The sequence below is a fragment of the Myodes glareolus genome, chromosome 8 (genome assembly GCF_982192425.1).
Source record: "Myodes glareolus chromosome 8, mMyoGla1.1, whole genome shotgun sequence".
NCBI classification, from domain to species: domain Eukaryota; kingdom Metazoa; phylum Chordata; class Mammalia; order Rodentia; family Cricetidae; genus Myodes; species Myodes glareolus.
Window position 1 is genome coordinate 100319313 of NC_142033.1, and position 141109 is coordinate 100460421.

General features: G+C 51.3%; 5 protein-coding genes across 6 annotated transcripts; 3 read left to right on the forward strand and 2 right to left on the reverse strand.

The window, feature by feature from the left end:
- Positions 1-13549: 13549 nt before the first annotated feature.
- On the reverse strand, positions 13550-59717 carry Vav1 (vav guanine nucleotide exchange factor 1). The gene is made up of 27 exons (XM_087909229.1): positions 59417-59717; positions 41612-41728; positions 41127-41185; positions 40968-41036; positions 40511-40619; positions 40327-40422; positions 38742-38810; positions 38496-38599; positions 37802-37901; positions 35913-36008; positions 35246-35314; positions 35013-35099; positions 34825-34910; positions 33926-34058; positions 31945-32054; positions 31157-31258; positions 30725-30822; positions 30618-30640; positions 30404-30449; positions 29785-29921; positions 29205-29270; positions 26499-26530; positions 23511-23627; positions 21297-21384; positions 19187-19301; positions 15132-15283; positions 13550-13848 (listed from the first exon to the last, which is right to left on the reverse strand). Exons 1-27 carry the CDS (start codon positions 59618-59620, stop codon positions 13795-13797), a joined length of 2538 nt encoding a protein of 845 aa, XP_087765355.1. The 5' UTR covers positions 59621-59717; the 3' UTR covers positions 13550-13794.
- Positions 59718-63267: 3550 nt separating this feature from the next.
- Sh2d3a (SH2 domain containing 3A) lies at positions 63268-73797 on the forward strand. The gene is made up of 10 exons (XM_048427480.3): positions 63268-63411; positions 68174-68307; positions 69227-69576; positions 69816-69889; positions 70374-70825; positions 71292-71407; positions 71559-71733; positions 71820-71931; positions 72364-72549; positions 73182-73797. Exons 2-10 carry the CDS (start codon positions 68239-68241, stop codon positions 73340-73342), a joined length of 1695 nt encoding a protein of 564 aa, XP_048283437.3. The 5' UTR covers positions 63268-63411; positions 68174-68238; the 3' UTR covers positions 73343-73797.
- A 432-nt stretch (positions 73798-74229) lies between these two features.
- Positions 74230-87727, reverse strand: Trip10 (thyroid hormone receptor interactor 10). Of its 2 annotated transcripts, XM_048427530.2 has the most exons (15): positions 87596-87727; positions 86294-86409; positions 86140-86196; positions 83872-84019; positions 83735-83797; positions 83108-83212; positions 82890-83018; positions 82143-82289; positions 81831-82025; positions 80346-80513; positions 80029-80138; positions 76273-76405; positions 75922-76067; positions 75362-75480; positions 74230-74658 (listed from the first exon to the last, which is right to left on the reverse strand). In XM_048427530.2, the coding sequence occupies exons 1-15, from the start codon at positions 87617-87619 to the stop codon at positions 74510-74512; spliced, it is 1809 nt and encodes a 602-aa protein (XP_048283487.1). In that variant the 5' UTR covers positions 87620-87727; the 3' UTR covers positions 74230-74509. The 2 variants fall into 2 exon arrangements, with proteins under 2 accessions (XP_048283487.1, XP_048283488.1); XM_048427531.2 differs by lacking the exon at positions 80346-80513.
- A 1858-nt stretch (positions 87728-89585) lies between these two features.
- On the forward strand, positions 89586-98750 carry Gpr108 (G protein-coupled receptor 108). Its single transcript, XM_048427532.3, is given in 19 exon segments — positions 89586-89764; positions 90379-90498; positions 91865-91915; positions 92074-92156; positions 93488-93612; positions 93708-93901; positions 93992-94096; positions 95587-95608; positions 95611-95690; positions 95692-95720; positions 95826-95901; positions 96227-96300; positions 96395-96512; positions 96871-97001; positions 97111-97154; positions 97404-97453; positions 97542-97625; positions 97718-97842; positions 98289-98750. Coding segments are annotated over 19 exon segments (1710 nt in total). The 5' UTR covers positions 89586-89638; the 3' UTR covers positions 98362-98750.
- A 5826-nt stretch (positions 98751-104576) lies between these two features.
- C3 (complement C3) lies at positions 104577-130920 on the forward strand. The gene is made up of 41 exons (XM_087909230.1): positions 104577-104732; positions 105754-105943; positions 106341-106503; positions 106599-106669; positions 107324-107418; positions 107517-107599; positions 107710-107800; positions 107887-107989; positions 108190-108316; positions 108403-108518; positions 108604-108750; positions 109214-109423; positions 109845-110051; positions 110473-110631; positions 110872-111001; positions 111498-111569; positions 111711-111911; positions 112527-112635; positions 113054-113139; positions 113806-113948; positions 114377-114589; positions 115472-115538; positions 115634-115720; positions 116821-117024; positions 117555-117630; positions 117914-118073; positions 118864-118962; positions 120392-120548; positions 121612-121775; positions 123192-123350; positions 123799-123858; positions 123950-124043; positions 124159-124210; positions 125604-125691; positions 125789-125878; positions 127086-127191; positions 127658-127747; positions 128336-128419; positions 130341-130424; positions 130504-130639; positions 130739-130920. Exons 1-41 carry the CDS (start codon positions 104656-104658, stop codon positions 130878-130880), a joined length of 4992 nt encoding a protein of 1663 aa, XP_087765356.1. The 5' UTR covers positions 104577-104655; the 3' UTR covers positions 130881-130920.
- Positions 130921-141109: the final 10189 nt, after the last annotated feature.

The window sequence follows — 141109 nt, forward strand, 5'->3', positions numbered from 1 at the left end:
GGAAGCAGAGAGTAAGCACAGAGTGACGGGGCACTAAACCAGACCAACCCCTAGGGAACTAATTCCTGAACAGGGGCCCACCACCTAAAGGTTCCTCAACCTTCCTGATGCTACAACCCTTTAATACAGTTCCTCATGTTGTGGGGACCCCCGAGCACACAATTATTTTGTTGCTGCTTAATAACTGCAATTTTGCTACTATTATGATTTATAATGTAAATATCTGATATGCAGGATTTCAAATATTTGTCTATGGTGAAAGGGTCATTTGACCCTCAAAGGGGTCATGACCCACAGGTTGAGAACTACCGCACTGGGGTGCTCAGAGTGTAGCTTAGCGCTGAGACTCGGCTTTTCAGTGTGTGTGTGTGTGTGTGTGTGTGTGTGTGTGTGTGCGTGTGTGTGTGTGTTCACACCTACATATGCAGGCGTTCACACCCTCACAGGTGTGCAGGTCACAGGAGGCTATTACTCCCCATTCATTCCCCTGACACATGATCTCTTGCTGAACCCAGAGCTCAGCTGACAGTCAGCAAGCCCCAGCAATCCCCCTGCCTTCACCCTTCAGAGGGCTGGTGTTACGGGAGCATATGGCCAAGCCCAGCTTTCTATTTGTGTGCCAGGGATTCAAACTCAGGTCCTCCTGTTTGTGCCGCAAGAGCTCCCAACCCCTGAGCCATCTCCCTGGCCACATCATGTTACTGTGCCTTCAGAGAAGTATGTCCCTGTCTCTCTGGTACAGAAGGGCACTGTCATCCCCCAAATGTGCAATTAATTTTCCAAGGGGTGAGATGGCCTCTGAGACTTCATTATGTCCCAGCTCCATTCTCCACTGCCCACAAAGCTGGACCTAACATTGGGTCATGGAGATGCTCAGTATAGTGGCAGGGCATCTGCCTGCCTAATATCCACTCTGAGGTCCTCTCCTGCCCATGGTCACCCACACCCGCCTTTCTTCTCTTTGTGCTTGGTAAGAGTGACCCCAGCCAAAGGAAAGAAAGTCACTCAAAAGAGGCAACTTCTTGCTCTTGACTTAGCCTTAAAGTACTGCGTATAAAGTCTAACCAAACAGGGACGGCCAAGATCTGGGGGCCAGTGATGAGCAGGTTCTGGAAAGTGGGTACTGGTGCTGGAGGCATGGATACACATAGCAATGGTTAAAATGCTCAGAATGGCAGGGTGGTAGAGTGCATGCTGTCTTTAACCACAATCTTAAAAATAAAGTCTATTCAATAGGAAAGAGTCGCCAAGGCATGAATAATATATGTTGACGAGACTCTGTCTGATGCCCAGGCCTTTTCTGAAACCAAACCAACAGGAGGTCTCATGAGGCCCTGCCCCTTCCAGGGGTTGATAGACAGTTGAAGGTCTCCAGAAGGACAGACAGGTCTTCAGAGGTGTAGCCACAGTCAGTGGTCCACACTCCTGACAACGGCTTCTTATCTCAACCCTGATGGAAATCAGTGCTCCACCAGAAAACAGTCGGGAAAGGAGTGGGTGGAAAGAGGAGGGGTCAGCAGGAGAGGGTGGGAACTGTTAGGGACATTTCCCAACCGAGCTTCTTCTCCAGGGCACAGAACTTCAATCAAAACAGATCAGACCGAATCAAAAATGCCCATGTTTAATGAATGCCGTGCTCTTGGGTGGCCAGGAGCATGGTGTTGGGGGGGGGGGTAGACAGAGGGAGAACACACGTGTTCCTTTTTCCAGCGTGAGCCTAAATACCCTGTGAGGGGTCTGTGCTTGACAGCTAGGAGCTAGAGTTAGAGTTAGCTTGGCAATTTCCAGGCCAGGGACTGGGTGACACCTCCAACTCGATATTACATCCCAGACTCTTTGGATATAGGGGTGATAGAGGGCTGGGGTCTCGCTTTTGACCAAACAGGGACAAGGAGGAGAATGGAGGATACAAATACATCATACATGTAGGGAAACGTCATAATAAACCCCATTATTAGGTATAAGTAATATCCACTATAAAAACATATAAAAATAAGCAGGAGCCTGAAGCCGAGGGGACAGACAGACAGACAGACAGGAGAAAATGAACTGCAGCCTGAGGTGATAAAGAGATTGAACCCGGTCCCCACAAGCCCACCCACAACCCAAACAGGGCACAGTGAGAAAAGAAATCCCTCTGGGCTGGGCGAGGCTGCATCTCAGTGGGCAGCGCTCTCCCCTAGCACGCAGGGAGTCCAGTCTCTGTCGCCAGCACACAGCAAACCAGGTATGGTGACACACGCCTGTCAGCCCAACACTTGGGAGATAGAGACAGGAGGATCGGGAGTTTAAGGCCACTCCCAGCTACATAGTGAGTCTGTAGCCAGTACGAGACTCGTGAAACCCTGTCCCCAAAACAAACATTAGCAAAATAAATAAAAGAAAATGAAGGTCCCATCCACAGGGGGGATTTCCTGCTTAGGACTGTGACCCTGGATCAAAGCCCTCAGCTGGGAAGTCAGGACCGAGGGATAGGAGGTCATGGCCCAGAGATGGGAGATCATAGCCCAGGGTTAGGAGGTCATGGCCCAGAGATGGGAGGTCAAGACCAGGGCTCAGAGATCATGACCCAGGGATGGGAGGTCAAGACCAGGGCTCAGAGATCATGACCCAGGGATGGGAGGTCAAGACCAGGGCTCAGAGGTCATGACCCAGGGATGGAAGGTCAAGACCAGGGCTCAGAGATCATGACCTAGGGATGGGAGGTCATAGCCCAGGACTAGAAGGTCATGGCCCAGGGATGGGAGGTCATAGCCCAGGGCTAGGAGGTCATGGCCCAGGGATGGGAGGTCAAGACCAGGGCTCAGAGATCATGACCCAGGAATGGGAGGTCATAGCCCAGGACTAGGAGGTCATGGCCCAGGGATGGGAGGTCATAGCCCAGGGCTAGGAGGTCATGGCCCAGGGATGGGAGATCAAGACCAGGGCTCAGAGGTCATGACCCAGGGATGGGAGGTCAAGACCAGGGCTCAGAGATCATGACCCAGGGATGGGAGGTCAAGACCAGGGCTCAGAGGTCATGACCCAGGGATGGGTGATCATGGCCCTGGGGGTGAGGGGGTAGCACTGCTGCTGTTGTTTTCCAAAATGGTCAGGTCATCAAAGTACCTTCTAAATACTTATATGTACACCCGCAGGCCTGGGGCGGCCCTCAGCCTGTGTCACAGAACCTTCTCTCTGCAATGGACAGTAGTAGTCAGTACAGAGATACATTATCGGTCAAAGTGCTGAGAATACAAGACAGGGCACTCATCCCTAAATGGGTCGAGCCCCACTACCACTGCGGCTGAGCAAGTGGGAAGAACATGCGAGAAGCAGCTGAGGAAGACTACCTTGATGTGCTGTCTTCCGGGCCTGCTATGGCGATGACTCTCAGGAATTCACAGCAGCTGTGGGCACCTGCGTGAGACCAAGCCAGCCTCAGTCCATCCCAGCCCAGACTCCAGACCTCACCCACCCCTCACTGAGGGGCTCTTGGCAATGAGGCCGCTGGAGCGGAGCGTTCTTTGCTGAGGGTGTGGTCACACTCCAGGGGATGACCACGAGGTCCTGCACATATGGCCAGCAGTAACTGGACTTGACAGTGGATTGTTTGTTTGCTTGTTTATTTGTTTGCTTGTTTTAGGTGGGGAAATGTTGAGTGACGTACAGATGAAGCTGGAGGGGAGACAAGGAAGGGTCTACATAGTCATATCTCACTGTATACATAAGTGAAATCCTCAAGAATAAAGAAATATTTTTAAGGCTAGGCAGTGGTGGTCCAGGCTTTTAATCCCAACACTCAGGAGGCAGAGGCAAGTGGTTCTCTGAGTTCGAGGCCAGACTGGTCTACAGAGTGAGTTCCAGCAGCCAAGGGTACACAGAGAAATCTTGTATCTGAGGGGAGGACAGAAAAAAAAAGTTCTTAAAGATTGTTTTATGGGTTTGGGTGTTTTGCCAGTATGTCTGTCTGTGTATGGTACCAGCAGAGGGCAGGAAAGGGCATCACATCCCCTGAAATGAAGTTACAGATGGCTGTGACTTGTCCTGTAGGTGTGGGGAATTGAACCTAGGTCCTTTGTAAAAGCAGCCAGTGCTCTTAACAGCTGACCCTACTCTCCAGTCCTAGAATTACGAACGTTTTTGGGGATGGGGGAATCCAAGGCAGGGTTTCTCTGTATTGCTCTGGCTGTTCTGGGCCTTGTTTTGTAGACCAGGCTGGCATTGAACTCACAGAGGTCAGCTTGCCTCTGCCTCCCAAGTGCTGTGATTAAAGGTGTGTGCCACCACTGTCCAGCTAAGAACTTTTTAAGTTTTTGAAGGAGCTTTGACATCCCTCACTCTCCCCGCACCAAGAGAAGGCACTAGGGCTGCAGCTTTCCCACCCGAGGTGTCTTCCTGCTGGGCAGCTTGCTGTTAGGATTCCAGACAAGTGAGAGACCCTGCCTCAAAAGACACAACGTATGACAATGTGAGAAACAGCACCTGAGGCTGTGACCTGGCCACCACACATCTACACAAGCACACCTGCACCAGCACACATATGAACACACATGTATATGTGTATATTCACAGACAGAAGGCAAAGGAGGCAGAGTGATGTAGGTGGGCCTTCTGTCTATGTGTTATTTTCATAGGTTAATAAAGAGACTGTCTTGGCCCTTTGATAGGACAGAAAATTAGGTAGGCAGAGTAAACAGAACAGAATGCTGGGAGAAAGAAAGCCGAGGCAGGCAGATGCCATGCAGCCAGCCGCCAGGTCAGACATGCTGAATCTCTCCCGGTAAGCCACAACCTCGTGGTGATATACAGATTATTAGAAATGGGTTAATCAAGATGTGAGAGTTAGCCAATAAAAGACTGAAACTAATGGGCCAAGCAGTGTTTAAAAGAATACAGTTTCCGTGTAATTATTTCGGGGTAAGCTAGCTAGGATCCAGGTGGGAAGGCAGCCCGCTGTTCCTTTTACAGCAGAGCTCATATGGCACCCCCAACTCTATTCTGAAGACACTGTGACACCTCCCAGGGAAATCTTATAGCCCCAAATCCTTCACCTGGGGTCTGACGGCTGATGGGACAGCCTAGGACAGCAAAACTGTGTTGGTGACACTGTTGGTTTGATAGGCTCTAGCATCACATAGGAAGCCATCCTCTGGCCATGGCTGTGAGGGGCTGTCTATGCTAGGTTAAGAGATGTGGGTGACCCCTTCCTGTTATGGTAAAAATAAAATGCTGTGGTTCCCCGAGTGGTGGCAGTGGGCAGCGGGCCATAAGACCATGGCGGGCCACAAAAGCAAGCCGGGTCCCAGGCAGAGAGCCACGTGGCAGGTGAGAGACAGAGACCTATTAGGCACACCATGCAGAGAAAGTGGGTATTTATTTAGTGGGTTATGGAAGAGAAAGGTGGTAAGTGGAGAAGGGGGAAGAGCAGAAAGAGGCAAAGAGAGAGAGAGAGAGAGAGAGAGAGAGAGAGAGAGAGAGAGAGAGAGGAGGGGGAGGGGAGAAGTGGGGAGAAGGAAGAGAGGCAGAAGCTTCCTCCTTGGGAGAGACAGAAAGAAAGGAACTCAGGCTGGAAGCAGAAGGAATATCTGCTTGCCTCAGCAGATGGGAGTGAGAGTGGGTGAGGCTTGTCTCTTAAAGGAACAGGACAGACCATTACATTCCCATTTCTTTTTTATAATAAAAAGGTGGAAGGTTAGGCACAACAGTTTAAAGGGATTGGGATGGCAGATTCTCAAGACTGCTTCCTTCTTATTTGTGGGTGTCATTTTGGTGGGGGAACCTGAGAAAGCTGGGTGCTGGTTATATCCTGGCTTATCTGGTCTCTTTGTTCCTGTCCAGCGTTTGTGGTATGGAAATGTCTGGTGTCTCTTACACCTGTTTAAGGTACTGGCAGAGCAGAGGACAAAGTTAAGTTTAGGAAAGAAAAACTTTAGGACCAGGGAATTGAGAGGGGTGTATCTGACCTGTTCAAGATGGATCCTTCAGTTTGGCTCCCTGGAACTCATAAGAATTCTTCAAGTTTATGAAAACATAGGTTTTGGACATATGCATTGTATCAAAATAACTGTGACAGATGATTTTGAACAATGAAAAGTATTTTTAAGACTATGGAAGGCAGCATGAGAGAGAAATTTGATAGCATGCACTTGTCCTCACACTTTTACAACTTGCAGGTACACACCTTAATGACTTGTATTTGTATTTTGGTGAAATTTGTTTGGTAAGATTGTCCTTTTAAATGACAAAACCTCTCAGCTGTCAAACTGCATCAGAGATCTTTGAGAAGGATAAATTTTTACTTGAGTTATTGATTTTAAAATGGCAGAGAACTTACTTGGTTGTGCCTAGAGCTACTCCTCAGAACCATCCATGGTTGCTGAAGGTCACATTTGCCTTTTGCTGTATAGCGCAGGGCCTGCCAGGCTCTAGAAGATCCTGTGGGCTAGAAATCTGTAGGAAGACAAACCTACCTTGACCCAAGCAGCTAAGCTGTCAATTCTAGCGATTCTGTTCACTGTCTGGAGATCTTGAGTTTAGATGAAAGGCAATTTTGCCCAGTGGTCAGCACTTGGCAGTTGAAGAAAATTACGGATGGATGTTCTGTGCCCATTTGCCTTCTGTCTTCTTTGGAGGAAATAGAGTACTGCTAGGAACCAACCTGTCTCTTTTGTTATGAAAAGTATTTTAACATTTAAGCATTTAAATGCCATATTCCCCAGATCTCTGACCAGCTGAGGGCTGTTTATCAGGTATAGATGAGTTATAACTACAGTATAGAATCTGTCTGGAGAGTTGGGTCTGAGTTTGACTGTATTGGCTCTCAACTTAACAGGTAAAGCAAGGTTGGGTTAAGAGACTTAAAAGTATATACCAATTTAAAACATGAGACTTATTGCTTTATAGTCTAAAATGAGATACAATGAACAGACAATTATAACATTTGACAGTAAACATAGGTGCATTTAGGTTACATGTATGCTCACACACACATACACACAGAGAGTGAACAGGAATTTGGTGAAGTGGATGCTTTGGAGGGCCCTACTAAAGGCATACCACTGCACAAAACACACATGCAACAGAGTCAGCACCAGGGGACCAGGCAGGGAATACCTCAGTGAAGATGGCGGGACTTGATCACCTGACCTGGCTCTCAGTTAAGATGGCAGTGAAGTCACCTGACCACAGTCAAAATGGCGGCAGTCACATGTTGCATGGAGAAGTCACGTTTTTGAGCCATGGGAGTTTTAAACATAACAAGAGAGACCTAGAGGTGTGATCTGCCCTGTTGCTGAGCTGCTGCACCAAAAGTCATGGTGGGGAGCAAAGTCTAGAACTGAAAACAGCTGCCTCCTGGATCTGACTAATCTTGTCAGTTTCCACACTAGGGCTAGCAGTGGCAGGGATAGTTTGAGGAAAAGTGGAGCCAGTGGGACACCAGCAGAGCTGATAGTCTGAGGGTTTATATTCCAGAGCTGAAAATGTGAAAAACCGCAAAAACAGTGGATGAACACCACAGGGCCTATAGAAGGACATCTCCTCTCTACAGGCAGGGTGTCGAAGCCTGACTGGGCCTGGTCTGGGTGACTTGAAAGCCAGAGAGGCGAGGCTGCTCTGAGTAGTCTCTCATGGCTATGAACACTTACAAGTGGTCGAAAAGAAAAGAAAAAGAGAACTCTCTCTCTTTCTCTCCCTCTGCTCTTCTCCCTTCTCCCCTTCCCCACTTTTCCTTTCCCCTCTATAACCCACTAAATAAATACCCTCTTTCTCTGCATGACATCCCTAATACATCTCTGTCTCTCATCCACCATGGCTGAGGCTCCTCATGGGACCCACCGTGAGTCTCATGCCCACTGCCATCACTCGGGGACCTGTGGCATTTTATTTTTACCATAACACATCCTAAGGGCTGGGGTGCTGGACTGAGAACTCATCTCTCTGCTTCCTGCCTGTGAATGCCCTGTGACCAGGCACCTCACACACTTGCCACCATGTCTTCCCTTCCACGAAGGACAGTACCCTGCAACCATGAGCCACAATAAACCTTCCTGCCTTAAGCGGCTTTAGTTAGTCTATTTTACCCCACCGATAAGAAGAGTAAGTGCCACACTAATGTGACACTTTGGAGACTGGAACAGAGTGTCCTAGTTAGCTTTAGCTGCCAACTTACTACAGCTGCTTTGAGAGAATCTACCTTGAAGGACTGACCAGACCAGACTGACCTGCGGCCCTGTCTGAGAGAGATTGTCTTGACTGACAGAGCTTGCTATAAGTAGCTCCATCCCTAGACAGGAGATCCTGGGCTGTAAGAAAGCCAGCTCAGCCCTAAGCGCATTCTTCATGGCCTTTGCTTCAGTTCCCAACTCAGCTCCTGCCCTGACTTCCATCAGTGATGGACTGTGACCAGGAAGTGCAGCCAAACACAAATCCTTCCCTTCCCTTCTAGTCAGGTTGTTTGCGACAGCAGCAAAACCAAGCTAGGACATGGGTCATGACACCAGGGCAATGGGAAGATGACCCTGGGTAAACCGGAGTGCAGCTGTTCTATGCGGCAGGCAAAGAAAACTCAGCCTGTGTCTGACACGTGTCAAGGGCTCCAGTGCAAGCAATGTCCCTGCAGGAAGTGAGGTGACAGAAGAAAGCCAGTTGTCTCCCCAGCACACCAGGGACAAGGGTTGTAGGATTTTAGCTAGATTTTTGGAGAGTATATATGAAAATTGTTTCCTTTGCTCAGCATAATGTGGAAGGAGGGAACTCAAAATATTAACTTCTATTATAAGAAAAGCAAATCAAGAATGATGGTCCACAACCCTAGAGAAGCTAGGTGACAAGGAGAATCCTAAGAGAGAGACACATGGATACCCCTGGGAATGGGAAATAAAGAAGATCTCCTGAGTAAATTTAAGAGCATGAGGGAGGGAGAAGGGTGGAAGGGGAGAGAAGAAAGAAGAAGGGAAGGGGGAGGAGAACATGAGGGAACAAGATGGTCAAGTTGGGGGAAAGGACAGAGGGGGAGAACAAGGAAAGAGATATCTTGATAGAGGGAGTCATTACGGGGTTAGCGAGAAACCTGGTGCGAGGAAAGTTCCCAGGAATACACAAGGATGACCCAAGTTAAGACTCTAAACAATAGTGGAGAGGATGCCTGAAGTGGTCTTCCCCTGTAATCAGATTGATGACCACCTTAATTGCCATCATAGAACCTTCATCCAGTAACTGATGGAAGCAGATGTAGAGATCCACAGCTAAGCACTGGGCTGAGCTCCCAGAGTTCAGTTGTAGAGAGGGAGGAGTGATAAAATGAGCAAAGGGGTCAAGACCATGATGGGGAAAAACACAAAGACAGCTAATCCCAAACTACTGGGAGCTCACGGACTCTGGCCTGAAAGCTGGAGAATCTGCATAGGGCCAAACTAGGCCCTCTGATGTGGGAGACAATTGTGCAGCTTGGGGTGTGGGGTCAGGATTTATCCCTAGTGCGTGAACTGGCTTTTTGGAGCCCATTTGCTATGGAGGGATACTGTGCTCAGCCTAGATGTGGTGGGGAATGGTGTGGGAGGTCCTTCTGTATGTGTGTTGCTTTTATTAATTAATGAATAAAGAATCTGCCTTGGCCTGTGATAGGGTAGAATAGAGCTAGGTGGGAAAAACTAAACTGAATCTGGGAGAAAGAAGGTGGAGTCAGAGAGACGCCATGTAGCTGCTGCTGGGAACAGACATGCCAGAACCTTCTTGTAAGCCACAGTCACGTGGTGATACACAGATTAATAGAAATGGGTTAAATTAAGATGTAAGAGGTAGCTAATGAGAAGCTAGAACTAATGGGCCAAGCAGTGATTCAATTAATACAGTTTCTGTGTGGTTACTTCTGACGTCTGGGCAGCCAGGAATAAACAAGCAGTCTCTACAACAAATTGGCACTCCAATGTGGCTAAATCCACACAAAACCTGAGAAAGTTTGGAAAGGAATCCTAGTCGCAAAACAACAAAAGTTTAATGCAACTTCTTGCTCTGTTTGCTGGTGGCTTCTTTAAAAGAGGTCTTCCTGATTCCGCAGTAGCAAAAACAAAAAACAAAAAACCATGCGGTTTTGAAATGGCAGCTTCCTGGTTCGTGGTGCCAGCACAAACTTTGGCTCTTTTTTTAGGGTTGATGCCTGCCACCCACTTCAAGTCTGGATGCTTATGTGCCCACTCGGAGTCGAGAGGAAAGAAGCTGAGACCGTGCCCAGGGCTCAGCACACCCTGCCTGGGCAGGTGGTGAGATGGAGCCTGCTAGGCATGCACAGGCAGGAGAGCATGGTGGATTTCCACTGCCATACACAGAGATATTCCCAGGCCATGCAGTGAGTGGCATGGCAGATTTAGCTTTTACTCAGATAAAAAGGGTTTATATGCTGCACAGTGCTACCCAGAGTTGAGGTGGTGAGGATAGCTCCTACCTGGTGGTCCTAGAACCTATGGTGAACTGCCTCCACCATATTTAAAGCCTGAGAGAGGGGGAACCAGCACTCAGGGCCACTGAGACCAAGATGCTTAGCATTTTCAAAGCTCTCCATAACAGAGAAGGTTTGTAGATATATAATAATGACAGATTCAGACATAAAAGACCTCTAAATGAGACACAGTATATTTAAAAAATGTACATAGGCTTAGGAGAGAGAAGAAAAAGAGTATAGAAAGTTATAAAAAGAAATAAATCACTTTTAAAAAAAATAAAACCAAGTCTTTAAAGAGACAGAGTAAACTTGTAGAAAAAATAATAGGAATATAGGAAAATAAGCCATGTAAAAGATGGAATATATATACAGAGTCTGGATTATGTATATTATTGTGTTTTCTTTGAATTTTTTAATTGTGAAGGAGCTAAGTACAGAGAAGCATTTCCTTGTATGGACTGCTATGTTAAACCAAACATAAAGGTATCTTGACTTCAGAATTTGAGTCTAAGGATATGTTGTTTTAGAAAAGAGGTTCTGCTTTTGTTTCCACAGAAGATGAGTGTTATTCTCCTGGGGAACTACATTTCCCAGGAGGCCCCTGTGCACAGGCACAGAGTACAGTATCGCCCGCCTGACTTGGAATACTTCATTTCCCAGAAGCACATGTACCCAGCATCCAACGCAAAGGGCCCCCATGTGGAGATGCAGATGCAGAAAGCAGCGTCTGATGCGCGTATGCTGGGGTGGCCTTTAAAAGGCAAAGCGCGGTACTTTTGCTCTCTTTTCTCCTTCCTGTTCCCCACCTTCACCATCCTGCATGCCCCTCCCTGTAATAAAATTATACACATGGGTTTGTTTGTACCTCATGGCTTTTTTTCGTTTCCGCAGAAAAGAACATCAATGAGAACCTGTGAATTAATTCCAGACTGATATGGTTTGATGCACCCTCTGAAAAGTTGCCATGAACACCCTCAAATATTACTTCATCCAACAAAAAGTAGGAAGCAGTTTGGAGAGAACTACACCCAAATTCCCAAATATTGTTTATAAATGTTTGTTTAGATTTAAAGGGGGATATATATGCTAAAGAGATTTGCAGTGGTATGGATCTTGGTTTGTTGATACAAATTAAAGGTATATATATATTTCTGCTCTTGATTAAAGTATTGCATTTGTACAGCTCATTTAAAAATATAATGTATAATTAAGAAATACAGGTTAATAGATAATCATCTATAATGGTCAAGTTTATAGTCATGTTAGTTTTTCTAAATATATATACATATATATATTTCAGTTAGATAATCTTCAAATCTTTCAAAGACTACAGAATATGGCATTTAAAATGTTTTTAAAACTTAGAACTTTTCATGACAATGAGACACATCTGCTCCCTACAGCACCAATTACTTCAAGAGGAAGATGGGCATCAAAGAGGCTCCTTATGGAGTTTGCTAGCCATTTGGGCAAGAAACTGCTCTTGCCTGGACTACCTAATGAGCTAGACATGCAGGACTCACAGAAAAAAAAAAGACTGCTGAACTTGCCTAATGGTGAGATCACCTTCAGGGTTTCTGCTTCAGGAAAGAGTCTGCCAGACAGTCTACAGGACACAGAAGAAAGCAACTGATGGACTTTGCCATTACAAGGCAGAACAGTTCTTCAAATTTCCTGCTTCATGGAAAAGTCTGCCAGATACTATGGGCCTGCTGGCTGAAGATTGGATGCCCCAACAAAACAGAAGAACTTTAGGTGACTGTCCAGGCAATGAGATGTCTCTGTCAATTCTAGAGTTTTGGAAGTTGCTTACAATGAACTTCCTGTCAACTTAGGTAATATTATATCCTTCTGGGGTCTTTGGTGGAGTTGAAGAATAGATAGTTATAGTTTTCCTTAGTTATGATAAAAGATAAGGTAGATATAAATATTGTAACTGCAATTCGTGCTTGATACCTGTTTTGTTATATGTAATTTTACTGTGCTAAATTTAAAACCTACTTTTTTATTTAAACAGAAAAAGGGAAATGGTATGGGAGGTCCTTCTGTATATGTGTTGCTTTTATTGGTTAATGAATAAAGAATCTGCCTTGGCCTGTGATAGGGTAGAATAGAGCTAGGTGGGGAAAATGAAACTGAATCTGGGAGAAAGAAGGTGGAGTCAGAGAGATGCCATGTAGCCATTACCAGGAACAGACATGCCAGAACCTTGCCAGTTAAGCCACACAGCCACATGGCGATGCACAGATAATAGAAATGGGTTAGATTAAGATGTAAGAGCTAGATAATAAGCTAGAGCTAATGGGCCAAGCAGTGATTTAATTAATACAGTTTCTGTTTACTTATTTTGGGAGTCTGGGCAGCCAGGAACAAACAAACGGTCTTAGAGAACAGGGAGGGCCTTGGTCCTGCCTCAACATGATGTGACAGACTGTTGACTCCCCATGGGAGGAGTGGGTGGTGGTGCAATGGGGAGGTGTTGGGGGAGTGGAAGGAGGGGAGCGAGGGGGAACTGGGATTGGAAGGTAAATTAAAAAAGATTGTTTTTTAAAAAAGGAATGCTGATAAAAAGTTTGTTGTTTAGGAAGTTCAAAAGGCTGAGGCAGGAGGATGACAAGTTGAAGGTCAGCCTGGCCTAGAATGAGTTCAAGACCAGTCTGTGCTATAGAGCAACACCCTGTCTCAAAGATTTTAAAGTGACTAAAAGTGACTAGCGTTATGGTACAGCAGTGGAGCTCCCTCCTAGAATCCCTTAGTGGGGGCCAGGGATGTGGTCAGGGGTGCAGCCCCACCTAGAATCCCCCAGTGAGGGGCTGGGGGCGTGGTCAGGGTGAAGCCCCGCCTAGAATCCCCAGTGAGGAGCTCAGAAGTGGTGTGTCTGCCTACAACACTAGGGCCAAGATGTCCATCTTCAGCACAGAGGACAGAAAAGAAGGGAGGGAGAGGTGTAGACTTGATCTCTGTAATCCCAGCCCCATAAGCACAGCACTCTCTCCTGCTAGGGAGGAATCCCAGGTCCCTCTCAACCTATACTGTAAAGGCTGAGAAAGGTGACAGTGCTGCTGAGTGAACTGTTGTCAATGAGCACCCACCCGTGGCTCCCCTTATAGATGGTCTGGAGCACACCAATGCCTGTTCTTCTCATTTTATTAGAAGCAGTTGCCTCAAGCCCCATCTTCCTTGGGGCATTCGAGACAATCAGTGTGTTATAAATTAACCATCCTTCATCCTGGGAAGCCTGCCAGCTGGCCACTGGCTGTCTGCTCTGCATCCGGAAGCTCTACCACTGAGGACTGTTCATGGCCCCTCGACCTTGCCGGCGTCCTGGACTCAGCATACATCTGCCTCTCTCTCTGTCCTGTAGGGCACCAGGCTCAGCAGTATTCAGAATAGTCTTCCTCCACATAGTTGGCAGGGAACCAGCCAATCTGGAGGGAGAAGAGAACCCCATGAGGAAAACTAGCCGTCTTCAGTCCTCATCACAGTAGGCTAGACCCCTCCTGCCTTGGGACCTTCACACCTGTTGACATTCCACCATGCATGACCGAGGATAGCCCTCTGTCTTTCAAGTCTCTGCTCATGTGTCAGTGAAGCTTTCCAGTTACCCTGATAAGCCCCACCCACTCCACACACAACTACCACCTTTTCCTTGACTGTTCTCCAGAGAACCCATCAGCATTATGTAATCAAGATGTAATCATAAATGATTACATATTCTGCTTATTGACAGGATTAATTGCTAAGCCAACTCCCCTCCCCCATCACAGTATAAGGTTGACAAGGGTGGAGGGTTTTGTCTCCTACTCACCAGACTCCCAAGAGCCTAGAGTAGGCCCCAGTGTTTAGTAAACACTTTATTAAATATTTCTTGTAATGTTGAGAAGACAGGTGGATAGATGGGTGAGTGGGTGAATGATGGATGGATGGATGGATGGATGGATGGATCGGTGGATGGTTGGGTGGATGGGTGGGTTGATGGATGGGTGGGTGGGTGGATGGGTGGATGGGTGGGTGGGTGGATGGATGAATACATGGATGGATGAATGAGTGAGTGAGTGAGTTGATGAGTGGATGGATGGATGGATGGATGGATGGATGGATGGATAGATGGGTGGATGGGTGGATGATAAGTATGCCAATAGATGGATGCATGGGTGAATGAGTGAGTGGGTTGATGAGTGGGTGGATGGATGGGTGGGTTCTGGGCAATGAATGAACTAATGGATGAATGGTTCTGGGGGATTGAACTCGGTCTTTAAACTTGTAATGCAAGCACTTTACCAGCTGAGAACCTCTCCGGCCTGCTGGCTGTCATTTTATCCATTTAACCTTTTCATTCCTTATCCACCTAGTCTCTCATCACCCTAATGTCTAGAAGGGTGGATGAGGAGCTCTCTTAGGTCCTATTTCCTGTCACCATCCTGCCCACTCCCTGGTGTGACTGTCTGGTTAGAGGTCCACATGATCTCACTAAACATTGTCTCATAAAGATAGCAACTGGACAATGCTCCCTTTGCACTCAGAAAAATCTCTAGCTCATAGAAGTTTCTCAATAAATAAATGTGGGCAGGGAAAATATGTTAAATCTTAAATCTCAGCGTCCTTCTGATCCTCTGACTAGGGGTGAGCATGGGAGACATACTCTATCCCCTCACAGCCAAGCTGCATACCACATACCCCACCTAGTCAACCATCCCCCCTCCTGCCTCACCCGGCCATAGATCTCCCCACGCCACCAGCCTTGCTGTCCCTTCTTGTTGAGGATCTTGATAATGTCACCCTCCTTAAGTGACAGTTCTGATCGGTCCCGGGCACAGAAGTCATAGCGGGCTTTGGCAGTACCAAAATATTTGGTGCTTCCAGCTGTGAAGAGAAAATGAAATGTCTAAGCATCTGAGACAAACACCAGGCATCATCTCGGGACAGTGCAGAGAGCAGGCATGCTCTCCGGATGGTGCCGCCTAGATGAAGGGCTTCTGTGATAGTTAACCTAGGATAACCTGAGGAGAGAGTCTCTGAGAGGGATGTCTGCATTGTGTTGGCCTGTGGGCGTGTCTATGAGGGTTGTCTTAATAAAGTGAATTGATGAGGAAGATCCAGTCCACCGTGAGTGGCACCATTCCCTAGGAGAGTGCGTGTGGGGAGGGGTCTCAGGCAGAATAAGAGTGGAGAAAAGTGAGCAGAGTACACGTGAACAAACACATAAAACACTGGAGAGATGGCTCAGTGGTTAAGAGCGCTGCCTACTCTTCTGCCTCTCCTGAGTTCAGTTCCCAGCAACCACATGGTGACTCACAACCATCTGTAATGAGATCTGGTGCCCTCTTGAGGAAGAGACCTGGTCAGTCATCCTCATCAACTTAAACCGTGAAACCCATTATGTACAAGTTCAGCAGAACTGCCATATACGGGCTGCCCATGCATGCTTCAGTATTGCCAGGGCATAAAAGAAAGAAGAAGATCATACCTGGTGAGACCAGGCTTTAAATCATTTTAATAGTGTTTTATGTACAGTCAATTTCTGCACATCTGAGTCCTTAACCTTCATATTTAAACCCAGATACACAGAGAGAGCTAATTATATTTTAAAAAGTGATTAAGAGTGGCTAGAGAGGTGGATCAGGGGTTCAACTCCCAGTACCCAATACCACCTGTAACTCCAGTTCCTGGAAATCCAACACTCTCTTCCAGATTCTGTGGACACTGCACTCAAGTTCACAGAGCCATACACAGACACACATGTATACACACGATTAAAAATTAAAAATAGGGGTTGGAGAGATGGCTCAGTGATTAAGAACACTTGCTGCTCTTCCAGAGGGCCTGAGTTCAGTTCCCAGCACCCAAGCTGGACAGCGCACAACCACCTGTAACTCCAGCTCCAGGGGCTACAATGCCATCTACACTACAGAACTGTTCTTGTGTTAGTCTGCGTGCAACTGGCCCCCACAGGCTCATAGTGGAGGGCACTATTAGGAGGTGTGGCTTTGCTGGAGTGGGTGTGGCTTTGCTGGAGTGGGTGTGGCTTTGCTGGAGTGGGTGTGGCTTTGTTGGAAGAAGTGTGACCCTGTGGGGGCAGGCTTTGAAGTCTCATACATGCCCAAGCCATGCCCAGTGTCTCAGTTCACTTCCTGTTGCCTTCTGATGAAGATGTAGTCTGTTCCATGTCTGCCTGCATGCTGCTGTGCTCCCTGATGTGATGATAATGTCCTGAACCTCTGAAACTGTAAGCAATCACCCCAACGTATAAGAGTTGTTGTAGTCATGGTGTCTCTTCACAGCAATAGAAACCCAAACTAAGACAGAAGTTGGTACCAGGAACTGGGGTATTGCTGTGATAAGCTGGACCATATTTTTGTTTGGAAGGATTTGGACTTTGGTAATTTGGGTTAGGAAAGCAGTAGAATGCCTTAAGCATGGCTTAATTGGCCATACTAGTAGGGGCGTGGAAGGCAGTAGTGCTTAGTTATCTGAACTATGGACAGAATGTTGCCTAGAGATTGTACTTGTGATATTTTGATGAAGAATGTGGCTACTTTTTGCCCTTGTCCAAAAAGTCTGCCTGAGGCTAAAATGAAGAGTTTTGAATTAATTGTGTTCACAGAAAAAAAAAATCTCCAAACAACCTAATAAAGACTCTGTCGTACGGCTAATAGTGGTAACTCTAATGAAGATTTATAATGAAAAGAAGCAAGCTGAGAGAACAGAAATATAAAATGTACAGACTGAGAGAAGGGGCACCAGGAAATAAAATGGAGCTAACTCCTGTGTTCAAGTAGATAAAAGATTAAGAAACTGGATAAAGGGAATGGTGACCTCAGGGAAGATCCCACCCAGATAAGTTTCTGACTTGTGAAAAGGACCTAAAGAAAAGCTTTGGGCTGGGTATGGTAGTGCACACCTTTAATTCCAGCACTCAGAAGGCAGAGGCAAGTGTGTCTCTTGAGTTTAAGGCCAGCTTGGTCTGCAGACCAAGTTCCAAAACAGCCAAGCTTAGGCAGTAAAGGCAACAATCAAAAACAGAAAGCCGGTGAAGAGGTTACTGAACAAGGAGCCATGATCCAGCTCCAGCAAGAAGCAGAGGTTGACAGCTTCAGCCACATGGTTCTGGCTTTAGAATTAAGGAGAGAAGAAATGGGTTATGGAATTTGCCTCTGTGCCTAAAGAAAGTCACTGAGGCCAGGAATATACCAGGGACGTTCCTGAATGGAGGCCCAAGAGACCATTGTGTGAAGCTGTGAAGTTGAACCTAGGTTGCCTTAGAGAACCCAAGATATCGGAGATGCCAGAGTCGTGGGACACCTGCTGAGGAGAGCTGCTAACAAAGAGTGGAACCAGCCCAAGAGAATGAGCGTGTTGCAGTCAACAAAGCAGAATGGAGTTGGAGATCTGAAGAGCACCTTGACATCAGACACAGAGATGCAGTGTTTGGCGTTCATCCAGCTGGTTTTTGGTCTTACTTTGGTCCAGTATTTCCTCACTGTGCCCCCTTTCCTGCGTTTTAGAATGGTAACATATATCATGTGCCATTATATATGATCTTGTTTTAAATTTTGATTCTATAGGGATTATAATTAAGAGATTGCATGAATCTCCGAAGAGACTTTGAACTATTAAATATTGTTGAGACTGTGATAGACTTTGGGAACTTTTGAAGTTGAACTAAATGCATTTTGCATTATATATGATTATAAGATTCTGGGGGCCAGGCCGTGGAATATGGTAGTTTAAATATAATTGACCCCTTAAGTTCATAGAGAATGGCACTATTAGGAGGTGTGGCCTTTCTGGAGTGGGTGTGGCTTTGTTGGAGGAAGTATGTCACTGTGCAGGTGGGCTTTGAGGTCTCATACATCCCCAAGCCATGCTCAGTGCCTCTGTCCACATTATGTTGCTTTATGATCAAGATATAGCCAGCACCATGTTTGCCTACATGTCACCACGCTCCCCACCATGATAATGGGCTGAACCTCTGAAACTGTGAGCCAGTCACCCCAATGAAATGCTTTCCTTTCTAAGGGTTGAGGTGGTCATAGTGTCTATTCATAGCAATAGAAACCTAACTAAGGCAGTACTCATGTGGCACGCGCGCACACACACACACACACACACACACACACACACACACGGCAGCATACCAACTGAACTACACCTTGCCTGGTACCAGAGTGTTAGTACCCAGCAGCAATCCCCACTGGACTACTCCTCATCCGGCTCTGGAGTGCTAGTACCCAGCCCTAATCCATCTTTTGTTTAGCAGATGTCTTTTGCCACCCTATGTGAATCTTGTCTGATAGTTTGCCAAGAATACAAAGCCTATGCAAAGCTTGGTTTGTGGAAACCAGAAAACTGGGATACCCCATGAACCAAGAATTTGCACTTGTCTTTGTATTTTTGAAAACGTCATTCAGATTGCTCTGAACCTATGGAAATCAACTGGGTAGACTACAAATATAGAGCAACATAGAAATGCCTGGGCCAAGGGAAAGTGCTTCCGTCCTGAGAGGCTGAATTCCCTGCAGTCACAAAAGGCTAAACTCACTCTTCTTCCCACAGACACGTGTGAACCCAATACCTGCTCTGCAACATACATGACACGTATATAAACGAATCTTTAACAAATAAAAGGAGAAACCTCCAACATCACACGAAGTCACATAAATAAGCATTTGAAAAATAGTTACTAAAACCAAAAGTGGGGGCAGGCAGGCCCTGGAACCCCGAGAAGGTGCTGTGCAATCCTCCAGCCTGGGGGCGTCCTCCTACCTGGCGGTTTGCTGATGGCTCTCCTCTCAGGCTCCTTGTAAGGGAACTGCAAGGTGGTATCCAGCGACTTGAAGCAATCTTTGAGAGAATTCTGCTGATAAAACTCCACCAGTTCCTGGGAAAATCACACAGAGCAGTTGTTAACCCAGCTGGCCAGCCCACAGCAGAGCACAGCTTAGCTCTCATCCGCAGTCCAATCAGCTCCCTATGATGGGGAACTCCTTCCTCTACTAGAACAGCCAGGATGGTCTGCAGAAGGGGCCCTGCGATGGGTCATAGCGACAGTCAGGCAAACCTCTGGGCCTGGCTGCACTGAGTTAGATGAGGTGGGAAGAGCCACCTAAATGTGGGTGGCACTACCCATGGCTGCCATCCCAGGGAGAATGAAAAGGAGAAAGCAAGCTGGGCGCCAAAATCCATCTCCCTGTGCTCTCTAAGGCCGCAGTGTGACGATGCCCCCTTCCAGGACAGTCCCCAGCCTTCCTGAGCCGGAAGAACCTGTCCATCCCTCTTCGCCAGGTGTTTGGTCACAGCGGTGAACAGAGTAAACAGTAGACTACCTCAAGCCAAGGCCGCTTCTCCAAGCAGCCACTTCATTTTGCTTCCTGTCAAGTTTAACAAATAAGTTCACCAAAGTCAAGGCCTCCCGTCAGTGCCCATGCCTGTAAAACTAATAATCACATAGGCACCAGCCAGTGTGCGCAGCACACATTACCAAGGCTTCCAGGGAACCCTGAGCGTTGAGCACGCTGGGGTGGGGGGTGTTACAGAGAGCATGTGAAGATCGTAGGTCAACTTGCTCAGTGCTCCCATTCCACCACGTGTGTTCCTAGTTGGTGATCACTTTTACCCACGGAGTCATCTTGCCCGCACGCTCTCATTTTAGACACAGAGACACTAAGTCTAATCATGAGTGGCAGCTGAGATTCGTAGCTCAGATCTGACCTCCGCAAAAGACTTTAGATTTGATTTCAGCTCCTCAGTTTGTTGGATTTATGGGTTTTTCTCCCACAAATGGCTCATACTGATGACAAAGAATCAGTTGGACCCAAATTCAAGGGTGTTCCACAAACACCCACTGTCCCATTCAAGAACTTCAGACTAAAAAATGCCAATATCATTAAAAATAAAATTGGTGCACAGGGTCGGTGAGATGGCTCAGTGGGACACATTCCATCCCCAGGCCCCAGAACCCATGTGATGGTGGAAAGATAGACCTGATTCAACAGAGTCCTCTGACACACACACACACACACACACACACACACACATACACACACAAATAAATAAATAAATAAAATGTAATTTTTTAAGTTATGAATTTTCTGTCCATGTCCTCAGTTTCTTCAAAGGTCTACTGATCATGGGTAATGCCCATGTGACTTACACACACCAATCAGTTTTAAATGCCTTGAGGGAGATAAAAAGAATTAACAGTACACCAACCACCAGGTGAACACTCGCTCATAAATTCTCAACAAGACAGGCAGTCGCTTGGGTCAAATGGGTCCAGTTTGGAGACCTGTAACCATACGGGCTCTGGTAGCCTGTGGGACAGGAAGGCAGAGGGTGGGCTGAATGGAGGTGGGGTGAGTTTGCACACATCTGTATGTAGGTATGGACATGCATGTGGAGACCAGAGGTGGGCTTCAGGGGTCCTCCCTTATCACACTCTGAGACCGTATATGTTCAGACAGGGCCTCTCATGGAGCCTGGAGCTTCCTGGTTGCCTACCAATCTCAGAAGCAAGCCCTGGGTATCCACTTGTCTGTCTTCAACTCCCCAGAGCTGGGGTCACAGGCAAGCACCGCCATACTCGGCTTTTACATGGGTTCTGGGGATCCAACCCAGGCTCTCAGGAACTTTATCCATGAACCTTCTCCCCAGCTCAGTCTGTTGGACATCAACAAATACCACTGTGACCACCTGACACTATCCTGTCCTAACTGTCTTTCCCACATTGTGGGTCCTTACAGGGATGAGTTTATGGTCGGTGGTTCCCTGGGAAGGGCTTCTCTAACTACATAGTGAGGACCCTGAGACACAGGGGCAGACACGTGCCTCACGCTCTCTGAATGGCTTCTGTGGGGGTGGGGGCAGTGGCCCTTACCAGAAGGCCCCTGAAAGCCTTCTTCTCCGTGATCCGGTACAGCCCCTCTGACGTCATGATTTTAATATGTTTGACCTCGACGTTATACCTGGAACAAGGGAGAGGGAAAATCAGATGGCTGAGTCCTGAGTCTGAGGCTCTCTCCCATGCCTCTACCCAGACTAGAAGCCCCAAGAATGGAAGAAGGACCAAGCCGGACTCCTTAGAGGAAGGGGGCCCTGACATCTAGAGACAGCAACAGTGCAATCCACCCCTTCCGGGTCTCTGCTATTCTAAGCCTTCTGTTCTTCATCTTGTTTGCTGTTTGTTTTTTTTCTCCCTGAGTGTCAAGCTGACAGGACCTAGAACCACCATAGACAGCCTCTGGGCCTATCTGTGAGGCAGTTAACTGACAGGGCAAGCCCCACCCTGAACGTGGGTGGCAACATCCCAGGGACTGAAGCTCTGAACCAAGCAAAAAAAGAGAAAGTGAACCCAGCACTCATCTCTGCGCTGGCTAGTTTTACATCAACTTGGCACACACTAGAGTCATTTTGAAAGAGGGATCACCAGTTGAGAAAATGCCCTCGCCAGGTTGGCCTGTGTGGGTGGCCTTCCCCACGGCCCCGTGCCCCTACCACCATGTTTTCCCCACAAAAGATGGCAGAATAGGCAGGATGGGAAGAAAAGGGGTTTTGTTATCGTGAATTACAGAACAACAAAAATGGAAAGAGAAGCTGGGCACGGTGGTGACGCATGACTTTAATCCCAGTACTCAGGAGGCAGGTGGATCCCTGAGTTCGAGGCCAGCCTGGTCTACAGAGTGAGTTCCAGGACAGTCAGTGCTGTACAGAGAAACCCTGTCTCAGAGGCAGGGCAGGGGGGAGGGGGACGCCTCAAGCAAGGGCTGTTGATGGCTCCATGCTTAAAGGGTTTCCATAAGACTAGCAATGGGAGTTCAACCCCTGAGACCTGCATGGTGGAAGGAGAGACCTGACCCCCCAAACTGCCAAAGACCACCACGTGCCGGCTGTGGCAGACACACCCTCACACAACACAAATAGATAAATGCAACTTTTAATTTCTTAAAAACATCTGACATCCGCCTACAGCCTCCACATGTGGACACACGGACAAACGCCCACATACATGTCCACAAACTAAAGAGTGCAAGTCAGAGTCACAGCTCAATGGCGGGACGTAAGTCGGTGAAGCCTGGGGCCCACGAGATCTGCCCTAAGCAGCTGGATTTCACGTCCCAAGGGCAAACGGTCAGCAGAGCCATGTGATACCAACAGGCCTGTGTTTGTTGCAGAACTATCAACAACACCCAGGACATAGAATCAACTAATAGATGAAGCAACTATGACAGACACACACAGGAATTGATCGAGCCATGGAAGCGATGATACCCTGTCATTTACAACACGGAGGAAGTGGTGGATGTTATGAAGTGTAATAAGCCAGACACAGGAAGACAAAGACCACAGCTAACACACACATCAAAGCTAAAAGCGTTGACCTCAAATAAGAGGAGAGGCAAAAAAAAAAAGCAAGGGCAAGGGGAGGGGAAAGAAGAGGGGACAAGGTAAGGGGGAGAAGAGCAGGGACGTAAAAATGGTAGAATGCAGTAGTTCAATAAAAGGTGCAGGTAGACAATGCACACTTTCATAAGGTAAAGCCTAGACATCCTTGGCAAGCCCAGGTCAAAGGGGGCGTGGTCAGAGAGAAAGAGTACAGGTCAGAAGAGGTGTGGTCAGAGAGGGAGGAGCCCAGGTCAGAGGGGGCGTGGTCATGCAGGAAAGAGCCCATGTCAAAGGAGGCGTGGTCAGAGAGGGAGGAGCCCAAGTCAGAGGAACATGGCCAGGAAGGGAGGAGCCCAGGTCAGAGGAGGCATGGCCAGGGAGGGAGGAGCCCAGGTCAGAGGAACATGGGCAGGGAGGGAGGAGCCCAGGTCAGAGGGGCATGGGCAGGGAGGGAGGAGCCCAGGTCAGAGGGGCATGGGCAGGGAGGGAGGAGCCCAGGTCAGAGGGGCATGGGCAGGGAGGGAGGAGCCCAGGTCAGTGGGGCATGGGCAGGGAGGGAGGATCTCAGGTCAGAGGGGCATGGGCAGGGAGGGAGGAACCCAGGTCAGAGGGGCATGGGCAGGGAGGGAGGAACCCAGGTCAAAGGAGGCATGGGCAGGGAGGGAGAAGCCCAGGTCAGAGGAGGCGTGGGCAGAGAGGGAGAAGTTACTTAATGCTGATGGCGAATTCCGCTGTATCTTTCACCCTCTGCCGCACCAGGTAGGTCCCGTCAGAGCGGTTGATGAGGGTGCCCTCGGCTCCTGCTCGTTCCATGGGACCCGCATACCTACAGGGACAAACCTGAGTCAGTCATGCCAAGGGGCAAAGGACTAGCATGCAGTTCAGGCTTTTGGGGGGGTCCCTGGAACTTAGCTGTTTGCTTTGATGAGTATTTTCCTGAGCTCACACTAGACATTCATCTCTGTGAGCACCAGGGTAGAAACCGAGTGGGGTGTCAGCCTCATATGCAAAGGTTAAGAGAAAGGCTGTCAGGAGGACTCAGAGATAAAGGAGCTTGCTGCCAAGCCTTGGGACTTGAGTTCAATCCAGGGGATTCACTGGATGAAACGAGAACCAACTCCCGCAAGTTGTCTTCTGACCTGCACACAAATACATACACACAAACAAACACACACATACATACAAGCATCTTCTGACCTGCACACACACACCTGCACATACACACAAATGCACACATACATTCACATGCATACACATACATACACATATGCACAATAAGTGTAAAAAGAATATTTAAGTAAAGGGAAGCCCAAGAATAAATTAATAGTATTTAATGCAATGTTTTAAAAACCAGAAAAATGAAGTCAACTGAAAAAGGAATGAAACCAGGGCCACAATGTGACCTACACCACACTCAGTGTAAGAACCAGACACCAAAGGCCACACAGCATGGGACTCGAAGTGGGAAATGTCCACAGCAGGAGAGTCCAGAGACCAAACAGACTTGTGGGTGCTGGGGCTAGTCAGGAGAAATATGCCTGTAGGAATGGGATTGAGGAGTTGGTAGAAGGTTCTGGAACCAGAGGCGAAGACTACAGTTTATTTTGAATGCACTAAAAAAAAATACCAAATACCAATGTAAATATATAACTATAGCATGATGTGATTACCTATATCTTCTGAATGTCTATATTGGTGTGGGGTCACAAAGTAATTGTTAGATTTACAGCTCAGAATCTTAAATGATGTGTTGCAAATGAGGGGAGGGCATAATTGCAGGTAAATCTAGACAGGGCTGCTTTATCCCTTCCTTGTTATGTGCTTGAATATTTAATAAGCATTTATTGAGTACCTATTATGTGAAGAGTTCTAAGGCTACAATGGTGAAGAACAAGGTAGGAGTTCTGGTGCAGGAGAATGGTCTGTATTCTGACAATCATGTTTTAAATAAACGCTGATTGGCCAGGCAGAAGGTATAGGCAGGAAAACCAAACAGAAAGTAGAAATGATGCAAGGAGAACAGGAGAATTCTGGGAAGGAGGAAGTTGATTTCTCCCACTCTTGCCCAGATCACCGAAGCAACAAGATGTGATCTGCCTCACTGAAAAAGGTACTGAGCTACATGGCTAATATAGATCAGAATAGTGGGTTAATAAAAGCTACAAGAGCTAATAAGTAGCCTGACCTAATGGGCCAATCAGATTTATAACTTTAGAGATCTTTGTGTGATTTTATTTGGGGCTTGCAGGCTGTGGGGGTACCGGGAGGGACAGAAACCCCAACAAACAAGCAGGCCCCCCCCCATGTTACAAATGATCAGCCGATCATGTTACAGAGTTCTACCTTGAACCCATCTGCTCTGTATGTATTCTGGCTGGGAAAGCAGACAAAAACATTACTTACACAAAATGAACACATACACACACTATAAACAAAAAACTGGAGGAACCCCAAACCGAAACCGTTAGTTCTCACTAGAAGCACTGAAAGCTTTGAAAGAAGAGAAACAAAGGAAATTGATGTGATGAGCAGGCGGTGGTTGTTGTGTTGGGCACAGATGTAAATATGAGTGCATTGCGATGTGATTGCCTGTGTCCTTTCAATGTCTTTATGGCTGTTGTGTTGCCTATGGAGCTTGGCACCAGTCCTCTCCTCCCACCAGGGATGCAAAGCCTTGTTTTGCTCCCTGAACTCAGGTCCCCCAGCTCAGCAGCAAGCGTTTTTTATCCACTGAGCTGTTTCACCGGCCATGTCTGTCTCCTTATACAATACATGCTGAAGCATCCATATTTCTATGTGTAACTATATGTAAAGTGTATTATGATGATATGTGTAGCATGAATAATACAATTACAAGTACATTTTTATATATTGTGGGTATACACAATGTAACCTATTTCTATATAATCACCATCATCATCACCGCCACCACCATCACTGTCCTCACCACAGCTACTATCACCACTATCACATGCACCACAGTCACACTCTCCTCTCCACCATCACCACCATCAACTTGACCAGCAACACCATCCTCATCATCACCATCATCATCACCACCATCCTCATCATCACCACCATCATCATGTCCATCGTCACCACCATCCTCCTCCTCATCACTACCATCCTCATCATCACCATCATTATCACCATCACCACCACCATCACCACTATCATCATGTCCATCATCACCACCATCCTCCTCATCACCACCATTATCACCATCACCACTATCACCACTATCATCATGTCCATCATCACCACCACCATCACCACTATCATCATGTCCATCATCACCACCATCCTCATCATCACCATCATTATCACCATCACCACCATCACCACTATCATCATGTCCATCATCACCACCATCATCGCCATGACCACCATTCTCATCATCACCACCATTATCACCACCATCACCCCTTCATCACCCTTACCGCCACCATCACCATCATCACCACCATCATCACCACCACCATCTGACTGTCACTGTGACTTTCTTAATGGCCCAGAGCCACCTTCCTTTCCCCTGTCACTCCCCAGCAGCTCTTAGCTCAGAAGTGCTTGGGATCCAAATAATAAATTAACAATTGTTCTGAAAGCCTCCACATTCAGCCTTAGTTCTCCCTTGACACCCCCCAAACACACACACACAAAACTCCATTTTAAAATAAGGAAATGTGATTGTACTCACCAGAGATGCACAGACAGGTCCTGAGGAGGGCCCTGGGAACACAGACAAAAACCCAGACTCAGAGAAGAAGTCCTTACCTGGAAGACTTCAGGGACACCCACTCACACCCACTCCACTAGCACCTGCTGAATGGGTGGTGTTCCCGGAACTGTGCTATTCATGGGGAAACAACCCTAGAACACAATTGGCTTCCCTCGTGTTTATAGATCACATGTAATACACATTCATTAACCTCAAGTCAAATGTGATGGCTGCTTTTCCAGCATGACCCAACCTAGAATCGCCTGAGAAGACAGTCTCAAGGAGAGGCTGAAGATCAAGCTTCCCACGGATGTGTCTGTGGGAGATTTTCTTCATTGTGTTAACTGATGTAGGAAGCCCAGCCCACTATGGGTGGATCATTCCCTAGGACAGGGATCCTGACCTGTATAAGGAGAATAAACTGAGTCAAGTACACAGCCATTTCTCTCTGATCTTGACTGTCAGTGTGGTGTGAGCAGCCGTTTGAAGTTCCTGCCTGGACTTCCCTACAGTGATGGGCTGTAACCTGGAATCATAAGCTGATTTCTTCCCCATGTTGCTTTCTGTCATGGTGTTTTATCACAGCAACAGAAATAAAGCTAGGACACCAGGCATGGCATTCATTTCCTTCAATGATGGACAAAAATCTACACGGTATGAGAGATGCATAACATGGCGGTATGTTATAACAGGTGTATGCCTAGCGTGGCGGGTGTAGAGACGCATGCCTAGCATGGCGGGTGTAGAGACGCATGCCTAGAGTGGCGGGTGTAGAGACGCATGCCTAGCATGGCAGGTGTATAGAAGGCATAGGAATAGGAGCAAGACAGCTGGAGAAAGAGCAGAAATAACAAGACTGTGAAGGAAGGGGAGGGAGAAAAGGCGGGAAAGAGGACAAGGGGGGTGAAAACAGTCGAACAACATGACACACATGCATGACGATGGCTTTATGAAGCCCATGGCTGCACGCATTGGATATTCACCACTTAAAACAATACTGAAGAACGATTTCCTGACATACACAGATCCTAGAACTCACGCCTTCCAGCAATGATGGGTAGGAAGGTGACAGGTGGACACATGGATGACTATGTAGAGAGGGAAAGGGACAGTGCCTCCTAAGGAAGCTGTCCACCACTCAGCCACATGCTCAGCCTTCAGTGATGTATATTTGTGTTGTTGTTTAGATTTATTGGGAGCGATGGGGATGGGATTCAGAGCCTTGTCCATAAACCCCTAGCTATGTCTCAGCCCCTCACTGAGAGATTCTAGGCAGGGCTCCGCCCTGACCACGCCCCCAGCCCCTAACTGGGGAATTCTAGGTGGGGGCTCCACCCTGATCATGCCCTAAACCTTGAGATGGCCAATCTGGAAGGAAGGATAGAGTTTGAAGCTTACAACATCATTTGACATTAGAGAAATTTAGGTTCACACTGAAGGCATATGGATGTGTTCAGGAAGAGGACAGGGAAGAGGAGGAAGGGGAAGAGGGATGGGGAGGGCAGTTGGAGGTGAATGTGAACAAAAGATAATGATATGAACATAAAACTGTCATTAGGACGACCATTGTTTTGGTGTTAACTGGTAGTTAATTTAGGGTCAGCAAGATAATCAGTAAGTAAAGGTCCTTGTCCCTAAGTCTGACCATCCAAGTTCAATTCCCAGGATCTATAGAGTAGAAGGGGAGAATCGGTTCTTACAAGCTGTCCTTTGACCTCCACATGTGAGCCATGGAATGCACACCCACACACTCACACAGAGTCAAGACTACTGGATTTGAAGGTGTGGCTCTGGTACATAAACCAAACTCCAGTCAGTGGCCTCACACCTATGAGTGTAAGGGCAGCACAATTCAACTCGGGATTTTTGTTTATTTGTTTTTGTTTCTTTGAGGCAGGGTTTCTCGGTGTAGCTCTGGCTAACCTGGAACACACTTTGTAGACCAGATTATCCTTGAATTTACAGAGATACATTTACCTCTACCTCCCGAGTGTTGGGATTAAAGGCATGTGCCACCATGCCTGGATAAGTCAGGATTATTTTTTTAAAAAAGAAGAAGAAGAAAGAAAGAGAGAGAGAGAGAGAGAGAGAGAGAGAGAGAGAGAGAAAGAGGAACAAAGTGGGTAGGGATAAGTGGATCTGAGAGGAATTAGGGGGATGAATGGAGGCTGAATATGATCAAAACATATTGTACATATGTACGAAATGCTCCAAGAATTGATTTTTAAAACTGTAATTTTGGGAAAAAAATTAATAATGAACAGGGAACCGCTGAAAAGGAAATGACAGATCTGTCCTTCAGGAGCATGACCAGGAAGAAGGAGGCCATAATGACTTCACAGGACCTAGTTTAGTGCTTAGGAAAGAAGGCAGGGACTGGCCCACCTTCTGGGCCTCTGCTTGTCCCATACAATACCCCAAGAAAAGTGTGGGTTTTTTTCACAGAAAAGGCAAAAAGTTTCCACAATTAGCAATTGCATGCTGACTCCAAAGTGACTCAGCGGAGCAGACAAAGCCCTGCTTCGACAAGGTGTGACCTGCCATGGTGGACAGGATGGGTAGGGGCTTGAAAGACTGATACATGGATGATCCCTGAGGAAATCTCAAGGTGACCTCCCTAGATGGTTCTGTCTGCTAGACCTCTATCTGACCCTTGACCCTCACAATCCAGAATGAGGCACTCACGTGGACATAGGGGCGTACTCTGTTACAGGGGAACCAGCCTACTTCGTTGGTAGCAGTATTTCTTCCCTAGAAAAGCAGGAGACAAAAGCAGAAGCAGAATTAACAGGTATCCATTAGTGTGTGTATGGGTGGGGGGGAGGACGATGCACTCACATGCATGCATTCCCCTCTCTCCTCTCAATATCCTCATGCACCATGAGGATCTAGGGACATGTTTCAGAGGCAGTGGCCCTGCCTGGAATCTCCAAATGAGGGACTGGGGGCATAGTCAGGGTCAGAGCCCCTGCCTAGAATCCCTCAGTGAGGCTCAGCAGATAAAGTTACTTAGCACTCTTGAAGCCCTGAGATCTACCCAAGCACCCTAAGATAAAAAATCTAATCCATAGAATTAAAGGCATTGTGGTGGCCTTTAGAGCTGCCAAGGAGTTCCAGCTCCCAGGAGGTGGCCATCCCTGGATATCTCCACCCACGTACCTGTCATGCAGGGACCCACTCTAGAACCTCACGAGGTGGTGCCCTGAGCCCTCCGCATCACTTGCACTCATCCTTTGCCCCTCCCTCCTGCAGTCACCGTCCATACCTCCCACCAGTTGTGCTCAGCCTCTGCCTTAGTGAGCTCCACAATGTCCCCAGGGTTGAGCCGCAAAAATGTTCCAAAAGCTCCGGGCGGGGGAGGGATCCCATAGTATTCCTGAAACACTTCCATCTTAGGCAGACCTGGAGGGTGGAAGGAGATGAAACAACATGGTTGACAGAGCACTCAAAGCTGCTTCTAAACTGAAGAAGATGGATAACACCAAGTGGCGATGAGGGTGTGGAGAAACTAGAACTCAAGTGTGTCTACCCCAGGCCCCAGCAATCCCACTGCAGTGTACACACTAGGCAATGAACACAGGGCAGCCTAAAAGTAGAGCCCCTGACTAGAATCCCTCCCCCAACCCAGGAGGGGGCGTGGTCAGGGTGGAGCCCCACCTAGTTCACCCAATGAGGGGGGCTAGGGGTGTGGTCAGGGGTGGGCCCTACCAAGTTCAACCATTGAGGGGTCTGGGGCGTGGTCAGGGGTGGAACACCACCTAGTTTACCCAGTGAGGGGCTGGGTCAGAGTGCAGCTCCGCCTAGTTCACCCAGTGAGCAGCTAGAGATGTGGTTTGCCTCCTCCCACTCCTGGAGTAGCATCCAGTTGCACTCCTCACACTCACCCAGTTCATTCCTTTTCTTGTCCTGGGCCCTTCGATGTAGCTTGTCCTAGAGGAAGAGATGACAGAAGTAGACACCTATTCCCAGCCAGGTGAATCCTTAGCGCTTCACTGTGCTTGTCCAGCCAAGGATGGCAATGCCCATTTCTAGGGTCTCCTGGTTCCTCTCTCATGAGCCTCTATGATCTCCCAAGTACAGAATGAAATTGGATCTTACCTTCTTCATAGTTCCTGAGAAATCTACGGAAGGGAAAAGTACATAGCTCAGAAGAAAATCCCCCGACAGAGAAGCAGCCCGCCTCCCTCACGTTGGCCTAGAAATACCTTGCCCATGGCGGCCACATGGAGGCACTCTCCCCAAACATTCCTTATGTGCAGGTGCCCTGCACCTATGACAGCGATATCCTTGGTAGAATGTACCTCTGGAATGCAAGACAGATAAAGGGGGAGTCATGGGGTGTTACTGGTACCCTAACCACCAACACATGTCCTTTGAAAGAAAGCAAAGGCCAAGCTTGGTGGTGGGCACCTGCCATCCCAGCATTGGAAGGATAAAGCAGATAGTGCATCCAAGTCTAGCCTGGGCTACTAAGGGAGACACTATCCAAACGAAGGATGAGGGGGAAGAGGAGAAGGAAGACAGGTGGAAGAAGCCCCAGTAGGGCTTCCCTTCTCTCAGGCAGGTGACCAGCGAAGGCTCTCTCTACAGAGGGAGGTCTGAGCAAGCCCCAGGCACAGTATCTCCCACATACACACCTGAGTAGCATCTGGCAGGCCTTGCAAGAAGTGGTCTCCTCAAAGGAGAACATCTGGAAGTCATGCCCATTGGCTGTGGCATTCTCTGGGTAGATGTTGGAGCTGAAAAGAGAATTTGAAAGCAAAGAACCAATACGTCATCCTGTACATGGATGAAGAGCATCCTACAGCATAAAGGCATCGCAGTAAATCTGGGCATCCGTGCGTGGATGTTTGAGTTGCATCCACCTTCAGGCTATTGTGAGTCAAGGTGCTGTGACTATCAACAGGGAGAGGAAGCAGGTGGGCGGGTACCAAAGGCTAGGAGAAGGGTGGAGAGTGATGGTTAAAGGGGTCCAGGGTCTCCTCTGAGGGTGATGAAAGGGTTTTGAGCTAAGAGGTGATAATTACAAGTTTCACAAGTGTTTAAGCGCCACAGAATTGTAGCTATAAGATGTTTGGGATTTGTTATGTAGCTTTCACCTCAATAGAATGAAAAGCAGGTAGAGGAGGAGGCAGAGGAAGAGAAGGAGATAAAAAGAGAGAAACAGACGGGAAAGTGGGAGTGGAGTGTGTACATGGAGGAAGAACCCGAGGACGGAAGAAGAAAGAGTAGAGAATGAAGGAAAAGGCAGAGGAGAAAGACGATGAGGCCTTGGTTCTTTATTTTGTCCTTTTGTTTTTTGTTTGCTGCTGCCGCTATTCTAGGTTTTTCATTTTTATCTTTTGAGTGTTTTGTTTTTAGTTCATTGTTGCTGCTGATTTTGTGGTGTGGAGAGCGAACAAAGCAACAGGAGAAGGAGACTCACATGGCCATTTCAAACTGTTCCATCCACTTCTTCTTCAGCTCCCGCGTCTTGAAGAACAGCTCATAGCCCTGGCCGCCTTGATCCTCGATCAGAAGGAACATGTGGCTCCACTGTATGTGGAGAGACAGATCTCAGACTGAACCCCTGCAGAAGGCAGGACTACAGCCAACCTGTCCCTCATCCATCAAGGTAAAGAACTGCTCTAGCGGCTGGACATACGCATGGGTGTGTTCACACAGGGCCGTCCAGACCATCCAAACACATCTGTGCCCAAAGCCACACACAGCCTTCTGCAGAAAGACACCAAGTCATTGTTTTTGTGTTTATCCTCCAAGTAGAGGGAAGAGAGGAAAGGAAGAGAGAGCTGATCAAAGAGGGAGACTTCAACTCTGTTGTGGAATATTATTTTAACTAGACAAAAATGTGTTCCATTTGTTTACGCTGCGGAATATTACTCTAACTGTGTAAAAGTGTGTTGCTGCATTTGTTTAACAAGGTAAGGATGTGTGCTTAATTATGTAAAGATGTGTTGCATCTGTTTCACCTTGCCTGTCTAAGGCACCTGATTGATCTAATAAAGAGCTGAACAACCAATAACTAGGCAGGAAAAAGAATAGGCAGGGATGGCAGAGGGAGAGAATAAATAGGAGAAATCTAGACTCAAGAGAAAGAGGGATGAGAGGAAGAGAGGAGAGAACAAGGGAGACACTTGGGACCAGAAGCCAAGCAGCCATCGGTCAGCCAGAAACAGAGAGAGCAGGAAAGTATAAGAGGTAAAGAGCTCTGAGGCAAATCATAGATAAAGAGAAACAGGTTAAGCTGAAAGAGCTAGCTGGAAACAAGCCTAAGGCCGAGCATCCAAAACTAATAATAAGTCTCCGCATCACGATTTGGGAGCTGGCCGGTGGCATACAACTCAAACAATTGGTCCACACTCTGACCAATGGATTCTTGAATAGCCCACTTCCCTCCCTCCCACACCCTTCACTGTATCGGACCGGTGTTACTTTCTTTGTAGAATCTGTTTCTTTTTTATCCTTAGTTCCTACAATGTAACCGTGATGGCAGAGGGACAACACCTAGGTTTATTGCTTCTTTTGTTGTTTGTTTTGTCTTTAGAGGTTTTTGTTTCTAGTTTGTAGTTACTATTGTTTTAGTAGCATAGAAACTGAGTTCAGGGCCTCCCACAATCACTCAACCACTGAGCTCATCCTATTACTCTTTTTTGCTTTTTTCTTTTGAGATAGGGTCTCACTAAGTTGCCCAGACTGACTTTGAACTCACTTTGTAAACCAGGCAGGCCTTGAACTTGGGTCCTCCAGCCACAGACTCCCAAGTTGCTAAGATTACAAGCCTGCAACACCAAGACCATGCCTACTTCAATCCTACCACCCAAAAGAATGATGCAAATACTGAAGGGTTCATTGTTGGACTAGGGCAGTGGCTCAGTCCATAAAGTGTTCAGGAACCTGAGTTCAAACCCCAGAACTTACATTAAAACTATCAGGAGTGGCCAAATGGTGGTGGTGCACGCTCTTAATTCCAGAACTATGGAGGCAGAGGCAGGCAGATCTCTGTGAGTTTGAGGCCAGCCTGGTCTACTAAGAGCGAGTTCCAGGATAGCCAGAACTATTACACAGAGAAACCCCATCTCAAAGTAGTGTGTGTGTGTGTGTGTGTGTGTGTGTGTGTGTGTGTGTGTAGTGATTATAATCCTAGAACTGGGGAAGCAGATATGGGTGACTCTCTGGGTCTCCCTGGTCAGCCAGTGTAAAGGAAAAAAAAAGAAACCAACGAGGTGGTAGATGGCCCCTGAGGAATGACACCTAAGCTTGCCTCTGGACTCCAACTCACACACAAAACAGAACTTTTAAACGAAAAGATTAAAGAGTAAGTAGTGAGATACTCTCTCTCTCTCACCCACACGCAGGCAACCCCAAGGCCAAGCTGCCTGAGTCAGAGTCCCCGTGACAGAGCCCACCTTCTTGTTGTCTCGCTCCCCGGAGGAGTCATCCCGAACTTGGAAGCTGTGCAGGTTCACCGAGGCCTTGAGGTCGTAGGAATCCCCGCGGCGCTTACAGATGAGCAGCGCTTTGTCCAACAAGAAGGCATACCTGCAAGCCGCCAGGTCAGGGGCCAGGTCTGACCCCTCCCAACTTCCCTCTCCTGCCTCTGCCCCAGCATCTTCAAGTCCTGTTCCTTCCTGCAGCGGATTCTAGCTCTGACCTTGACCAACTCAGAGAAGCTCAACAGCGCGCCCTAACCTCACCCATGTGATCCAAGTTGGCCCAGCCCTGTCCAATCTCTCTCAACCGCACATTGATCGAGGCTCCACGTTAGTTAAGGTGACTCCACCAACCATTCCATCTATCAGTTGGGCCCCACCGCCTACTTGATCCAGGCTCCTCTCCAAATCTAGGGACTTTGCCCACATGTCTGTTGAGGAAGCTGGCCCCACCAAGAATCCTTCAAGTATATCTTGACTCTGCTCCCAGCTGTCTATCAAGGCATTTAGCCATGCTCTCTGGCCAGACTGCACCCCAGATCCATGCTGACCCTACCTACTTATCTGTCAAAATACCTGGCCTCATATAACCATGGTGTCTCTTGCCTTTAATTCCAGCTCTCAGGAGGCTGTGAGTTCAAAGCCAGTCAGGGTTACATGGTAAGACCCTCTCTCACAAATAAGAGACTGTAGTCCTACACAGGCTCACCTCAAATCTGTGTTGACCTCGTGCACCTATCTAGAAATCAGGTTCCACTTACTGCCCAAGCATTTACTCACGCTAGACTCAAGTTGACCCTGCTCCACCCTCCACCTTAGCACTGGACCCTCCCACAATCTCTGCTCCTCCCTTGGTCCGAGTTTGCTCCACCCACCTGTCCGTCTTGGAGCGCCGTTCCACTGAGGCTATCTTGAGTTCACCATCAATCTTAGGTCGGCCATAGTTGGCCAGAGACTGGTCCTGCACGGTGGGTAGAGTGAGGTTTAAGCATGGATCCCCAATAGAGGGTCAGGATCCTGCCCGTGGGTCCACACCCTTGGCCCACCCGGCTCCGCCCCTCACCAGGTTCTCGATGGACAACTGGAAGTTTGTGATCTGCCGCAGGGTCTCGTTGTCCCTCTTGACCTCATTCACACACTGCGCCAGGTCCTGTGAATGGGAAACGGTAAAACAGTCTTTGTTGCCCGCACCCCTGGCCCAGTTCCTTCTATGGGTAGTAAAGGATCAACCCCCACCAGGAGGTAGAAAGGTTGCTGCCAGCTTGGGTACCCAACCAACGGCACCCACTCCCTCACCCTCATGGCGTCCAAAGCCAGTCGTAGGTTCTCCTTTTCCGTAGCATCTTGCGTGTGTTTCACCAGCTCCTGTGTGGACCAAGGAGTTAGATGTCACCTGGGCCTGCCCCTAGTCCCCAGAAAAACTTCCAACGAAGCCACTAGGGCTTCCTAGAGACTGACCCAAAAGCTAACCCCTCAAAGTCAACTCTTCCCTATCCTCTGTCACACCTTAGGATGCTGTAATGATTCATTTTAATTGTCATGTTGACAGTTGAGAATCACCTGAGAAGAGTCTCAGGGAGAGACTGTCTACACTGGCTTGCCTGTGTGCGTGTCTGTGGGGGATTATCTTAATTGTCTTCATGTGGATGGAAGGTTTGTCCCTTGTGAGTGCCTCCACTCCCGGGGTTCCTGGTCCTGGACTGTGCTAGTTCAGAGACTGCTCCAAGCATAAGTGAGGGAGCGTGCATTTGGTTGCTCCACCCTTGACTGTGGACACGGTCAGCTGCTTCCAGTTCCTGCCTTGACTTCCCAAGATGGTGGACTATAACCTAGAAAGTGAGCCAACTAAGCGCCTTCTCCCTTAAGGATGTCCCCCCACACCCCAGGCGTTTTTAACTGAGCAAGAGAAAGGAGTTTAGAAAAGCACCCAGCCACAGCCAGGGACCCCGCCTTGTGCTGGCACCTGGAGGAGGAGGTGGTACTTCAGCACCCTCTGCATGGGCACCATGAGCAGATCCCGCAGGGTGAATCGGCCGTTGTTAGCTCTTTGAGAACATTCCTGGCAGGGCAGAAAACAGGAGCATCATAGGAACCAGTTGAATGCAGGGGGGAGGGAGGAGGGGAGATGCACACAGACCACAGTACAGATGACTCCATCTGTAAAGTGCTTGCCATACCAACACGAGGAACTGAATTCCATCCCCAGAACCAACCCACAGTAAAAACAAATAAACTGGGTGTGTTGGTGCAGGCAGTTGTGAGCTCAGCACTGAGAAAGCAGAGACAGGCTGACCCCTGGTGCTCACCCAAGACCAGCCTAACAAAATGAACAAGCCTCAGGTCTCTGTGAGAGACCCTGTCTGAAAAACAAGGCCCAGCGGCTGGTGAGATGGCTCAGCAGGGAAAGAGGCTTGCCATCAAACCTGAAATCTGAGTCCAGTCCCCGGTACCCCCACAGGCACACTCTGGCACGTGCACACGGAGAGAGCAAATAAATAAGGAATACATAAATGTAAAAGAGGAACTGAAGAGATGGCTTGGTGGTTAAGGGCACCGGCTGCTCTGGTAGAGGACTTGGGTTCGATTCTCAGCACCCACACAGAGACTCAACTATCTGTGACTCCAGTTCCAAGAGGTCTGATGCCGCCCTCCGGCATCCACAGGCATTGCCAGAAAGAGGTGCACGTGACATACGTGCAGCCAAAACTCACACACACATAAACTAAAAATAAGTCAAATTAGAAAGAGGTGGAGTGTGATAGAGGAAGCTACCCAGTGCTGACTTTTGGCCACTACGTGAGCATGTACACATGTACATATGCACACACGCGCGTGCACACTTTGATAGATCTGTATTTGAGTAGCTTTCTATTCCCATGCCTTTCACCGCAGTCCACGCAGCGCACAGCACCTCCCAACAGGGGAATAAGGATGGGGGTGCTGAGGGCTGACAGGGGCTTCCAGTGCTGGAGAAGCCAGTGTGGGAGGGAGAGGAACCGTGGGCCACATTGCCTGGCATCAGGGCTCATTGTGAGGTCAGAGCTGGGTTCAGGGTCAAGACTGGCCATCCCAAAGTCAAGGCTCTACTGGGGTACGGACTCCGAGTTGTGGGTCATGTCCTCCCTGATCTCTTTTTTCTGCATGGCCTCTGGAAGCGTCTCCCTTCAATGACCCCCAGCTAGGGGCTGGGGAGTGGTTCAGTTGGAAAAAGGCTTACCATGCAAATATAAAGACCTGAGTTCAAATGCCCAGCACCCACGTGAACAGCCACATATGTCTAACTCTAGCAGTGGAGCGGGGGGGTGTTGGCAGGGGGACAGAGACAGATACTCAGTGCTCACTGACCTGCAAGTCTGGTCAATCAGTGAGCTTCAGGCTCAGCAAGAGACCATTTCTCAAAATATAAGATGGGGAGCCATAATGGAGGACACCAGGCACCAACCTCTGGCCTCCAAATACACACACACACACACACACACACACACACATCAGGCACGGTGGTGACCACTTTTAATTCCAGCTCTGGGAAAGTAGAGACACACAGGTCCCTGGGGCTCCCTGGACAGGCTAGTCTACTAGGTGAGATCAAGAGCAGTGAGAGACACTGTCTCAAAAACCAGGGTGGGTGGTGAGAGCCAAAGCTGTCCTCTGACATCCATAAGCATGCACGCACACACACACACACACACACACACACACACACGCACGCATGAACAAGCAGACACATATACACGTGCACACCCCATGCACAAAGGATTGTAAACTGCAAAGTGGACCCAACTCCGTCTGTCCCGTGCTCCCCGATACCCATAGAGCAGAGCGGGGGAACCCTCAAGGGTGGCACAGCCCCACCTCCAGCTTCATCTGCACATCCTCCCTCGCTGTGGCCACTTGATCCAAGCGCTTGCTGGCTGACTCCACCTGACTGCAGTAACGGCCATAAACAAGGAACCTGCGGGCCAGGGTGGGACACCACAGAAGGGTGATTATAAGGTTAGGGAATCTAAGCGCCCATTCTGGCCTCTTTCATCTGAATGCATAACCCCGAGCCACAGTTTCCCCATCTCTAACACAGGCCTGGCAGCAGTACCTCCCAGAGGGTTGCTATGGCAGTAAACAGTGTACAGCTGAGGCTCTTCCCAAACCGTCACAGTCTGCAGCCAACGGCTGTTGACATCACAGTTATAAGCACCACCTGTGTGCCAGTCCCTGTGCTGAGGACCTTGTTCAGTGCTTTATCCGATCCTCACTGTAACCCTGGACACGCAGATTCACAGATGAGGGAACTCAGTCGAAGTAAAAATACCAAGAGCTGGGAAAGCCAGCTCAGGGCATGGTCAGGGTAGAGCCCCTGCCTATTATCCCCCAGTGAGGGGTTGGGGTCCTGGTCATGGAGAGAGGCCTCACCTGGAATCCCCCAAGTCCTGGATTCATTCAACCTCCATCCCTCACTCAGTGAAGAACCCTGCCCAGTGTTCGCTGCCTAGTATTCCCTGCCCACTCGGGCACGGCTGTGACCCTCAGGGTCTAGTCAGCCACGTCTCACCTCTCCTTATACTTGATGAAGACTTGGTACAGCATTGTTGCTCCCGGGGCGGCCAGGGCATCCTTCAGCTCCCTCAGGAAGTGGGTGTGCACAGAGAGCAGCTCCTACCCCAAGGGAAAGAGGAAGGAAGAGATGGGGCTGAAGCCTGGGCACAGGCACAGAATGACAGGAGAGGAGAGAGTGGTGCACACGCCCCAAGGCAGGTTACAGTCAGAGGCGAAGAGGTCTGGGAACCTGCCGGCTCACCTCGATGTTAACGAAGATGGTCTCCATGTCTTGAGGCTTGAGGAATCGCTGTAGGGGCTTCATGAAGTGCTGGAGAGAGTCACAGGAGGTAAGAGAAAGAGGATCCCCCATCCAGCTCACCCAGAAAAAGAACAAGGCAGAAGACGCACAAACAGCAAGGGGTTGAGAGGCAGACACAGACAAGACAGACAGAAACAGCAAGGAAGAAAAGACAAAGAAACAGACAGAGAGAGGGAGACAGAAACAGAGATGGTTCAGAAAGACACAGACACCCACACAGAGACAGAAATGAGGCAGAGAGAGAGAGAGAGAGAGAGAGAGAGAGAGAGAGAGGTAGGGGGGACAGCTAAAGTGTACCAGAGACATGGAAATGGGCAGAAACAGAAACAGACAGGAGCAGAAACAGAGAATTAGAGAATGAGACACACACTGGGGAGGAGGGGTGAACAAAAGAAAGACAGATAAATAGACAGAAAGAGACAGACAAAAGAAATGGAGACCCAGACATGGTGACACATGCCATCCCCGCGCTTCAAGGCCAGCTGGGCTACACAGTGAACATATGTCTCACAGAAAGAAAATCTGAGGGATGAAGGGATGGCTCCGTGGTTAAGGACACTTGCTGCTCTCGCAGAGGACCTGGTTGGATTCCTGCACCCAGGTGGTTGTTCTCAACCAGTCTGGGAGACCTGGCGCCCTCTTCTAACCTCCCTAGGCACCAAACCCTCATGTGGTGCACACACACACATCCAGGTAAAACACTCACCCATAAAATAAAATGAATAAATTTTTAAAAATTAAAGAAAAAATCAAGAGAAAGGAAATGTCCATACAAAAAACTGTCTCCCGGTTCCAAGGCAGAGTTATCACTAATTGCCCCAAAGTGGACACCATCAAAATCCACCTGTAGATGAGAGATCAAGTGTGGTTCTTCCACACACTGGAATATTGCTCAACGATGAGCAGGCTCTGACACAGTGGAGGGACCCCAAGGATGCTGTGCTAGGTGAGAGAACCAGACACAAAAAGACCACACAGTGTGGGGCTCTAGACAGGAAATGTCCAGAACAGGAAAATTCAGAGACAGAAGGTGGATTTGTGGGTCCTGGGGGTTGGGGAGAATGGAAAATCGAAAGTTAACAGCTGAGGTATAGAGTGTGTGGCACAGACCGCCCATCGCTGGATTTGACAAATGACTGAGTGGGCTGTTTAGTGTATTTATCCACCTCTGTTAACCTGGGATTTTAACAATGGAGCCAGGTATGGTGGCACATGCTTGTCAGAAAGCCGAGACAGGGGCTGGAGAGATGGCTCAGAGGTTAAGAGCGTTGCCTGCTCTTCCAGAGGTCCTGAGTTCAATTCCCAGCAACCACATGGTGGCTCACAACCATCTGTAATGAGGTCTGGTGCCCTCTTCTGGCCTGCAGACATACACACAGACAGAATATTGTATACATAATAAATAAATAATAATTTAAAAAAAAAAAAAAAGCCGAGACAGAAGAATTGTGAGTTTGAGGGCAGCCTGGGCTTTGGGGAAGACAGGGAGGAGACATCGCTGGTAGGGACCATGGGCGCCGCGTACCTGATGGATGGAGCCCAGCGTGTCCGTATACTTCTCCTCGGTCTGCTGGATCTCCCGCAAGCAGCAGCAGCGTTTGTCGTACTCAGTCATCTTGGGCTGTGGACAAGGATGACAGAGGTTGGTGGAGCGCTCTACAGGCGTGCTCGCCCTGTCCACCTGCCCAGCCCTTCCCGGACCCACGCACCGGCGTAGGCACGGACTCCGATCGCATGAGGTCCTCATAGATCTCATCCCCCTCTGCCTCCTCATTCTCCACGCAGTCATAAAGGTCCTCATCTTCCTCTGTGGTGTCACTGGGGAAAAGATTCAGCCATGTCCCCAAGCCAAGGACACATCAGATCCCTTCAGAGTCAAAGCTAAATCCGCAATGCCCTCAAGCCTTTAAATCTGTCCCCAGGACAGATCTGTGTTCCCTCAGACTCCAAGACAAAGCTGTGTCCCCTTGGACCCTAGGACAGATCCATGACCCCTAAGACCCTAAGTCAGATCCATGTCACTCTAACTCTGGGACAGATCCATGTCCCCTCAAACCCTGGAACAGATTCATGTCACCCAGACCCTAGGTCAGATCCATGTCCCCTCAGACCCCAGAAAGATCCAGTGTCCACTGTGTCCTGCACACATCAAACCTCAATACTCACTCAATCTGGTCTGAAAGGCCACTGTAAATATCTTCGTCGCCCACGGTGCTGTCGTCCGTTGGGAAAGGCCTGCGAGACAGAAAGGTGTAAGCAGAGCACTGGGACGGTGGGCAGGAGCTTCAGGGAGGCCCCAGACCCACAGTCCTGACTGCTACTCACATGATTCCTTTGTTCTGGGCGATGGGTGTCCATGACAGGGCAGACAGGGTGTAGATGACCTGCGGTGAGGACATAGCTGCTCAGAATCCCTTTTCATGCCCCCTCCCGGGCTCCCAGCACTAAAGCTGTCCCTTGAGACTTTGAGGAGCGTAGTTCAGCATCTCCCCTATATCCCGACACCACAAGCAAAGCCTCTCCACGTGATCACTCAGGCAGGGCGAGGCAATAGCTTGTTACATAGGAGGAACTGGGGATCAGAGAGGCAGAACCATTTAGCCGAGATCACACAGCAAGCAGGTGGGCAGATCCTAGAACTCATCCCACAGGCCCCAAGCCCATAATTCAGGCAGCATCCTAGAAGGCCCACCTGGCTATGCTACCAGTGCCCTCAATAATCTACGGGCACACACACATGCATACACACACATCAAGTAATAATGGAAAGAGATTGAGGCCAACCTCTGGGCACGGGGAATCCAGCTCACCTTTCCAAAGTCCTGTACATCAAAGAGGTCGAAGGCCTCAAAGAGTTCACTGCGCTTGAGGCCGAACTTCTCACAGCAAGTAGACAGGAAGGTCCGGATGTTCTTAAGACACAGGAACTGTAGGGAAGAGAAATGAGGATGGAACACACCATGGCCTGTGTGCACACAGAGAGACAGACAGACACACACACACACACACACACAGGCAAACTGGGAACTAGATATATAAATCAACATGTGCATACATAAAAATAAAGCAGGGCCAGGAGAAAGGCTCAGCAGGTGGAGGTGCCCGCTGTGCAGTTCCGAGGCCCTGAGCTCCAGAACCCACATCGAGAGGAGAGAACGGATCCACAAAGTCGTCCTTTGCCCTCCACACGTGTGCTGTGGCACATGTGTGCACAGCCACACCCACAGTGACAATGATGAAGATAAGCAAAACTATGCCGGTCTTAAATTCATATGTAACCCTGGCTAGTACTGAACTTACATATGTAACCCCGGATAGCACTGAACTTACATATGTAACCCCGGATAGCACTGAACTTACATACATATGTAACCCCGGATAGCACTGAACTTACATGTGTAACCCCGGATAGCACTGAACTTACATATGTAACCCTGGCTAGCACTGAACTTACATATGTAACCCTGGCTAGCACTGAACTTACATATGTAACCCTGGCTAGCACTGAACTTACATATGTAACCCCGGATAGCACTGAACTTACATACATATGTAACCCCGGAGAGCACTGAACTTACATGTGTAACCCCGGGTAGCACTGAACTTACATGTGTAACCCCAGCTAGTACTGAACTTACATATGTAACCCCAGCAAGCACTGAACTTACATATCCTCCTGCCTCCAGGTAGTAATGAGGGCCTGAATGTGTCACCCATAGCCAGCTAGGACATGTTATATTTTTATCCCATATATTTGTGTGTGAGCAAGTGCACACGTGGAAGTCAGAGAACCCTTGGTGGAATCGGTTCCTCCCTTCCACCATGTGGGTCCAGGGCATCAAACTCAGATCATCAGGCTTGGTGGCAAGCACCTTTACCCCTGAGCCCTCTCTCTGGGCCCTAAAAATGCTGTTTTTAAGACAAGATAATGTTTGCCGAAATCCTAGACCACGTGCAAGGGGTGGTGATGGAGCTTATCAGCAGCTGCATCAGGCAGGGAGGGTGGAGATGGGCTCCAAGAGCCACAGAGGATGGACACGTTCGTTATCTCGGCAAGGATGTGGGTGGCACAAGGGTTTACAGTAACGAGAAGTGATTGTGTGGAGAACCCAAAGACTTGAGCGCCGTATAGGAAAATTAGACTCTGTGCTGAAAACGAGAGACTGGTTGTCCGGCCCTCAGTGACACATCTACATTAATGCCAACCCAACAGAGGCTCAGGAACGTCATTCGGGGAGACAGAAAGACCACGAGAGCCAGATGACGGCACGCTGAGAGATGCTGTCTGACAGGTGTGACAAGCGTCTCTTGGGAACTGATAGCAGTTGCAGGTGCCTGTATGGGATCAAGCCAGCCCGACCCCAGAACAGACTGGGAGGCCCCACCCCTGAGAATCACTCTTTACTGATGGTATGGTCACTGGTGGGGTTCCCGAGCTCCAGAGAATACATCACACAAGGGCAACACTAACCAGGTATATTGTTTATAAAAGCAACATGAAGTTGGGAGGAAGTATATTGGATGTGATACAGAAGGAGAAGGAGGGGTGGGTGGAGGTATGATTATAGCTCAATGAATCCATGTTTAAAATCCTCAAGAGTCGGGGCTAAGAACTTGGAAACAACTTAGATGCCCCTCAACTGAAGAATGGATAAGGAAAATGTGGTACATTTACACAATGGAGTACTACTAAGTGTAGGAGGGTCTTCTGTCTATGTGTTACTTTCACTGGTTAAATAAAGAGACTGCCTTGGCCTTTTGATAGGGCAGAAAATTAGGTGGGCAAAGTAGACAGAACAGAATGCTAGGAAGAAGGGAAGTGTGGCGGACGCCATGGCTCTTCTCTCCAGGACAGATGCTGGTTAGACTCATGCCGGTAAGCCACAGTCAAGTGGCGATACAGATAATTAGAAATGTGTTAGATCAATATGTGAAAGTTAGCCAATAGGGGCTGGAGATAATGGATCAGGCAGCAATTTAATACAGATCTCAGTGTGATTATTTTGGGCATAAGCTAGCCAGGCGGCCCGCTGCTCCTCAATACAATAATTAAGTGGTTAAAAATAATAAAAATAGTGACATCTTGAGATTTGCCAGCAAATGGATGGAACTAGAAAAAAAACAATATTGAGTGAGGTAACCCAGATCCAGAAAGACAAATATCACATGTACTTACTCATAAGCAGCTTTTAGACATAAAGCAAAGAAAAACCAGCCTACAGTTCACAACCCCAGAGAAACTAGACAACAAAGAAGACCCTAAGAAAGACATATATGGATCCCCTAGAAAGGAGAAAAAGACAAGATCTCCTGAGTAAATTGTGAGCTTGGGGGCAGGGAGAGGGTGGAATGAGTGAGGGAAGGAAGGGAGGGGAGAAAAATGTGTAGCTCCATTTAAAACAATGGAAAAAGAATCGGGACTGGAGAGGTGGCTCAGTGGCTAAGAGCACTTGTTGATCTTGTAGAGGACCAGCACCCATGATAGCTCACAACCATCAATGCAGCCCAGCTGCAGGGGACCTGGTGTCCTTTGTGGGCACCAAGCATGCTCAAGACACACAGACAGACAGACACACGGACAAGACACTCAATCACATAAAACAAAGCAAATATTTTTGATATCAAGAATAAAGAGGTATTTGCCAATACTTCTTTTTCTCTTAACATTAATTTTTGCTTTATTCTTGAGAATTCATCACATATACAGCGAAATATGATTGTGTCCACCTTGTCAATCCCTCCAAACCACCCCCAACACGGTCCTCACACAACTTCATGGTCTTTTTGTCTTTTACAGTCCACTAAGTTCAATTTATGTGCTGCCCACGTGGGCGTGGTTGTGGGGCATTCGCAGGAACATGAGAAACCCACCAGTGATCACACTCTCAGCAAAGAATGGTTCTTCACCCCCAGAAACTGTGCACCATCAACAGTTCCTCAGAAAGGGTGGACTAGCACCGGCCGCCCACCCATCTTTGCTGGCTTGGCCTTGTGCAGGTACCCAGAGCTGTGGCCAGGTCATGAGGAATCTGACTGCCATGCCCAGAAGACAGACCATCTCACAGCATCCCTCTCCGGCTCTCATATTCTTCCCCCCTCCTCTTGTGAGACTTTCCCTGAGCTTTGGATTGGGGGAGGACATATTTCAACAATTTCCAAGATTGAGCTATAAACACAATGCAAATTTCTACTAAAATTATTTTTTTTAGTTATCACACTTGGCACATGACTCATAAGATTGTGTAGAAAACCATAGCATTATCAACACTAGACAAGATGTTCTGACAATGGCAAATTCACATGGGACTGCTGCCCTTGCAAGATACTAAAAATATCAGAAATGTTGCATGTGTATGCAGGTGTCCTCTGTGTGCATGTGTGTGCAGGTATACTGTGTGTACAGGTGTCCTGTGTGTGCATGTGTGTGCGGGTGTTCTGTTTGTGCAGGTGTTCTGTGTGTGCAGGTGTCCTGTGTGTGCAGGTATACTGTGTATACAGGTGTTCTGTGTGCATGTGTGTACAGGTGTGTCCTGTGTGTGCAAGTATTCTGTGTGCAGGTGTGTACAGGTGTTCTGTGTGTGCATGTGTGTGCAGGTGTCCTGTGTGTACAGGTGTTCTGTATGTGCAGGTGTACTGTGTGTGCAAGTGTACTGTGTATACAGGTGTCCTGTGTGTGCAGGTGTATTGTGTGTGCAGGTGTCCTGTGTGTACAGGTGTTCTGTGCATGCAGGTGTGTACAGGTGTCCTGTGTGTGCAAGTGTTTTGTGTGTGCATGTGTGTGCATGTGTCCTGTGTGTACAGGTGTCCTGTGTATGCAGGTGTCCTGTGTGTGCAGGTGTCCTGTGTGTACAGGTGTTCTGTGTGTGCATGTGTGTGCAGGTGTACTATGTGTGCAAGCAGAGGGCAGTTTGACACTGCCTTCCTCGTTCATGCCCCCATTTCTCTACTGAAACAGAGTCTCTCTGTATGCCACAGATCGCTAGCTGGCTGACTCAACCTCCCAGTGTCGCCGGTCCTGGGGATCCGAACTCAGGTCCTCACACTTTACCCACTATCTCTTCTGTCCTCAAAAGTTATCATCATAAATCTACAGTGAATCCAACAGTGTGATAATGGCTGCCAGGCTTCAAGATGGGCATCATGGTGCCCAGCTCCAAGTGATCCTCCTGTAATCCCCTGCCATGCTGAAGGAAATGGCCTTGTGTGACTAAGAGTATTAGTGAAAGTAGCGATAAGGGACTTGTCAAGAGTGGGCACGGTGGCCTTGTGGGTTCTCTTTGACTTCTTGCGTCATTTGACCACAGCCATGTTGAAAGGCTACTCAATCAGTGCTGTGGGGGAGATCTGAGGTTCTGCACGGCTGAGCCACCTGGGAAGCGGATCATCAGACGACAGTGCCTCCGTCGACATTTGACTGTGGCCTCACAAGAAACCTCAAGGGTGAACTAACTGCCCAGCTGAGCCACTTCAGAACTCCTGACCCAAAGAGCCTACGAGAACCGTACTACCGAGCCGTGGAAGTACTTGTTGCACACGGATAAGCAAGTAAGAGGAGACAAGACATGTGCAGGGGAGAGCTATGTCTACAGCATCTTGTGATTTAGTGATAAGACCAGGCGAAGAGCTTGACCTGGTGTGAGCCCTCAGCATCAGGAAATGATTGTCATTGTCATCACAGTCAGGAACATCACCACTACTATCATCACTACCATCATCACCACCATCATCACCACCATCACCATCATCATCACTATCATCAGCATCAGCCATTGCCATCACTACCACCATCACCATCATCACCACCACCATCACCATCATCATCACTACCATCATCACCATCACCACCACCATCACCATCATCACCACCATCACCATCATCACCACCATCATCACTATCATCAGCATCAGCCATTGCCATCACCACCACCATCACCATCATCATCACTACCATCATCACCATCATCACCACCACCATCACCATCAATACCAGCGCCATCATCAGCACCATCATCGTTATCACCATTGACACCACCCTCATCATTTCCATCCTTACTATTGCCACCATCCCCATCACCGTGACCACCCCTGTCAGCATCACCATCATCACCACCACCATCACCATCAATACCAGCACCACAATCACCATCATCATTACCACCATTGTTTGCTATCACCAACCCTGTCACCATTTCCATCATCATCATCATCATCATCACAAGCATCACCATGATTGGTGTACACAGCTCTGCCACCATCAGCCTACTCTTCCAATGGGTAAGTCTCTACTAATGGACACGTGGTATTGGTCACACCATATCACACTGGTCTGTACTGGTGGTGGAATCTCAGTAAATGCACCATTCATCATGACGGCAGAGTTCAGGTCTCAGCAACCATTGCTCCCCAGCTCCTGGCCCATGTGGCATCAGTATAAAATGATAACAGGAATGGATGCTATCATTGCAAACTTATTGAGTAACTAGTGAAGCTAAGCCCATTTGCTCTTTGCCTAGAGAAGTCTAAACTCTCCTTTGTTTAGGATTTGCATGTGTACATGTATTTGCTTGTGTGTGTGTGTGTGTGTGTGTGTGTGTGTGTGTGTGTGTGTGTGTGTGTTGGTTCAGGTATGCATATATGGAAGTTGGAAGACAACCTCGGTGTTGGTGCTTGTCATATAGCATGCTTGAGCCAGGGTTTCTCTGTTGTTCCATGCCTGTGAGCCTCCAGGGTCTCCCCTGTTTCCACCTCCCATCTCACCCCAGGGCTACCTCACATCCTTTTGACTTTCCACTGGGTTCTAGGAAGCAGGCTCCAGCCTGCACACTTCCTTGGCAACTGCTTTCCCCCTTGAGCCCTTCTTCCTGCTTGTGAGACAGGTTCTCATGTAGCCAGGATGGCCTCAAATTCACTGTATAGCCAAGGATGAGGATGTGGTCCTTCATCCTGCCTCCACCTCTTGGTATGCTCAGGATGGGGGAGTGCACCCCCAGGTTAGGTTTTCGTGGTGCTGTGAGTGGTATCCAAGACCCCATGCAAGCCAGAGAAGTGTTCGATCCACTGAGTCACTCAAAGACTCGCTCTTAGATTTGGGAAACTATTTGAAACCTGGGACTGGGGGTGGGGCTCAAGAGAAGTTCTGTTTAGGGAGGGGGAGGGTCTCCTGAGGACCCTACCCTACCTCCCTGGGGAGCTAATGACTTCTGAGGAAGAGAGGGGAATTTTCTTCGGCAACACAACCGCTGGGATGTGGCCCTCACCCCCAACTCCTGTCAGAAACACTGACGCAACTCCCTGGGCCACTAAAAACAAAAGATTTCAAAGTATAAGCAGGACTGGTTGAGAAAAAAGGAGCTAAGAGACGGTGACAGAGCAGATGTGATCGAAGTGTTTGTCTGCACGTATCAAACCATTAAAGACCAAAGACGACATCTTTATTTCCAAGTCACTAAAGAAAATCTGGGAGTTGGCTCAGTTGGTAAAGCAAAGATCTGGGTCCGATGCCCAAATCCCAGGATGCACTGGGACACTAGTAATCCTAGCGATGGGGAGGTGGAGACAGGAGGCTCCCCGTCTTGCTGAGTTGATAAAAGTGCCTGTGCTGAATATAATGGGGGGAGAGGGTGGCTAGAGAAAGGGTCCACAGCTGAAACTATCTTCCAAGGACCCAAGTTTGGTTCCTAACCCATATCACAACCACTAACGACTCCAGCTCTGGAGGATCTGACTCCCTCTCCTGGTCTCCTCAGGCATCTGTACTCATGAACACTCATGAACACGCACACTCACACGCGACACACACACACACACACATACACACGGGCATGGGCACGGGCATACACATTCACATATAAAAAATAGTAGTGATAATAGGGTTAATTTTTTTTTTTAAGTACACCATGAAGACCGACTCAGGGAGACATCACGGCTGTCCTCCGGCCTCCACACACAACTTCACGGGTACATGGAAACACAAACATGTGCACAAATACGTACAGATACAGGCACAGTCACCAAAGATGAAAATGGCTGAACGAAGCCGAGGCCCGCCAAGGGACGTCACGCGCCCAGAGTCACACCTGTGACCAGTGTGGAGGACACAATGGAGCATGAAAGCCAAGCCCTCACAGGGACATCCGAGAAGTTATACACACCACTCAGAAGTCCTGTGGGCCCCAGGCTAACCCCAGACAGACAGCAGGCCACCAGGGGTGAGAGGTGTCTGGCTGGCCTAAAACAGGAAACCCCCCTCCTAACCTCAGAGCATCAGCTGAGCTCTGAGACTGCCTTCCCTCCAGTCACATGACCCCTCCAAAGGGGGTATGATTCATCACCCCTTCCAGAGCTCAGAGTGGCCAGTGAAAGAGCATGGCTCCTTCAGAAGGCGGCAGTGACTGCGGTTAGACCACGAGAAGAACTTCCCAGTAACATGAGGTATGTGAGAAGGTGAGAGGAGGCCAGGAAGCCGCTCGCTGGCTGCAGGAGGCATGTGGAAGGTTCTTCCCTGTTTTGTGGGACAAGGCCTCAACTTCCCTCTTTCTTCAGGATGAAAGAGGGCCATGGTGGTCGGGGGAAGAGGGGGGCAACAAGGCCTTAGGCAAATCAGCAGGCAGGCATGGTCAAGTCGGAAGTTGGCTCTCGGGTGCCTCTGCCCAAAATAGAGATAATTCTGTTCAAGGAAGTAGCAGTGGGGGCTAGAGGCCTCTGCTGGGGGCTGGGAAAAGTCACCCAGGCTGAACACAAATTCTGTCTTCTGTGCTTTCCACACCCACAACCCCAACCCGGGGAGACCACGGGAAACAGGAAATGCCTTACCAAGCCTAGCTGGGGAGGATAGAAAAGGGTAGCTGGATGGCATCTTCCAGACTCTGCCTGGCTCACTGAGACAGCCACAAGGCTGCCCTGAGAGGGTGGCCATGCTGTGCATCCTGTCCAGAGCTTTGAAGTGGGGGGCTGACGACGCACCCTTCAACAGAGTCTAACGCATTCTGGGAGTGAGGCTGCCTCTCGTCTCCCCTCTCCTCATACCCTAGCAAGCCCTGAGTCTCCACCAGCAGGGAGTGTTAGGTTAACCTAGGTAAGCAGGGGGCCTTGGGCAGGTCATATTAACCTTCATTATTTGAGTTCCCCAACTGAAGCCAGGAATGAAATTGCAGTATGGTGGTATATACCTGTAATCTCAGCCTCAGGAAACTGAGGCAGAGGGGTGGCTTTAAGTGAGATAAGCTGGGGCTACATAGTTCCAGGTTGGCCAGGGTTATACGTGACCAAAATGGGTGGAAACAAGGCCAAGGGAGGGGAGGGGAGGATAGAGGAGGAGACAGGAAGATAGGAGAGGGGGAGGGGGATGGGAGAGAGGAGAGAAAGATAGGAGAGAGGGGGAGAAGAGGGGAGAGAGGGGAAAGGAGGAGAGAAGAGGGTGTCCTGTAGCAATTTCCTCTAAGATGAAACCTTCCACGTTGAAAAGAAGCTCATTAAGACACAGGATGTCCTAAGAGGAGGTGATACACTCCATCCTACAGAGAAACACGTTAAACTCAGGGAATAAACAACAGAAAGTAAACAGGAAGTCCCTAAAACAGACCAGATTCTCTAAGTCCCTCCCTCCCCAAGGCCAAGCTGTAAGAACTGCTTATGGCTGAACTGCCCAGAAGTTCAGACAGGACAGGGCACCTGGAAGAGATTGCCCTGCTTGCAGGCTGTGCGGTGCCCTCCAGGTTTCCAGCAAGCACCGTCCATGCTGAGCCTCAGCAAGGCAACTGTCTCTGATTCATTTCTGCTCCTGCAAGCGACCCCTCACTCACATTCCTGTAAGCAGCCCCAGGAACATTCATGGTTCACCAAGATGGACTTTGGTGGTGTCCTTGCTTTTTTCTACAGTCAGCTCCCTGTCTGGGGTGTGTGGACATGTGTTCATGTCTCCCCCCAGAAGAGTGTCACACAATAAAGGGAAGGGAAGGGAAAGAGGAGGAGACAAGTGAAGATGAAGGGATTGGGAGAACAGAGGAAGGGAAGGGGGAAAAGAGAGGAGAGAGATGCGTAAGAGAGAAAGGAGAGAACCTCCTCTCCACTCTAGAACTGAGGACTAATACAAAGCCCGACCCACAAAACCTAGTCATTAGTTGACTCAGCAAGCATACATTAAGTGTTTACTGTTTACCCAGAACAGAGACCCAGTAGTGGACAAGGAAAATAGGCCTGATGCCACAGCGCTTGCAACCTGGAGAGAGGGGGTAGATTAACAGGAGGGACTCTCCCAAAAGCAATCCGGATATGGGCTGGTGACAACCCTGGTGAGTGTGTGGTAGGAAGTACAGTCAGCTGAGGCATGAAGTTACAAGACCGGGCAACTCTGCAGCTTTGGGGTAGTGGAGGGGAAGGCAAGGCTCAGCCAGCAACCACAGCAAAACAGAAGGGGATGGACGGTGGGGGAAGAACGCTCAACAGCGTGACCTTCAACCGCATAAGCGCATCAACTTTAAAGAATCTTTCAACTTCTCCAGCAAGACACACGCCGCGGTGCAGCCTGAACTCCTGACGAGCTCTACTCAAAACATAAAAAAGCCTAACGGCTGGGGTGCGGCTCAGGGATAGAGAATCCCCCAGTGAAAGGCTGGAGGTAGAACACCTGCCTAGAATCCTCCAGCGAGGGGCTGGGGCGTGGTCAGGGGCGGAGCCACTGCCAAGATTTCCCTAGTGAAGGGTTGTGTGTGGATATGTCCACGTGACTGCAGGCGCCAGGAAAGGTCGAAGAGGGTGCTGTATCCCCTGAAGTTGGAGGTACAAGTGGCTGTGAGCTCCCTGATGTGGGTGCTGGGAACTGAACTTGGGTCCTCTGCAAGAGCAGCCAGTGCTCTCAACCCTTGAGCCATCTCTTCATCCCCCACCTTATTTTGGGGGGACAGTCTTTCTCAACTGGCCCACTAGGCTGGCCCGGCTGGTCAGAGAACCCCAGCAATTCTATTATCTCAACCTTCCCAATACGAGGATTACAGACACGCCCCGTCTCGCCTAGTCAACTCAGGTCCTCGTGGTTGTGTGGCAAGCACGTCCCACCCTGAGCCTCCTGCTGGCCCCCACACCCCTGTTTTAAAAAGGACAGCTACCACTGGTCCTCTGTATATGCACGTGGGCTGCGTCCAGGACCATGTCTCCCCAGGTATGAAAGCACAGAGGTGTCCCCATCCCTTCTCGACCCTTCTCCGCATCGAACCTGCGTACCTTCCTGCCGTGACTTATCTCAGCTGACAGAACGAAAGTGTGGAGAGAGCTGAGGGGACAGCAAGCCAGACAGTTATGATGACAACACAGGCAGGAAGCCCGTCCCGTTCTTCCATCCAGTTGGCTGTGCATGCAGAGGCCAGAGAACAAGCTTGCAAGTCCTTCCTCAGGCCCGGTTCACCTTGTGTTTTGAGACAGGGTATCTCTTTGACTGAACCTCATGGGCCCAGTTAGGTTTGCTGAGCAGTGAACCCCAGGATCACTGTCTTCATCTCCTCAGTGCTGAGTTAAGAGGTGGACACCGGGTCTAGCTTTCTTCCCCTGGGTGCTGGGAATTCAAACTTGGATACTAGTGCTTCCAAGGCCCTGACAAAGCCATCTCCCCAGCCACACTTTTAAAATGTGGGCGTCTCTGAGCCATGGCTGGTTAAGCTCACAGATATAGCACAGTCAGATATGGGGGGGGGGGATAAAGTATCATCCATTCATTGTACATGTCCTTTGCGTGTATGGAAGTCATTTCTTCCTTGCATCACATGGGACTCAGGGATCAACCTGAGGTGGTCAGGTTTGGCGGCAAGTGCCTTTACCACTGAGCCATCTCAGTGGCCCTCAGATGTTTCTGTCTCTTTTTTTAGCACAGAGTCACCCTCTTGAGGGCACTGATGTGTTCATCTTTTTCTTCCAGCTGCGTACTCCGCACCCAGACCTGGAATGCACTGTTTGTTGCATCAGTGGAGAGTGGATCAGCAGGAGCCTGTTATGTGCTCTTCCCTGCCAAGAGTGGTTCTGAAGCCCCTTTGGCCCTACGAATGGCTGGTTTGCATAGCTGTACGGATTCCCCTCCGGTTTGGGGTATTTATCAGCAGAGGAACAGAAGTTTGAACTGAGTGCTTTGTAGGCTCTCTAATGGTGGCTTCATTCCCTCCCATTGCCCCATCCCCACCCTTGTTCCTGTGGAACCCTCGCTCTTTTCGGAGACAGCAGAGCCAGCAGCAGCTACTTCCTTCCTGCCTTCTTCCTTTCTTCCGCTTTCTTTTCAAATCAAATTTAATCTGTGGGGGTGGTGTGTAGTGTGTCAGTGTGCATGTAGGCATGCATGTGTATAGTACGAGCACGTGCATGTGTGCACATGAGTGTATGTATGTGCACGTGTGTATATGTGTGAGTGCATCCATGCATGTATGTATGTGGGTGTGGGTGTGCACCCGTGCATGTGTGTAGGCCAAAAGAAGTCATCTTTCTTTGGTTGCTTCCCATCTTATTTTTATTTTAAAAATAGCCAGGCATGGTGGCGCATGCCTTTAATCCCAGAACTGAAGAGACAGAGGCAGAATGATCTGAGTTCAAGGCCAGCTTAATCTACAAAGGGAGCTTCAGGACAGCCAGAGCTATTACACAGAGAAACCCTGTCTTGAAAACCAAAGCAATACTACTGACAATGCTTTGAAAAAAAAAAAGGAAGGAAAATCAAAGCAATATAAAATAAAACAAAATAAAATAGAATAAAAATTAAAACATCCTTGGCTACACAGTGAATTCGAGGGCAACCTGGGCTACATGAGACTCTGTTTTTTATAAAAACAGGGTTGTTGTTGTTGTTTTTTTTAAATAAATTGTGCTGTACTCAGCTCACAGAAAGGTTGCTCTCGTCACCATTCCCTAAACAATAGAGTGGCTGGTTCCATGGCATGTGCGTTCTAACAGCTCAGGAGAGGCACCTATAGATGATATCAAAGCCAAAGGAGGGCACAAGCAGCTTCTGTCAAAATGGCACAGCATTTTTTGCAGGAGATTAAACCACAGGCTGATTTTGGACTCCATGAAAGAAGCTAGTCTCAGGGACTGGTGAGATGGCTCAGTGGTTAAGAGCACTGACTGCTCCTCCAGAGGACCTAGGTTCAATTCCCAGCACCCACATGGCAGCTCACACCTGTCTGTAGCTCCAGACAGTTGAGAATCTGACATCATTATACCAATGCGCATGAAATAAAGTTAAATAAAGCTTTTAAAATTTAAAAAAAAAAAAAGAAGTTAGTCTCTTGTGTACCGAGGGACTACATATGGCTTAGCACCATAGGAGAAAAGTAGGGGGTGGGGTTAGGGAAATTACTCTGGGTAAAGCATTTGTGATGCAAGCATGAAGAGTTCAAATCCAAAGCACCAACTGATGCTGGGCCTGGTGAAGACACCTGTAGTCCCAGCACTGGACGATAGAGACAGGAAGATCCCAGCAATCACAGGCCAGTCTCAAAAATGATGGCGGGGCTGGAGAGTTGGCAAAATGGCTAAAAGCGTGTTTCTTTAGAGGACCCAAGTCCAGCTGCCAGTAATTCCAGCTCCAGCGGGGATGCAGTGCCTCAGGCTTTATGACTCCTGAATACGAATGCTCGTGTCCCCTCTGAGACGCATACTCACAATTGAAACCTTTAAAAGAGATCTTTGAAGGCAGAAGGAAGAAGAGCGCTTGAAGAAGACACCGTGCCTCCACAGACATGCATACAAGACTGCACACGGACGGGCATGCACGCAAGGGCACAGACACACAAGGGAAAGGACAGTGGGCTGCACAGTGCCAGGAAAGGTGGGACTCTGGTGACGTGTTGGATGCGTTGTTAGACTGACGTTTAAGCAAAGGCTTGAAAGGAGGTGACGGGGACGCCAGGTGGATAGCAGCATGGACAGTGTTCCAGACAGAGGAAGCAGTCGGCGCCAGACACCTGAGGCGAGCCGCATTGCCTGATGCATTGGAGGAAAGGCTAACAGGCCTGTGGCTAGGGCAGACTGTCAGAGGAAGGTGGGAGGGAGATGGAACCAGGTGTCTAAGGAACCAAAACTAGGGTCTGTGAACCAAACACAATGCTTGTGATTGTCACCACAGCACCCAAACTTGACATTTGACCTTGAGAGGAAATCAACAACATTGACTAGGTTCCTGTTGAGGGGCTAGGGGCGTGGTCAGGGTGGAGCCCCACCCAGAATCCCCCAGTGAGGGACTGGGGGCGTGGTCAGGGTGGAGCCCCACCCAGAATCCCCCAGTGAAGGGCTGGGGGCGTGGTCAGGGTGAAGCCCACCTAGAGTCCCCCAGTGAGGGTCTGGGGACGTGGTCAGGGTGGAGCCCCACCCAGAATCCCCCAGTGAGGGGCTGGGGGCGTCTCTCAGAGGTGGAGCCCTGGTCTAGCTCAGGAAGACCTAAGTTCCCTCGCAGCTGAGACAAAGAGAAACAGAAATAGGGAACTGAGTCATGGAGATTTTCAGTAACTTCCTGTAATGTTTAATGTCATCGACTTGACTGGATACGGGGGTTAGGTAGGAGTCAAGCCTCCAAACACACCTATGAGAGCTCACTTTACCTCTGTGCCTGCCTGTAGGGGGGTTGTCTAGGTTGGGGCAGTTACAACAGCCCCTGGGCTGGGGGCCTGGACTGAATGCAAACAACAGCACCGTGTCTCTGCCTCTGACTGTAGATGACATGTGACCAGCAGTGCCATTCCTGCCACCAAGCCTTCCCTGCCATATCATCTGTACCCTGAGACTGTGAGCCTGGATAGCCCTCCTTTCCTGTCTGTGACATCTGAACACGTGATCCTCAACTGTCTGTGACATCTGAACACGTGATGGCATTGTCTGGCAAGGTTTAAGAAGTCTGGTCCTGTTAGAGAAAGTATGCCACCAGAGATGGCGCTCTCTGCTTCCTGCTGTTGGAGGCAGGAGGCCCCTTTTCCTGCAACATGACTCCCTCCTCCACCATGTGGACTCCTTTCCCTCTGAACCATAAGCCCAAACCAATTCTTCCATAAGCTGCCTTGGTGATGGTGTTTGATCCCGGCAATAGGAGAGTAAATAAGACACTTCCTCAAAATCCAGCGGCTGGAAATGGAACTCAAGCCACCAACCTCAGGGCCCGACACTGCGGTCCCCCATTGAGCTGCACTGAAATCTGGGAGATACGTTCCATTCCCACGCATCGTTAGACTATTTCAATCACACAAACGCCTGGAAGGTCCTGTTGTGCCCACTGACCTCCAAACCCTGCCTGGCACACCAAAGACGGCACCGAGTCTCTCCATGCTACACTGTGCATGTGTGTTTCCACAGTCCGGTTTCAGCTGTGTGTGCCCATGTACACACATCAGAGGGCAGATGGCCTGCTCTATCACTACCCACCAGTCTCTATTGGAGTCTCTATTGGAGCTAGGCTGGTAGCCAGCAAGCCCGCAGCACTGGGCTCACAGGAAATGCCTGGCTTTTCAATGTGCCTGCAGACCCTCGCATTTGCAGAGCAAATGCTGTACCCAAGCCACTAAGTCCAAGCCAATCACCCTGTTATCTTTTACTTCCAGTTCAGGCATGGGCTCTGCCAGTGTCCATGGGTACACACCCACCTAAATGGTTTGCTAGGACTGGGGGCTTCGCGATGCCTTCTACCCCAACTTCTGCTTCTCCAGCAGTCTAAGGAGCTTCACACCCTGAAGGATCTTTCCCCAAACCACCTCTATCTCTTCAGGCCTCCAACCTCAGAGTTCTGCGTGGAAGGATTACACACTCCCACAGAGGAGTGCATGCTTGTGATATCTGGGCCTCTGTTTCTAAACAAGACATTGTCATCCTTTTTGTGGGCCTTAGGCCTCATGGGCACCAGCCAGTCTGAAAATGCTCCAATCTGACCTCCACCAGCAACGCTGGGACAGCCACTACCCTGAGCCACCTGCCTGCCCCTACCTCGGGACCTGTCCACAGGCAGCATCCCCATATCACAGGGTTCATCTTTCACTGCCCCAGGCTTCTGCTCCAGAGAGATTCTCTAGACTCTCTACTCAGAAGTGCCCCCCAGCATAGCTTTCCAAGCATAGCTTCCTTCAAGGTATTAGCCACTTAAACATGTACACCTGTCCGTGTTTTCTCTTTGATTCATTTCCCTCCTTCAGAATAGGTGTGTTAGAACATGAGCATATGTGTCCCACTTCCATAGTCCCCCAGCACCAAGGGTGGGGCCTGCCCTGCACAGTATCTGTTTGATTATGGGTGGAAGGTGGGTGGGTAAGTGGATGAGTGAATGAATAGGAGAACAGGTGAATGAATGAACTGGTAGAGGATGAATGGATGGATAGATTGATGGATGGATGGGTGGATGGATGGGTGGATGGGTGGGTGGATGGGTGGGTGGATGCATGGGCGAATGGATGGATGGATGGATGGATGGATGGATGGATGGATGGATGGATGGGTAGGTGGGTGGGTGGATGGATGGATACGTGGGTGGGTGGATACATGGGTGGATGCATGGATGGATGGATGGATGGGTAGGTGGGTGGATGGATGGATGGGTGAATGGATGGATGGATGGATGGGTGGGTGGATGGATGGATGGATGGATGGATGGATGGATGGGTGGATGGATAGGTGGGTGGGTAGATGAATAGATGGTGTATATATTATTACTTCCCGTTTTGCTGGACAAAGGAGAGTGATGAAGAAATGGAGGAGCTAAGTAGTCTTCTTATTCCAACCTCCACACCTTGATCTCTGCTATTTCCATCAGCTTCTCCTTCTCATTTTCCTTCTGCCTTCCACATCCCATGGGTCACTCTGTCCCTGGCTTCATTCTGCTAACAGTGTCCCAGAGAAAGACCCAGAGGCAGCCTCTCTGGGGTACCTCCCTCTGAGATATTGTGTATAGCCCATTGGTTCTCACACACATCTCCACAGAATTTCTAAGGAAGGCAGAGAAAAGCAAGGCTAGAAACCATCGAGAAGACAGACAGGGAGGGTCAGGGTGAACCCTAGCCCAGCCTGGGGCTTCATACAACAGAGCAATGGGAAAACTCAAACTGACTCTTCAAAACCCAGCCTAAATATCCCTCTTACATAAGTCCTAATTCTCCCAGGCAGTGTCCTGTCCACATCCCTAGAACACACAGGCCTGGGACTATCTTTTTCTGTCTCCTTGCGTTTAAGAACTCTTTGGGGGCTAGAGCCAAGTTCCCAGCATTATCTGGCACATATTAGGACGATTGCGGGAACATAGCCGGCCCTCTGGGGATTAACACCATTCACACTGGCCCTTCAGAAAATCAGCCTTAGCCATGATGCACAGGGGCGAAAGTTCATCTTTAACTCAACTGTTTTCCCAACAGCTGCGATTGCCACATCACAGGGCACCCCAAGTCCTGCCAGAGCTGGGGCCTTACACATCCCATGGCTACTTCCTCAAGCCCTTAAAGCTACTGGAGTTCAAGCAAATGTAGTCAAATCTCTGATGGCCTGCAGCCAGCCAGAGGGACATCCATGGAGGGCAGCGAGCAGGCGCTGTGCCCCCTGCTCCCTTCAGGGACCTTGTGACGGCTCCAGGGGCCGCTGCTTCACCACCGACAACCCCAGGGGACATTCTAGGGACCCCAGCAGTCCATTCTCAGAGCAATTTCCTTCTTCAACCACATGGGACCCCTCACAAGAGGAAAGAGACCAGCCCCAGCCAACCACAGCTCATCATTTCAGGAGCAGCCTCCTGGGACTTGGAGGAACTGGATGTGCTGGCCTCAGAGACTGAGGACAAGATGGTAGATGTCTCCTACACCAGGGCTGTGTCCTTCAGACCCCAGGGCAAGGCCATGTTCCCTTGGGTACAGTGAGTATTCCTCTGCCCCCATGATAAGGCTATGTACCTCTCTGACTTGACCCTATATCTTCCTTTTGTAATGCTCTCAGCGCCCCCCCCACTCCCCACCGCCCAAACCCAGCATCCTTGGGAGAGCAGGGAAAAGAGCACAAAGCCACCAGTCACGTTTCACCATCGCCCCAGCCACATTCAAATAAGGATTTGAATATATTTCCTAAACTCACCAGGGCACTTCTGAGCATGCCTCCCCTTGAAGGGTGGGGAGGGCAGAAACGGCCTCAGGGTCGCCTGGGACCTGCATTCAGTGGGCCCTTTGTGGGATGGGCAGAGCTAGGAAGCCACAGGGGATAACAGTGCAGCCCCCCACCCTCCATGAAACACAGCCCAGAGCCCTGGCAGGAAATGGAGGTGAAGGAAGATATGAGGAGGAAGGGGGGGGGGGATCAGAAGAGACGGAAGAGGAGGAGCCCCAGGTGGGGGAGAAGCAAGTGAAGGTCTCTTTCTTCAATGCCTGAATCTGGTGGCTCCAACCTCATGCACCCTCTTGGCTATCCACAAGGCTCCCGGTACCCCAGGGCCCCTCTACGTGGGTCTCAACAGTTAGCCTATAGTTGGAGGGATTTCCCCCTAGTTGGTCAACGCAGATGCAAGCCGACCTAGAGTCTGTAAACCCACGCAGGGCCCTGTTCTGCTCAGCACCTCCACTTAGCCAAACCCAGACCTAAAGAGGTGCTCCCCCTCAACCCAGCCCTGCCCTGGCTTCACCCAGCAGGCTCACCTGGGACATCTGGGGCCGCAGGTTGACCTCCCGCAGGTTGATGGCTTGGGGAAGCAGATTGTTAAGCAGTTGACACAAGAGCACCCCATCTCGCAGAGCCTGTGCCAGCTCACACACCTGCGCCCCCTCCCAGGTCACTCGGTGGCTGGGAGGCAGCACCCGACACTGGATCAACCAGTGGGTACACTGTCGCCAGAGCTCCATGGTGGCTGCCTGCCTCCCCCTCGGGGAGGCCCCGTGCACCCTCGCGCCTCCACCACCGCTGCCGCTGCCTGCCCCAGTGGGGACAACTACAACACCACTTCCTCTTCTGTGACTGTAACTGTCGCCCTGGGGCTGGGGGTGGGGAGGAGCTGTAGGGCGGAGGGGAGCACCTGCAGTTCCGCCCCCACGCCTTCCACGCACTGGTGTGACCTCCCCTTTCTCCACCCACACTGAGTGGACCTGGGCACCTGCAGGACTAATCAGCCACATAAGCTGTCACCTACTCTAGCTCCTCCAGGTCCCCTGTGTAAGGCCCTGGTCTTTCACAGTCGGTCCCCGCTGCAGCCCACAAAGGGCGCCGTCCCCCAAGGGCACTCTTCCTCTGCCCATAGCCCCTTATGGCTCTAACTGCCTTCTTCCACAGGATCAAAACCCAAGTCCTCCCTGCACCCCACAAGGCCCTGCCACCCTGTCCCCACCCCTTCCAGCTTCTGTGTCCTCTGTGTCCCTCACACCCTGTGCTCCAGCCACACAGACCTCCATCCTGCCTCAGACGGCTTCCACTGTGCCCACCAGCTGATATAAGTTAGTGACTGACTACATCGCTTCCTGATGTTACTTCTTGATTAGTGAGTGCTCAGCTCCAGAGAGAGCATCTCTATCGCCACCAAGCCAAGGATCAAGGGCGAAGGAATGGAAAGCTAGTGAGCTGCCGGGTGGGAAGGAGCTGCAAAACGCCTTTTTCCCGGCTGGGCATGAGGACTGTGCTCCTGAGCTCAAAGCAGGAAGATGAGCTAATATTCCCACAGGCGACAGTAATGGACATAGTCGGCAGAATGAGAAGGGAGTCCATGACTCATTGAGGGTTTCTGGGGAAAGTAAGGGGGAGTTGAGGGTGGGTACGACCAAGATAAAGCGCTACCATGGAGCACTCTACATGAAACAAAGAATGTGAATATAAATATACAGTAGAAAAGATACTCTGCTTTTACAGCCAGTTTTTCTTTTTCATTTTTGTTACATTTATTTGCTCACTTTTCATGTATACATGTACATATATGTGTGTGTCTATATATGTGTAATTTGTGTGTATGTGTGAAGACACGTATGGGACACAGTTTCTATGTGGTCCTCATGACAGTCAGAAGTCATGAGGAAGGGAGTCTGTTCTCTCCTTCCACCATGTGAGTCCCAGGGATTGAACCCAGACCTTCAGGCTTGGCAGCAATCACCTTTGTCCACTGAGCCCTCTCACCACCCCTTTTTTTTTTTCCTTTTGCTCTTGTGCTGTGAGCACCATGTGTTTGTGTGTGTCATGTGTGACCTCGGTGCAGGATCTCTCTTCCACATCACTTAGGGCAGGGTCTTTCTCGCTCTTTCTCTTGCTCCTGGCTAGCTCGTCCATGAGCTTCTGCAATTGCCCCCACCTCCCATCTCATCCTAGAAGCCCTGAGAATGAAGTTCAGACTACCACCTCTTGCTTAAGTCCTGGGGATTTGAACTCAGGTTCTCTCATCCACATAGCACACATGACTGGGCCATTTCCTGGGCCTCCAAATGTCATATTTTCCCCGAGGCATTCCCAATTTCAAACCATGGCCCGTCTCCACCCTTTCCTGTCTTTTCCCTTTCCTTAAACTCTGATACCCAATAAATCTGACATTTTCCCTGCTGTGAGTTCCCTTCAGAGTCATAGTCACTATTGCCCTTCCCTGTGATCCATTAATTCATTTAACAAATATTTATTGCCTTCCTGACCATACTTATTATTTAGCTCCTACTATTAGGAGCTAAAACTGCCTTGACAAGGAAACCTCTCTCCAATTTAACCTACCAGGTTCCAAGTAGCTCCCCTCCCACTCCGCTTTTTCACCGTTATGGCCACTAGGCGGCGCTAGACTGCCTCCCTGGACCGGCCTGAGTCTGATTTGCATAGCAGGGAGTTGGGGAAGGGGTGGGCACAGCCTGGAAACCCTTTCTTTTGCAATTCTACAGGCGAGGACAGTTTCCATCCCCTATTTTTGGCTTCTGTAACTTCCTACGCGTCCTCTCCCTCTTCTATAAGCTGGGTAACAATTTACTTTCTCTGCACACGGTCAGGGTCGGAGATTAGAGGGGGCGGCCAGGCTGTGAAAAATGAGGTAGACTGGAAGGCACCCACTAAGTCACTAAATTCAAATTCCTTCCCCACGACTCCCAAGCTGTGGTACATATGCAGGAATGGCTTGGCTCCCCCACCTCCATGCCTCAGTTTCTCCACTGGGAAAATGGGGGTGGGGTGGGTGACGTGAATAGTATCCTAGAGGGATATGAGTAAAAATTAACCCGTTGGGGCAGGGCTACCAAGCTGAATTGTCTTGGTATACAGCAGGTGTTCAATAAGCGGTGCCGCTATCATATAGAATACTTTAAAGCCAGGCGGTGGTGGCGCATACCTTTAATCCCAGCACTCGGGAGGCAGAGGCAGGCGGATCTCTGTGAGTTCGAGGCCAGTCTGGTGTACAAGAGTTAGTTCCAGAATAGGCTGCAAAAGCTACAGAAAAACCCTGTCTCGAAAAATCATAAAATAAATAAATAAATAAAAATAGAATACTTTAAAGACTTTCATACAACCCAGACTGGCCTTGAACTTCACTACAGAGTTAAGACTGTCTGAACTCCTGATCCTCCTGCCTCCACCTCCTTAGTGCTGTGGTGACAGGTGCTCACCACTACACCCCCTACACCTTTACACAGCACTGGGCTTGGAACCCAGTTCGTGCCTGCTGGGCCAGCGCTCTAGTCACCGAACACCCGCCTAGAGAGTCTTGAATAAACGCGGCCTTTATCAAACGTAGTATTGCCTCTCTTGCTGCAGATTCCCAACCTCCAACTTCCTCCTCTGCCTCAGGATCGAGGCCCACCCCAACCTGAGAACCCATCAGAACCCTCGGTCCTCCTCCTGGCCCCAAACTCCCGCCCTACTCCATCTTTGATGGAGGCTGTCCCCTTTTCCCACAAGTCTCTCCATTCCAAACCCAGGTAGGATTGGCGGGGGGGGGGGGGGGGTGAGGGGCGCGGGATAGCTGGAGGGAGCAGCAGGTTTGACCCCCACAGTCCAGGGCTGCACTGAACTGATCTGAATCCCTGGAGATTTGGAGAAACACCCTCAACTCGGCCAGATCCTAGAGAGACATGGCATGCGGTAAAAATCGTTCTAGAGCTTGAGGCTGGGGCTCAGTAGGTAGAGCACTGTCCAGCGTGCACGAAGCCGGGGGTTAGGTCCCGGGCACCGCATGAACTAGAAATATAGATGACAGTGCACAACTGTCCTCCCAGCACTCGGGAGGTGGAGGCGGGAGAATCAGGAGCCCACGGTTATCCTCGGATAGGTAAACGAGTGCTATAAAAGATGTGGGGGAGCAGGGAGAAAGAAGGAAAGGGAGGAAGAATCACAAACCGTGGTACTAAGTGGGGCGCAATAGTGAGCAGGCGTGGCGCCTGTTTAAAGAGCGGGGCTCTTTGGAGTTGCCAAGGACGAGGAGTCTATAGAGAATAAGAAGAGCGCGCGCTCACACACGCACAGGCATAGGGGTTCGGCTACCGGCAAAGACAGGTTCCCAGGGGGCGGGGTAAGCGCCTGGGAGGTTACTTTGGAGGCGGGGCCTGGAGGGGCGGGGCCAGGTGCCCAGCCTGGGCTTCAGCCAGGTGGAGGACTGGCGAGCTGAGACTGGTTGGAGCATGGACAGTTCGTTCCTCAGCTGCTGAGCCTCCTGATAGAGTCCCGTCGGATCCTCCAGAGTCGGGACCAGGTGAGTAAGGGGGTGGTCTTTGTTAGATCTAGGGGTCCCTACTGGGATCGGGTTGGGGCCGTTAGCTCACAGGGAGAACCCGAGGATCCATCCAAGAGAGTCTGCGGCGGGGGGAAGGGGGGGTCGGAAGAAGTCTCCAAGTGAGTGGCTGGGCGTCCTGCGTGTCCGGGAACCCGGGTGTGCCTTGGGTGGCCCTCGCGCAGCTCCCAGCGTGTTTCCTGCTGTCTGCGGAAATACTCTGGGCTTCCACTTTGGTGCGCGCTAGCGCAAATCCGGATCTGCCCCTCCCTGGCTGGCTGCCCCAAAGGCTTCCTAAAGTCGCCTGTGGTCGTCGAACTAAAACGAGGTGCTTCCTTTACTGTGAGGTCTCCCCTCCTAGCCTTTTCTTTCCCTCTGGTCCCTCCTCGCTCACATTAGCACGTTGTGAAAACATCAAAAAATGCCCGTCTAACGGCCTCACCCTCACCCCCCACCACACACACACACATACACCACCCAGGCATCCCAAACAAAGTTCTGCCATGCTGCCTCAGCTCTCGGGTCCTCGTCTCCTGGAAAGGGTCTTTCATACTTAAAGAACACCAGTCGCCGGGGCTGGTGAGATGGCTCAGCTGATAAAGGCGTTTGTCCCTGAAGTCCGCTAGCCTGAGTTGCTAGCCTGAGTTCCATCCTGAAACCCACGTGAAGACCAGAGGAGGAAACTGTCCATTGGCCTCCACCCTCGAACCTTGGCAGTCCCGCACACAATAAAATTTAAATTAAAAAAGAACCCTGCCCCTCTAGCCTTCCTTCCCGAAATCTTCCTGTTTCACTATTTGCACCCGGAACACTTAGAAATGATCTTCTCCGCTCGTCTGTTGGTTGTTAGTTGCAGCTGAGGATCGGATAATTGGGTCTAGGACAGGTTGGTGGTACACAGTAGGTCTTAGATCACCATATCAGCTCAGAGTCGAAGGTGAGATCCCGGAACCCCAACTCAACCTGCGTCTGTCTGTGAGGTGTCTACTGGCGACTGCACCCTGGATGTGTGCAGACACAGGAAACACCTCACTGGAGTTTGCCTGTCCACTTTCCCGGTTCCCCTCCCCTGCCCAAATAAATTATCCCTCCAAAAGACCCTGACGACAGTTTCCTAGACCTGGGGCTGGCACCCGTGCCCTCCTTGAGCTCCCCAAACTTGAACCAGAACTTGGTTCTGCCTCACCCCGATTCCCGCCGAAGGTTACTGAAGAAACAGGAATTTGTCAGTCGTGAAGTTACGGCCACAGCCGCGGGCCTCACCCAGGTGACAAACAGGAAGTGTGCACGTTTGGGAGCACACCTGGCTTCAGGTGTGCAGTGCCTGCGGCAGCATCCTCCCAGCCCTGGGGCCCCAGGTCTCAGGACGTAATTGAGGATGCCCCGCCCCCCTCTCCAGGAAGTGGTGACTCAGGAGTCAGGAATCCTGCTGTGTGCCTCTCTGCAGCCTTGCCAGGGCCACTTCTATACTCCAAGACTCTGGAGATAGGTAGACAGACACACATAGATACAAAGATCCATCGCTGGATGGATATATAGACAGACAGACAGACAGATAGCTAGGATAAGATAGCCAGCCCTCCCTCTCACCCAAGATAATTTTTCTAACAGATATTTGAAGCACAATATCTGTGGAATAATGTCTGAGATCTAAAATCTAACCATAATATACTAAATAGCTGAGTTACCAAACACAAAAAGAAACTAAAAATGTAAAGTCACCATTTGCTGATCAGTCTCCAAGTTTGACTTTTAAAACGTCTTGAAGGCAGGAACTACGCAGGAGGGTGGGGCTGCAAGTCAGTGGTAGAGCCCTCGCTTACTAACTTAGTATATATGAAACGCTAGGTTCCATCCACAGCACAGCACTGGGGAGGTGAAGACAGGAGGATCAGGAGCTCAAAATCCTCCTGGGCTGTATAGTGAGCTCCAAGCCAGCCTGGGCTACATGAGAACATCAAACCAAGCCTTGTGGTCTGCTTAAGAGTAATATAAATTTGAGTATATATTACTCTTACAATATGTTACTCTTAAGTATCTGTTACTCTGTAACATATTGAACCTGGGCAAGGAGCCTCATAAGTGCAGTTGCTGGTGTGAGATGACTTTAACTTTGCTATTTGATTTTATTTGTACTGTTTGGAAGTTGTTTCTCCGGATTGGGTCTCACGCCGTAGCCCAGACTAACCTTGACTCAAGACCGTCCTGTCTCAGCCTCCAACGTGCTGAGTTTATAGCTGTTTCCAACTTCAATAATGATAACTAAAGTAAGCACTTATGACCACATTTATCTGTACATTTCTGTTATTTCTACATATACATTGTTTTTCCTTTATATGTGAGTGAGTGTCAGCCCACGGTGGGCAGTGCCGCCCTGTGCAGGTGGAGCTGGGCTGTATAAGAAGCTAACAGAGAGCCAGTGAGCAAGCCTCCTGAAGTGTTCATGTGTGCTTTCTGCTTCCGTTACTATATATATGTGTGTGTCTGTGTGGCTGAATGTCTGCCGTGTGGAAGGGGGATGTGGATGTGTTTGGAGGTCAGAAGTTGTGGGATCCCCTGGGGTTGAGATTACAGACTGTTGTGGGCTGCAGTGTGGTTGCTGGGGTCTGAACTCAGGTCCACTCTTGTCTCTTGCCCTCTGCCTCCGTCACTGCCTGAGTTCCTGCCTTGACTCTCCTTGGGGATGGAATGTGACCAGCAAGCGTATCCCAAATAAATCCTGTCCTCCACCAAGTAGATTGTGAACAGTGTTTTCCCCCAGTGACAGGACAGCACACCAGGACAAATACAGACCGTTTTATGTAAGATGTACTCGCTTCTAAATTAATGTGGTGTATTTATTTGTATATAAAAATTTCTCATCTGAGCTGGAAGCTGAAGCTCAATAATAGAACTCATGCGTCTCATGACCAGGGCCCTGACTCAACCCCAGTGTGACACAAGGCCTACACTATTAATATTGAGATATTTAAGGCTGGGCGGTAGCTCAGTGTCTGTCCCTGCCAGGCGCTTAGGAGGCCGCAAGTTCAAACCCCCGTTACACACACACACACATTCGCTGTGCATACTGGCACACACCTTTAATCCCAGCACTCAGGAGGCAGAAGCAGGTAAATCTCTGTGATTTCCTGGCCAGTCTGGAATACACAGCCAGTTCCAGGCCAGCCAGGACTGCACAGTGTGACTATGTTCAAATATTAAATATACATACATGCATGCAAATATGGCTGTGAATTGCTTGTTTAATTTATCATATGCATTCATTGCGTGTGTGTGCGTGTGTGTGCGTGTGTGTGCGTGTGTGTGTGCGTGTGTGTGCGTGTGTGTGTATGTGTGTGCGTGTGTGCGTGTGTGTGTGTGTGTGTGTGATCTGTAGCAGCATCCGAGCTGCGCTACAATGTGGACTCTTCACAAGAGCCCTGTGCAGACTCAGGCTAGATGGCCATCAGCACAGAAATGGGAAAGAGATGCAGCTCAGCACTCAAGACGTGGAGGCAGGAGTCTGAGACCAGCTGAGCTACATGATCTCCAAAGTAAAAAAATGGGAGAGGAATAAAAGTCAGATGTAGTGTGTGCGTGCATGCATGTATGCACGTGCGTGTACGTGTGTGTGTGGAGTATTATGCAGTTATAGAGAAAAATATGTCATTTGCAGGAAAATTGATGGAACTGAGGACTGTCATGTTAATTAAAATAAACTAGACCCAGAAAACAAATACTATGTTTTCTCTCACATGTAAAATACATATAATCAAGTACTTCTATGTACACACATATAACCTGAAATTAAAAAATGAAACAAAACAAGCACAGTTGGGGTGTGCAGACAAGAGAGGGTAATGGGGGCCTGAAAACATGATTGGGGAAATTGTGTTTGCACAATTGTCCCCTGCCCCCAAGTAAAATGGGGGCTGGCCATGGTCGCACATTGCAGTAAACCCAGCCTGGAGCAGGCAGAGACAGTCAGAGACAGGAGGCCAAGGAGCCTAGCCAAAATGACAGTCTCTTTGTTCACTGAATGACCCTGCCTCAAGTAATAAGGAGGAGAGCAATAGACACCCAACATCCTCTCAATTCAACACGCCTAAGGGTCCAAACATCTGCGCGTGCGCACATGTGCACAAACCACATGTACATAAATAGAGGGGGTGATGGGGTGAGTATGGGCAAAATATATTATCAACAGGTGTGAAGATGTCATGATGGCTTCGCTGTCCTGTATGCTGAACACAGGCTTGGTCTAGCTTCATTCCTGCTGCTGGGGTAAGATGCAGACCAGAGCAGCTTAGGAGCAGTCAGGACTCTACCGCAGCTTCCAGGCCACAGTCTGTCACTGAAGGAAGTCAAGGCAGGAACACAAGCAGAAGCTTGTGGCAAAAAAAAAAAAAGGTGGAGGAACACTGTTTGCTGGCTCTCACACAGACCCATGTCTAGCTTCCTGATACAGCCCGGCACCACCTTCCCGGGGATGAATCGTACTGTCCACAGGGAGCTGTGCCCTTCTACACAATTAACAATGAAGACAATCCCCCCACAGACATGCCCACACGTAAATCTGATCATGACAAAACCTTACCCGAGACTCCCTTCCAAGGTGACTTCACACTGTGTAAAGTTAGCAATTAAAACTGACTTGAGCAAAGCTAAAATGAATAAATGAATGGATGAAAATTTCAAAAACTAGATGATGAAAGGATGAAGCCCAACCCCTCAGTGTACAGGGCTCATCGTTCCCATTTTGCAGATGTGGAAGATTGAGGCAGGGTGGATGTGCAAAGTCCGGCCCTGACGCCCTCCTCCAGTAGCTCCATGCAGGCACCACAGGATACAGACAACCTTACCTGCCAACCCTGGTACCATGGTCAGCTGTCCCGACAGGTATGGACCCTGTAGGCGAGTGGGAAGACTCTCCCACACGAATGTGGGAAAGCCTGGGTTTTAGGTGAGCAACTTGGAGCCAGGGTCTGTTGGGGACAGTGGGCTGGAGGACCACAGACCCTCCTGAAGCTTGGCTGAGTGGGAGCTATCGGATGACCAGAAACCATCCCCGTTTCCCGGGATACTGCTGAGGATGGTAATGGAGATTAAATAGACCCCCGTACTCTCTGACCCCTGTCTGTCTCCCACTCTGGCCCCATCTCCCCCTGACACTTTTCTTTGAAGTCGAGCCACCTTGCCTCCACCTCTTTACGGTCACACACTCAAGAGCCCTGGGACCCTGAAACGTACCATAAAACTATGGCAGACAGAAAGTTAAGTGATGGCCCAGAAATCAGACACGCTGGGTCCAGATCCTAGCCTACAGTTTACATTCTGTGGGACTATGGACAAGGTAGTTGAATTTTCTGAGACTCAGTTTCCCAGTCTATAGAGTGTGGACCAAAAAATTCCTCTCAAGTTTGGTGTGGTGGCACATGCCTGTAAATCCAGCACTCAGGAGGCAGAGGCAGGCAGATCTCTCTGGGTTAAAGGCCAGCCTGGGCTACCCAAGTGAGTTCCAGGACAGCCAGGCTACACAAAGAGACCCGGTCAAAATAACAAACGAAATACTTCTTAGAGCCAGGTAACCTCAACATTCCAGAAGTTCTGCAGTTCAAGGCCACTTTTGGGTTACATAGTGAGAGTTTATCTCAAAAAAAAAAGTAATTCTAGGGTCCTAACCCAGCCAGGAATCAGGACAACTGGAATCCCCTAGTGAGGGGTTGGGGGCGTGGCCAGGGATAGGGCCCCTACTTCAAGGTGGCTTTTGACTGGGAGGGGAGGGTTCTGGAAACACCCACCTATTCTGCATCCCCAGGAAGCTGAAACCCTCCTACTACAAGATGGTGACTTCCTTGTTCGTGCCTCGGAGTCCCGAGGGAGCCACCCTGTGATCTCCTGCCGTTGGCGAGGCAAGATCCTACATTTTGAGGTGTTCCGAGTGGTGCTGCGGCCTAGGCCTGGTCGCCCGCAGGCCCTCTTTCAGCTAGAAGATGAAAGGTTTGCCAGTATGTCTGCCCTGGTCCACAGTTACATGACCCGCAGGCGACCGCTGTCCCGGGCCACAGGAGCTGTGGCCTCCAAGCCTGTGAGTCGTCAGAGGCCGCTGAGGCGCAGCCTCAGTGAGGACGTGCTCACCGACAGCCCGGCTGCCCCCAGGCCTCTCAGGTACTCAGCACTGAGGCTTCTCCTGACTTATTGTTTCGGGCAGGGTCTCATGTATCCCAAGCTGGGCTCAGACTCGCCGTATAGTGGAGGATGTCCCTGAACAGCTGACCCCCCTGCCTCTACCTCCGCCAGTATAGTCGCAGAATGAAGAACTAAGAGATGCCATCACTGAAGTGGCCGGCAGGTCGATTTTCTCCGCTCAGACTGGACTCACAGCCCTTTGCACCTCTGTCTCCTAGGCCTAGGAAGTGGAGTTCCAGCCAGCCTGCAGGGTTGGACCATTCAGGAAGGGAAAAACGTGATGAGGCAGCAGGTGAGAGGCCCCCAGGCCCACAGAGACTGGAGAGCCACACGAGCATGAATACCTGAGTTTGGATCCCCAGAACCCATGTTTTAAAAAGTCAAGTGTAGTGATGTGTGTTTGTTATCCAGTGCTGGGTGGGTGGAGACAGGAAGATCCCTGGGGCTCGCTGGGTCACCAGCCTGACACAGTCAGGAGTCCCAGGCCAGCGACAGAAACCCTGATCAAATCAAGTCAATGATGCCTGAGGGCCAACACCTAAGGTTGGCATCCATATGCGTGTGCATGCATGACCACACACACATGAACACACGTCCAGGCTTCAGAACATGCCCCAAGTGTTGAAGGTTTGCTTTCAAGGTGGCAGAGACTGAGAGGCTGGAAAGGGATCCTCGGTTACTGGACCGAAGCAGGAGAGCCAGAGAGTTGAGCTCACTCCCACCCCACTCTGCCAAGCTCTCTTCTGTAAGCACACCCATATCCTCCCTTGTCCCAGGAGCACCCTCTGCTTTCGGACCTGCCCTGCACCGGACAGGCAGTGAACCCACATTGCTGAAGGCCCTGCCTCACCTGGGAACTATGGCGGACAGTCTCACAGCCTCTGACGGACAGCTTCCCACACTCCGGATGCCCTCCTTGGCCTCTGGACATCCCCCAACATACTGTGAACTTCTCCCCCGAGTGCCCAGTGCTCAGAGAACGACTCCTAGACCGAGCTGTCCAGAGCCAGCGGTCTGGTGGTGGGAAGCTGAGGAAGAAGAGGAAGAAGACAGATGCTTCATAAGACCACAAGCTGAGGTCTCGTTTTGCATCCCTGGCCACCCCTCCTGCCTGCTGGGTCCCCAGAACCGGCCCTTGGACCCTACAGTTCTGTGCACTCTCCGAAGCTTGCTGGTGGCACACCATTCTGAGAGTACCGCTCTGCACTTGCTGTTAGTGGACTGTCAGGTGCGTCACCTGCTGGGGTCCTCCACCAGCAAGGGGCTTTTCCTGGGGAGGAATGAACAGATGTCTGCTTACCATAGATAGGGCACTAGCGGCAGAAGAAACGATTCCACCTGAGTCTAGCTTAGTGAGAACTTATGGGGTTACTTCCTGACTCAAAGGCTGCATCCCCTAAAAAGCCCCATGGAAGCATGGGTAACTACTCCCAAACACTGCATCCCTGGCGCCCCCTGCAGGCAGCTCCAGAAATTGTTAGTGCTTGTGAACCTTGTAATCGTCAGACTTCCTGAGACTTCCAAGTTTCCTCTATTTCCCTGACCTTGTTAGTTAACTTCCCTGCTCCATCCTGGGGGGAGGGGGGTCAGGTCCTGTTAGGAGAAAATGGTTTCACCAGAGGAACAGAAGGCAGGCTCCAAGGGATCATCAGAACGCTTAGTCTGTTCCAAGTGTTTTGTGTTCTCTTGTCAAGGCTATAGGACTGCTGGGGGTGACCAAGAGTCAGAAGAGTGCCATGGGCGTCGCCTCTGGCCTAGAACTACTCACACTTCCTCACGGTCACCGCCTGAGGTTGGAGGTCCTAGAGAGGTGAGGTGTATGGGGTGGGGAGGTTATGACTTTCTAACTCAGTTTCTGCTAACGTTCCCCATGGTGGAGGGGGCTGGGCGATCACTTCCTGCCCCCTCTCCCATCACAAACTCTCCTACTGTCCCCAGACCCTTGCATTCCACCTCCACAGGATTGAGACCCTGGCACTAGCTGGGGCCCTGGCTGTGCTGGGCTGCTCGGGGCCCCTGGAGGAGCGCACAGTCGCTCTAAAAGGCCTGGTGGATCTAGCGTTGGCGCTGAGGCCAGGAGCGACAGGGGACCTGCTGGGACTGGCTGGGGTCATGGGTGCCCTGCTCATGCCCCAGGTGTGTTGGGAACAGGGTTGGGGAAGAAGCCCGGGTGCAGGTAGCGGGAAAGAGGGGACTAGCTGGGCTCCTATCTCTGTGTCCAGGTATCCAGGTTAGAGAGCACTTGGCGTCATCTACGAAGGAACCACACGGAGGCCGCGCTGGTCTTTGAACAAGAGCTAAAGCCTCTGATGCGGGCTCTGGATGAAAGCACAGGTGAGAGAGATCCTGGGCCGTGCCTTGCCTGCCTCAGGCTTCTTCCCAGCCCCAGAGTCCTGCTCTGATCCAGCCCCCCACCCCCACTCTAATTTTTGCCGCTCCCTATTTTTCCTGCTCTAAGCTGCTAGCTACATCATATGCTCTTCCCCTGCCCCAGCCTCCTTCCCAGCTCCAGGATCCGTCCCTGCCATATGCCTGATCCATCCTAGGCTTCTTCCCTGCTCTGGGTCCAAGACTCCACTCTAGCCCCGTGTGACCCCATCCTAGGCATTTCTCTTTAAATTCTTCCCCAATCCTAATCACCTTCCCTACACTAGGCCCTGGCCTCCCTCCTCCACCTCTGCCTTTGATCACGCCCTTGTTACCACCTAGGCTGTACCCTGTGCCCCATCCCACCATCCGCAGTCCAGATCCTACCTTTTCCCACAGGACCCTGCAGCCCAGGAGAGGTGGCCCTGCCACACGTGGCACCGGTAGTACGACTACTGGAGGGCGAGGAGACCTCTGGGCCGCTGGACGAGTCCTGTGATCGGCTGTTGCGCACTCTGCTCGGGGCGCGACAGGTGGCCCGCGATGCACCCCTGTTCCGTAGGGCGGCTGCCCAGCGCCTACAAGGTGAGCGATGGCCCCTTGGAGGCCAGCCTAGCCCAAGTTTTCCAAAGTCTCACCCAACTGGGTCCACCACACCCCCGGAGGAGGACCTAACCCCAATCATAAACCACAAATAGTACTCTCCACTTTAGAAGGGACCACGGAGCCCAGCGGAGCTATGCCCAGCGGTGTCCCACCCCACAACCTCTGGCCTGGGAATATCTGGCCCCATTGGGGTTCCCTCCAACATGACTTCTTCCCCAGTCAAGTCACACTTCCCTCCCACCTGGGCCCAGCCAACCTCTAAGACCCTTATCCTGGGTGACTTCTAAGACCTTAGGTGTCCACACCCTGCAAAGGGACAGGCCCAGTCCAAGGTTTGCCGAGCTGCATGGCCATGCCCTTTAATCCCGCCTCTCGGCATAGCCTCGAAGACAGGGCTCCCTGAATGGTGCACCTAGGCTGGTCACCCTGTCTTGTCTCGTGTTGTTCTGCACCCTGCCCTTACCCCTACAGAGATCAAGGGGCCCCCTTCCTCTGCTAACCCCTGCCCAGGCACTCCCCACTGGCTGCTATGGATCAAAGTCCCTAGCATTAAAAGGCAGGTATGGGAGAGGCCTGAGCCACACCCCAAGGGCACCTGACTCTGTCTACAGGATTCAGGCCTAACCCAGAACTCTGGGAGGCGCTGACCACCGGTTTCCTGCGCCGCTTACTCTGGGGGAGCAAAGGGGCCCAGGCCACCAGAGCCAACCGCCTGGAGAAGTTCCATCACGTCCTCAGCATCCTGTCCCAACAACTAGAGCCTGAGGGCTGAGAGCCCAGCCTCCATTTTATCCTTGGAGAGACTCCCCCAGCTATTCAAGAAGCATCGGAATGAACTTGGCGCAGTGGTTCCCACCCATAACTCCAGCACTTGAAATGGAGATGGGAGGATCGGGAGTTCAAGGCCGGCTCAGCTCGTTTGAGGCTGTCCTGGGCTTTATGAAGATTATGGGGGGAAAATTTTTAAAAAAGCCCCCTCCGGGGGTCAAAGTTTACACGAATCTCCATCTTAAAATGGACCCCAAGAGATTGGGGTCTAATAGCTGCTTCCTTTTTATCAAAATACCTACTCAGGTAGGTACCCAGAGACCAACCCTCACACTCCTGTATATACATACCCCTTACTCATCCACACGTACTTTCTGGGATATCCAGAAAGCAACCGTTCGGTGAACGCATGACTTTTCTAAATAAAAACACCTTACAGATCTGGTATCAAAGTTCAAATCTGCCTCTGCCTCTTAAATGCTGTGTGACTCTGAGCAAACTACCTGACCTCTCTGTGGAATGACCACTCTAGGGAAATGTGGCCAAAATGAAAGCTTAAGGAATAAGTGAATTGTTGGGTATACAGTAGGTGGGTGACAAGCATCAGTAATACACACAAGGAGGACTTGCCAGGGTGTACCTAGGTTCGCCTCCAAGAAAGAGTGGCTTTTATATTTTTAACTTGGGAAGGGTCTATGCAGGTATGAGTGCAGTTGCCAGAGTTGGCCACAGGGGGCGCAGTATTGGATGGCTGTGAGATGCAGACATTGCTGTTCAAAACTAACTCGGGGTTCTCCGTGAGAGAGGCCAGCACCTGCTGCCGAGCTATCACTCCACTGAGGTACCTTTTGAGTGTTCATTCCCAATACTGGAGGCACAGACTCCAAGAACTTTATGTAATTATATATACTTTTTAATATAAAACAAAACTTGGCCCAAGCCGAGCGGCAGGAAGAGAGGTCTTAAATGAAGAATATGTACAACCACGCAGGAAGGCACAAGTGGGTCCCTGGAGGGTGATGGGTGGGGTGGGAAGAGAGGGGACAGCGGGTTACACAGGTCTCAGCCAAAAGCCACGAGGGCAGGAATAAAGTGCAAGGTCTCGGGGGCCCCCTGTGGCCCAGAAGCAGCAGCTGACAGCCCTGCCCCTAGTCACCCGCTCTAGTGGGGTTCAGTTGAGGGTGACTTGGAGGTAGGAGGTGGGCACATATCCCTCGCCTCCCTGTTTCCGCCTGACCCGTGTCCATCCGTCACCCTTGTCTTCCTCCATCAGACTGAGGTCTTCCCCCTCCGACATGGAGATGGTTCCCTCGCTGGATCCTGTTGGGGAGTAGGGTGGGGATAGGTCAGGTTTGGTGAATGACATTGGAAGTCATAGCTCCAAGCAGCCGCACCTGCCCTGGTGCGAGGGTTAGCGCTGTTAGCTTCGGCATCTCTTCCACCCTTGAGACAAACCTCCGATGTCTGTGAGGGAGTTTCTAGACTGGGCGAATTTAGACGGGAAGCCCCACACTAAATGTGGACAGACTGGGGTCCTGGAATGAGTAAAACTGAGAAATCGAGAGTCTGTAAGGCCGCTCAGGAGGAAAAGGCGCTAGCTGCCATGTCTGACAGCCGGAGTTTGGTCCCCAGGATGCGCATGCTCATTCCTGAAGGCTGTCCTCTGAACACTCTCACACAAAAAAATAAATAAGAATATTTGAAAATAAAAGATAGCCAGGTGGTGGTGGCGCACACCTTTAGTCCCATCACTCGGGAGGCAGAGGCAGGCAGATCTCTGGGAGTTTGAGGCCAGCCTGGTCTACAAGAGCGAGTTCCAGGACAGCCAGAGCTGCTATACAGAGAAACCCTGTCTCGAAAAAAACCTAAAAAGATAAAATAACTCTTCCTTACACTGACTCCCCAGGTCCTTCCTTTGGCCAGTACTGGGGGCTGAACACTGGCCAGACACCCTCCCACTGAGCTACAGCCTTCACACTAAGCTCCTGCTGTCAAGAAACAGTAACTCGTGCACTACACCCACCTTCAAAGTGGTAGATAGCTACACACTGGCCGATAGGGGAGGCAGGCTCTTCAAAGTCCTCATCGAACTCAGTATAGATGGGGGCGTCCTGGCCTTCCTCTGAAGGGGGCTCTTCTGAGCTGCTTGGACATGGAAGAAAGATGAGGGCCTGACCCTCCATCTAAGCCAGCCCAAGTTCCTCACTGGGGGATTCTAGGTGAAGACTCCATCCCTGACCACACCCCCAGCCCCTCACTGGGGGATTCTAGGTGGGGCTCCACCCTGACCACACCCCCAGTCCCTCACTGGGGGATTCTAGGTGGGGCTCCACCCTGACCACACCCCCAGCCCCTCACTGGGGGATTCTAGGCAGGGCTCCACCCTGACCACACCCCCAGCCCTTCACTGGGGAATTCTAGGTGGAGCTCCACCCTGATCACACCCCAGCCCCAACACTGGTGATTCTAGGTGGGGCTCCACACCTGACCACGCCCCAGGCTCTCACTGGTGGTGGGGAGGGATTCTAGGCCAGTGCTATACCAAGCTCAGGCCTCATAGCTGCTTCTGGTTTCTCTGCTTACCTTTCCTTATTGTCCTGGGATCCACTGTTGCTGCTACTGCTGCTATCAGGTGGGGCAGTAGCTGGGGGATCAGGGGGCCTGGAATGACGGCTCAAGCTGTCTCCACGGTTACTGAGGACCCGGCTTTCAGCTTCTGCTAACCAAGCCTAGGGTTGGTTGGAGATCACAGCATGAGCTCCAGGGTAAGCTATTGAGGTCAGCCCACTCTTGGACTAGGGACCTTTTCTGACATCACCCACGCACACCCAAAACTTTGACAAAAGACAGTTAGTTAGGTTCTATCCCCTGTCCCCCACCCGGCAGTGACTCAGCTCAGTCTGTCCCCGCCCCTCCCCAGGGCATCCCTCTGACCTCATACTTCTGAACTTCCAGCTTCAGTCTCTCGATGTTGCCCAGGGTCTCAGCAATGCGGGGCTCTAAGCTGGCAGGGTCGCCCATCTGCGGTGTTTTCTCATATACGTCTTTCATCTTCTTCAGGGCCTCCCTGAGACCAGACACACAGACAGACAGACAGACAGGAAGGAAAGCACACACTCCTGTGACCTTAACAAGTGAAAAACAGGGTCAAGGAAAGGAAAAGATGCTGGTGAAGGGCTCAAATGTGCCTGGGTACAACACCACGAGCTGAGGCCAGATGACAGCAGGTTTAGGCCAGCCTCGGCTAACCTGAGTGACTTAATGAGGTTGGTCTCACAAACATCAAAACCGGATTGTAGAGATTACTCAGTGAGTAACACATGTACTGCATATGTGTGAGGACGTGAGTTTGGTCCCCACAGCCTAGGTAAAAAAAGTCAGGCATGGTGGTGTGTTGTAAGCTTGCAATCCCAGCACTGGGGATTCAGACACAGGAAGATCCCTGGGGCTTGATGGCTAGCCAATCTGGCTGAATTTGAGCTACTAGTCAGTTAAAGACCCCATCTCAGACAGGGGAGATGGCTCAGTGGTAAGAGCGCCAGTCTAAGGACCTGAGCTTGGAACCCCAGCACCCATGTAAAAATCTGGATGCAGTTCCCATAGATGCCGGTAACTCAAGCACTGTAGGGGCAGAGACTGAAAGAGGTGAAAACTCGGACCCATTGGCTGTCAGTCTGGCTGCTGGTTCAGAAAGCAACCTTATCTCCAGGGAGTGAGAGAGATAGAACAGTCACCATATGAGATCCTCTGGGCTCTGTGCATGTAGGGTTGTGCACATCTGCCTGTGTGCACATGCACACGCACACACACATGCACACACACACACACACACATACTACCCAAACCACGCCTGAGACACAATACTCAAGGTTGTCCTGTGGTCGCCACAAGCAAGCACACACATGAACACACATGTGAAATAATAAATAAACCAGACATGGTAGCACACTAAAGATCCAGGCCAGCCTGGAAAATTCAGCGAGAACCCAGTCTCAAAATAACACATAAAAATAAGGGCCAGCAAGAGGGCTCAGCAGATAAAGGCAATTGCCACCAAGCCTAAAAATCTGAGTTTGACCAGGAATCCGTGTATTCAAAGGAGAGAACTATGGCAAGTAGTCACCTGACATCTACACAGAGACCGTGGCATGTGTAAGTATACACAAAATAGATGAATTAATAAAAAATAAAATAAAAAAAAATAAAGTAAGTAAGCTGAAAAGCCAGCCTTTTTGATCCCAGGCAGCAGACACTCCACTCCACTAGGACCGTCCAGGCTGCATGAAACTCCAAGCATGGCATTAGTCCCATGATTTCCACTCTGCAGAGAAGGCCACATGTGAACAGCCAAACAGAATCTGGCCAGCCACCTGCTAACAAGTGGTCGGCGTCACCCCTATTATGTAACTGGGCCGGCCAGGAGAGGTTTTGTTGCTTGGAAAGAATGACTGAAGATTTTCTTGTCTGGCGGATTTTTTGTGCGTTAATATTTTGCTATCCAGCATTAGATAACTCAGCTCTCTCCCTCCTATCGCACGGTGATTCAAGACTGACAGAGTTCCTGACGGTGAGCTGTCTTGGCATTAATGAGGTAAGATTCCACTGCCTAGGCTTTTTGTTGTTTTTCAGTCTACTAAAATCTTTGAAACTGAGCCTAGGTCCCGATTTTGTAATTCCAGCTACTTGGGAGACAGGCAGGAGAATTGGAAGTTCCAGAACAGGCTGGACTACTTATCCAGATCTAGTCTCAAAGTAAGTAAAAGAATGCTTCAGTGAGGGGGGATTGGGGCGTGGCCAGGGATGGAGCCCCGCCTAGGATCCTGCAGGGAAGAAATGGGGGAGTGGTCAGGGTAGAGCCCCGCCTAGAATCCCCCAGGGATGGGATGGGGGCGAGGTCATGGGTGGAGCCCTACCTGCAATTCCCCCATAGAGGTGCTGGGGACATGGCAAAGGGTAGAATCCTGCCTAGAATGCCCCAGTGCTGCTGAGGGTGGCTCCTAGCCTACAGAGGACAACCCTGTCACAGAGGCTATCATAAACCATTTGTTGTAGCAAAGTATATATTAACCTGAGTTGGCACTGTAGCGATTCTCTGATTTATCTGTTCACTTACTTAATTCCTATTGCACCTGCCTATGTGTGCACTTACAAGCCGCCACACATGTCTGGTGGTCAGAGGACAATTTGTGGGAGTGGGTTCTCTTCTTCTACCATCTGAGACTGAAGTAAAGTCCTCCAGCTTGGGTGGCAAGTGCCTTTAGTCACTGAGTCAGCCCAGTGAGAGAATTTTTGAGAGCAGAAGTGAAGTAAAATGAGCCAGAGATTTTCTTGCTTTTTGCTCAGTGATGTGGGGCGGCAGAGGAGGACGGTGCACAAGCATTCACTCCTCCATCTGCTGTAGTGACAGGTAACCGGTTCTTTCCTGTTTTTACATTTCAGTTCTTCACTGTTTGGAGACTCAAGAAGCCCAGGATGGCTTTGAATTTATGACCTTGCTGCCTCCGCCTCCTGAATGCTGAGATTACAGACAGGCACCACCACACCCAGCTGTGTGACAGGAATCTCCTTTAAATCCATCAGATGTGGCCAGGAGATGGCTCGATCAATAGCGGTTACCATATAGGCACCATGTCCTGATCTCAACCCCCAGCTCCCATGGACAAAGCCCAGCATGCGACCTCATGTCTGCAGTCCCAGCATTGGGGAGGCAGAGAAAGGAGAGCCCAGGTCTCACTGGCTGGCCAGCCCAGTGATGTGGGAGAATTGTCTGTATTCTGTCAATCATATTTTAATAAAACGCTGATTGGTCAGGCAGGCAGTATAGGCGGGAAAGCCAGACAGGACGTAGGGGTGGAGCAAAGAGACTGGGAGTATTCTGGGACACAGGAAGCCCTCAGCCACTCCTGTGCAGATCACCGAAGAGGCAGCATGTAACTTGCCCAGCTGAAAAAGGTATGGAGCCATTGTGGCTAACATAGATCAGAATAATGGGTTAAGATAAGTTATAAGAACTAATAAGTAGCCTGACCTAATGAGCCAATCAGTTTATAACCTTATGGAGTCCTGTGTGTAATTTTTCCTTGGGACTTGCTGGCTTGTTGGGGTATTGGGCGGGACGGAAACCCCAACACGCCGGCCCTCATACTACAGCCCAGGCCACTCAGCAAGCCCAAGTCCCTGTGAGACCCTGTCTCTGTCGTGGTGGACAAAGACTTTGATACCATCACTCGAGATCTGCGATTTCAAGACCAGCCTGGTCTTCATCTAGAGTTCCAGGCCAGCTAGGGCCACATAGGGAGACGCTGTCTCAAAAACAAACAAACAAACAAAAACAAAACAGACAAAAGGACAAGGTAGGGGGCTGGAGAGACTGCTCAGTAGTTAAGAGCACTTACTGAGCGACCTCGAGGAGAACTCCTGCACCCGGTTCCAAGCTGGGTATAGCCACACACCACCTGCTACCTTGGTGGGCAGAGGTAGGGCAGATACAGGACAGTCAGGGATACTGGCTGCCAACCAGACACAAAGTTGCAGTGTGAGGAGAGACCCTGCCTCCCAGGTAGAGTGAAGAGGACGTTGACTTCCTCGTCTGGCCCAGCATAGCTTTTACGGCAATACACACACCCAGAAGACAAGAATCCCTACTCCATTCCACATTCATCTCCTGCCTCCTCCACCGTACATGCTCACCTCTGGTCCTCCTCCTTCTGCAACTCCCGGTTCCTCTCTTCCAGCTGTTGTTGGAGTCGCTTTCTCTGCTGCTCTGGGGGCAGATGACTGAAATCTTCAGTGACCACGGTCTGCAAGGTGAAACAAGGGCTGAGCTTGGGATTTGGGACCCTAAACTTCCGAAGAGCCTCTCTTGCTCCTGAGATACCAGGTCCACCTTCCTCCCCGGGCAGGGCTTTTGGGGAGCGAGGCCATGCATACAGCAAAGCTGGAATCTGGGGGGGACCCAGCAGGCGGCAGGAAAGAGCCCAGGGTCCCACCATCCGGCCTCAACTTACCCCACGGCCGCCTCGGAGGCTGCGGAAGGATGCTAGCCGCGGTTTGACCGACTTACTGATCTCGCTCAGTATGGCCAAGGGGTCGCGGCCAGAACGGGGGGACGGGGATCCATCAGACAATGTGGAGGGTAGGTGACCCCCCAGGAGGGACAGGGATGGGGGACGTGGCTACCGGTGGGGGCCAGGGAAGTGGGGGGACCAGTCAGGGATGGAGGCGCGAGGTTGTAGTCGGAGGATGGATGGACGAAAGGAAGGATGGACGGACGGGACACAGGAAACAGGAAAAACAAAAATGGAGAAAGAGGGAAAATAATGATAAGAAAAATCACAACTGAATTGTAAGATCACACAGAAAACACCTGTAAAAGCAACAACAGAAAACCTGGGAGGTGCCAGGGAAGACAGGAGATGGGGAGTCAGGGCCAGCCAGAGGACTCAGCAGGGAAAGGTGTTTGCTGCCAAGCTCTGGGATCTGAAATCCCAGTACGAAAGGAGAGAACTGATTTCCATGAGCATTCTCTGACCTCCACACGTGCCAAAATATACATAAATAAAAAATCCAATAAGTTAAAAAGACTATGAGACAGACAGGCGTCCTTTGAGTCTTAAGGACTCATGCAGCACCTGGGGAGGTCAGGTGCCCATGCTCCTCTCTGCCCTGCTTTCTGGGCTCACAGTCTATAAGGTAGTGGGGCAAGCCTAAGTAAAGGCTGTGGACAAACAGATGATTCAGTATGCAAAAAGGCTTGCCACCACCAAGCATGACAACTCTGACTTTGGTCCCTGGGACCCAGGAGAGACTTGGAGTCCTGATAGTCTTTCTGTGACCACTACATGTGCACAAACATACAAATACACATGATATACATAAATAAATAAATGCAACATTTTTTTTAAGGACTCAGGGTGGTCAGACATATAGGCTAAAGGGGACAGACAGGGAGGAGAAGTGGGGGGTAGCCAGTGCTTGCCTACATTGGGAAGGCCAGGCTTGGGAGGAGGGGTGCCGGGTGGCAGGTAAGAGGGGTCTCAGAGTCTAAGTGGGATGGAAAGAATGAAGTGACCGGAAGGAATCGCTAAAAGAAGGAACCGTTGTAGAGAGATAAACAAGGCGTGTCAAGGTAGACACAGGACCCTAAAAGTCAAACTCCCAAGGAGAAAATGCACAGGAGGGAGAGGGATTGGGGGGCAATATCACTGCTGTGAGGCCAACATGAGCTCTTCAAAGGTCTCAGGATGCAGCAGAAAATGCCACAGGCTCCCTACCATGTCCCCTCTCATCCTCAGAGGAACTCGCAAGCCAGCCAGTGGGCTAGCAGGCTGGCCTTCCTCTCTTTCCTTCCCTCTAGCCTGGGCCCACAGCCAAGAGGAAAATTCCTGCCCCAGGACTCGGCGTTCCATGTGGCTGGAGCTGATTCAGTGAGGACCTCGGCTGACTGTCACCCCCTCCCACCCACTCCTCACCCCAAGAGCTCCGGACCCCACCTTATTCTTTTTCCCAAAAGGCCAGCGCTTGGCACGGCTACGGCTGGAGGCTGCTCGGAGCTCAGGCCTGCCATCCGGGGTGCCCAGGCTGCTGTCGGAAGGCACTCGGCTCATGACTTGACTAAAGTCTTCGAATTCCAAGTCGCCCGGGCGCGCGAACCCTGACTTGTGTAATTCGATGAGGACTTGCGAGTCCTGTGGGAAGGGTCAAGGAATGAGAGACAACCAGCGGCTAGCTCAAGGAGCTACTTTTGGGGAGCCGCCCTCCCTCAGCCCACACTTCATCCCGCTGGGCCCATGACGAGCACCCACGTTCTTAGCATCCACGGACTCCGCAGCCACCTTCATACCCTCCAAGCATTTGCCAATAATGGGAACCACCTGCAGTTCAGCCTCTGATAAGAGCCCGTACCCGGCCCCCAGGCGGGTGGCCCGGCGTTCATCCATGTCCTGCAGCTTCTGGAGAGCCAAGAAGAGCATGGGGTGAGGCAACCCTGCAAACACCTCCAGGCTGAAGACATCAGCCCCCAAGCCCAGGCTGAAGAGCTTAAGACAGAATCATCTGCCCTCACAACCCCAGGGGCAGGGGTCAGAGTCGCAGGGCCGGAAGCTCAGAAAAATCTTCTCAAAAGAGGTTGTTATAAGGAGTCAGAACGTTTAACGAAAAGTATATGCAACACAGACAATCCTAACACCAGGGTTGGGACAGAGAGTGGGGAAGATGGCTGGGGAAATTTTGAGAGCTGGAACTTGTTAGAGCTGGGCTCAGAAGGAGGAACAGGAGTTTCAAAACCAAAGAGTGATATATCCCTTTCTCGCTTCCTTCTTCTATCTACCCATCCCTTCCCCATCCCTTCCTTCTCTCCCTCCCTTCTGAGGCAGGCTCTCCTGAAACTCGCTATGTAGACCAGACTGGCTTTGGAACTTCGGCTAGCCTCCTGCCTCTGCCTCCAGACTGCTAGAGCTGTAGGTGTTCTCCAATCTTTCTAGAGGTAGGGACGGGACATGGCAGCTAGGGTGCAGGCAGCGGTGTAGGAGTTAACTAACGCAAGCGCTCACATCGAATATCTGGGGCATCTGTGAGAAGTAGAAGTGGGCCTGGTCTCGGTTGAAGCGCTGCAGCTGAGCTGCGTATTCGTTTTTGCTCTCCTCCGCCATGTGGTTCCGAAGGTGGGCTTGCTGCTTGGCCTGAGAAGTGGGACGGCAAGGTGGAGGTCATAGTCGGGCACTGGCTTCACCCTACTCCAGTGGCACCAACCAGCCTGTCACATACACACCTTCTCCACATCTGCCTTGGTGGCATTAATATCCTGATCCAGCCGTTCGGCGGTGTGAGCAGCTTTCTCGGCCTCCCGGCAGTCTCGCTCAAACTTCCGCTTACTCTACAGAAGAAACAGAAGGAGGATGAAGGACGTGCCTTCCTCCAGGAACAGAGCGAGGAGGTCTAGGTTTACAGGGAACTGTGCACCAGGCAGTCACCCCAACCCAACACTAAGGAGGTGGAAGCAGGAGGATCAGGAATTCAAAGCCAACCTGGCCAATTTGAGACCTTGTCCCAAAAACCAAAACAGAACCAGAAAGATGGCTCAACAGGTAAAAATGCCTGTCAGGAAAGTCTGACTACCTGAGTTCATAATCCCAGAACCCCCACAGAGGTGGAACAAGAGAAGTGAGTGTGACTCCAGAGAAGAGTTGTCCTGGAGACACACACACACACACACACACACACAGAGTTCAAGGCCAGTCCAACATGGGCTACATGAGACCCCACCTCAAAATAAAAGGTGGAAGCACAATAGATGGGCTGGGTACCCCTGAGGGAAGGGGGCCTGGTCACACATGAGCAGCCACTCCCCCCCAGTTCTTCTGGGCCTGAGCTACCAGCTTCCCCCATGCTCACTCACAGTCTCGAGCTGTTTGAAGCCATTCTCCAGCTGCTGCTGGGCCCGCCGGCCTTCCTGGAAGTGCTGTGCAAACAAATGGAGGCCCTGAGCGAGGTTCCCACAGGGCCCCCAGCAAGCATGGGTGGAAGGGGACTCACCATCTTCCTCTCCTGCTTCATCTCCTGTGAGTACTTGGCCAGCTCCAGACACACGCGGACGCCCAGGCTCTCGGCCACCAGTTCTCGCTGGCCTGCGAAATCATTGACCTCCTGGAGAAGCTGAACAAAGGATTGCTGCTGGCTGAACCTGGCGGAAGGAGACAAGCGGGGCTCAGGACCAGAGGGGGGCAAGTCATCCCAGGGCCGGGCAGCAGGATGGGGAGATTGAGGCCAGCCTTGGCTATACAGTAAGTCTGAGGTCAACCTTGGCTACTTGAGACCCTGGGAAGAGAAGAAGGGAGGGAAAGAGGGAGGGAGGGAGGGAGGGAGAGATGATTGTAGGGGAAAGAGACAAAGGAGAGGAGAAAGGAAAAGAAAAACAAACAAAAACAAATAAAATGGAAGTCTTGGGCTACATTCGCTCCCAAGGAGAACCAAGTCTGTGTTCATAACTTTCAGCCCTTAATTCAGATGCATTTTGGAAATCAAATTTTTGAAGGCATAATGCTTACAACATCTTTGTTGTTGTTTGAGATAGGATCTCACTATGCAGCCTTGGCTGGCCTCACAGAGACCCCCCCCCCAGCCTCTGCTCCTGAGGGCTGAGATTTGAGTTGTGCGCCACCATGCTCAGCCTTGATGACATCTTCTATATGTCACTCCCCTAGGGCTGGTGGCAGAATCAAATTTTTGTTTGTGTTTGTTTATTTAGGTTCTGAGGCAGGGTCTGACTACATATCCCAGGCTAGTTGAGAACCCTTGCTCTTCCTGCCTCAGCCTCCTGACTGCGGAAATCACCGAGCTGAGCCACCATGCCCAGCACCCCTCATCAGATTTTACAGTGAGAGGTATGAATACAGTAATCCTTCAGTAGCCATGGCAACCACTTCCAGGGTTCCTAGAGGGTACCAAAGCAAAGGATACTGAAGGGCTTTGATGAACAGCAGGGTTTGCACAGACCCACCCTAGATGACTCAGGGAACCTCATACGATGTAAACACAATGACCTCAAAAAGTCTGCCTATGTTCCAGAAAGGAACAATTTTGTTTTGTTAGTGCATTTTCAATCCTCAGAGGCTGGAGCTGAAGGCACTGAGTGGGTAGAGCGCCCCACTATCATGCATGAGGCCCTAGCTCCACCGCCGGCGTAACAGGTACAGTAGCTCACATCTGCCACCCAAACACTCTGGAGTCTGAGGCAGGGAGATCAGTCCTGAGCTAGATAGCAAGTTTGAGGCTTGGTTGGGCTACATGAGACTGCACACACACACACTTTCCAAGCCTCGAAAACCTCATCACTGAGTGGAGAATCATTCACATCATGCCACCAATCTAATCAGCTATCACAAACAGCTATCTTAACTTCTGGATTAAAATTTTGATTTACGAATTTACTAAAAATATAGTCTCGCTATGCAGCCCAAACTGTCCTAGAATTATCAATCTTCTGGTCTTCAGCACTCCAGAGTGCTGGGATAACAAGCATTTGCCATATGCCCAGGTCACCGTTTAGATTTTAAAGGAAAGGTTTCCGAACGCAGTTAAAAGTTCCTGGAAATACCTACAGACTGGCTACCAGTATAGGTGAGATAGCCCAGACCCCTAGGGTGCTAGGATCACAGCTATGCACCGACATACCCAGCTCTGGCCATTGCTTTTAGACACATAAACTCGGCTCATCTTCGCACATACCAGATTGAGTAGGCATCACAGCCATCAGACCCTTTTCAGATTAGAAAACAGGCAATAAAAGTGACAAGCCTGGCTTAGGGATGCATGCTGGTCAGGTCAGCCCAAGCTCAAGGACTGCCTCACTAGAGAGGAGTCCTGGCTACGGAGGGAGTCACAGAAGAACCAAAACGAGTCAAAGATAAAGCTAGGGTCAACTAGATGGCTTAACAGGTAAAAGGTGCTTTGCGGCTAAGCATGATGACCTGAGTCTGATCCCTGGGACCCACATGGTGAGGAAAGAGCCGCAAGCTGTCCTCTGACTCCCACAAGTGTCCTATGGCATATGTGGGTGCACCTTGCCCTCAAAACTAGAAACAGAGTAAGTAAAAAGCCACTTACTCCAAAGAACTCGGCTAAGCTGAGAATTTACAAAACAAAAAGGGCGCCCTGCTAGAAGGGGGTAAATTCCACCTCGGGTCACCCAGAATTTTAACAGACGATAGGACTGGAGGTGCACTGTGGAGAGGCCTCTGGGAAGGAGAGAGACCCACGCCCCGCCCCCGACCCCACTTCCCAGGGAGTCTTTCCCATTCTTACTTGACTTCGGGGTCATCTTTGGTAGGTCTCTTGGGAAGGTACTTTTTCACCAGGCTCCTAAAGGTGGGCACAGAGGCAGGGAGGCTAAGAACCTGGCACTCCCGCTGGCTCCCAGCAGAATCCCAGAGCGGAGAGCACCAACCCTCGTGCTCACCGGAGTTGCTTGGCATAAGCCTGTTCCACCTCGGCGCGTTCTTTCACGAACTTCACATATTTGTCCAACAGATCCAGCCCCCACTGCGTGTGGCGTTCCAACACCTCAAACTGATCCTGATTGCAGGGATTGGAGAGGATCAGTGTCACCTGGTGGGGGGGGGGGATACCGAAGCCCCAGCGACCCGATGCACGGAAGGGGAGGCGGGACATGACACAACCTCGTGGCTCAGCCTTTCCAGCAAGGACTGGCTGGCTTCCCCAGGCGCCGCCCCGGCGTGGCGCAGGGGGAGGCAGGAAGCTGGCGGGAACCCCCATCTCCTCCTCCCGGGAAGGGCCTGGACAACAGGGCCAGGGCCCCAGACCAGACGGCGGGGTCTCGCGGAGTCGGAGTGGCCAGCAAGGGTGTTGGGAGGAGGCTAAGGCACTCCAGCTTCCCCAAATCCTCTAATCCCCCCAAATTCCGGAAAATTAAGCGGGCTTGGCACAGAGGGGAAGGGTTTGTGTAACTAAAAGTGCGTGGAAGCGGGGAACCTCAATGGCCAGATTTCCCCATTCTCCATGATCCCCCGGGATCCTCCTATGAGTGACTGACTCAGTTTCCCCTGCTTCTGTGATGCCTTCACTACAGTGGCTCACCCCCACTAAACCCGAAGATTCCACCGCCTCCAGAAAGAGGAGGGGTCAACAGTCCGAAGATTCAGGGAAACTTCTAGGGCTTCCTGGGTGAGGTTAAGTGGCGGGTAAGGGGTGGCTCCGCCCAGCGCCCGGGGCCAAGTTCTGCAGCCCCCCTTTCCCTCCCCCTCAGCGACCCAAGCCCTTAAGGGCAATTGCAAGCGCGGGGCAGTGGGGGAAATCAACCGGGTGAGGCCCCACGTGGGAGAGAAGGTGACCAAAGGGTACCCTCCCCCTCCCAGCTGGAAAGGCGAGAGACGGGCAGGGACCCAGGGGCCGTAAGATTAGCCTCCAAGCCAGGCCAGAGCGCTCAAAATAGGTGACCTCGCCCAGCTGTCCCCCCCCTTCCTGGCCTGGTCCAGGAACTTCTTGTGATGGCCTCATTCGCAACTCTGTGCCTCAGTTTCCCTAAACCGGCCCTAGGCAAAGTATGCCTAGGGCCCTCTGGGCATCTAGAAAGTCCCAAAGGAACTTTTGAGAGAGAGTGCTGAGGGCAGAGGGCGGGGACCCACGGGATCAGCTGCAGGGGAAACGGCGGAGTCCCGGCAAAGGTACATCGGGGACAAAGAGCGGAGAGGCCAGGACCCCAGCAAGGGAGAACCGTGGGAGCTGGGGGTAAAGGACTCACCCACAACTCGGTGCCCCAATCCATGCTGGTCCTGCCGCCGAGAACGCCACCGCCTCCTGCCCGGGTCCCCGCCACCCTCCACCGGAGACTCAGCCCCAGGGCGGTGTGCCCAACCCCGCCCCGCCCCGCCACCAGGCCACGCCCACTAGACTGGACTGCCACGCCCCTTCGCCTTTGCCACGCCCCTGCTCCGCCAAGCCCCCAGCGGAGCTTTCTTAAGGGCGGAGCCCAATGAGGCGTGGCTCAACGGATGCCGCGCCCTCCCTTAAAGGGCCTTGGGCCTCCTTAAAGGACGCCTCGATTTATTTTCCAACCTGTACCCCCATTTACTCTCCTCTGCCATCCCAAATTATTCATCCTTTCAGTTTAACTTCGCATTTCTTATAAAGGATCAAAATATCAAAACCCCAAACCCAAGGAGTCTTTCCCACTTCTCCCCCACTCCATGGCAGGGAAAACCTGCGGTCGGTCACTAGGCTTTTGCGGGACCAACTAGGCTCCAGAAATCTCCATTTCATCCCACTAATGGTCTGGTTCCCTCCGGCCACAGAGCAGATGGGATGATTTCGATCCAGCCCAGGACGCACCTCCAGCCAAGGCCAGGTCCATTAGCTCACACCCCCACCGCAACCTGACTTCCCTTCCTCCCCGCCAGAGCCTCCTCTAAGAAACTGAGGACAGGCTGCCCTTGGAGCCTCAGTTCTGGACTACACACGCGCGCGCGCATACACACACACACACACACACACACACACACACACACACACCAGCTCGCGCTTGCACATGACTTTCCCAGCCTCATTCACTGAGGCCCAATCAGTACTGCGCACGGGATTCCCATGGAGTGCCCCTCCCGCCAGCTTAGACTCTGGGGCCCTGGGGCTCAGAAGTTCGGGTCCTCCCAATCATAAAAGTCCTTTCACACCTTGTAAATCCCCTTGAGGCTCCCAGATGAAAGGGAAGAGGCCCTGGTGGCTCCCACCCCCACTCTCCCGGGCCTTAGGTGCTTTCTCTGTTGCTGCAGAAATCGCAAAACACTCCCTAGTGCTTCAGCTGAAAGAGAAGGGCAGTCCGGACTTCTGAGAAAAAATGCTCTGGAGCCTGGCTGGTAATGAGGCTCTGGTGAACCTTAGCCCCACCTGCTGGCTGCTTGAGGGCTAAATTCCCAGATGCAAAACCAGGTGGGGGAGATGGGGGAGGAGGGAGGAAGAGGAGTCAGAGGCCCGACGGGAATAAGGTATCAAACTGGGATGGGAAGTTTAGAGCCAAAGTAAGCAATTTAGTTAAGAGTTGAAGACTTCACAACTGGGGTCCAGAAGCTGGGACTCTTCCAGATCTGGGGGCTCAGTAGAAGATGAGGACCCGGTGTGTAAAATGGGATGAGGTGCCTAGTATCAGAATGGAGGGCGGTCAGGGTTTCAGTTTGAAGTTAGGACTCAGCTGCTGAAAGGGGGTTAAGCCTGGGGCGGAGTCTTGCAGGTGGAACCTACAATGGCGCTCGGCCTGGGATCAGAGGTCAGTATAGGGTCAAGAATTTTAGGCTTCTCAGTGGCCCAGGAAAGTTGGAACAGGGCAAGCCTCAACAGATGCTTATGTTTACCAAAAGCTCTACTTCTGGCCGGGTGCCACGTTTTGGTTGCGGGGTGGAGGGAGGACGGAAGTGCGTCCCTGGGCATACTGGGAAATGTAGTTTTGTGTGCCTTGGTGCCTGAATCTGCTTTCTCTGGGTTCTGGGTAATGTAGTCTTGGGCCGTTAAGAGTTGAAGAAGGAATTCCGCTTTAAGAAACAGATATGGGTTCCTTGATCATTGGTGAGTCGTCCTGTTCATCAAATTGCATCCGGAACGATCTGTCTAGGGATTGGAGAGCATGAAATAGGGGCTGAAAAAGGTAAGCACGCCCATTTGGAAGGCCTTCTGTCCATCAAGAAAGTCTCAGTTGGTAATTGGGTGACTCCGCCACATCGTGCGACGATTGGCTGGAAAGTGGACGGGCCTTATCGGGCGTCAGAGGTGGTGTCGTGGGGCAGTCGTAGCCCCGGAGATGGCAGTGAGCGAGAGGAGGGGTCTCGACGGTGGGAGCCCCGCGCAGTGCGGATGGGGACGCTTGTCGTTGCTGGTGCTGATGCTGAGCGGCTGCTCAGGTCGCATCCACCGGCTGGCGCTCACAGTGAGCCCCTTAGGCTTGGCCTCGCCCTACTCCCCACTAGCTCCTTTAGATAGAACTTTTGCACCCCCCACTGCAGGCCGCGAGTGGTCTCGTCCCGGGCACCCCCACCCGGTGCTCGCAATAGATTAGCCTGGTTTAGGGGGCGGGACTCCATCTTCCGGGACCCCTGACTCTTGGCCCTTTAAATTCCGGGGGACCCTAGGTAACAACCATAGGACCTCCTGGGAAGAGGGAGTGCCTGGTAGCATCTTCCTGGAGTTCACTTCGATAGGAGGTTGGGGGAACTACTTTGAAAATTTAGCCCAGAAAGAATCGAAAAGTTTTCTGTGAAATCGAAACTGATCACACCAGCATGTGTAACTCACTCTCACTGTAGTGCACGTCAATATGGGGTCTTTCATGGGGGTGTCAGGGTTTCACCTCCTGGACACTCAAACACACCCTGTAGCTGCCTGGGAAGGACTGAAGCAGAGAAATACCACCATCGCCGCCACTACCCTGCACCCGGAAAGTCTTTCTCACGTGCTTGTGCCCTGAATAAAAAATGTCCAGAGGCTCTTGAGAACTGGTGGAGAAAGTGCCCTTGCCGCCACGGTCTCTCTGGTTTCCTGCAGGGGGAGAAGAGAGCTGACATCCAACTGAACAGCTTCGGATTCTACACCAATGGGTCTCTAGAGGTGGAACTGAGCCTGCTTCGCCTGGGTCTCCAGGAGACAGAAGAGAAGTCATCAAAGGTGAGAAGGCTTACGGGAGGGTTCAGTGCACAAGTTCTGGAATCCTGCCCTCGCCCTGTCCCTCACCCATGGGATCTATGGCAAGTTCCATAGCCTTCTTGAGCCTCAATTTTCCCACCCGTCACTTGGGAATGAATACAGTGTCTCATGCAGTCTGGATGTTCAGAGTACAGATCAGGTCTCCTTGTTGTTCCTGCTGGCTGAGGCAGGAGGATCAAGTTACGCAGCCCCCACACTGGGAGACCCCCCCAGGTGCTCTACTACTGAGCCACCCCCACCCAACCTCAGCCCCTTTGTAGCATAACACTTTATACATGTATACATAATGTATTTTGACCGTACCCCCTCTACTCCTCTCTGGAACTCCTCTGAGTTCCATCCCCACCTTCCCAAACTCCTCCCAATTTCATGTCTTTTGGTTTTTAAAGACATAATCTCACTATGTAAACTAAGCTAGCCACAGGCTCAGAGATCACCCAGACCTTTTTTATTTTTATCTAGGGCCATACCCTGAAAGAAAAGTGGCTGTCCACAGCTTCTCAGCTAGGTGTCAGGGTTCAGGCACCCCTCTTCCCTGCATGCTGCAATGCAGACAGCCGGAGCTGCTGGGAGTTCAGCAGCAGTAGTGTCCAGGAGACATTGTTTCTCTCTGTTTCTCCCCAGCCTCTGGCTTTTACACTCTCCCCTTTCACTCTTCACCAGTGTCCCCTTGGTAGAAGAGGTGCGAAGTGGATGCCCGGTTCATCGTAGCCTTATTTTTTCTTTCCTGTTTTCGGTGGGGGGAGGTTGAGACAGGGTCTCACTGTGTAGTGCTGGCTGTCCTGGAACTCACTATGTAGACCAGGATGGCCTCCAACTCACAGAGATCCACCTGCCAAGTGCTGGGATTAAAGGCGTGCACCACTATGCCCAGGCAGCCTTGTTTTGGCAGTTTGCTTTGAGATAGGGTCTCATGTTGTTCAGGTTCGCCTAAAAATCAAGCCCCTCCTGCCTCAGTCTCCATAGCCCATGAAATTGCATGCCCTACCCTGCCCAGCACCATTGACGTTGTAGGTGGATAAATCAATCAGGCTGTGAAAAGTCTCTCAGAGGAAGTGAGCTCTGCATGAGCATTGGGAGTCAGGGGTGGGGCAGGTCATTGAGCATCTGGCACATGGTGGGTGTTGAGTACCTGCAAAAGGAGCCAGGGGTGGCGGTACACGCTGAGGCAGTAGGATTGATACAAGTCTAACAGCAACCTGGACACCAGCCCTATCAGCCAGGGCTGCCTGCGAGCACCACTCTCAAAGCAGAGCAGAACTAGGTTGCATCCCTTCTGCTGCATAGGGTGTTTTGGAAGCCCCTCACTGTTTTCTCCTTCCATCAGGTGGGGTTCAGCCTCAGTCGGGTTCGATCTGGTAGCGTTCACTCCTACTCGGTGAGTAGAGAGCATCAGAGGGGATGAGGGGACTAACATGGTGTGGAGGGCCTGTCTTCTTCCTGTAAAGACTACAGCCCTGGGTGAATGGATAACACACTGAACTATGCTAGACCCATGGGCAGTTGTAACCCAGGTCCTCTCTGTCCACTCCCCAGAGCCGGAACGTCCACGGATGTCCTCTGGAGAGAAACAGCAGCAACTTCCTGGTCCTTTTCCTCATTAATATCCAGGACCTGCAGTGAGTGGCTACAGAGGACCCCCCCCCTCAAAGATCCACAGCCCTAGGGAGAAAGCTAGTCTCTTTGCTACATAGTGCAGCATGTGTTTGTGTGTGTATGTGTATGTGTGCACCCATACGCATGCTACTGGATATTGAACCTACTGCCTCACAGATTATAGGCAAGTGCTATAGCCTCACCCCCAGCCCCTCACTGGGGGATTCTGAGTGGGGCTCCACCCTGACCACGCCCCCAGCTCCTCACTGGGGGATTCTAGGCAGGGCTCCACCCTGACTACGCCCTCAGCCCCTCACTGGGGGATTCTAGGTGGGGCTCCACCCTGACTACATCCCCAGCCCCTCACTGGGGGAGTCTAGGTGGGGCTCCACCCTGACTACACCCCCAGCCCCTCACTGGGGGATTCTAGGTGGGGCTCCACCCTGACCACGCCCCCAGCTCCTCACTGGGGGATTCTAGGCAGGGGCTCCACCCTGACTACACCCCCAGCCCCTCACTGGGGGAGTCTAGGTGGGGCTCCACCCTGACTACACCCCCCAGCCCCTCACTGGGGATTCTAGGTGGGGCTCTACCCTGACCATGCCCCCAGCCCCTCACTGGGGGATTCTAGGCGGGGCTCCATCCTGACCACGCCCCCAGCCCCTCACTGGGGGATTCTAGGTGGGGCTCCACCCTGACTACACCCCCAGCCCCTCACTGGGGGATTCTAGGCGGGGCTCTACCCTGACCACGCCCCTAGCCCCTCACTGGGGGACTCTAGGTGGGGCTCTACCCTGACTACGCCCCCAGCCCCTCACTGGGGGATTCTAGGCGGGGCTCTACCCTGACCACGCTCCTAGCCCCTCACTGGGGGACTCTAGGTGGGGCTCTACCCTGACTACGCCCCCAGCCCCTCACTGGGGGAATCTATGCAGGTCTCCACCCTGACCATTTCCCCAACTCCTCACTGAGAGATTCTTGTGGGGAGACTTCACTCCTTAGCCATGACTCCAACCCTCTTTGTACTTTTTGTTTTAAGACAGGGTCTCAATATGTTTTACCAGTTTGGGCCTTGAACTCACTCTGTAATTCAGGCTGACATTGAACTGCCTTTGTCTGTCAAGTACCTTGGATCACAGGCCTTTTGCCTGCAGACCAGGCCATGTTGTCTGCCCTTCCCAGTAGATCGATAGTTGCTATTACCGACAACCAAGAATGTACCCACTACCTTGATGGGTGGTGGCCAGATGCAAAGATTTGGTGATTCTCCAACCCCTTCAGGAGGGCATCCACAGATGTGGTGTACCTGGCCACAGACTTCACCGTCCCCTTTCCCTATTCTCCATCACCCAAGGGTCAAAGTCCTAAAATTTGGAGAGCAGAGGAAGTTGCTCATTTCCCCCGGTCTCCTCTCTGACGCCCCTGCCCAGTCGAGCCTCCTGAAGTCAGAGCCAGCAGACACCCCTAAGGGGAGCAGTGGTAAGTCCGGGAAGCTGGACAGAGCTAGCTGCCCTGGATGCATCCCAATTTTCTGCCTGTCTGTCTTTTCACAGTCACTTCCCCATCCCCTACAGAAACCTCTGCAGTCAAGGAAGATGAGGCAAAGCCTGGAGCACCCCATGTTTCAGGAGAGAAAACTCCCCCAGGGGTGCATGGACACTCAACAGAGGGCCATCCACAGAGGCATCTGCCCACACAGGACCCCAGCGGGAAGGAGACGGAGCTGGTGTTGGGGCTGGGCCACCTGAACGACTCCTACAACTTCAGTGTAAGTACCTGCCTCACCCGCATGTCCCCACCTCCCCTGAGCCCTGCCTCTGCTGGAGGACCCTCCTGAGACCCCCCTCCCTGCGACCAGTTTCACGTGGTGATCGGCTCCAGGGCTGAGGAAGGCCAGTACAGCCTCAACTTCCACAACTGTCACAACTCTGTTCCTGGCAAGGAGCATCCATTCGACCTCATCGTGAGTGTCCAGGGACAGGAGCCCCTGCCCACCTGACCGGTGATGTCTCCATCCTGTGCTTACGGGGGGCGGGGGGCATGCAGCACAGCACATGTGTGGAGGTCAGAGGAGTCAGTTCTCCCACCTGTGGGCCCCAGGGATCAAACTCAGGTCATCTGCCTTGGCCGCAAGCTTCTTCACCCACTGAGCCATCTTGCCAGCTCCTGGATGAACTTCCTAAAGTCCTCTGTTGGGCTTTGGTGAGACATGCAAGCTAGGGTATGCAACTGTCCTCCGATCAGAAGTATTTAAGGGAAGACAAAGGTGTGTCTATTTCAGGTGTGTAGAGAACGTGTGTGCGTGTGTTTGTGTTCATTTGTATGTGCAGGGGAGCTTGTATGGTGTGCTCAGGAAGTCATAGTCAGCCCCCAGCAGTGTTCCTCAGGATACTGGCCATCTCCACATTTGCTTTCTTGTTTCGAGACAGGCTCTCACTGTGTAGCTCATGCTGGCCTAGAATTTACTATGTAGACCAGGCTGACCTCGAACTCACAGTACTGCAAGTAAAGGTATGCGCCACCACCGCCAGCTCACCTTGTTTTTGGAGATGGAGTCTCTGACTGACCACAGGGAGCCTCCTGTCTGCACACCCATGCTAGTGTTTTTTAATACCGGTTCTGAGGATCTGAACTCAGCTCCTCATGATTGCAAGGCAAGCACCTTCCCTAGCTGTGTCACGAACAACCTGTAGGCTTGGCTTATGTGTATTTTGGATGTGAGTGTGTATGCAGTGTGTGTGGAGGTCAGAGGGCAGGTTACAGGAGTTGGTTCCTTCCTGCCTTCACGTGTGTTCCAAGGATGGCTGCCTGAAGTTGTCCTTGATTTACACACACACACACACACACAAACAGAATCACACAGTATGCCCTAAATCGATGGTGCTCAGCTTCTGGGTCTCGACCCTTTGGGGGCCGCGTATCAAATATCCTACGTTATCAGATATTTATAGTACAATTCAGAGCAGTAACAAAATTACAGAATTGCTGTTATGAAATAGCAACAAGACAGTTCTTTGGTTGGGGGGATCACCACAACATGAGGAGCTATATTAAAAGGGGTCACAGTATCAAGAAGGCTGAGAACCACTGCCTAAGTGATCCAGTCACAACATGGGTAGGTTGTGTATTGGATACTATGAGTCGTTTTTCTTCTGGGTGGCCCCCTCACTGACACCATGTAGGCACCTCTGTGTCCCTAGTTTATATCATCCAGCCTTCCCCAAACTTCTGGAAATGTGACAGGCCCTGTGCAAATGCTTGTCACTTTGTACAAAGACTGGGTCCTCCCTGGGTGTTGGTCCTCTATTGCTTCCAGAGTATGGCTGTGTACCCATTTGAGAGATAGGACCAACTGAGGCTCTAGCTGGCAAGTGGATGAGTTGGAGACTGGAACTCTCCAGAAACCCAGAGCTAGAGCCACAAGGGCAAGGCCACCTGCCTCCCCACTTCCAGGTGATGATCCGAGAGAAGAATCCGAAGGCTTCCTGTCAGCGGCAGAAATACCCCTCTTCAAGCTCTACCTGACTATGTCTGCCTGCTTCCTGGCTGCTGGCATCCTTCTGGGTGTCCGTGCTCTGCAAGAATACGTAAAGCGCCTTCCTGCCCTCCTCACCCTGCCCGCCCCGCCTCTCTGAGGGCCTCACATACTGATCTAATAATGGTGCTCTCCCTCCCCATTCCCCCTCTGGCAGATACAGTGTCTTTAAGATTCACTGGCTCATGGCAGCCCTGGCGTTCACCAAGAGTGTCTCCCTGCTTTTCCACAGCGTGAGCAACGAGGGCCTGGTGGCAACACAAGGGTGGGATGGTGGGGTGGGACATCTGTCTGCTTGCGCACTCTGCCCATCTCCGCTCAGCTCTCACCGCCTACCCTCCAGGACCATCCACTGGTCCAGTGCTGAGTGTCCACCATATCGTCTAACCGTCCCCCACCCAGCTGTGACCTCCCCACTCCCTGGTGGAGGGGATCCATGGCGACTGGCTGTTTTCGTTTCCCTCCCCAATCACCCATCCATCTCACACTTCTGCCCCTGAGCTGCCCTCCACCCGATCATCCTTCTCTCTGACTTCCTATCCGTCTGCCTGCCTCTAGATCAACTACTATTTCATCAACAGCCAAGGCCACCCCATCGAAGGCCTCGCCGTCATGCACTATATCACACACCTGTAAGTCACCCGGCTCTGTACACAGGTGGGGAGGCAGGCGGAGGGGGCTGGGCCCCCCACTCATCATCAGACCTCCCCCACTCTGGCTCCCCAGGTTGAAAGGTGCCCTTCTTTTCATCACTATTGCCTTGATCGGCTCAGGCTGGGCCTTTGTGAAGTATATGCTGTCGGACAAGGAGAAGAAGATTTTTGGAATTGTGATCCCCCTGCAGGTATGTGTGTGGATTCCTCAAGAGAGAGTGGAGACGTAGGGAGAGATTCAAAGAGGAATGCTAAGGATTGATACAGGGAAGGATGCTGGGGTGGGATACAGGGAGGGATGCTGGGGTGGGATGCAGGGAGGGATGCTGGGGTGGGATGCAGGGAGGGATGCTGGGGTGTGGGGTACAGGGAAGGATGCTGGGGTGGGACGCAGGGAGGGATGCTGGGGTGTGGGGTACAGGGAGGGATGCTGGGGTGTGGGGTACAGGGAGGGAAGTCCATAGTGGTAGAGGATATGGCGGTTCATTTTTAGTGGACAGGAGCAAAAGGATGGGAATAAAATCAGGCGGTATCCTGCTAACCCCACAGGTCCTGGCTAATGTTGCATACATTGTCATCGAGTCCCGTGAGGAGGGTGCCAGTGACTATGGACTCTGGAAGGAGATCTTGTTCCTGGTGGATCTCATCTGCTGCGGTGCCATCCTCTTCCCAGTTGTGTGGTGAGGAGCCGACCCTGCCCTTCACCCCGCCAAGGCGCCCCCACTACCCCACAGAAGACTCTTGTTTACTGGGTTGGGGTCATGTTCGCTTCCCACATTCTTCCTCCAGGTCTATCCGGCATCTGCAGGACGCATCTGGCACTGATGGCAAGGGTGAGGCCCCGCCTTAAGGTTTTTTCCAGCCCTGTATTCTCACTGACACCAGGTGCCAGGGCCCCGTGTCTTCATGACTATGTCTTCGTCTCGCTCCTCTGTCCCCTCTCCCCCTCGCCAGTTGTTCTTTCTACTGTTCATCCCGTAGTTTTGGAACTGCCCCCCAGCCCTGTCCCCTCCTCTGTTGCCTTCCCCTCCTACCACTTTCAGTGACCCCCCCCCCGACCCCCATTCTGTGCCCTCCCACAGTGGCGGTGAACCTGGCCAAGCTGAAGCTGTTCCGACATTACTACGTCATGGTAGGAGTCCCGTCCTTCCCCAGGCCTGCCTCTCCCCACCTCTCCCACGGCCCTCTGCCCCTGACCCCCATGCCCCACGTGTCCCCAGGTCATCTGCTATATCTACTTCACCCGCATCATCGCCATCCTGCTGCGCGTGGCTGTGCCCTTCCAGTGGCAGTGGCTGTACCAGGTGAGAGGAGCAGAGCAGGGTCCCCAGTGCGGGGTGGGTCAGGAGTGTGGGTGGCCAGGGAGTCCCGCCTGATCCTATGCCCTGACTCCTAGCTCTTGGTGGAGAGTTCCACGCTGGCCTTCTTCGTGCTCACCGGCTACAAGTTCCAGCCAGCTGGGGACAACCCCTACCTGCAGCTGCCTCAGGAGGATGAGGAAGATGTGCAGATGGAGCAAGTGTGAGCAGGCTGGGGGTAGGAGAGGGTGGGGTTAGACCTGGGCTGCTTCTCGGGGTGCGTCTAGGCAGGATTATGGGTGTGTGGGGCCCAAAAGGACTAAAGGTGGGGTGTGGGTAGCCTTAAAACTAGTCCACATGGTGCTTGGAGATGGCCTCTGGGGTGTGCTGAGGAGGTGAAGGACAGGTGGTCCACAGGGTGCAGGTCTGGAGTCACTCTAGGTGGATTGGAGCTCTGGTAGGAAGTGATGGGCTCTGTCACCTAGGCCCAGGAGACCTCAGAGGCCAGCTGGGCCGAACCGGGTCACTCTGGAGTGGTAGGAGCCAAGCTGATTTGACAGCAGGGTTAAAACTGACATACTGACTACGGGGCTAGGTCTGGCTGGGGATGTAGGGCTGGGATGGTCCCTTCAGCTGCCGGACCCTGCTTCTGCTGTGTGCCTCTCCCAGGATGACGGATTCTGGATTTCGGGAAGGCCTGTCCAAAGTCAACAAGACAGCCAGTGGCCGGGAGCTGTTGTGACTTCCTCATCCAGCCACCACCCTCAGTCCTTCTGCCCCTGCACACTACTCTTGTCCCCTAGTGTGCAGGGAGTCGTAGGGACTCGTGCCAACAAGGCACACAAGACGCGGGTCCCCAAGGAGCCTTCCAAAAAAAGACACCCCTCTCCTCTTCAGCCTTTCAGTACAATAAGGACCGGTCCTTTTTTTTTTTTTTTTTTTTTTCTCATGAGTTTCTTGATGCTGAGGGTTCGAATGCCTAAGGCAAGAGCTGCAGTTATGATCTCAGACCCCGAACCCTCAGGCCAGCGGTGGCACTTGCCTGTCAGCCTATTGCTCTGGAGATCCTTGTGGAACTTGGGGCTGATCAGTAGACAAATACAAATAAAGATAAAACAGAATTCATAGTGAGGAGAGGATAGTCTGCCAATGCTGTGCCGGGCCCTGTGTTGGCTGTTGGGGAACGTGTGACCAAGTTCCCCCTCCCATCTCAACCCTCAAGGGTCTTTCAAGTCACCAGACCCAGGATGAGGTTCCCACAGGGACTGGCCCAGCCACAGAAGTCTGGAAGGTGCGGATGAACCACTGTCCTCTGAAAACAGACCCGAGCGTGTGACTGAGCTATGGGAACGCAAAGTACTTGCTGCTTCTGCTCCGGGACCTGAGTGTAGGTCCCAAAGCCTCCATGAAGATGGCCTTTGTGCTCACAATCCTGCTAGGGCGGTGGGGAGGGCTAGATCCCTGGCCTTGGCCGCAGCCCGGGCCCTCAAGACACCCTGTTTCCAAACTAAGGTGGGTTTCTAAACCCAAGGGACAGCAGATGCAGCCCCTGACTGCGTGTGACCTTAGGCCACAGAGAGAACTAATAGCAGGGTGTGGCAGCTCAAGCCTCTAACTGAGGCAGGAGAATTACTAGAGTTTGAGGCTAGAAATGAATAGTCATGGCCCTAAGGGTCCAGCACCAACCTTGTCCTAGCCTCTTTTAGACCCCCTTAGAGTTAGTTCTTCAAGATGGCTCTCTCTGCCCTCCCTTTCAGAGTGCACAGACACCAAGGTGGGGGTGGGGGGTAAGGAGGGGCCAGGGGCCCTGGTTAAAGCTTCCACAATAAGGAAGTGAGACCAGCTGCAGACCAGATGGGCAAATAGCCCAGCCAGCCAGAAGCACTACAGGCTGGGGAGGGTGTGGAAGGGGGTGGTGGGAGGCAGAGTCCTAAAAACAGACTGTGAGGCTTTGTGCCAGGGCCCACAGGAGCCTTGAAAGAATCAAGAGTGTCGGGGCGCAGTGCAGCTGGACATGCGGAAGTAGGCACGGTGATCACGCTCCCACTCCAAAGGTGGGCACACCCTAGTGCTCACCAGTTGTGCATGTGTCCTGACAGTGGCAAGGAAGATCTGAGGGAAACAGATGAGGGCACCCTAGTGGGTTCCAGCATCCTCACAGGGAACTGGGCCCACCGTGGTGGCGCATGCCTTTAAACCCAGCCCTCGGCACTGGGGAGGCAGAGGCCGCCAGTTCTCTGAGTTCTGGGACAGCCAGGGCGACACAGAGAAACCTTGTCTCAAAACACAAAACAGAACAAAAAAAAAAAAAAAAAAATCCTGGGCAGGAGAGAGAGCTCAGTAGTTAAGAGCACTGGCTGCTCTTCCAGGCGGCCTGGGTTTAGTTCCCAGCACCCACATGGCGGCTCAAGACTGTAACTCCAGTTCCAGGGGTTCTAACACCCTCACAGATACATTCACAGGCAAAACACCAAAGCACACAAAATAAAAATAATAAATAGGATGAGGTAAGCTGGAGCGGAGGGCAGGGAGGTGAAGCGCTGTACATAGCATTCACACCTGTTCACACCTGTCCTCGCAGTGCCTCAGGTGCCAGCAGGAGTGTGAGCTTCAGAAAACCTGGTTTGTGCAGTGAGGATGTGCAAACAGAACAAAACAAATCCAAAGGGGAAAAGAGAGGAGGGAGGGAAGGGAAGAGAGGGGGGGTGGGGAGAGAGAGGAGGGAGGGGAGAGGGGGTAGAAGGCACCTACCTGAGGGTTCTGTCTGCAAGGTGTGGTTCACTGTCTCTGGAGACCAGGCTCAGACCTGCAGGGGCGGGAGGTGGGGGGTGCCCTGTGGTTGGACTCTGAGCCCGCCCCCATCTTTTTGTGCCATCTGGGGTACTGCAAGCACCACACGGAGCTCAGGGAAGAAGCTGTTGTCACAGCCTTATAGATGGTGCAGGGGTCAAGGTCCCCGAGAGTTAATGAGTTACGGGGTAGGAAGAGAGGTCACCCAGCCTGGGTGCTAGCTGGAATTCCAGGAACCTGGGCTTCCAAGCATGGAGAGACTCCTGTGCAGGAACTGGGGAGGGTGGCGGGTAATCACGCCCATCAGTCAGAGTTGAGGGGTCTGCCACCCAGAAATCAAATCCACCCCTTTCTTCCATTCTCTCCTGACACCAGAGCTCAGCACTGATAGAAGTCTGCAGCTCCCTCGTTAGTTTGGGAGGGGCTCTCTACGGAGACCAGGCTGGCTCACAGAGATCTGCCTTCTTCTGCCACCCGGAATGTGTGGATCACCACGCCGGGCATTTCTCTCAGCTTTTTAGCTATGTTTGCTCAATAACATTTTATTTGAATTATTTTAGTTTTTAGGCAGTGTTTCATGTAGCCCAGGCTGGCCTTATACTCTCTCTGTAGCCAAGAATGACCTTGAATTCCTGATCTCCCAAGTACTGAGAAGTCAGGCCTGCTCCATCACGTCTGACTCGTTTGGAGTTTTGAGACAAGGTCTCACTATGTAGCCCAGGATGACTCGGAACTTCTGGCAGTCCTCCTGCCTCAGCTTCTCAAGAAGAATGGCAGGCACATACTACCATGCCTGATACTGCTCTTCAGAGTGTGTGTGTGTGCGTGTGTAGGCCCAAAGTTGCTGTCCAGTGTCTCCACTTGTCACTCTGCACTTCTGTTTACTTACCAAGGTTTCTCACAGAACCCAGAACTCACTGGCTCCCTCTGGTCCAGCAAGCCAGCTTGCCCAGGACCCAGGGAATCCCTGTCTCAGCCTGAGTTATCAGAGGATGCCAAAATGGCAAAGTCACTAGATTTTACCCCCTGAGCCACCTTTTCCAGGTCTTGCTGTGCACCCATGTTGGTCTCTGATGGCAAGGCTCCTTCCTCAGCTTAAGTGCTAGAGTGACAGGCATGCACCACCTCACCTGGCATGGCTCTACTTGTTCAATGTTCGTGTGTGTGTGTGTGTGTGTGTGTGTGTGTGTGTGTGTGTGCAGGTACAATTATTTTTTAGCCAAATACTTTGCACAGATCTTATGCAGTCTTGAAGTCAGAACGATGGGTTTGTGGCCCCCACTCCCTGAGAATCCCTGCACATGCTCCCCACCACACTGGCTCAGGAGACCCACTCTCCCCCTCCTGATGTTCTGACACAAGTTCTTATTTCCCCAGAGGAGAGTCACAGGGGTCAAGAATTCCCCGCCTCTCCTCCCAGACCTCCTCCCTCCCAGTGGGCCCTGGTCCAATCATGGCTTCTTGGTTACCTCCCAGCACTAAATGCTGCTGTGCAGCAACATCGCAGAGACTGGACCCTTCCCACATCCCCACCAGACCAGAAGCAGGAATGACTGATCTCCCTCCCACACACAGCGCCCCCAGCCACGGGGCAAATCCTTTCTATTCAGACCTGCAGGTCACCCACCTCCACTGGACAGGGTAAACAGGTCCACAAAGGACAAACCAAATCCAGTAGCCGGAAAGAGGTCACCGGTGGTAAATCACACAACCCTTGTATTTCAGGCTGGAGTAAAACAATGGAACCAGGAAGAAGCCCAGGGTGAGGTGTGGGGTGGACACAAGCCTGGCCACCTGAGTTCCATCCCAGGGACACCTACAAGTGTCCTCCGACCTCCGCACACACGCCTGAGTATATGCAATCATAAATATTTTTAAGATGCAATTTTTAAAATATGTGTTAAATAGGAACAAAACCAAGAAAATGAGTGCTTATGCAGAGGCAGAAGCAGAAGTAAGGGAGAGCACTTGGAGATCCAGTTTCAAAAGTTGGGCCCCAGTTTTGGAGGCAAGCTAATGCACCTCCCCTCTTCCCTCCTCCCTTTCTGCCTTCCACAGAAAGGATGTCGCAATCCCAGCTAAAAGACAAGCCAGGTTTGTTCTAACTCCCAGCCACCCCTGTGCCCCAAGAGGCCAGGAAAACTGAGTGGTTTACAGGAAATCATGAAACTTTCCCCTTAACCCCTTCAGGGGTGTTCGGGAATACCTGTTCTTGGATTGGGCATCACCACCTTGGTTTACAATGTTCCCACACAGCCATTCGCAGCTCAGTCACAGAGGACAGTGTGGTGGTGGTGGTTGTGGTGGTGGTTGTGGTGGTGGTGGTGGTGGCAGATAGATAACTCCATTAGGGTCCAGCTACTGCCCAAGACTCTCAGAAAGTTGCTGGGCAGGTGGGTGTTGTTAGGTTGGAAACGTAGGTCCCAGTCCCTCGCATCTACCCAGCCCCCAGGCCTGGTCTGAACTTCAAATCCCTGCAGGGTACTTAAATGATCCCCCAAAAGAGAAACACGTGGTCTCCCTTTCTTCCTCCTGGGGGTCATGTTTCTGTGGCTTCCCGGTTTCCCCCTTGGAGCCAGATCTCCCATTAAACCTGGATATTTCTTAATTTGGCTTGTTTTGATTTGGCTTGATTGGGAATTTTTGCCTCGTCAGAGAACTAATATTAAGAAATATTCCTAACAGGTGTAACCACCCTCCACCTCCGCACTCCAGAGCTGGAGGCATGCTGGGTGGACTGCTTGCCTAGCAAACATGAAGTCCTGAGTTCCATCCTCAAAACCGCATAAACCAGGCATGGTGAGAACCTGTCACCCCAGCACACAGGAGGTGATGCAGTAGAAGCAGGGGTTGAAGGTCACCTTTCTTTACATGGGGACTCTGAAGTCAACCCAGGCTACAGAAGACACTATCATAAACCAGAAAAACAAAGAAAAAACAGATTTCGTAGCTGTCCCTTTAATCCCATTCAGCACTTTGGAGGCAGAGGCAGGAGGACCTCTGAGTTCTCAACCAGCCAAGACTACATAGGACCCTTTCTCAACAGATCTGAAATTCATCAAGCATGGCTTAACAGCCAGGCCCGAGGGAAATTGGCAATTCACTTCTGGAATTTACAATCCAGCCAGCAGGTGTCTAAATCTGTAGAACCCTCAGAGAGCAAGCTGGCAAGATCTAGCAAGCCTTCCTACAGTAAGCCCAGGGAGACACCAGCTATGCTGACACTGTGCTTGGCAGGAAGAAACCGAGGCCCAGGGCTCTTCTATACCTGGAGAGTGGCAGCTTAGACAGGAAGTGGCTACCAGTGAGTCCAGGCTCTGAACTAGCCGGTGACGGACGGGCTGCTTTCACACAAGGACAGTTGGCAGGAGTGGTAAGAGTTCTGTGAGCATTGATCTGGAACAATCTTTGAGGAAATTCTTTTACACACAGAAAACACACACTATTCAGGGAAGCCGGAAGAACACAGAGGGGCGGCTAAGAGTTACTGTTGAAGTTGTGGTTGGACATTGGCCTTTCTCTAGGAACAAAGTCTGTGGGGCCAGACAGATGGCTTATTGATTCCCATCCAGCACTGGTTGCCCATCTGAAGAATTCTTGTTTGATTCCCAGCACCCTATTCAACTCACCCAAACATCTGAAATTCCAGTTCTAGGGGATCCTACGTCTTCTTCTTTGGTACGTCATGGTGACCCTCGCCAACCAAAGAATTATTTTCATTACTACTTCATGACTGTAATTTTGCTTCTGTTATGAATTGTAATGTAAACACCTGATATGCAGCCCATAGAGGGGTCATGACCCACAGATTGAGAACTGCTGGTTTAGCAAGACCTGTGGGTGGTGGTGGGGGACGGGGAGAACCAGACAGACAGACAAGCTCTGGTGCTGGAACCAACTCAGTGTGGAAGGAGTCACTGTAGACTTCAATTGTATTTTTTTTACTGTAACCAAGTACAATAGGGATCAGCCAAGGTTCGGCATTTGGCCTTGACCCCAAGAGGAACCTGAGGCAGGCAAGTGCCAGGGAAATGTGCCTTGGGTTACTCACCCCAAGACATGCTGGCCCCAGGCTTGTGAAAAGCTTAGGAAACCATGTTGCAAAATCTGGGGCAGTCCCTGAGTGCAGGAACAGGGAGGGCCCAGAGGAGGAGGTCCACATAAGAGGCAGTCCTCTGCAGCCCGGCTCACTCCTGCCTACCCCTGCCCCTCACCTCCCTCACTCCCTCCACCTTAGTCCTCCACTATGGGACCCGCTTCAGGGCCCCAGCTGCTGCTGCTGCTGCTGCTGGCTGGCTCCCACTTGGCTCTGGGGAGTCCCATGTAAGTCATTACCTTCTGGGGTGCAGTTCCGGGTAGACTTTCTAAGTTACCTGGGCGAGAGTGAGCTTTGTGGGGGAAGGGTACAAGATATGGGTGTTAGGAATTTGTGCTGGGGGCTGGGAGATGGCTCGGTGGGGCAGAACTCTTGCTGCATGAACATGACCCTTGGTCAAACTCCCAGCACCCATGGAAAAGCCAGGAGTGACCTCAGTGCCCGTAACCTCACACTCTATGGGGCTGGAGACGGGATAGCTGGGGCTTACTGGCGGCCAGCCCAGCACCAGGTTCAGAGAGAGAAGACCTTGGCTCGAGGGAGTAAAGTGCGTGAGTGAGAACACAGGACACATGACATCGTCCTCAGGCCTCCACACACATGCATGTCACGAGCATGCACACGAACGTATGAACACACAGGGTATTTACAGGCTCATGATCATTGAATCCCCTACTGTAGCATTGGGGTGCCTACTTATAGAACAGAAGATCTGTAGATTTGGGGTGTCTGTGATGCCTCATGGTTTAGGCAATGGTGAGTTTGAGTGAATTGTGAATTGGGGCATTGTTGGGGTCTGCAACCCTTGACTGTATGGACTGTCAAAAGCCAAGCTCAGACAGGGCCTGATGACTCTGGCCTGTTATCCCAGCTACTCTGGAGACAGAGAGCGGCAAGAGGCATGCACATTCTAGGCAAGCCTGGTCTACAGAATGAATTCAGGGCTAGCTTGGGCAATTTAGCAAGACTCCGTCTCCAAATAGAAGAGTGAGAAGAGGCTGAGTGTAGCTCGGTGATAGCGCACTTGCTCCCGCGAGCCAAGTGCTAAAACCAGGGAAAGCCAGCTTCCAATGACTGAGGGGGAGGGAGAGGGAGGGAGGTGATGGTCCTTGGGGAGGAACATGGATCCAGGCGTCTGTTCTGGCAGCCAGCACTGAGAGCCCCCCAGAACCAGTGACAGGGCACTGACAGGTGAGGGCTGGAGTCTGCAGCCTTGAGGTGACATCTGCTCCGGTACTCCTCACACAGGTATTCTATCATCACCCCCAACGTCCTGCGGCTGGAGAGCGAAGAGACGATCGTGCTGGAGGCCCATGAGGCACAGAACGACGTCCCAGTCACAGTCACTGTGCACGATTTCCCAAAGAAGCAGGTGCTGACCAGCGAGAAGACAGTGCTGACAGGCGCCAGTAGACACCTGGGCACCGTCACAATCAAGGTGAGCAAGGGAATGTGGAGCTACAGACAACTACAGCCCCTTAGGTCCAGCCTGAGTTCTCTCCCCTGAGTCCCTCTCCTCTGAGCCCCTCCCCTCTGAGCCCCGCCCCCTGGGGCCCTCCCCTCTGAGTCCCCACACCTCTGAGCCCCTCCCCTTAGAATCTGCCTTCTAAGTCCCTCCCCTCTGAGAACCACCCCTCTGAGTCCCTCCCCTCTGAGGTCCGCCTCTGAGTCCCCACCTCTCTGAGCCCCACCCCTCTGAGTCCCTCCTCTCTGAGGTCCGCCCCCTGAGCCCCTCCCCTCTGAGCCCCACCCCTCTGACCCCTGGCCCTCTGAGGGGAGACACAGGAGGTCCAGAGGCTCCGACTCCTGACTGCCCCTCCCCCACCCATATGCAGATTCCCGCCAGTAAGGAGTTCCAGACAAATAAGGGTCAAAAGTATGTGACAGTGGTGGCGAGCTTCGGACCAACGGTGGTGGAGAAAGTAGTGCTGGTGAGCTTCCAGAGTGGGTACCTCTTCATCCAGACAGACAAGACCATCTACACCCCAGGCTCCACAGGTAAGTGGTACTGGTGGCTGCACACACCAGGGCTGGAGGACCCTCCCAGAGCCTGAAGTCTAATGGAACTCACTTGTCTCTCCCACACCATCCAGTCCTCTATCGGATCTTCACTGTAGACAACACGCTACTGCCCGTGGCCCGGACGGTTGTCATCACCATTGAGGTACCAAGCTACTGAGTTTCCCAGAGAGCCTCAGAAAGGGGCAAATGGCTACGCTGCTTGGCTAGTGCAGAGAAGCCAGAGACCTAGGGATACCCATAGGAAGATCATAGACACGGGATCTGAACCCAGAGAAACTCCCTGAGCCTGTTTCCCCATCGGAAAGTTGGGATGACCCTTAATATTAACTCTATGTAGTCTAGTCTGCCCAGTAGAGGACCCCTGAGAAAGCCCTCCCTCTTCTCCCCCCACAACACTCAAGTGGCTCCGAGGCCCTGCTGATCCTGCCTTCCCTCCTTGCCTTCCTCCTCCCTCTGTTTCTCATTCCCTCTGCTACACACACACACACACACACACACACACACACACACATACACACCACCCCTGACCTTGTAAACACCCAAGTATTTGCTGGATGAACTGTGTCCTAAGCCAGTGAGGTCAGGACCCTTTATACATACATAGAATGCACAGCACAGAGAGGTTGAGCCATCTACCTGAGATCACACAGCTTGTAAGTGGCACAGTAGGGATTTGAACCTAGGCTGAGTGACCAAGGTCTGTGTTTTTAACTGCTACCTCAGCAGACATAGGAGATGGTATGATTGGACCCCTCAGAGTTGCTTTATCCCATATGCCTTTCCTAACTCCTTACAGACCCCCGATGGCGTGACCATCAAGAGAGACACTCTGTCTTCTCAAAACCAGTATGGCATCTTACCCTTGTCTTGGAACATTCCAGAACTGGTCAAGTATGTCTGGGCCTCCAGGAACGGGACTCCCCTGTCCCAGGAGAGGGATGGGGAGGTACTTGGAGGCCCAGTGGGTCATGCTCCTCATCCCCTTGCAGCATGGGACAGTGGAAGATCCGAGCCTTCTACGAGCACTCACCACAGCAGACCTTCACCGCGCAGTTTGAGGTGAAGGAGTACGGTAAGTCCTGGGGGACCCGGCAGGCTCGGGATAAAAACAAGGCCACTGTGCCTGGGCTGCCCTGGCAGCCCTGCCAACGTCATCTTTGCCATCTCCACACCCCACCCCAGTGCTGCCCAGTTTCGAGGTCCTGGTGAACCCTGCAAAGCCATTTTATTACATCGACGACCCAAAGGGCCTGGAAGTTTCCATCTCAGCCAGGTGAGGGTTGAGGAAGTGCATAGGGGAATGGGTTTCCAGCCACAGTCAGAGAGGTCTTCAGAAACCGAATTATTCTTTTCTCACAGGTTCCTGTACGGGAGGAACGTGGACGGGATGGCCTTCGTGATCTTTGGGGTCCAGGATGGCGACAAGAAGTTTTCTCTGTCCCAGTCCCTGCAGCGTGTGGAGGTACTGCCCCAGCCCCTGACAGCCTGGAACCTTGCCGTCTCCCCTGAGACCACGCCCCCGCCCCAGAAACCCCTCCCATCTCTAAGCCCCTCCCAGTCCTTCCTCTTGGTGAACCTAGCCACCAGTCCCGAGCTCCTCCCCTTCCCAGCTCCTCTCTTGGGGACCTTCTCCTCTCCCTCAGGCTTCCCTATCCTCTGCAGATCGATAACGGTTTTGGGGAGGCAGTGCTGAAACGACAGATACTGCTGGATGGGGTACAGCCCCCCAACGCTGATGCCCTGGTGGGGAAGTCCCTGTACGTCTCCGTCACCGTCATCCTGCACTCAGGTAAGGCCTGTTGAGGTGAGGGAAGTCAGACCCCAATGCCGGGCTGCTGGGGAGCCTGCCCGGACCTCTACCACTCATCCCCTCAGGCAGTGACATGGTGGAGGCAGAGCGCAGCGGGATCGCGATTGTCACCTCCCCCTACGAGATCCACTTCACCAAGACACCCAAATTCTTCAAGCCAGCCATGCCCTTCGACATCAAGGTAAGATGAGGGGCCCGTCCCCACTTCCACCTGCAGGCCCTCCGACCACACCTCCTGACCCTTCCCCGCCCGCCTCTGTCCACAGGTGTTTGTGACCAACCCTGATGGCTCTCCAGCCCCTCGAGTGCCAGTTGTCATTGAAGGATCTGATGCACAGGCTGTCACCCAAGATGATGGTGTGGCGAGGCTGAGTGTCAACACTCCCAACAACCGCAATAAACTGACCATCAAGGTGAGTGTCCAGAGCTCAGAGCCTAGTCTCCACAGCCAGAGAACTACTCAGGGCTCTGCTGGCTTCGTGACGGGTTCCGTGGGTCACCCAGAGGATCCCACATCGCTGTAACAAAAGAACTGACAAAAGCCACTTCAGGAAGGAAGGTGTCCAGAGAGTCCAGTGACTGGGTGGGCGCGGAGGCAGGAGGCTGCCTAAAGCAGCTGTTCACACGCCGTTCACAGAGATGAGCACTAGCAACTTCAGTCCAGTCCTCTAGCTCAGGGGAGGGCGGTGCCACCCACAGGGTGGGTCTTCCCAACCTAGAAACCCCTCACTGGCATGATCAGAGCTCACCTCCTGGTGGATTCCCCACGCTGTCAAGTTGTCAGTCGATATCAACCATCCCAGAGCCTGTGTGAGCTTCAGGGATTCCACCCTGGGCAGCGCTGGGAACCAGCGTGCCTCCCTCTTCCCCACCTAGGTACGCACTAAGGACAGTGATATCCTGGACGCACGACAAGCAACCAACACCATGACGGCACAGCCCTATGGCACTATGCACAACTCCAACAACTACCTGCATCTGTCAGTGTCTCGTGAAGAGCTCAAACCAGGGGACAACCTCAAAGTCAACTTCCACCTTCGCACAGACCCCGGCCAAGAAGCCAAGATCCGCTACTACACCTACCTGGTCTGTGGTCACCAGAAGCCTGAGCTCCCCTACATGACTGTCCAGCATCCTAAAGATCCCTGCCTGGCCCTGGGGTCTCCCCTGCCCATCCTAGGGATCCCTGCCCAGCCCTGGGGTCTCCCCTACCAATCCTAGGGATCCTTGCCCAGCCCTGGGGTCTCCCCTGCCCATCCTAGGGATCCTTTTCCAACTCCAGGGTCTCCCCTACAATCCTAGGGATCCCAGCACAGCCCTGGGGTCTCCCCTACCAATCCTAGGGATCCCTTCCCAGCTCCAGGGTCTCCCCTGCCTATCCCAGGGATACCTTTCCAGCCTCGGGCTCTCCCCTGCCCATCCTAGGGATACCTTCCCAGCCCCAGGGTCCCCTACCCATTTCACCTAGCCCCATTCTGGTTCTCATGCCAGCCCATCATCCCTTCAGATTATGAACAAAGGGAAGCTACTGAAGGTGGGCCGCCAGGTTCGGGAGCCTGGCCAGGACTTGGTGGTCTTGGCCCTGCCTATCACCCCAGATTTCATTCCTTCCTTCCGCCTGGTGGCTTACTACACCCTGATTGGAGCCAATGGCCAGAGGGAGGTGGTGGCAGACTCTGTGTGGGTGGACGTAAAGGATTCCTGTGTAGGCACGGTGAGGACTCTCTCTCTCTCTCTCTCTCTCTCTCTCTCCATCTTCTCTCTCTCTCTCATCTCTCTTCCCCTCTTTCCTTTCTTTTTCTTAAAGACATTGCTTCACTATATACTCTGACTGTCCTGAAACTCATTATGTGGACTAGGTTGGGCCTGGATCTCATAGCCTGCTTTGCACCCCCATCACTTCCGCCCTTTTACATCCCTTCTTTTTCTCTTCTCTCGTCTCTTCCCAACCCTCTCCTGGCCTCGCTCACTTTCACTTATCTGTTCCCTCCACTCCTCCCCATTCTCTCTTCCTCCATCTCCCCCCATCTTCTCTTTCCCTCTAGTCTGTCTGTCTCCCTTCTCTCCCCTCCCTTCTCCCTCTGTGGTCCTTCCAGGGTTGACTCATCCATCTTGCTTCTCCACCCTCCCTATAGCTGGTGGTAAAGGGTGACCCGAGAGATAACCGACAGCCGGCACCTGGGCAGCAAACGACCCTCAGGATCGAGGGAAACCAGGGGGCCCGAGTGGGCCTGGTGGCCGTGGACAAGGGCGTGTTTGTGCTGAACAAGAAGAACAAACTCACACAGAGCAAGGTGAGCACCTGCATCCCGGAGTCTGACCTGGAGAAGAGTCTGGGGAAACAAGGGTGTGGGGGGTGTTGGGGGTGTCGGGGGTGCCGCAGGCTGAGCTGGGAGTTTGCTGAGGGCTGGATATGAGCCTGTGAGGGACGAGGGCGGCCAGGTTGGGCTTCATGGCAGGTTGAACGAAGCTTTGCCGACCTGGCCTCTCCCCCTCCCACCCCCGCCACCCAACCCATCTCATGCCACCTGCAGATCTGGGATGTGGTAGAGAAGGCAGACATCGGCTGCACCCCAGGCAGTGGAAAGGACTATGCGGGTGTCTTCGCGGATGCCGGCCTGGCCTTCAAAACAAATCAAGGCCTGCAGACTGAGCAGAGAACGAGTGAGAAGAGAGACCAGGGGCTGACAGGAGGGAGGACACGCCTTCACCCCCAGATGCCCACACAAGAGCAGGACCCTGAGAGCAGGAAACTGAGTCCCAGCCCCTCCTCCACCAGCAGCACCTGCCATCCCTGTTTTGTTTAAAAATTGTTTTTAATTGCATTTAATTGAAGTGATGTGTGTATGTGTGTGCATGCTTCTGTGAATGTACATGTGCATGGGTGTGCATGTGTGCATATGTGTGCACGTGTGTCTGTGTGTGCTCACACCACAGCATGCATGTGGAGGTCAGAAGACAACTTTCTCCAGTCACTTCTCAGCTTCCACCACGTGGGTCCCAGCAGTCTAGCAGGTCATCAGTATTAGCTGCAAGCCCCATTACCAACCGAGCCATTTCTCCAGCCTCCATTACTGCTCCCTGAGTCCCAGTCTCTTCTACTGCCAAAAGGGTGCAATCACACCCCAGTATCCCCATCTCACTCTCGGCCCTCCCTCAGATTCAGAGTGCATCAAGCCAGCTGCCCGCCGCCGTCGCTCAGTACAGCTGATGGAGAAGAGGATGGACAAAGGTTAGGAGTCCTCTGCTGATGCCCATCTCCATGCATCGCCCACCCCCCATCCTGCTAGAATCCCAAGGGAGGCGGGGAAGGCCCTGCCCCGGGAAGTTCTCCTGATGGCTAAGGCTGACACCAGGTCCGGGCCTCCCACAGCGGGTCAGTACAAGGACAAGGGTCTGCGGAAGTGTTGTGAGGACGGCATGCGCGATATCCCTATGAAGTTCAGCTGCCAGCGCCGGGCACACTTCATCAGCCAGGGGGAGAGCTGTGTGAAAGCTTTCTTAGACTGCTGTAAATACATCACCGCGCTCCGTGAGAAGCACCAGCGAGGCCAAGTGCTGGGCCTGGCTAGGAGTGAGTGGCGTCTCACGGGGTGTCACTGGGGATGGTGGCTGAGGGAGAGGGCACGGCTGTTTGGTGGCTGCACCTGTCTGCTGGAAGAGTAGCCCAAAGACTGTGACCCCAGCCCTGAACCCTGGGAAGACAGAAGGAGGAGGATGGAGGTCAGCTGGGCTTCGTAGCAAGGAAGAGGCTAAGGTAGTGAGGGAGAGCAGGCTGGGGAAGGGGAAGGGGGAGAGGGAGTCCAGGGCATTCCTCACACTGCCTATGCCCCCATCCCACAACCATTCCACGTTGAAGCTGGATGTGGTGGCACATGCCTCTCATTCCAGCACTCAGGAGGCTGAGGCAAGAAGATTACTGCAGATCCCAGACCAGCCTGGGCTACCTAATGAGTTCCAACCAGCTTGGATAATGCTCGTCTTGATTCCAACACATCTGTAGAACATGGTTTTTAGTTTTTATTTCCTGGATGGAGAGAGGAATCCCCACAAATCCCCAATGCATCTGGGACTGGCAGAAAACCCTCACCCCAGGGCTAATGCATTTACGTAGCTCAGAAACGTATGCTAGGGAGCCACCCCAGAGTGGATCTTTTCCCAAACCACATCTACATCTACCCATCCTCAGGTGACATGGATGAGGACATAATTCCCGAAGAAGATATTGTCTCCCGAAGCCAATTTCCAGAGAGCTGGTTGTGGACCATAGAGGAGCTGAAGGAACCCGAAAAGAATGGGTATGGCTCGATGTTCAGGGGTAAAGGTGCTGGCTTCCAAGACTGACGTGGTGGACGGGGAGAACCACTGCCCACAGGTTGTTCCTGACCTCCACCTGAAGGGCAGGACAGAAGGATGCCACACTCTCTCTCACACAAGCAAAGTAAATATATTTTTTAAAAGGGAGGTGAGGCTAGGACATCACTAGTCCACATCCTTGCCCGAGGGCAGAAAGCGTCTTCCCAGACAAGCTAATTTACTTAGGATTTGCTTGACTGCACCTGCTAACTTTCTGTCTCCTCTGGAGTCACCATGGAGGTCCATGGCCTGCAGCCCAGAGCTCCTCTCTGACCTGTCCCCAGGGGGCCTCCCACCTCCACACCCTTCTCCATCCTGTTAGATCTCACCACTTGATTTTTAAACTTCTGCCCCACTCAGAATCTCCACGAAGGTCATGAACATCTTTCTCAAAGACTCCATCACCACCTGGGAGATTCTGGCAGTGAGCTTGTCAGATAAGAAAGGTAAGGGAGGGGCTAGGGAGGGGGCTCAGCGGTGAACTACTCCCTGCAAGCATCTCCCAAGCGCCATCTGCAGGACCAGCAGAGAAAGCAGGGTGTCCTGGTGCCAGCTTGTAATCCCAATGCTGGGGAGACAGGAACAGGAGGAGCCCTGGGTCTTCCTGGCCAGGCAGCCAAGCCGATCAGTGAGCTCCAGGGTCAAGAAGAAAGCCTGGGTCAAAAAATGAGACAGAGGGCCTGAGGAGCTCAGTGGCTAAAAGCATTTACTAATCTTGAAGAGGACGGGAGTTTGGTTCCCAGCTCCCATTTTTGGCAGTTCACAACTGCCTGCAGCTCCAGGGGGATCCGATGCCCTCTTCTGGCCTCCTTGGGTACTGCACTGATATGCACACAGAGACACATGTACATACATAAAATTAAATAAGGTGGAGGAGCAATTGAATATGAAACCCAGTGTCAATCTCTGGCCTCCACATGCATGTGCACATGTAAACACACAGAGGTTGGACACAGCTGGCCGTGATGACCATGTGCATGTTTTAGTCTCTACCTGTCTGCGAATGGGAGCAGCCATGCATGGCCAGCTAGGGAACTTGAAGCAGGAGCCTGGCTGCCCCCACCCCCTGCACAGCCCTCCCACCTGGACCCTTCACACTGCTCTCTCCACAGGAATCTGTGTGGCGGACCCCTATGAGATCACAGTGATGCAGGATTTCTTCATTGACCTGAGGCTGCCCTACTCCGTGGTGCGCAATGAGCAGGTGGAGATCAGAGCCGTGCTCTTCAACTACCGTGACAACGACAAGCTTAAGGTGGGAGCCAGTCAGAGCTGGGAGGTTGAACAGGTCCTGCGAAACCACCCTCAGCTGCCCCGGTCCCCCCCCACCTGCCCCGGTACCCCCCTCACCTGCCTCGGTCCCCCCTCTCACCTCACCTGCCCTGGTCCCCCCTCACCTGCCCAGGTCCTCCCTCACCTGCCCCAGTTCTCCCTCACCTGCCCCGGTGCCCCCTCACCTGCCCCGATCCCCCCTTACCTGCCCCAGTCACCCCTCACCTGCCCCGGTCCCCCCTCACCTGCCCCAGTCCCCCCTCACCTGCCCCGGTTCCCCCTCACCTGCCCTGGTCCTCCCTCACCTGCCCCGGTCCCCTCTTACCTGCCCCGGTCCTACCTCACCTGTCCTGGTCCCCCCTCACCTGCCCCGGTCACCCTCACTTGCCCTGGCCCCTTCTTCCCCTGTAGGTGAGGGTAGAACTGTTATACAACCCAGCCTTCTGCAGCCTGGCCACCGCCAAGAAACGCTACTACCAGATCATTGAAATCCCTGCCAAGTCCTCTGTGGCAGTGCCTTACGTCATTGTCCCCTTGAAGATCGGCCTCCAGGAGGTGGAGGTCAAGGCTGCTGTTTTTGGCCAGTTCATCAGTGATGGTGTCAAGAAGACCCTGAAGGTCGTGGTGAGTCCTGGGAGGCATCTGCTGCCCCTAGCCTTCAGATCTCCCTGCTGTTGGCCTGGCTCTGAGACACCAAGGATCATAGCAGGGTCCAGGTGATACAGAACTTAGAACTGGCTGGGTCTCGGTGTGTAGAGCCCTGAACTAGTTCATACAAACCTCTGGACTCCGTGCCCAATGGGATATGGCCTGTCATCCTAGCACTGGGGAGGTGGGGCAGGAGAATCATGGATTTGAGGACAGCATGGGTAACTCAGTGAGACCCTGTCTCAAATTTTGAAAAAGGGAAAAGTCCTAGGGAGATGGCTCCCCTGGCCAAGTGCTTGCTGTCCAAGCATAAGGACCTGAGTTCAGATCCCCAGAGCCCAAAGAGAAGCCAGAGGAAAAGGATCACTGATTACCGAGACTGTCTCAAAAGAAGGTCAGAAGAAGACATATAGCCCTGACATTTTCACAAGCACACACTCACATACATGCACACAATTTGCACATACTCACCCATGCATGCACACAATACATGCATATGTGTACACACATGCATACACACTACACATATACAAATGCACACCTCACAGTCACACACACACTTACACAGGCATGTATACTCGAACACATGCACACTTATACATACATGTACACCCCAAACACGTGCACTCCCACGTTCACCTGCACATACAAAAATGCTTGCACACTTACACACACTCACACATACACTCACACACACATACACACTCACACATGCACAAACATACATGTAGTGTAAGTTTTTTCCCCTCTTTAACCATTAAAGTGTTCCTGTTACTCATGAGCTAGCCTGGTTACTTTTTATACCGACCTAATTGGTTACAATGTGTCTCTTGTCATTTTATCCATCCTCCTTCACAGCCGGAAGGCATCCGAGTCAACAAGACCATTATTACCCGTACACTGAATCCAGAGAAGTTTGGCAAAGGTGAGGAGGCAGGAAGAGCAGGCAGGGTGGTGTGGGGCACCAGGAAAAGGGCAGGGGGACTGGTGCCATCCACCTCTCTCACTCTCACCCTGCAGAGGGAGTGCAGAGGGAGGATGTGCCCGCTGCAGACCTCAGTGACCAAGTGCCGGACACGGACTCTGAGACCAGAATTCTCCTGCAAGGTAAGATGGCCACTTCCCTGGCATGAGGGTCCAGGCAGGAGTCAGGGCAGCTGGGAGCCAGAAGCTAATGGAGTGCCATCTCATGGGGGAAGGGGGAAGACCCTGCACCAGGATACAGGGTTCAAATCTCATCTCTACTATTTCAAGTTGATTGATCTGGGACTCATTTCTTACCATAATGCCTCCCCATGCCTCAGTTTCCCCCTGTGAAAAATGAGGGCAACGATACTGTCTTAGTCACTGGCCTATCACTGCCCAGAAACACTATGACCAAGGCAACTCTTATAAAGGAAGCATTTAACTGGGACTTGCTTACAGTTTCAGAGGCTTAGTCCACAATCATCATGGTGGGGAACGGACAGGCATGGCGCTGGAGCAGTAGCCAAGAGCTACATCCTGACCCACAGGCAGAGGGAGAAGGAGTGAGGCTGGGCCTGCTGTGGGGTTTTGAACCCTCCAAGTCCACCCCAATGATGCACCCTCTCCAGCAAGGCCACACATCCTAATCCTTCCCAGACAGTTCTACTAACTGAATGTTTATTCAGACGTAGGAGGCTCTGGGGGCCATTCTCATTCAGACACCACAGATACTCTCTGCCTTGTTTTCTGGAAGGGTTGGGCCATAGCAGTTCCAACCCCCACTTTATCGGGAACAGTGTGGTTTGTGTCTGCATGCAGAAGCCTTCTACAGAAGTTAGTTCTGCAAATAGCACATGCTGGTAAAGATAATTAAATGAGAAGCCACACCCTCTGAGTACAGAGGTTCTTCTCCTCTTACCTGTATCCAGGAAGAATGAGAAGGGGGTGTTGTACCCCTCTACAAGCTACCATAAGAGACAGTGCCCACCTCCAAAGTGATTTGGGGATTAAATGAGATGCTATATGGAGCTCTCCAACAGACACTAACAAGGAACTCTAAGCCAGAGCTGTCTGTGGCTGCTACCATTATCTTGACTAAAGGTGAAATTAAATGTCCAAGACGAGGTACAACCTCCCCCTAAATCCACACAGGATTGAAATCCTCCTGCAGTTCCCAAGTCCTAGGCTTCCTCTGGTCAGAGACAGGCCTGACAGGCCTTTTCCTCCACACTCTGCTCCAGGGACCCCAGTGGCTCAGATGGTTGAGGACTCCGTGGACGCAGAGCGGCTGAAACACCTGATCGTGACCCCCTCAGGCTGCGGGGAGCAGAACATGATTGGCATGACACCCACAGTCATTGCCGTGCACTACGTAGACCAGACAGAGCAGTGGGAGAAGTTCGGCCTGCAGAAGAGGCAGGAGTCTCTGGAGCTCATCAAGAAAGGTGGGGCCTGTGCTGGAAAACAGCAAACCGGCTTCTCTTTCAAAGTTCCCTCTGGTCCCCAGAAGCTCTGTCCCTCCGCCCAGAGGCCCCGCCTCTGCTCCAAACCCTCCCTCTCCCCTCCCACCCCCCACATGTCCTTCAGAGATGGCTTCCCTCATGTCTGGTCCCTGGACCCAGACTGAATCATCTTTCCAGAATCTGCGCCCTACTTGAGCACTCTTCCCTCTCTCCATGCTTGTCCCAACCCCTCATAGCTCTCTCTGTCTCTCTCTCTCTCTCTCTCATACTCACTCTCCTCAGGGTGAGCTCCCCACCATGCTCCCACCCCCTACCCCCAGCTCAGCTTTCCTCTTCAAGCCTTCCTTTAAAACCCACTCCCTTCTCAGGACCCTGATCCTACCCACTTTGAACCCTCATCCCACCTCACATAGGTGGCACCCTTGTCCTGCCCTCGGGGCGCCCACTGCCCACCTTAGTCAGGTCAGGCTCAACCCACCCCTTCCTTTAGTGACCCTGCCTACTCTCCACAGGGTACACCCAGCAACTGGTCTTCAAACAGCCCAGTTTTGCCTACGCTGCCTTCAAGAACCGGGCACCCAGCACCTGGTAAGTACAGATGCTCTGTTTGACCTTCTCTGTCTCGACATCCACCTGAGCAAGGCCTGAATCCCTACCAAGAGTGATTTGGCCCCTCTTTGTCTACAGTCAAGGCTGCGGAACTGAATGAGCCTTAGACTCCTTAAAGCAACTGGCTTCAAGCTCTTTGAGCCACCCAAACTGAGTGGCTCGGGCACCGCCCCTCTCTGCTCATTGGTGGGTGAAGATGTCATTCTCTGTCTCTCAAAGTCGATTGGTTCATACCTGGTGTCCCCATAATCTCCACCCCCAGGCTCACAGCCTACGTGGTCAAGGTCTTCTCTCTGGCTGCCAACCTCATCGCCATCGACTCTCAGGTCCTGTGTGGGGCTGTTAAATGGCTGATTCTGGAGAAACAGAAGCCGGATGGTGTCTTTCAGGAGGACGGACCCGTGATTCACCAAGAAATGATTGTAAGAGGCAGGGGGATTCCAGACAGAGATGGGTAGAGGCTCCCAGGAGGGCGAGGAGAGAACACTGCTCCATCTACCTGTTCACTTGGTGGAGGTGGGAGCCGGGTGAATAAATCTGTAAAACACTAAAGTATTGCAAAAATTCAGCAGCTGACAGAACCAGTCACAGGAGGGACATGCATAGTATCATGCTTGCATGGAGACCAGAGAGTCCTCCAGGGCCACTCACTTTTTCTTTTTTCTTTTTCTTTTTTGAGACAGTGTCTCATTATCCCAACTTGGCTCACCAAGTAGACTAAGCTGGCTGGTACTAGAGCCCCAGAGATCTGGCCATCTCTGCCTGTCCAGTACTGGGGTCACAAACACATGCCACCATGCCCCGATATTTAATTTTTTTAAATGTGAGTTCTGGGACATCAAACTCAGGCTTGAGGCTTGAGCCATCTCCCCAGGTCCTACTAAGTGTTTTGGCTCATGATAGTTCACATTTTCTGTAGCTCTGTTGGGGGAGCTCCACCATAGATCAAGGAGCATTTGTCTGTCTGTGGAGTGGCTGACCCGCTTGTGTCCATCCTGTTGGGCAAGAAGCCTTGTGAAGCCTAGCCATCTGTGCTTTTCCTCAACCATTACACCAGGGGCAGCAGTCCAGGGGGACCTCAGTGACACAGAAAGAACAAACAATTCAGTTGATTCACACTAGCGGAGGGAACAGAGCCCAGACTCCCCAAGTCTTCAGGGTACTTGACAGCCAGGTAAAGACGCATAAAGACTCTTCTGCTCCTCCTCACAGGGTGGATTCCGGAACACCAAGGAGGCCGATGTGTCCCTCACGGCCTTCGTCCTCATAGCACTTCAGGAAGCCCGAGAAATCTGTGAGGGGCAGATCAACGTGAGTGTCCTGTCAGCCGCCTGCTGTGGGGAGGGGTGTTCTCGTTTCTTCTCTACTGCCGTGATCGGACACTCTGACCAAAAGCAACCGAGGGAGAGAAGGGTTTCTTTCAGATTATAGCTCTAGATCATGGACATCCCTGGGGGGAGGTTGAGGCAGGGACTCAAGGGCAGGCATGTTTGCTGTTCCATGACCTCATCTCACTCACAGCCAAAGAAATGGTGCTGCTTGCTGCTTCACTGGCAGGCTTAGGCCTTCTTGGACAGCTCAGGACCACCTGCATAGGAGTGGTGCCGCCCACAGTGGCCTTCCCACATCTACTACACTGAAGAGAATCCCCACAGACGACCAAAGGTCCCGCTGATCTAGGAGCTCACCGACTAATGTTCCCCTCTCATACCCCAGGCTATATCAGACTGACAGTTGACGCTAATGAGGAGAGCGGTTGTTGCCTTGAGCTAGAAGGTTTGGCCCTCTCTGCTTGCTAAAAATGGTCCGACGAAAAACCATGATACCTGATGTGCGTGTGATCTCAGAGGTTTTCACAAAAACCTCTGAAAAAGTATTTGACTTTTCCTGGGGAGACACAAAGAAATGTCTATCATCCTAGATAGTGATCAGTACCAAACCAAAAAAAATGATTGTGCCAAGTTCAGCTTGATGAACATTGCATCAAGTTTATTGGGTCACCTATGGAAGCATGGGGACGCAAGGGCAGCTGAATTACCAAAAGGCCCACCCCACCTGGATAATGAGTCACAAAAGCTGCGCGGCTAGAGTTCCCTGCGCAGCATGTGGGCTGGTCTACCCTAGAGACCCTCTCCCCTAGCGGTGGCTTTCTGCATCTCTCAGCTTTCACGAGAGTCCCTAGTTTTGGGGCCTTCTAAGCCTCTAAGTCTCTTGCTGTCTTTCTGAGCTTTATGAACCACTGCCACCCTCTTTGAAGGAATGTTTCAACTCAGCGCAAATAGCTACCCCTCCAAGTTCAATGAGTGTGCAAATGGCAAACCCCTCCTATGGCGAGATGGTGACCATGAAGATGGACGAGGGCTCCAACTGGCATGCTGGATCTGGTTTCTAGTATATGCCAACTTGGGACATTTTATGACATCATTTTGTTTAGTGACAACCTCTGTGGGAGTGTTTACATGACCATAATTCACCCTTGTTATGAAGCAGGGCTCACCCACCCAAGAACCCACGGTCACACACCCTTCTGCACACCCCTAGCGTACAGACTTCTCCAGGCACATAAAAGGGTTCAGCAGAGGGCACCACACTAGTGGCCTCAATGACTAGAGGACTCTTAAAGTCATACAAACCGAATACAGGGGAGTCCCACAGGACAGATTCAGGGGAGCCCCACAGGGCAGATGCCATCCTGGTGGCCCAGGAGTCATTGTGAGGTCCCAACTGCTGTCTCTCATAGAGCCTGCCCGGGAGCATTAACAAGGCAGGGGAGTACATCGAAGCCAGTTACCTGAACCTGCAGAGACCATACACAGTGGCCATTGCTGGGTATGCCCTGGCCCTGATGGGGAAACTGGAGGAGCCTTACCTCAGCAAGTTTCTGAACACAGCCAAAGGTGAGGAATCGCCTCAAGGGGAAGGGGTGTGTGGTTGGGGTAAGGGTCACCTCAAGGGGAAGTGTAACATGAGGGCCGGCTTGTTGGGGTATCTGTTCCCGCCCAGTACCCCACAGCCGGCAAGTCTCAGAGAAAATCAATCACACAGAGATCTCTATAAGTTATAAAGCTGATTGGCCCATTAGCTCAGGTTTCTTGTTAACTCTTATAGCTTATATTAACCCATTATTCTCATCTATGTTAGCCATATGGCTTGGTACCTTTTTCAGCTGTCAGCTCACATGTTGCCTCTTCGGTGGTCTGGGCAGGAATGGCAGAGGGAGCTTCCTCCTTCCTAGCCTTCTCCTATTCTCATTGCCCTGCCTCTACTTCCTGTCTGATTGACCCGCCTATACTTCCTGCCTGGCCAATCAGCGTTTTATTAAAATACATGATTGACAGAATACAGACAATTCTCCCATACCAGGGAAGGTCCTGGACACACAGTGAGCCAGGACGCATGGTTCTTAGCTTAGGAGTGGGGTAGATGGCCCCACACTGAACTGCAGTGGAAGCCTCTCAAGTCTGTTGACTCTTCAACGTAAATAACACAAGAGGCCTGCCGCATCATTCATTCAACCATACCCTGGGCATCCACATCCAAAGGGTGACTGAAGGAGAGCCGGGGGCTGCTGGACTGGAGATGCTATTGAGTTCTTTTCCTGTTTCTGTTATAAAGTGCCCCAGTGAAAGCAACTCAAGGGAGGAAGGCTTCATTTCAGCTCACAGGTGGAATCCATCATAGCTGGGAAATCAAGGCAGTGAGAGCTAATCAGAAAGCAGAGAGGTGCTGGGTTCATTCCTCCATCTTACCCATTCCGGTACCCACCCCAGGGAATGGTCACGATGGGTTCTTCCACACTAGGGGATTGTCTCTCAGGTCACTCAAATTGACAGTCCACACTGAGCACAAGAGAGTTGGACATAAGCGTGCCCACCCCCCCCGCCCAGACATGGGGCAGGCCAGCTCCCAAGTCACTCTCAGGTACACAGTGGATGAGAGGCTGGGGTGTTTCCCATGCAGATCGGAACCGCTGGGAAGAGCCCGGCCAGCATCTCTACAATGTGGAGGCCACGTCCTATGCCCTCCTGGCCCTGCTGCTGCTGAAAGACTTCGACTCTGTGCCTCCTGTGGTCCGCTGGCTCAATGAGCAAAGATACTACGGGGGCGGCTACGGCTCCACACAGGCAAGTGGGCTCTGCGCAGGCAAGTGGGCTCCAGTTCCAACGTTTGCTTCCCAGGTCTCCTGGAGGAGACACCAAGACCCAGGCATGTAGCTTCTCTGACTGAGCAGTGCAGGAGAGTCCAGACTAACGGAGAAACTGCATTGTGTGCCTTGTTCCCCAGGCTCCCAATGGCACGCTTGCTCACTGGAGGGTTCCAGATTATATTCTTCATTACTAGACTTCCAATACTCCCTGTTCTCATCAAAATGTTCTAGATCATGTTCCTAGGCCCCCCAACAGCACCCTAACTGGAAAGTTCTAGGTCACGTTCCTAGTTCCATCAGGATCTTGATGTCCCCCATCACTGGAAGAGTCTAGAACATAGTCTCAATTTTACCAGTGTCCCCCTTTGTCATGTGTGGGCTCTAGATCATATTCATGGGTTCACTATACTCCCAATGTCACCTTATCACTGGGGGTTTCTAGATTGCTTCCTTCCTTCATTCCAGGGGACTTCCAATCTCTCTCTCTCTCTCTCTCTCTCTCTCTCTCTCTCTCTCTCTCTCTCTCTCGTTTGTGGGTTCTAGATCACATTCTCTGTTTCACTGGGTTCTCGAATGTCACATTCTCCTATCAGTGAATTCTAGACCAAGATTCCAATTCCACCCAGGCTTTCCTGATCACCTTTTGTCGTTGGTGCATTCTATTTCTGTTCTCACCTCCACGAGGGCAATGTATCTTTCTCTAGAACTTTCCAGATGATGGTTTTAGTAACTTAGGGCAAGCTCAGGCTCCAGCTTGATCCTTCTTTGGGCTACCAGTCATTTTTCAGTGTTCCATCCTCCATATCACTTCAGAGCTTGGTGCCTCCGCACTCTGGGTCTATTGTCTTTTTACGAGATGGTTCTAGACTAATTTCTGGCTCACTAAACCCAAGAGTCCTCCCTTTTGATGAGTCTAGAGGTCCTAGACCTTCAGTCTTACACATGGATTGCCACCTGTAAGGTGGCAGGGAAACCTGTTTCTTCGGCACCCCTTGGCTGCAGCTCAGTCCAGGTTGCAGGGAACAAAAGGGAAGCATATATATGTCCTGGTAGATACTGGCGTGTTTTCAGCATTGGCAGCATCTGAACAAAAGCTTGCTCCATTGGAGAATTCTAGACAGTCCTTCGGTGACTAGTGACCTCCGCTAGTCCCTTCATAGTCTGGTGGGTCCTAGGCCACAGGATGACTGATAATCATCCCTGGCCCGAGTTTCTCTCACAGGGAGCTCTGGGACATCCACCCCTTTCCAACTTTATCTTTGTAGTCTCTAGCAGGTTCTGTGTGTGGTGCTGATGCCATAATTCTGACCCATACATGGTTATCTCTCCCCAGCACAGCCTAACCACCAATGAGAATGCAAAGCTAACCATCTTTCTCTCGCATGGGCTCTAGGCCACCTTCATGGTATTCCAAGCCTTGGCCCAATACCAAACAGACGTCCCTGACCACAAGGAGTTGAACATGGACGTGTCCTTCCACCTTCCCAGCCGCAGCGCCCCAACTAAGTTCCGTCTGTCCTGGGAAACCGGCAGCCTCCTACGATCAGAAGAGGTACGGTCTTACCCCTCCCTCCCTTGCTTCCACCTTCCATACCATCCAGCGCTGCAGGAGAGAGGTCAGATGCCTCATGGGAGCTGTATGCGCTCACGTGTATGCATGCCTGTGTACAGGTGTGGGTACATATGTGGGGGGGTGCGGAGGACAACCTTACATACATTCCTTAGGTGCTGTCCATATTACTTGTTGAGCTAAGTCTCTCACTGGGCTAAAATTTACCAAATAGACTAGACTAGGTGGCCAGCAGGCCCCAAAGATCCCCCTGTCTCTGCCTCCCCAGTGCTAGGATCTTAAGCCCATGACCAGTTTGTTTTACATGGATTCTTGGGATCAAACCCAGGTTCTCACATTTATCAGACAAGCACCTCGCCTACTGGGCCATCTTCCTGGTCCTGAAGCTGGCTGTTAACTTCCCCTCTTCTCTCCCCCCAACCCTGTGCAGACCAAGCAAAATGAGGCCTTCTCTCTAACAGCTAAAGGAAAAGGCGAAGGCACATTGTCGGTAAGGCAGGGGAACCCACACCTGCTGGGTCCATCCTTTTCTCCTGCCCCCTCTGCCTGTCCTCAGCTGTTCTATGCACTCATCCCCCCAGGTAGTGACAGTGTATCATGCCCAAGTCAAAAAAGACAAAATTGCCTGCAAGAAGTTCGACCTCAGGGTCACTATAGCACCAGCCCCTGACACGGGTAAGAAGAATGACCCCCACCCCCGTCACCTTCCGACCCCAGTCCTGCCCCATCCCTGCTTTCCTCCTGAACCAGGACCCAAAGACACCGCATATCCTTCTGCTTCTGTTTGTAGCCAAGAAGCCCGCAGAGGCCAAGAGAACCATGACCCTTAGCATCTGCACCAGGTGAGGATCTGGGCCCCTGGGGCTCATCCTGGTTACTCTCTCCCTCTGGAAAGACTTGACTGTCTTCGTGGTAGGTCAGAGCCCCTGCTTTGGGCATGCCACAAGCACTGTAGCTATGAGTGGCATCCTCAGTTCATCTCCTCCTCTGTTCACTTCTTCATTTGCGCTGGCAAGCTTGCTATCCCCCCGGGCACACCACACATCTCTCACAAGACCATTCCCTCCATCGCCCCTCCTGCCTAGCGCCTTTGGCGTCACATTCAGACTTCACTGCCGGGGCGGTTTTCACTTTTCTTATTTGTGACCATCTCTGTTGGCCTATTTCCTCTCTCCGTGATCATCTGAGCGTGCGTGCATATGCATGTGTTGTGTGTCTGAGGGTCTGTGTATGTGTGCACATGTGTGTCTGTGTGTATACGTGTACATGTGAGTATGTGAGTGTGAGTTTGTGTATACGCATTTTTCATGCAACAGCTTACACATGGAGGTAGGAAGATAATTTGTAGGAGTTGAATCTCTCTTTTCACCATGTGGGGTCCTGGTATTGAACTCAGGTTGTTAAGCGTAGTGGTTAGCACCTTTACCCACTGAACCATCTCCCTGGCCCTCCACCTTGTTCTTTGAAACAGGTCTCTCGTTGGCCTGGAATTTGCCAAGTACACCAGGCTGGCCAGGCAGTGAGCCCAAAGATCCTCCTGACTGTGCCCCCAGGGCTGGAACTACAAGTGTGTTCCAGGAAGATAGCTCAGTGATTAATGGCACTAGACACCATGGTTGATCTCTTCTTTTTAACATGGATAGTGGGGGATTAAACTCAGGTCCTTGTGTTTGCACAGCAAGCACTTTACTGATTAAGCTGCCACGCCATCCTTCCACGCTGCCACGCCAGCCCTCCACACTGCCACACCGGCCCTCCACACTGCCATGTTGGCCCTCCACCCCTCCACACCATCATGCCAGTCATCCACACTGCCACACCAACCCTCCACACTGCCACACCAGCCCTCCACACTGTCACACCATCCCTCCCTCAGTGCCATGCCAGCCCTCCCCACTGCCATACAGCCCACCACACTGCCACGCCAGCCCTCCACACCTCCACACCAACCTGCCAGTCATCCACACTGCCACACCATCCCTGGGATGACTCATTAAGTAGCCCAGGCTATCCTCAGCCCATAATCCTCCCACCTCAGCCTCTGACAGCAGCATGAACCATGATGCCTGTCTGTATCTACTTACATTGCCCTCAGACAAGTGTTTCCTAGACCAAACTTCTTCTTCAATGCTGGGCGGGAAGTAGGAGCCTGGAGTGAGACCCCTCATCCAGACACTGACCCTGGGTGCTACCCCCATCCTGAAATCACACAACCTTTTATTCTGCCATGGACAGGTACCGGGGAGATGTGGATGCAACCATGTCCATCCTGGACATCTCCATGATGACTGGATTTGTTCCAGACACGAACGACCTGGAACGGGTAGGGAGGCTTGGGTCTGGGGCACAGAAGAGTCCGAGGTCTGGAAGAGGCTGCGGGGAGACAAGGAGGGATTTTCACCAACTCTGCTCTTCCCCAGCTGAGCACAGGAGTGGACAGATACATCTCCAAGTACGAGATGAACTCAGCCTTCTCTACCAAGAACACCCTCATCATGTACCTCGAAAAGGTACTGTTGCCTCAGGGGGGCTTCCATGCCTCTCTTCCTTCCCCTTTCTAGCTGAGTTTCTCTCTCCATTGTGACAGCTAGCTCAGGCTAGCCCCAGGCTTTGGAATACAAGATCTGTGCTGTGAGGTGGTCAGAGAGTTTGTAAAGTAAGGTGACCAGCCTAAGACTGTTGGCCGTCTCCCCCATAGTCTAATTGGTGTGGGTAAGTGACAAGAGACAGAATTCTGCTCCATATGCAGGGACCAGACTCCCTCCACATTTGGGTCTGCCATCCTTAGGATTTTCGCGTTTGTAACAATAGCCTAAGAAAAGTGAACTTTGAGTGAGTTTGATAGTGAATGCAGGGTCTCTCCGTGTGGTCTGAACTGTCCCCAGTGATAGAGGTATGTCACCGTACCCGGCCGTCTGTAGTGTTTCCTGAGCACTGTACAGTGCCCTTCACGTCGTTCTCACAAAACACCTGAGGTGGTGTGACATAGAGAGGGATTTAGCTCAAAGCTTTGAATAAGAACAGCCGGAGACTGAGTGATCCCAACTATTTAGCCTCTAACAAAAGCGTCTGGGCGTGATGGCCAGAGAGAGCGCAAGGATAAAGTCGCCCACTGCAAGCAGGGCCAAGAGAAGTCCAGGAAGCCCACTCGTGTTTATAATGACATCACAGTAACAGAGTCGCTCCACCGAGACCTGGCCAGCTCCTCTCAGACGGGCATTAATCCCCTATGACCCAGTTATCGTCCCTAAAGGTTTGGTCTATTTTATGCCATTATATTGTGGCTGTGGTATGAATGAAGAGAAGTCATATTCAAACAGCAGCAGGGAGACAGTGACCAGCTGGCCGGAGCTCTGAGGCTGCAAACATTCATTGATGCTGATTCATCCCACACCTTCTAGAGCAGGGCTCCTCAACCTTCCTGACACCACAACCCTCTACTGCGCCTCCTCACGTGGTGCCGACCTCCAACCATAAGATTTATTTTATCGCTACTTCATAACTGAAATTTACTAGTGTTATGAATCATAACGTAAATATCTGTACTTTCCGATGGTCTCAGGTGACCCCTGTGAAAGGGTCATTCAACCCCCAAAGGGGTTACAACCCACAGGTTGGAAACCACTATTCTAGAATATGCTTGGTCCCACAACTCTTCATGGTGGTTCCAAGGGCTCCCTTATGACACTCACTGACCAGCTCCATTCTTCCCCTCAGATCTCACACTCCGAAGAAGAATGTCTATCCTTCAACGTTCACCAGTTCTTCAATGTGGGACTTATCCAGCCCGGGTCGGTCAAGGTCTACTCCTATTACAACCTGGGTGAGCAGCCAGCGAGGACTGGATATTGGGTGTTCTGGATGTTCAAGGAACCTGGAGATCTGAGCATCAGATCTGGCAGCACCAATGATCAAAACATTGGGGGTCCTGGGGATCCGTGTGCTGAGGTTCTTTGGGTCCTAGGAATAGAAGAATTGGGAGACTCGGAGTCCAAGGATTTGCAGGTTGGGGTCTGAGGGTCCCAGAGACCTAGAGGTTGGAGGTCTGAGGGTCACAGGAATCTGGAGGTTGGGAGGGCCTGAGAATCCAAGGAACCTAGAGTTTTGACATCTGAGTGTCTCGGGGCTCTAGATGGAGTCTCAAGACAATACCGTCTAAAGGAGGGGTGTGAGGTTGGGGACCCAGCGTCTCGGGGCTAAGTAGACTCAAACATTGGGCATTTCCTAGCAGGAACGGTCCCCGAGGTGCAGTCCCTGGCCCTCTGACTTCTCCTCACCTCTCCCCACAGAGGAATCGTGCACCCAGTTTTACCACATGGATAAGGAGAATGGACTGCTGAGCAAGCTCTGCCACAAGGAAATGTGCCGTTGTGCTGAGGGTGGGTACCTGGAGGGTGGGCACCAGGAGGGTGGGCACCAGGATGATGGGCACCAGGAGGGTGGGCACCAGGAAGGTGGGCACCAGGAGGGTGGGCACCAGGAGGGTGGGCACCAGGAAGGTGGGCACCAGGATGATGGGCACCAGGAGGGTGGGCACCTGAAGTGTGGGCACCAGGTGGGTGGGCACTTGGAGGGTGGGCACCTGAAGTGTAGGCACCTGGAGGATGGGCACCAGTAGGGTGGGCACCAGGAAGGTGGGCACCAGGAGGGTGGGCACCAGGAAGGTGGGCACCAGGATGATGGGCACCGGGAGGGTGGGCACCTGAAGTGTGGGCACCAGGTGGGTGGGCACCTGGAGGGTGGGCACCTGAAGTGTGGGCACCAGGTGGGTGGGCACCAGTAGGGTGTGAAGGGTGGATCCGGGCAAGACACAGCGACACAGACTCTCTGCTCCCATGGGTGGGGGATGGCCTGAAAGTCTCACCCAGGAGACATGGAGGATAGGTGTCCCCTCTGGGCCCAGCCCCAACACAGACAGTGGGTCCTGGAGGGGCAGAGGGACTCAAGAGCCTGTGTCCCCCCTGCAGAGAACTGCTTCATGCATCAGGCACAGGAGAAGGTCAGCCTGAACGACCGGCTGGAAAAGGCTTGCGAACCTGGAGTGGACTACGGTGAGTGTGGCTTCTAGTGGCTTTGTCAGACCTTGCAGAGTGGCTTGATGCTGTGTGAGTAGCAGGGAACAGCCATGGTGCGTGTGGCTGTGTGTGACTGTTGTGTTTGGGACATGTGTAGCGAAGGGCCATTGTCTGTGTTGTATGATGTTCCCTGGGTAGACATTCATCCCAGAGAGAGCACAGACCACCCAGGTCCAGCCTGCTGAACCAGTGACTTGCTAGGGTTCCTCATGAGAGCTGGAATGAGGGGTTCCTGGCAGGAGGGTGAATGACTTTTATAGGTTCTGGAAGGGGCCCTGTGGGCCTTGTAAGTTTCACTTATTTTCTGAGTCTCAAGGGCCCTTCCTCCAGAACCTGAAGTTTCAGTGTCAAGAACATAGCTAAACAGTAGGGAATCGGTGGTGAGAGAAGGTGGGTGTGACCACGGGTGGGGTTGGCCAGAAGGCTGTAGTCCATAGTCATGGCTGAGTAGGACTGTGGATGGGGACAGCTCAGTTCTGGATGCCCAAGCATGAGGTTTGATCTCCAGCACCTAGCTAAAAAACTCAGCGTGGTGGCACCTGTCACTAACTTGAGCACCAAGGAGGTAGAGCCAGGAGGTTCTCAGGGCCAATCTAGCCATACCAGTAAGTTCAAGGTCTCAGTAAGACCCTGCCTCAAAAAAAAACACAAGGGACGAGGCTGGCTGGAGAGCTGGCTCTGTGAGTTCGAGCACTGCACATCAGATGCCTGGAACTTCAGCTCCAGGAGATCCAGCACCCTCTCCTGGCATCTGCAAATGCTGCGCTCACACACACAGACACATGCAAAAACAGAAAAGGACAAAGGTGGTCTCTGACCTCCACACACACACACACACACACACACACACACGCACACGCACCCGCCCACACACATGACCATGTACACATATTCTGATTGGCCTCTCTGTGACAGAGGATGACCTAAAGCAGTCTGGGATGAAGGGTTTATTTCATTTTATAGTTTACTATTTGTCATCAAGCAGAGACCACGGAGGAATGCCGTGTCCTAATGCCCCAACCCCCTGGCTTGCTTAGCTTACACAGCCCAAGCCCACCTGCCTAGGGATGGCATTGCTCACCGTGGGCTCAACACTCCTTATTAGTTAGAAATGAAGAAAATGCCTCCACAGACATAGCCACAGGCCACGCTGATGGAAACAGTTCCTCAGCTGAGATTCCCTCTTGCCAGGTCTGTCAAGTGGATAACAGATACCATGACAACGTGTGAACATATTCACATAGACACAAAGACGTACTCATGGTAGCTACAACTGTGCATGCGCCTGTAGCTGTAGGTGATTGTAGTTGCACACGCCTGAGTGTGAGTTGGACATGTGTTTTGGTGACAGTGGTGACTTTGCGTAGCTGTATATTTGCAGTGCTCAAGGAGGGTGACTGTGGATGTCAGTTACAGCCATCATGAAAATAACTGTCCTTACACCTGGCTCTAATTATGTGTGTGGTGCGATCTGGCAGGTTACCATGGTTGCATGATACTGTCATTGGGGATGGCTGTGCTGAGAATAGTTGCCTCTGTGCACATGACTACTTGCCTAAGACTCTAACCGTGTCCATGGTATGTGTGGCTATGAATGTGCACATGGTTCTGTAGCCTGGGGTTGCCCGTAGCCTCAGTCATATGAGACTTTACCATGGATGGCTGTGCCTGTGGGTAGCTCTAACTACTCCCGGGTAGCTATGACAGATTACATGTGTGAGTCTGAGTGTGGCTATGGGATGGCCTGGTTATGTGCACTCCTGGGAGGGGACTGGCTGAGGTGTCGGTGGCTCTGACTTAGCCTGTCTCTGCTTTTGGTGGGGGAGTCACATGGTCAGGTGCGTGTGCTGGTGAGAGCCCACCTAGCTCATGCCCATCACCGCCCTTCCCCCTACAGTGTACAGGGCCAGGCTAGCTGCTACGAAGCTGTCCAGTGCCTTCGATGAGTACACCATGACCATCGAGCAGGTCATCAAGTCAGGTAGCTATCTCTCTGTCCTCCCACCTCCCCATCCCTGCTCCCTCTGCGGGAGCTCAGCCTCCCCTTCCCTGCTCCACAGGCTCAGATGAGGTGCAGGTCGGGCAGGAACGCACGTTCATCAGCCACATCAAGTGTAGGCAAGCCCTGAAGCTGCAGGATGGGAAGCAGTACCTCCTGTGGGGCCTGTCCTCCGACCTCTGGGGAGAGAAGCCCAAGTAAGTGTCCACCTTGCCTTGTGTGCTGCCCAAGTGGCTGACCCTTTAGCCCCGCCCACTGCCCCAGGAGTCCGCCCTCACCTGTTCTCCCTTCCCCAGCACCAGCTACATCATTGGGAAAGATACTTGGGTGGAGCTCTGGCCCGAGGATGAAGAATGCCAGGATGAGGAGAACCAGAAACAGTGTGAGAACCTCGGGGCTTTCACAGAGACCATGGTGGTCTTCGGCTGCCCCAACTGACCACAGCCCAGCCCTCCAATAAAGCTTCAGTTATATTTCACTCTCTTTCCGGTGTCTGGAGTTATGGTGTGGGTGTGGGTGTGTGGGTGTGTGTGAACATACTTCTGTGTAAGATATGTGTGTGCATGTACATGTGGACACCAAAATTCTTTCCTTTTTTCTTTTCTTTTTGTTTCTCTTTTTGTTTGTTTGTTTTTCTTTCAAGGGTTTGTTTGTTTCTCAAGGCAGGGTTTCTCTGTCCTGGAACTCATTATATAGACCAGTATGGCCTCAAACTCACAGAGCTCTGCCTGCTTCTGCCTCCTGAGTGCTGGGATTCAAGGTGTGCGCCACCACCGCAGACATCTTGCATTTTTTATTTATTTTATTTTCAAAATATGTATCAATGTAATGTATGTCTGCATGAGTGTTTATAAGTCACATGACTTCAGGTACCCTCGGAGGCCAGGAAAGGGAGCTGAAGCTACAGGTGACTGTGAGCTGCCTGATGGGGGTGCTAACTAAACCCAGGGTCCTCTGCAAGTGTTTTTACTGCAAAGCCACCAATCCATCCCCAGAAATTGTTAAAGTGTGTGTGTGTGTGTGTGTGTGTGTGTGTGCAGTACCCACCAAGGCCAGAAGAGGCCTTAGATCTCCTGTACCTGGTAGTTATGAGCTGCAAAATACAGACGATGGGAACTGGTCCTCTGCAAGAGCTCTTAACCACTGAGACTTTTCTCCAGCTGTGTGTACCTTGTTTTGTGAGACAGGGTCTCTCTCTTTTACCTGTGCTTACTGACCAGCTAGGCTATGTCTCTCTGCATGGGATTACCTGGGCTCTGAGGACAGACATCTAGTCCTCAAACCTACAGCAAGCATTTCATCAACAGTTATCTTCCGATCCACTCTGTTGTTTCTAGAGGTACCTGTGACCTCCCACACACACCTGCTGACTCACCTGCAGCTCAGACACACACCCACATGTGCACGCGCGCACACACACACACACACCTGTTGATTCACCTGTAGCTCAAACACACCACACACACCTGCTGACTCACCGGGAGCTCAGATACACCTCCAACACACACACTGACTCACCTGCATCTCAGACACACCACACACAAACCTGGAGCTCAGACACACACAAACACACACACCTGCTGACTCACCTGAAGCTCAGAAAAACACCCACACACCTGCGGATTCACCTGGAACTCAGACAACTCCCACACACCTAGTGCCCCACCTGGAGCTCAGACACATCACACACACACTTACTGACTCACCTGGAACTCAGACACATCACAGACACTTCCTGACTCACCTGGAGCTCAGACACACAATCACACACCTGCTGACTCTCCTGGAGATCAGACATACTCCCACACACCTGCTGACTCACCTGGAGCTCAGACACACACAAACACACAAACATCTGCTGACTCACCTGGAGCTCAGACACATTCCCATACACCTGATGACTCACCAGGAGGTCAGCCAAACCCCACACATACCTGCTAACTTACCTAGTCTCAGATACTTCTCACACACACTTGGTGACTCACCTGGAGCTCAGACACACACCTGCACACCTGCTGACTCACCTGGCACAGCCACACCACCCCCACACTTGATGACTTACCTGGAGCTTAGACATACACCCACACACCCATTGACTTACCTGAAGCTCAGACAGACCACACACACACACACTTGATGACTCTCCTGGTGCTCAGACACACTCCCCCACACTTGATGACTCACCTGGAGCTCTCACACACAATCCAAACCCTCTAATCACCTGGAGCTCAAACACACTCCAACACACCTGGTGACACACCTGGAGTCCAGACATCCCCTCGCACACACCTGCTGACTCACCTTGAGCTTAGCCACATACCCACACACTTGATGACTCACCTGGCGACATACACACACCCACAGACACGATGACTCACCTGGAGTTTAGACACACACCCACACACCTGCTGACTCACCTGCAGCTCAGACAAACCATGCACACACACCTGCTGAATCACGTGATGCTCAGAAACACCACCCACACACCTGCTAACTTACTTGGAGCTCAGACACACCCAACACACACCTACTGACTCACCTGAACTCAGAAACACCATCCACATACCTGCTGACTCACCTGGAGCTCAGACATAACACTCACACACTTGATGATTCACCTGGAGCTCGTATATACACCTACTAACTTACCTGAGACTCAGAAACCCTCTAACACACCTGGCAACTCACCTGGAGCTCAACCATTCCCCCACACACACACCTGCTGACTCACCTGGAGTTCAGACATACACACACACATGCTAACTCACCTGGAGCTCAGACACACCCAACACACATTTAATGACTAACCTGGAGCTCAGACACACCACCTATACACCTTCTGACTCACCTGGACCTCAGACACACTCCCATACACCTGATGACTCACCTAGTGCTTAGACACACAGCCACACACTTGATGACTTACCTGGAGCCATACACACACCCACACACCTGCTGACTCACCTGCAGCTCAGAAACACACCCACACACCTACTGACTCACCTGGAGCTCAGATAAACCACACACACACCTGTTGATTCACCTGGAGCTCAAACACACACACACACACACACACACACACACACTCACACATCTGCTGACTCACCTGGAGCTCAAACACACACACACACACACACACACACATCTGCTGACTCACCTGGAGCTCGGACATACACCCCACACACCTGCTGACTCACCTGGAGCTCAGACACATCACCCACACCCCTGCTGATTCACCTAAAGCTCAGAAACACCACCCACACACCTGCTGACTCACCTGGAGCACAGATACACCACCCACACAGCTGCTGACTCACCAGGTGCTCAGACACACAACCCCCACACATCTGCTGACTCACTTGAAGCTCAGACACACACTCACACACCTGTTGACTCTTCTGGAGCTCAGACACACCTACACACACACACACACACACACACACACACACACACACACCTTCTGATTCACCTGCATCTCAGCCCCATCCCATCTGATCTCTTTCCCGGGCTGCTGTGGTTCCCATGGTCTGTGCTGCTGTTTCCTCCAGGTATAAACATTCCCTTGTGGAAGGAGGATGACAGGGCTCTGGAAATACAAATATGAAGGTTCCTGCCCTGTTTGTGTCCCTGTCCTGATTTTTTTCTGATGATAAACTGTGGTCTGTGGTCTGTGATCTGTGATCTGGAAGCGTAATCCTCCCCGACTTGCTTTGGTCATGATTTCTCATTGCAGCAGGAACCTGCAACTAGGATACACTGTCTTTGTAGTTATCTACCACTTCTGGCTCTTACAGTCTTTCTGCCCCTTCTTCTGCAATGGTCCCTGAATATGGAAAGAAGGGGTACAGAAAATATGTTCCACTTAGGAATGAAAATCTTCAGTCTCTTTATTCTCCATGCCTTGGACAGTTGTGCTCTGTGTTCATCACGAACCAATGCAAAGAGAAACTTCTTTTTTTTAAAATATTTATTTATTTTATCATGTATACAATATTCTGTCTGCATGTATGCCTGTAGTCCAGAAGAGGGCACCAGACCTCATTACAGATGGTTGTGAGCCACCATGTGGTTGCTGGGAATTGAACTCAGGACCTTCGGAAGAGCAGGCAATGCTCTTAACCGCTGAGCCATCTCTCCAGCCCCCAAAGAGAAACTTCTTACATGACAGTTGAGAGCTGTGTTGATCTGAGGGTCTAGCAATGAGTCAGTAGGATCAGTTCAACACTGTGTCCGTTGAGCTTTAGATTTTCCCCTTTGTAACATGAGGGAGTCCTGCTTGTTGGGGATTTCTGTCCTCCCACCTGGTACCCTACAATCAGCAAGCCCCAAAGAAAATCACACAGAGGTCTCCATAGTTATAAGCTGATTGGCCCATTAGCTCAGGCTTCTTATTTGCTCTTATGACATATATTAACCCATTATTCTGATTTGTTTTAGCCATATGGCTCAGTACCTTTTTCAGTCGGCAGGTTACATCCTGCTTCTCCAGTGATCTGCGCAGAACTGGGAGGAATCAACTTCCTCCTTCCCAGAATTCTTCTGTTCTCATTGCATCACCTCTACTTCCTGTCTGGTTTTCCCACCTATACTTCCTGCCTGGCCAATCAGCGTTTATTTAAAACATGATTGACAGAATACAGACTATTTTCCCGCACCACCCCTTGGTCCTGTGAACTGTCTAGCCACAAGTCCCTGGCCTGGTAATTGTGCTAGGTACAGACTTCATCCCGCGGAGGGGGCTTAATCAGGAGATGGGTTGGTTACCCTGGGGTGTTTGTGTCACTGTTGTTCAATGGACGTGTCTTGCCAAGTAGTCATTACTGTAGCTTTCAGTGTTCACAGCTGGAAAAGTCTGAAGGTTACTCTTCTCTGATGGAGTGCATAGAACCTTCCAGCACTGTGAAAGCTAGCCAAAAGGAATGAAGCTTCCGGTCTCATCACTTTGACTTCTCTGTGTTCTGTGACTCAAATATGTGGTGTCTTCAGCAATGGGAACTTATTATAGAGTCCTGGGGTTATCCAAAAGCATTGACACTAACATATAATCTTTGGGAGTCTAGGAGACTTCATTAATCAGCAATCCCAAAAGAAATAAGCCATTCTTGGTATTCAGCTTTTTCTTTGTTAGTCAGTGGTGTCTAAGAGGAGCAATGGCACCCTGTTCATTATAGGGTATGAGCATATATATCTCTCTCACAAACACTGTGGTACATAGGTTTCCCTAGGACCGGTTCAGCTATCTTTAGCATTAGCATGATGTATCCCTCCCATACTTCCTCCTTTACCATGACCTCCCACTCTCCCCACATTTCCCAATCCCTATTTAAAACTAAACCCCTTTAAACCTTTGTACCATGGGTTCCGTGTCCCCCTTCCTTGGTCCCTGGAAAGCCCCCCACTGTCTGTGGCCCCTCACGAATTTCCTGGCTTCTGTGAGTATTTCAAATGAAACATGTATCTGAAAACGCAAAGCTAACATATACAAAGAACAGAAAATGAGTCAGTCTTTCTCTGTTTTACCATAGTAGCAAAAAGTAACTAAAACACACTGAGAAATCAATAAGCAGATAATTGTAGAATATTTTAAATTACCAGGGGTGAGATTGGGAAGAGGGCTCACATGGTAAAGTGCTTGCTAGGCATGCATGAGGCCAGAGCTTGATCCCCAGCACCTGCAGTCAAGCTGGGCAGGGAGGTACTGGTCTGTCATCCCACAAGCTGTAGTCGAGATGATCGCACAAGGAACTAACTGGTCAGCAAGCCTAAAGAATCAGTATCTTTGGTGAGAAATTATATTACTCAGAGGTCTCAACTAAGAACAATAAAGCATTACAGAGACACTGTGTCATATGTGAGGGAGCTGAAGAGAAATAAAGCGGTTAAAAAGGATGTTAGGATGGGGATGAAAAAATGTAAGGAGGATAAAGAGATGTAAGGAGGACGGAGAGATGTAAGGGGGAGGATGGAGAGATGTTAGGAGGAGGATGGAGAGATGTAAGGGGGAGGATGGAGAGATGTTAGGAGGATGGAGAGATGTAAGGGGGAGGATGGAGAGATGTTAGGAGGAGGACGGAGAGATGTAAGGGGGAGGATGGAGAGATGTTAGGAGGAGGACGGAGAGATGTAAGGGGGAGGATGGAGAGATGTTAGGAGGAGGATGGAGAGACGTGAGGAGGAGGACGGAGAGATGTGAGGAGGATGGAGAGATGTGAGGAGGATGGAGAGAAGTGAGGTGGACGGAGAGATGTGAGGAAGAGGGGTTCCTTTTCCCAGGTTCATAAGGCTTTTGCAGAGGACACAGATTGTGTTCTCAGAGGCCAAGTCTGGATGCTTACACCTAGCTGTAATTCTGTCCTCAGGGAAGTTGGTGCCTTCTTCTGGTTTCTGTAGGCACCAGGTACACATATTCATACACTCACAGGGACACACATAACTAAAAATATATATTAAACATTGTAATGTGGCAAGTCATTGCGGAAGATAGCTAATGTGGGCCTCTGCTGCACAGACACGCACACACAGACACGTGTGTGCACATATCTTCACGCTGTGTTCACGTCACAGGGAATCCTAGAGTGCCATCCTTCTTTGGTGGTCACCCACGCTCAGCTGGGACCTTTGGTGATGCAGGTGTCTTTGATTCACTTTGGTTCCTGTAGGAACCCTTATCCATGCTTCCATCCCAGGATAAACTCACTGGTTCACCGGGTTGTACTCATGCGGGGCCTTTCCTTTTGCCCTTTATTCTCCCCTTTATTTGCAAGGAGACATAGAAATTGTCTCTCCAGGAAAAGCAAAATCAGCCAAGACCAGGGAGCTGGCAGGTTCTGCCCTCCCCCCAGGCACCGGGCTCCGTCCTCACCCCACTCCCATTTGCATGTCAGCTCTGTTCTCAATTACTTTAGTCTCACTGCTTTCCCTTGGGCTCCCCTGATCCTCCCAGAGCTCCCTTGAACCTCCCCCGACTCCCCTAAACCTCCCCCAAGCTCCCCTGAGCCTCCCCGGGCTCCTCTGAACTCTGCCTGGCACCCTCACACCTGCACTTGCTGTGTGGGTTAATCTGGATTGTCAACATGACAGGAGATAGAATCACCATGGAAACAATCCTCTAACTATCTCTGTCACTGATAAAGAAGAGGACCTGCCCTACAGCTAAGTTGCATCATCCTCTGGGCTGGGGTCCTGGGTTGAATGGAAAGGAGAAGATGAACCTAACACCGGGTTCGCCTCTCTGCTGCTTCACTGTGGACCCGACTTGAGCAGCTGACTCACCATGACAGGCTCTTCCCACTAACTGTAAACAAGGTGAACCCTTCCCCTCTGTCTTCGTTCTGGTTTCTGATGAACCACCATGGCCGAGAGCATCTCAGCGAGGAAAGGGTTTATCTGCCTTACACTTCCAAAACAACATCCATCATTGAAGGAAGTCAGGACAGGAACTCACACTGGGCAGGAACCTGGAGGGAGAAACTGGTACAGAGCCCAGGGAAGCTGCTGCTTACTGACTTGCTTGCATGGCTTGCGCGTCTACTTTAGTACAGAACCCAGGACCAGCAGCCAGGGATGGCACCACCCTCAATGGGCTGGGCCTCCGTCATGAACCACTAATTAGGAAAATATCCTACAGGTTTGCCAATGGTTGATCTTCTACAGGCACTTCTTCACTTGAGTTCCCTCGTCTCAGATGGCTTTAGCTTGTGTCAAGTTGACATAAAAATTCACTCCTTGTCAACCTGACACATAAACACATGATTGTTAGACCGTAACCTTTCCTTTCTTGTTTGTTCCCAAGATCACACGTTAATATTAACATTACAATATAAAACATTTCGCAATCTTAAAAGGCCCACAGCCTTACAAATTCAAACACTTCGAAATTTAGTTTTCTTAAAACTTCAAGATGTCTTTTAACATCTAAACATCTTTAGTCTCTCAGCTGTGGGTTCCTGTAAAATTGAAAGCAAACTAAATACTTCCTTATTTCAAGAAGGAAGAACCAGGGCACAGTCAGCAACCTGGACAAAACCAAACCAAACTCCAACTGTGTAAGTAGCCCACTGTTCAATGTCTGGGATTCACACATAACTTCTGGGCTCCAACAAGGGGCTTGGGTCACTTCTCCAGCTCCGCCCTCTGCCGCACACACGGCCTGTCTTCTAAACAGAGGCAGGCTTCACTCTGCCACTGCTGATGTTCTGGTGGTCAGTTCGTGGTTCTAACATCTCCAAAATGCTGGGTCCTCCGCTGACACTGAGTCTGCGCCTCACCTCTGGCCTCTCACAGTGCCAAGCCTCAGCTGCTCTCCTTGACCCCCTCATGCCTTCAAAAACCAGCACCACTGGGTGACTCTTACACCTCCCAAGTTGGGTTGTCAGCATGAGGTTCAACTCTGGGCACCTCTGGGCACAGCTTCTGTGTGCACCCAGGAGGGAAATGGAGGGTGCCTTCCACACACACTTCCTAGATTTCCTCTCAGTTATGCTGGTCTCTTCTTAATCCCTGCTGATTCTGCAGCCCCAGCTGAGCTGAACCAAGGAAACCTTACTTCAAATATCAAGTGCTCACCATAGTCTTCTTGTTGTTTTTTCTTGTTAAAATAAGATCTCTCTATAGCCCTTGCCTTCTGGTCACTCGGAAGACCAGTCTGGCCTTAACTCTGCCTCCCAAGTGCAGTGCTGAGACTAAAGGTGTGGATCCCCACACCCAGGAAGCCCTGGTTGTTTAAGGGGCTCTCAAATGTCCCTCTGTAACTTCACAAGCCAGGCCTCCATCATCTGCCCTGTCCTCAGCTGTCTGATCCCCCAGGCTCCCACGGAACAGCCCACCGGGCTCTGCATACTCAGAGTTCAGTTGCCACTATGGTCATCCCCAAAACATGGTCATGTCTGTCACTTAGGATTGCTATTGTGTGATAAAACACCATGATCCAAAGCAACTTGGCTTAGGAAGCTGTGGAAGGTGCTGCTTACTGGCTTGCTTCCATGCCTCACTCCGTCTGTTTTCCTAGAAAACCCTGGACCACCAAGCACAGGGGTAGCACGGTCTGCAGGGAGCTGGGCCCTCCCACAGGCCAGTCTGCTGGGGACATTTTCTCCACTGAGGTTCCCTCTTCTGAAGTGACTCCAGCTTGTATCAAATTGACATAAAACTGTCAAGTACAGACCATAAGAGACTAGCAAATGCTTCCAGGCAGATCCTGTATGGTGGGACACCATACTGCTGAGTCATTTACATGGTCCCAGGAATGAAGCTGAGTGGGACAACAGCAAGAAAAGACAAACGCAGCCGTGTGGGGCACCTGGGGTCAGACGAGGGCCTCCAGCACCCCGTGGCTCAGCACCTGCATTGTACAGAGTTGAACAGAGAGGCGGGGTTATTGCCGACGGCTGAAAGGAGCAGCTTATGACAGACAGTGAGGAGACGGGGCTTACGCACACGCAGGGATCTGGAAAGCAGGTATTTAACCTCCATAGAAGCAGTCTCTGTGGGACATCTTCAGACAGACAGCACCCAGGGGGAGAATGGAGGATGCCTTCCACACACCCTGTCAACATCACACACGGAGCAGAAGAGAAGGCTTCTCTGTTTCCATCAGGTTTGGAAACTCTGGAGTCCTCGGCATGGCCATGCTGCTGTCAACAACACTCATCCCTCAATACCTCACATACTCGGGCTTCCTGGAGGGGGCAGAGCACTGGGGTTCTGTGATCACAGGACTGCCATCCCTTTGTGAAGTCAAGCACTACAGCATGGGAGCCATTGATGTTGGGGAGGGGAGCTGGTACCTCCTGAGCATCCCTGAGCCCTTGGAATCTGGGACGGTGTGTGATGAGGCTTAGGTCCAGGCTGAAGACTTGGGGACAAAGTGGTGGTATCTGGAAATCTACCCCCAGCCCCGTCCCCAAGAGGGACACACACGCGGGCACACTCATGACGCTGAGGTACTTATACGCGCATACTGATGGAAGATTGTCGGGGACCAGCCTCGACAAAAACACCTCTTGCCAGGGCAGGGATGTGGGGATTTAGAAACATTAGTAAAGAATGCGAAGACGCATGTAAAATAATAAAAAAGAAAAACAGAATAGCGTCAGGAGGGAGTTCCAGTGAATACTGAAATTGCTGTGTTTAATTTCCAATTGCTTAAAATACCCCGACCCCAAGAAGCAGGAGTAAGATTTAAAAGAAAAGCTGCTTTAGCACGATACCAGGAAATGCACAGACCGGTTGAAGGTCGCAGGACACCTCCACAGTCAAACATTCTGTTGCTAGGACAAAACAAGTCACGCTCACACCCTAGACCAAAACATTCTGTAGGCAAATGTTGGGTGGAATCCAATGTTACCTCCTTATAGGAACTGGAACCTTAGTAGGATCCTTAGACTTCTGCTTGAAGTAGAAGCGTGTCTGCTTCTCTATTCCTGAAATACAAGGTCTAGCTATTAGCCACTCCTGTTACTGTCTGACAATCACCTTGAGAGAGCAGAACTCTCTGCTTCGAGTCTAGGTGGAACCTTTGTTTGAGATAGAAACACAATAAACTTGAAGGAATAGTTCAAGGTGGAAATAGGCTCACATTTTTGGGCCTACAGAGATGATACACACTGTAGCCCGTGTGTGTACATACGGGCCTGCAGACACATCAGGAAATGCATGTGTGCATTTAC

Coding starts and splice junctions, on each gene's coding strand:
- Sh2d3a (XM_048427480.3), top strand. CDS start 68,239: ATGCAGGCACCACAGGATACAGACAACCTTACCTGCCAACCCTGGTAC. Junction 70,826..71,291: donor TGCTGTTAGTGGACTGTCAG/GTGCGTCACCTG, acceptor TCTCTTGTCAAG/GCTATAGGACTGCTGGGGGT. Junction 71,734..71,819: donor GTGCCCTGCTCATGCCCCAG/GTGTGTTGGGAA, acceptor CTCTGTGTCCAG/GTATCCAGGTTAGAGAGCAC.
- Vav1 (XM_087909229.1), bottom strand. CDS start 59,620: ATGGAGCTCTGGCGACAGTGTACCCACTGGTTGATCCAGTGTCGGGTG. Junction 40,423..40,510: donor CGGAGTCCGTGCCTACGCCG/GTGCGTGGGTCC, acceptor CCTTGTCCACAG/CCCAAGATGACTGAGTACGA. Junction 38,811..40,326: donor CGCTGGGCTCCATCCATCAG/GTACGCGGCGCC, acceptor GACTCTCTCCAG/CACTTCATGAAGCCCCTACA.
- C3 (XM_087909230.1), top strand. CDS start 104,656: ATGGGACCCGCTTCAGGGCCCCAGCTGCTGCTGCTGCTGCTGCTGGCT. Junction 120,549..121,611: donor GTTTCTGAACACAGCCAAAG/GTGAGGAATCGC, acceptor TTTCCCATGCAG/ATCGGAACCGCTGGGAAGAG. Junction 128,420..130,340: donor CGAACCTGGAGTGGACTACG/GTGAGTGTGGCT, acceptor TTCCCCCTACAG/TGTACAGGGCCAGGCTAGCT.
- Trip10 (XM_048427530.2), bottom strand. CDS start 87,619: ATGGATTGGGGCACCGAGTTGTGG. Junction 82,026..82,142: donor AGTCCGTGGATGCTAAGAAC/GTGGGTGCTCGT, acceptor CCCTTCCCACAG/GACTCGCAAGTCCTCATCGA. Junction 76,406..80,028: donor CAGAAGGAGGAGGACCAGAG/GTGAGCATGTAC, acceptor GTCTGGTCTCAG/GGAGGCCCTGAAGAAGATGA.